The 142322-nt window shown below is 48.9% G+C and overlaps 4 protein-coding genes and 1 non-coding gene across 9 annotated transcripts; 1 reads left to right on the top strand and 4 right to left on the bottom strand.

The window, feature by feature from the left end:
* Positions 1-14516: 14516 nt before the first annotated feature.
* ALDH3A2 (aldehyde dehydrogenase 3 family member A2) lies at positions 14517-29210 on the top strand. Its single transcript, XM_052657225.1, has 11 exons — positions 14517-14582; positions 14710-14870; positions 16835-17066; positions 17782-17867; positions 18945-19153; positions 20081-20198; positions 21822-21963; positions 22476-22642; positions 23985-24084; positions 25029-25264; positions 27681-29210. Exons 2-11 carry the CDS (start codon positions 14718-14720, stop codon positions 27693-27695), a joined length of 1458 nt encoding a protein of 485 aa, XP_052513185.1. The 5' UTR covers positions 14517-14582; positions 14710-14717; the 3' UTR covers positions 27696-29210.
* A 1707-nt stretch (positions 29211-30917) lies between these two features.
* Positions 30918-52142, bottom strand: SLC47A2 (solute carrier family 47 member 2). Its single transcript, XM_052657223.1, has 19 exons — positions 52091-52142; positions 49895-50008; positions 48053-48144; positions 47208-47309; positions 46946-47014; positions 46133-46281; positions 45448-45490; positions 42241-42285; positions 41968-42065; positions 41571-41668; positions 40570-40683; positions 39884-39951; positions 38911-39019; positions 38173-38248; positions 37840-37909; positions 33214-33346; positions 33048-33142; positions 32090-32183; positions 30918-31320 (listed from the first exon to the last, which is right to left on the bottom strand). Exons 1-19 carry the CDS (start codon positions 52140-52142, stop codon positions 31100-31102), a joined length of 1842 nt encoding a protein of 613 aa, XP_052513183.1. The 3' UTR covers positions 30918-31099.
* Positions 52143-61619: 9477 nt separating this feature from the next.
* Positions 61620-67692, bottom strand: ALDH3A1 (aldehyde dehydrogenase 3 family member A1). Its single transcript, XM_052657226.1, has 10 exons — positions 67531-67692; positions 65715-65946; positions 65327-65412; positions 64888-65096; positions 64188-64305; positions 63569-63710; positions 62823-62989; positions 62316-62415; positions 61846-61976; positions 61620-61760 (listed from the first exon to the last, which is right to left on the bottom strand). The coding sequence occupies exons 1-10, from the start codon at positions 67690-67692 to the stop codon at positions 61746-61748; spliced, it is 1362 nt and encodes a 453-aa protein (XP_052513186.1). The 3' UTR covers positions 61620-61745.
* A 14005-nt stretch (positions 67693-81697) lies between these two features.
* Positions 81698-141436, bottom strand: ULK2 (unc-51 like autophagy activating kinase 2). Of its 5 annotated transcripts, none has more exons than XM_052657215.1 (28): positions 141304-141436; positions 140330-140422; positions 138995-139036; positions 134063-134095; positions 133610-133646; positions 128065-128238; positions 126904-126977; positions 125190-125291; positions 124178-124236; positions 121950-122032; positions 120026-120073; positions 119597-119685; positions 113885-114056; positions 107289-107349; positions 104960-105097; positions 103830-103975; positions 102123-102203; positions 99856-100142; positions 98812-98999; positions 98303-98406; positions 95732-95881; positions 94370-94578; positions 92413-92591; positions 91917-92035; positions 91433-91590; positions 89415-89550; positions 88759-88847; positions 81698-81799 (listed from the first exon to the last, which is right to left on the bottom strand). In XM_052657215.1, the coding sequence occupies exons 1-27, from the start codon at positions 141391-141393 to the stop codon at positions 88789-88791; spliced, it is 3111 nt and encodes a 1036-aa protein (XP_052513175.1). In that variant the 5' UTR covers positions 141394-141436; the 3' UTR covers positions 81698-81799; positions 88759-88788. The 5 variants fall into 5 exon arrangements, with proteins under 5 accessions (XP_052513175.1, XP_052513173.1, XP_052513176.1 ...); XM_052657214.1 differs by lacking the exon at positions 81698-81799 and adding an exon at positions 87735-87758; XM_052657213.1 differs by lacking the exon at positions 81698-81799 and having other exon boundaries at positions 86677-88847.
* Positions 139951-140022, bottom strand: TRNAR-CCU (transfer RNA arginine (anticodon CCU)). Its single transcript has one exon. It is a non-coding gene; the product is annotated as a tRNA-Arg (tRNA).
* Positions 141437-142322: the final 886 nt, after the last annotated feature.

Here is a 142322-nt window from a genome sequence, read left to right as displayed (position 1 = left end):
TTTTTTTTTTCACAGTTTGGGAATGGGTCCTCAGATAACATCAAAAGGCCAGCAGTAACAAAAATAGATAAGGTAGATTTCATCAAAAACGTTTTGTGCAGCAACTCAATATAGCACATACTTAAAGAGGAACAAATCTTTACAAACTTCTCCCAAAAATTGAGGAAGGAGGACTTCCTAATTCATTCTATGGAACCAGCATGAACCTGACACCAAAGCTAGACAAAGACACTGGGAGCAAACAAAACTACAGACTGATATCCCCTGTGAACACTGATGATAAAATCTCCACCAAAATGCTAGCAAATCAAATTCACCAGCACAGGACATCCCTGGTGGCCCAGTGCTTAGACATCCACGCAGGTACCACAGTTTTGATCCCCAGTCTGGGAAGGTTCCACATGCTGTGGGACAGCTGAGCTCATCCACCACCACTACTGAGCCCACGTGCTGCAACGACTGAAGAGCACGCACCCCAGTGCCTGTGCACTGTGACCAGGAGCAGGCCCTGCTCGCTGCAACCAGAAAAAGCCCAGGCACAGCAACAAGGATCCAGTGCGGCCAGAAGTTAAATAAAGAAATCTTAAAAAGAGTACCCTGCTGCTGCCGCTAAGTCGCCTCAGTCATGTCCAACTCTGTGCAACCCCATCGACGGCAGCCCACCCGGCTCCCCCGTCCCTGGGATTCTCCAGGCAAGAACACTGGAGTGGGTTGCCATTTCCGTCTCCAATGCATGAAAGTGAAAAGTGAAAGTGAAGTCGCTCAGTCGTGTCCGACTCTTAGCGACCGCACGGACTGCAGCCCACCAGGGTCCTCTGTCCATGGGATTTTCCAGGCAAGAGTACTGGAGTGGTGTGCCATTGCCTTCTCCACTCAGCACCATACAAAAAGTTTATACACTATGACCAAGTGGGATTTACTGAAGTGCAAGGATGGTTCAACACAGGAAAACAGGTCAATGTAATTGACATTGACAACATTACAAATAAAGGGGAAAAAAACCTCATGATCATCTCAACTGATGCAAAAAAAGCATCGGACAAAATGCAACACCCTTTCATGACAAAAATACTTAACAAAATAAAAACAGAAGGAAAGTACATCATGTGATAAGAGCCCATATATGAGAAACCTACAGCTAACATAATACTCAATGGTGAAGGACCGAAAGCTTTTCCTCTAAGTTCAGGAGCAAGGCAAGGATGCTCAGTTTAACCACTTCTATTTGACATAGTACTGGGAGTTCTAGCCAGAGCAGTTAGGGAAGAAAAAGAAAAATAAAAGGTATAAAATTGGACATGAAGAATTATCTCTGTTCAAAGACAATATATCTTATGTATAGTAGACCCTAACAATTCCACAAAGAAACTGTTAGAGCTAATAAAGGAATTCAGTACTGTAGCAGGATAGAACGTCTACACACCAAAAAGCTGTATTTCTATTCTATACAGTAACAATGAACAATCTGAAAAGGAAATTATGAAACAATCTCATTTACAGTAGCATCAAAAGGAATAAATATTTAGAAATTAACTTATATAGCCAAGGAGGTAAAAAACTAGTGCAGTGGAGACTTCAAAATACTGCAGAGAAAAATTAAAGACATAAATAAATGGAATTACATCTCATGTTCAAGGACTGGATGCCTTTTTACTGTTAAGATGGCAACACTACCTAAAACAACCCACAGACTCAATGCCAATCCTTATAAAAATCTCAATGACATTATTTGCAGAAATAGAAAAATCCATCTTACAATTCACATAGAATCTCAACGGGCCTGGTACAGGCAAAACAACCGTGGAAAAGAAAAACAAACCTAGAGAATCATACTTTATAATTTTAAAACCTACTGCAAAGCTAATCATAACAGATGTAAAGACAGAAATATAGACAAATGGAATATAACAGAAGGCCCCTGAATAAATAAACCCTTGCATATGTGGTCAAATGATTTTTGATAAGGATCCAAGATTATTCAGTGGGGAGAGGAGCATCTTTTAAACAAATGTTTCTGGAAAAAACTGGATATTTGCATGCCAAAGAATGAAGCTGGATCCTTACCTAACACCACATACAAAAATTAACTCCAAGTAGATCAAGCCTCAACATAAGACATAAAATTATAAACCTCTTAGAAGAAAACATTAGGCAAAATCTCCACAGCACTGGATTTGGGAATGACTTTTTGGATGTGACACCAAAGGCACAAGCAATAGAAGAAAAAAACAGATAAATTAGACTTCAAGAGAATTAAAAACTTTGTTTATTAAAAAATAATATCCAAGAGTAAAAAGGCAACTCACAGAATGAGAGAAAATATTTCTAAATCATTTTTCTGATAAGGGACTAATGCCCAGACTATATAAAGAACTCCAAAAACTTAACAACAATAACCACCTGACTAAAAAATGTACAAGGGGGACTTCCCTGGTGGTCCAGTGGCTAAGATGAAAGCTCCCAGGGCAGGGGGCCAGGGTTCAATCCCTGGTCAGGGAACTAGAGACCACACGCTGCAACTAAGACCCAGTGCAGACAAATAAATAAATACTAAAAACAGAACCAAAGACCAGGGTTTAAAAAAATGAAAATAGGACTTCAACAGACACACCTCCAAGGAATACACACAAACGGTCAAGCACATGAAAAGACACTAAACACAACTGACCGTTAAGAAAATGCAGATCAAAACTACATTGAGAAATTACCTCACACCCATTAATTAGGTAGGCTACAACTAAACAAAACAAAACCCAGACAATAACAAGTGCTGATGAGGATGTGGAAAAATTGGTCTCCTGTGCAAGGCTGGTTAGAATGTATGGGAAACAGTATAGTGGTTCCTCAAAAGATTAAGAACAGATTACCAGATGACTTACCAGTTCCAATTCTGGGCGTGCACTGAAAAGAATTAAAAGCATGGACTCTGTATCTGTAGAACTCATGTTCACAGCAGCATTATTCAAAACAGCTAAAATCTGAAAGCCACCCAAGTCTCCGCCAACAGATGAACAGAAAAGCAAGATGCAGCACATATTTACAGTGGAATATTATTCAGCCTTAAAACAGGAAGGACATCCTGACACATGCTACGTGGATAAACCTTGAGGATATTACACTAAGTAAAATAATCTGGTCACAAAAACACAGATATTGTATGATTGCACTTGTATGAGGTGCTTAGAGCAGTAAAAACCATAAGCAGGGAAAGCAGACTTCCAGGGGCTGGAAGGAAGGGGAATGAGAGAATGTTTGACGGGCTTCAGACGCACGTGTAGACAGTGTGGTGGGGTAGACAGTGGGGTGTGGCACATTATGAACATACTTAATCCACTGAACTGCACGTGAGAAACGGTGATGAGGGTTGTTTTCATGTTGCGCGTATTTTACCATCATAGAAATTGAGAAACAGAAAAGCTGGTGTGGCATTAGAGCTTGAAAAGGCCCTTCAAATACACTCAATGGTAAGATTAAATCCACTGACAGGAAATAGCCAATATAAACAAAACTAGATCGGCAATGAATATTTCATAGGAAAATGACCTACTGCCATAGAAGAAGAAATATTCAATATAAGAAGGTAAGAGCACCCATGAAAGGGATGATCAGATTTATACATTTACAACCCATGATGGAGTATCATCCTGGAGAAATTTTTACTTAAAACTGTAGCTCCTCTCTTGATCACCAATAGGATACTATAGACCTTTCAAATAACTTAGAAAACATTACTAATATTTATCCACCCGCAGTTGACAGAAAACCATGACAAGGTTAATTAACATGCTTCATAAAATGGTATAAGATTATCATTTCCAGTTTATAGCCTGGTCACGAGTCTTCTATTTTAGTTACAGTCTTTGAAAACTCTTATTAAAATTTATGTTAAAAGTACATCAACCACTTAAAGCGATTCCATAACGGAAAATTACCTGTCATATTTGCAAACTTAACATATTTTTTGCACTGTGCCCTTTACTGTTCCTAAGTCCAGATAAAAGGATTAAAGTCTGAAGATAAATGGTACAGTCACCTAAGGGGTAGTTATGGTCCGACTTAACATCCTGTCTCTATGGACCACACTGAAGGGAGGGAGCACGTGACCTGTCCCCACGAGCAGTCATGAGGGCCCTGGAGCCTCGAGGTGGTCAGGGAGTGGACAGAGGTGGTCTGCGCCCTTCGGCTACTCCTCATGTCCCCGGATGCATGACATCTCCCCTCGGCCGACCTCCCACCGTCTCACCCTGAGCCTGACACAGTTGGCAGGGCTCACCCTTCAACCCAGAGACACCCCGAGTGTCAGGATCCCGGTCCTCCACCCACAGGACAGGCTCTGCCCCCATGGACCTTCCTGACCACAGACACTTGGCATCTGCTTCTCAGGAAACCATGGACCAAAGATCCTTGAGACGCTAGAACTAGACAACAGATCAGGAAAAACGGGGAAGCACTACTGTTCTCCCAAGACGACCTCACACATGAGTTTCTAAGCTAACTCTCTGGCTGTGCCTGCTTAGCAGAGGAGAAATTAGCTCCGTATTGAGGACGCAGGTTTCCTTTGGCCCTCACTCTCATGTCCAATGCCTCTTCACGAGTCACGGTGCGTCCTGCTGCCCGTGGGCTTCTTATCATCCTCACCCTGGAAGAGTCCTCGCCTGCCCTGGAATCACAGCACGCACGCACACGCACACTCCCCTCCCCGCGCTGGTACCTGCTCTGCCGCACGGTTCCAGTCGATCCTCCAGATGTACACCAGGTAGAAGAGGGTTTGGAAGACCGTCAGCCCGGACCAGAGACCTGCGGGTGGGCAGTGAGCAGCCCATTTAGGTGTTCTGCACTTCTGCTCCTACCACCATCGACATCCTTCTGTAACCACTGTATCCACGATGGAAACTGCAGTTAATATAACTTTCCTAAAGTTTTAGATAATTATGGACCAGGATCTGACTCAAGCTTACCACCATCATTGGCAATTAATCCATCAATAAACACCCCCAAAACTGTTGGCTGCTTTACGTGTGGATTTAACAAGTATCTCCTGGCTTTGTTTATGTCAGGTGGCGTTTGAAGACCCATACCCACGTGGAGGGCAGACAAGCAGTAAACAAGGGAACAGGACAATATTATGAGTGAGAAGAGCCTGCAAGGACCTGGGCAGAGCACGTAACAGTGGCCTGCAGCCCAGAGTCGAGAAGATGGTTGGGGGGCTCTGAGGGGAGACCAGGGGGGTGGGGCCAGCTATACTGGCTCCAGGCAGAGGGGAGAGCAGGTCCAGGCCCAGAGGGACCCAGCCTGCACATCCCACGTGCAGAGAGGCCAGGGTGGCAAGGGTGGGGAGGAGACGAGAACGTCAGGGAAGCCAAGCGTTCCAGGCCCCAAAGGTCCAGGTTTGATTCCAAGTTGAGCAGGACCAGTGGAAGGCTTTAGACAGGTGTGTGCATGTACATGTGAGAGACCTGATGCTTCTAAAACCCAGGGTGAAAACTGTCTAACTTCTGTGTGTGCAAGAGGTTGCTGAGAAACGATACAAACAATGCCTATCTCCTTGTGAGGAGAAACTAAGCCACTTAAATACTGCTATATATCAAAGAGGATATATTAATAAAATTTGTATCAGTAACCGCACTACAAAGCCAGCTGCTGAGATCTGAGCTGGAACGTGGTATAAACTGGGGATTAGCCTGCTAGCTCATTCACTACATGTCCAGGCCCCACACTCTCCAGGGGTCCCCCGAGGCTGGGCATCCCTGGACCCCTGGCCGTTTCACTGGAATAACCTCTCGAGTTCAGAAGCAGATGGATAGACAGTTTATATCCTTTGATGGACTAAGTCTATTCCTAGGAGTACATCCTAAGAAGAGATTCAGAAATGTCATTAGTCATTCATATACCTTGGATGCTCATCACAACGCTATTTAAGAAAGGGGCAACTTACAACATCACTAATTATTAGAGAAAAGCAAATCGAAATGACACTGACGTACCACCTCACACCGATCAGGATGGCCATCATTAAAAAGTCTACAAATAACAAATGCTGGAGAGGGTGTGGAGAGAAGGGAACCCTCCAACACTGTTGGTGGGCATGTAAATTAGTGCAGTCACTGCAGAAGAATCTAAGGAGATTCTTCAAAAAACTAGAGTTGCCATATGATCCAGCAATCCCATTCCTGGGCAAAATTCTAATTCAAAAAGACATGTGCACCCCATGTCCGTAGCAGCACTATTCCAAACAGCCAAGCTACCGAAGCAACCTAAAGGCCCATCAGCAGAGGAACGGATAAAGAAGGTGTGCTACACATATACAATGGATTATGACTCAGCCTTTAAAAAGAACGAAACAATGCCATTTGCAGCAACGTGGAGGCAGCTAAAGACGAACACACTAAGTGAAGTAAGCCAGAAAGAGAAAGGCAAAGAGCAAATGATATCACTTGTGTGTGCAATCTAAAATATGACATGAACTTATCTTTGAATAAGAAGCACAGATGTAGCGAATACATCAGTGGTTGACAAGGCAGGTGAGGGAGGGACAGACTGGGAGCTTGGGATTAGCAGAGGTAAACTATTACGTATAGAACGGATAAACAACAAGGTCCTACTGCATAGCACGGGGACCTGTATTCAATATCCTGGGAGAAACCATCATGGAAAAGAACGCTAAAAAGAACGTATTGGGTTGGCTCAAAAGTTAGTTTGGGTTTTCCTGTAAGATGTTGCGGAAAAACCTGAATGAACTTTCTGGCCAACTCAATATATATGTGCATAACTGTACAGCAAAATTAACATAACACTAAATCAACTATAGTGTACTCTAAAAATTTCAAAAAAGAGCAATTTAAATGTCCATTATTAGGGAAGCATTAAATAAACGATCCATGGGGTGGCAAAGAGTCGGATACGACTGAGTGACTGAACTGAACTGAAATAAATGATACCAAGAAATAATAGAGAATTACTAAAAACCATGTGTTTAACATGTGGTCAGGGGAAATTACATAATCAGTACTTCAACTGAGTGACTGAACAACACCACATTTGTAAATAGTGAAAAAATACTGGGATAAAAATAATCTTTAAATGCTGGGATAAAATATATTGGAATGCCTCAGGCTTTACATTTAAGGAGTGATCTATAGATAATTTTAATTTTCATTGTTATATTTTTATGTATTTTCACAAAATATCCATATTGTTAATTATAGCTTTAATGGTTATAACATATTTAGCAAATCTGAGTAGCTGCTAAATAAGGACAATAGCAAGAAGCACTTTTATGATGCAAAGAGGAAAATCTGACATGCTCTTACTCTAAAGGAGCTCGGAGTCTAACAGAGGAGAGGTTTTATGTTTTTTGCTTTTTTAAAGTAAAGCTGAGTACAGGCAGAGGCTCTGGGAGTTGGTGGGATGGTATTTCCCAGGGTGTCGAAGACAGTGCTTGGTGGAGATGAGGCCAAAGTAAGTATCTGGCAGTTCTGTGTCCCAAAGAGAGAATGACAAAGTCCTGCTTCACGCTGATCAAACAGCCCACAGGCCCCAGCATCAACCACTCATCAAAACAGACACAACACTGAGGACAGATACTCATTAACCGTCAAATGACATTTCCAAAAAGTCAGGGTAAGAAGCTTAGCCCCTTTGTTTGTGTGGACACAGAAGGTTCTACAAGAGCTCCAGGATTAAACTTCCACAGAGCCTTGGGGACAGGTTCAACACTGTTTACATGGTAAAAACAGACTGGTTGACACAGAACCAGAGGGGCTGCCTGAACACATGCTATAGCATGTGGCCAGTGCGCAAATCAGACAATTTCTGCAGAAAATACAGCTCACTGTTACTGAGGAAATCCACAGAGACTGCAGGGATGGGTACATAGGCAGAACACACACAGAACAACTTACCCCAAAGCGTGTGACAGACTGTTTTGCACAATTCTATACATTTAGGATCTTGATATAATAAATTTCTGAAAATATAATTTGCCAAACTGACCCCAAAAAAGAAAGTCTAAACACACTGATTTCAGAAAGAAATTGTGAAAGCTCTAACAATAAACTCTTCCAAAGCACCAGGCATGACATTTCACAGAATTCCACCAAACCTTTATAATACAGATCACACCTACACCTTGTAAACTGTTTCAGGGCATTCAAAAAGGAAATACTTTCAATTCTCTTAATGTTATCAGTGTAACATTAACGCTATTAATGTCAATGCTTAGAAAGGTTATACACAAAATACAGCTACAGACCAATCTTCCTTCTAACTGTCACTGTCTGGCAGCTCCCAAGGAAAGTAGCACGTAACAGTCAAGACTGTTCTATATGAGGAAACCAAGTAATGCCATTTATCATCAGAGCAGATCTAACAAGAACAATCATAGGACCATCTCCATGGGCACAGAAGAGTCATCTGGGAAAATCCTCAACCATTCTCGTTGGAACATTCAATAAAGCAGGCTCCATGGATACTTTCTGAACATGATTTTTTAGAAGATGCTTCTTTATGAGTACACTGATGTATGTCTTGATGGCATGTTTAAGATCATTCGTAAGTCAAGAAGGAATACCCATGGTTCAGGCGTGGAGCTGATGGCCTCTGTGGATGTGGTTTCAGACACAATCCTGCATTACCGATAACGTGAATTTTCTGCACTGTATCAAGCTCAAGGACACCAACAGCTGTTCTCAAAACAATCTCTGCCAGCTGCAGCCTTAAGGTCTCAAGGTCCCCCCTTGTAACTAGGCAACCATTTGAACCCCAACCAACCCCTACTTAACCAGCACCCTTATTTTTCGCCAGCACCAAACCTAACTCGTGACAAATAGCTTAAGCAACTTTCTGCTTTTTGCCTTTATAAGCTGCCCCCACTTGTAGTCTGGCAGTGGCTAAGACTGAGCTCCCAAGGCAGGGGGCCCAGGTTCTATCCCTGGTCCAGGAACTAGACCCCACATGCCATAACAAAAGATTCCACGTGCCACAGTGAAGATGAAGATGCTGTGTGCTGCAACTGAGACCTGGCACAGCCAATTAAATTAAAAAATAAGTCACACCGAGAAACAGCCATCAGAATAGTTAACTTCCTTTAAGTGACACTGTCAAGTGCTGATGAGGCTGTGGAGCTAGCAGACCGTCACACACATGTGCGCGGACTATGAACAGGCAAGAGCACACTGGAAAGTTGACTACTACAGTTACACACGTATTTGCTTTCACCTGGAAATTCTGTACCAGTGACCAGATATGGACATAAAGGGGTGCTGGTAACATTCCAGGTGGCAGTTAAATAGGCGGGTTAAATTTGTCATAATTCACTGTATATGTTTATCATTCATGAACTCTTGTATTTATGTCATATCCAATAAAATGTAATCCTTAATACAAGAAAATACATAAGGCAATATGCAAGACCTCCTCAGGAGCTGGCAGAGAGGGCTCTCCTAAAGGGACAGGGGCAACAGACCCCTTAGTTAATTTAAAAAAAAAAATGCTCAAGAGTGGGCGAGGAGTCAAACCTCAGTGATGTTGCCTAATATCAGAATCACAACAGATTCTTCTTAAGATCCTAAGGTCAAACCCTCAGCAGGAGAAGCAGCCCTTGGCTACTCAGGGGTTAACCTACCTTAGCTGACACTGGTTCCTGTTCTATTTTCACGCTGGTATTCTGCTCATTGTTTATGTTTAAAAAACTGTGGTGAGACTCATAGGCCAGTGTAGTCCCTTATGTAACATTTATATTGGCTCAAAGTTTAAAATGTCAACACATGTCAGATCAAAAAGGGTGATCTGTGGTGAACTCTGAGCCAATGTAAACACTGCCACAGTTCTAGAATCAGGTTCTGCCCACACTTTGAAAGTTTGTCTGACATCGCTGTGCTGTCACTAAAGGCCTATGTTAGCACTTGTCTTTGCTGGCAACACCAAAGAACGATCAAACTACCGCACAATTCCACTCATCTCAAACGCTAGCAAAGTAATGCTCAAAATTTTCCAAGTGAGGCTTCAGCAATATGTGAACTGAGAACCTGCAGATGTTCAAGCTGGATTTAGAAAAGGCAGAAGGACCAGAGATCAAATTCCAACATCCGTTGGATAGTAGAAAAGGCAAGAGTTCCAGGAAAACATCTACTTCTGCCTTATTGACTATGCCAAAGCCTTTAACTGCGTGGATCACAACAAACTGTGGAAAATTCTTCAAGAGATGGGAATACTAGGCCACCTTACCTGTCTCCTAAGAAATCTGTATGCAGATCAAGAAGCAACAGTTAGAGCTGGACATGGAAACACAGACTGGTTCCCAACCGCAAAAGGAGTATGTCAAGGCTGCTGCTGCTGCTGCTAAGTCGCCTCAGTCGTGTCCGGCTCTGTGCGACCCCACAGACGGCAGCCCACCCGGCTCCCTCGTCCCTGGGATTCTCCAGGCAAGAACACTGGAGTGGGTTGCCATTTCCTTCTCCAATGCATGAAAGTGAAAAGTGAAAGTGAAGTCGCTCAGCCGTGTCCAACTCTTAGTGACCCCATGGACTGCAGCCCACCAGGCTCTTCCATCCATGGGATTTTCCAGGCAAGAGTACTGGAGTGGGGTGCCATTGCCTTCTCCTGTCAAGGCTGTATATTGTCAACTTTATTTAACTTGTATGCAGAGTGCATCATGTGAAATGCGAAGCTGGATGAAGGACAAGCTGGAATCAAGACTGCTGGGAGAAATATCAACAACCTTAGATATGCAGATGACACCACCACCCTTATGGCAAAAAGTGAAGAGGAACTAAAGAGCCTCCTGATGAAAGTGAAAGAGAAGAGTGAAAAACCTGGCTTAAAACTCAACATTCAAAAAATAACAAAGATCATGGCACCTGGTCCCATCACTTCGTGGCAAATAGATGGGAAAACAATGGAAACAGGGACAGACTTTATTTTCTTGGGCTCCAAAATCACTGCAGATGGTGACTGTAGCCATGAAATTAAAAGACGCTTGCTGCTTAGAAGAAAAGCTTTGACCAACCTAGACAGCATATTAAAAAGCAGAAACATTACTTTGCCAACAAAGGTCTGTCTAGTCAAAGCTGTGGTTTTTTTTCCAGTAGTCACGTATGGATGTGAGAGTTGGACTATAAAGAAAGCTGAGCGCCGAAGGATTGATGCTTGTGAACTGTGGTGTTGGAGAAGACTCTTGAGAGTCCCTTACATTGCAAGGAGATCCAACCAGTCCATCCTAAAGGAAATCAGTCCTGAATATTCATTGGAAGGACTGATGCTGAAGCTCCTATCCTTTGGCCACATGATGCAAAGAACTGATTCTTTGGAAAAGACCCTGATGCTAGGAAAGATTGAAGGCAGGAGGAGAAGGGGATGACAGAGGATGCTTGGGTGGCATCACTGACTCAAAGGACATGAATCTGAGTAAGCTCCAGGAAATGCTGAAGGACAGGGAAGCCTGGCGTGCTGTAGTCCATGGGGTCACAAAGACTAAGACACGACTGAGTGACTGAACTGAACTGACTGTCTTTGCTGACAGAAAAAAATCCAAAGAGGATTTTCACTGTGTATATACATGGCTGACTCACTTTGTTGTACAGCAGAAACTAACACAACATTCTAAAGCGATTATACTCCAAAAATAAAATTAAGAAAACAGATTTAGCATTTTAAATGCTTCTTGGCTTTCCTCCGTCTCCTTTGGGACAGTCTCCCAGGAATGCCGTGCCCTGGGACAGCAGGAGGATCCTTCACTGACCTGAGACTGTAAGCCTGCCAGGCACAGGCAACCCTCAGGGATGGATTTGGCTTAGACACTGGAGACTACAGCTTTTTTTTTTTTAAGAGAAGTTTTCTTTAAGGATGTTACGTTTAACCAAAGATGGAGTTAGGTAAGCTGAGCACTCCAGGCCGAGGATAGAGCCAGGAGCAAAGCCCCTGAGTGGGGATGTGCTTCCCGTTCTGTGAGCAACGAGGCAAGCACTCCACTCAGTGGGAGGATCACTTGGAACAAGGCTGGAGAGGAGGCTGCAGGCAGGACACACGGGGCTGCTGAACACAGTGTGGGTTTTAGATTTTACTCTAAATGTCACAGGAAGCCGATGGAAAGCTTTGAGCAGGGGACAGGATCAAGGGTGTTGATGACTGACAGCTGGGTGGAGAAACGCTGCAGCAAAGTCAGAATTCAGATACGAAAAGAGAAGGCACTCAACCTATGGCAGGCAGAGGGAATCTAAACAGTAAGACTACAGGACAGATGGGAAGCTGCTTAGAATACCCCTGGCTGGAAGGAACCCAGGGGGCTGCACCAGCACCTGTGCCACCTGGACAGGCTGTCACTGTCACCCTGCGTCTACTAAACATAGCCCCCTTGGCCAAGGGAGGAACCATCCTTGCTCCACTTTCACCTCAGGAATGGCCGGCAACCACCACACTGCAGAACCCAAAAGCAGAAAGTTGCCTTCCTCCTCACCCTGCTCACTCTTGCTCATGCCTCCAGAGGCATAACCCACTGGAAGCCAGCAGCCGTGGGAACCTGGCAAAGTACAGTTCCGACATGCTGGGAGTCTGTGGGGCAGGTTACATAAGGGCAACTGGAGGACAAAAAATGACAATTTCCCAAAGTCAGCAGCAGAAGCAGGGAACCCAGTGGGAGGTTCCATAAGGTGCACGTAAGAATTATCATGGCTTAAACTAGGGCAGAAGTGCTCGGATCAACAAGCTAGGCCAAAGAATCAGGATAATCTAAGGAGTTTGGCCTGAATAAAAAGGATAAAGGAAGGATGGTACCCTTTACTGAGACTGGGGACACTGGAGGAGCTCTGCAGTGTATTTGGTAGATTAAAATAAACGAGCAATTCTATCCATGGTCACCTTTAACCTGCCTATTATGAACGCCAGTATGAAAGGGATGCAGTTGAACATGCCTATTGGAGTTCAAAGAAAAGGGTGGGACCAGATGGAATTGAAAACCTTCTCCAGCACGGTCCAGGAGATTAGATGAGGTCGTGACTGAGGAAAGAGAAGAGGCCGGGGGACTGAGTCCTCAGGCACCAGAACTTCAGGAGGCCTGGAAGAAGAGATCTGTCAAAGAAAGACCCAAAGGACTCTGTGAGGGAAAGAAAGGAAAACCAGAAGAACACAAACAAGCAAAGCCAAACACAAGCAGAACACAAACAGGCAAACAAGCGAAGCCCGCCTCCAGGAGATGGGAGTGATCAGCTGCAGCTGAGTGTGGAGGCAAGTGATCAGTAAACAACCTCTCACAAGACTGCGTTGTTGTCGCTCAGTTGCTAAGCCATGTCTGACTCTTTGCGACCCCATGGACTGCAGCACATCAGGCTTCTCTGTCCTTCACTATCTCCAGGAGTTTGCTCAGACTCATGTCCATTGAGACGGTGATGCCATCCAACCATCTCATCGTCTGTTGTCCCCTTCTCCTTCTGCCCTCAATCTTTCCCAGCATCGAGGTCTTTTCCAAGGAGTTTGCTCATAAAACTAGAAGAGTTGTTTTTTTTTCCTGGCCAAACCGTAGGGCTGTAGCCCAGGTGGGCAATACCCACATGGAGGAAAGCGCTGTGCAGAAGCTCGGTTTGTTTTCCGAACAGTTTTGTATATTGTCAGAAGAGCACACATCAAACAGGAGACGCGACAGGGCCCTTGAAGGTTTCACGGGAGACCCCGCGGCCGGGAGGGAAGCGCACCTCTGGGGAAGCATCAGCGACGTATCCCAGGAAAGGGGCAGACTTCCCCATCCTGAGGCAGAGTCCTTCACCTCCGGATAACAGGTTCTCTCCCTGAGGAGTCAAAGCACAGGGAAATGATAAGAAATCACCTGACAGGCAGATTAAAGTCTCAGTGAAGTCAGGAAGGAGCCAGAAGGTTCCTCCAACCAGCACAGGTGAGGAGAGTGAGGTGAGCACCTACCGGCAGCGGGCTCTGTCACCGTGGGTGCAGGGGGAGCCGGAGCCCGGGCCCTCTAGGGGAAAGGGGTCAGGGGCTTGGGGAGGCGAAGGGGGACAGAGACTCAGGATGGGGGTGGGGGAGGGAGACAGGGACTCGGGGAGGGTAAGGGGGACAGGGACTCGGGGAGGGGGAGGGAAGGGGGACAAGGATTCGGGGTGGAGGAGGGAAAGGGGGACAGGGACCTGGGGTGGGGGAGGGGGACAGGGACCTGGGGTGGGGGAGGGAGGGGACAGCAAACGGAGGGTGGAAGCGGCGGAGAGCGGCAGGTAACGGAAGAGATGCCGCAGGGTACTGACATGCGTGACGAGTCCAAGAGACTCGGTGCCCGGAAGAAGCGGTGCGGGCGGCCAAGCACCGCCTCCCGAGCCGCTTGGCGCGGGGCCAGGTCTGCGAGGTCTGAACCGCGCGCCCCAGGCGCAGGCGCAGGCGCAGCCAAGGTCCCCTCCCGCCCCAGCTCCCAAGCGTCGTCCTCCCCCGCTAGCCCGCCGAAGGCTGGGGGCGGGGCCCGCACAGTGTCCGGCCTGCGGCGGTCACGTGGGCCGCGCCGGCCAATCGGCGCGTGACTTGGGGCTGAGCACTGCTGGCTGGGCGTCGGCCGGGCAGTTGGCGTCGGCTGAGTCGGCGCGTCTGGCGCTGAGGTGCGGCGTGGGCCGTGAGCCGTGGGCCCGGGACCGGGTGGAGAGCGGGGATGGGGCTGCCCCGCCCCGCGGCCCCGCGTTCTGCCCGCCCGCCGCCTACGGCGCCGGATCTCCCCTCTCCCCGCAGGACCGGCCATGGAGCGCGAGGTCCAGCGGGTTCGCGTGGCTTTCGGCTCCGGCCGCTCTCGCCCCTTGACGTTCCGGCGGCGGCAGCTCGAGGCCCTGCGCGCGATGGTGCAGGAGCGCGAGAAGGACATCCTGGCGGCCATCGGTGCGGACCTGAGCAAGGTGCGCCCGGACCTGACCCCACCCTTACCCCCTCTCCCGGGATTGGGTCATTCGAGCAATTTGCGGGCCGGATTACTGTCTTTCAACTTTGTGGCTGCTGGTTGCGCTCGGATTTTCCACCACGACTTTAGGTTTCAGATCTGTGCACCCGCGAGTTACCTGGGACCTGTTAAAGGCAGACGATGCTTCCGTGGGTCGGGTGAGGTTTGGGGGCACTCTGAGAGCCCGAGTTTGTAACAAGCTCCCGGATGATACAACGCTGCCTTTTTCTGGAACCCTGCTTTCAGTAGCAAGGTTTTGGGCGAGTGTTTAGGGTTTAAATACAGTCCCCTGTGTTCTATAATACTGTTGTTACTATTCTTTTTTCGCCCTCTTTATTCTAGGGGTAGCAAAGCCAGAGCAAGGCCTTGCTCTGGCTTTGCGAGGCTCCATCCCTCACTTCCCCCTAAAGATTATTTTGAGGAGTAGAAACATAAGAAGTGTGGGCTTTCCTGGTGGCTCAGTGGTAAGGAATCCACCTGCAGTGCAGAAGATCAAGATCTGATCCCTGAGTTGGGAAGGTCCCCTGGAGAAGGAAATGGCAACCCACTCCAGGATTCTTACCTGGGAAATCCCATGGACCGTGGGGTCACAAGAGTCGGAAATGACTTAGTGACTGAACACCACCACCACCACCAGTAGTAACAACAGAACTATAACATTTACTTACGGTGGAGAAGCACTGTGTCACAGAAGGTGGATTTAAGTTGTCTGAAGCAAGATGTCTGAATCGGTCCCTCTATCAGCATTTCTGAGTGTGTATCTTAAGGATTATGAAAGAAGTACAGGGCTTCCTTTGTGGCTCAGCTGGTAAAGAATCCACCTGCAGTGTGGGAGACCTGTGTTCGATTCCTGGGTTGGGAAGATCCCCTGGAGAAGGGAAACGCTAGCCACTCCAGTATTCTGGCCTAGAGAACTCCATGGACGATACAGTCCATGGGGTCGCAAAGAGTCAGACATGACTTTAAAAAAAAAAAAATGAAAGAAGTACAGTAAATTCCTTGCCCTTGAGGGTGTTAAATTTGGTCCAGAAACAAAACATGCCCAAAGTGAAACTACAGTTGTAAGTGAAGTGAAGTGAATTTGCTCAGTCATGTCTGACTCTTTGCGACCCCATGGACTGTAGACTACCAGGCTCCTCCATCCGAGGGATTCTCCAGGCAAGAGTACTGGAGTGGGTTGCCATTTCCTTCTCCAGGAGATCTTCTCAACCCAGGGATCGAACCTGGGTCTCCCGCATTGCAGGCAGATGCTTTACCATCTGAGCCACCAGGGAAGACTGGTATAAGGCAGTGTATTAAGGGTGAAATATTAAGATATGGGTGAAAGCATAATTACTGTGGCTTGTGAAGTGAGATTAGGGCACACCATTATTAATTAAGGACCATTTAAGCCTGGGTTTAAATGTCTTGGGTCGGAAAAGAAGGATTTAGAGAGACTGAATATATTAGGGAGTTAATGAGTGCATACTATGGGCTTTAGGGGGCACTAGTGGTAAAGAACCTGCCTGCCGGTGCAGTTGACATAAGAGAGGCAAGTTCTATCCCTGGGTCAGGAAGATTCCCCTGGAGCAGGGCATGGCAACCCACTCCAGTGTTCTTGCCTGGAGAATCCCATGGATAGAGGAACCTGGACGACTGCAGAGTCGGAGACAACTGAAGTGACTTAGCAGGCATGCACTGTGGGCTTGAAGGGCGCAGAGAAATCTACACAGCAAACCAGCCCGTCTGACAGGTGTGCCTAGCCCAGCACTTTGGTTTCTTTGTACATTGCTGTATGGTTTGTGGGATCTTAGTTCCTGGGCCAGGGATCGAACCCATGCCCTCTGCAGTGGAAGAGCAGAGTCCTAACCACTGGACCACCAGGGGATTCCCTTGCCTGAGTATGTCAGACCCATGAAAGTTAACTGTATCCTCTTGTGACAGAGCGAATTCAACACATACAGTCAAGAAGTCATTTCTGTGCTTGGAGAAATTGATCTCGTGCTGGAGAAGCTTCCGGAATGGGCTGCTGCTAAACCAGCTCAGAGGAACCTGCTCACCATGCTGGACGAGGCCTACATCCAGCCAGAGCCCCTGGGGGTCGTCCTGATTATTGGAGCTTGGAACTACCCCTTTGTCCTCACCATCCAGCCCCTGATAGGAGCCATCGCTGCAGGTCTGGGGTCAGCTTGTGTCCTCGTGCCATTGTTGCACGTTAAGGAGGGTGCCTAGTTAAATGCATTTGCTGTGTTGGCTTGCCTTAGTGTAAGCCAGCAGTATATCGAAAAGTCATAGCATTATTCTTGTTTAGTGGGCTTCAGAGGTTTGTGTGGCCACTGCTTTCTGGAGCCCTGGAGAGGGAACCCATGAGGGTGGAGAGGCACACGTGAGTCCACAGACTAGGTCAAGAGTCAGACATCCATGTTCCCAGGTGGTTTCAGTCACCACCTCTGGCTTTGGATGAATCAGTTGGATTCTGTCTGACTAGATTCTGCATTCAGATAAGGGCTGTGGGAGTCATGCTCCGTGGCCCACGGCAAGTGTGAAGGGATTAATTTCTCAGTTCTCCAGGATCCAGATCAACAGCTTCATGATGACAAGGCTCATATTTGTGTAGTAATCCCAGGGCAAACAGGAAAACCCAAGAGTGGGAGTGAGAGCAATGTGGGAATGCTGGAGGCCACGTAGGGAGGCTGATGGGACCTGGAGGGTGAGAATGGAGGCGTCAGCCTATAGGAAGGAGGCAGTGGGGTGACTCGGGCCCGCGGTGAACAAGGCCGAGCACAGACGTGGAGTGACGCTTAGCCTATGCTCCGCATGTTAGCGCCATCTGGGCGGCTGTTAGTCACTCAGGTACTCAACAGTGCTGTCCTGCTTTCTGTTCTGTTTAGGAAATGCTGTGATTATCAAGCCTTCCGAAGTAAGTGAGAATACAGCCAAGCTCTTGGCTAAGCTCCTCCCTCAGTACTTGGACCAGGTAAGAGTGCCCCTCCTTGGTATGCATGTCTGTCTGTTGGTCGTGGGGAACAGCTACCCGCTCTTCCCGCCGCCGTTGTTTGGTGGTCGGGCCTCCATGCCCCATTTCCCTAAGCCTCCTGCAACTGGCCTGACAAGAGAAGTGAAGTCCAAGACAAACTGGAATCGTTCAGCTGCTGTGGTTACAGTCTGTTCAGGCCCTTGGCCTTATCAGCACCTCTGCTGCTCAGAGAGCATCCCCTGCTGTGTGGTGTTCTGAGTTGACCCGTTGTTGGATCTGCCGCAATCTTAGGTGTATTCACGTAGTGGGTTGTTTGACGAGGGACTGGAGCTGAGCCAGGTGCTCCTAGCGAGGTTCAGTTGTGTGAGAGTGTGTCCAGGCTTAAATGGACAAGTTTGTGGCCTGAAAACCACAGAAAGAAACGGCCTACTGACCCGGAGCTGGCCCCTCACTCTGGGTTAAAGTCCTGGCAGTGAAGAGTGTCAGAAGCTGTGTAGAAAAAACGATCAGGGGTCTGGTGCAAGGCAGAGAATGTTGTGATGCCATTTAGCTCTGTAGGGAGGGGGTCCTCAGGGACTCTCAGGGAGGCAGATATGAGGCCCCCAGCCAGCAGGCATAGGAGCTGGTGGCAATGGGGTAGGGAGCAGCTGGCCTGACCTTGGGGGCCCTCACTGGGTTTCACACATGTTCAGACTCAGATGTCCCTTGGTCTCCCTGTGGTCTAAGCCCTGCACTGAGCTGAGTTCAGGAAGGATGTCCAGGTGGACGTGCCCAGGGCCTGTCCTGTGCTCACCCACAGCAGCTGCGTCCCTGCCACCCTCCCTTCGCCCTGCCCCCGGCTCTGCATGTCCTGGGTGGGATCCCTCTTTTCCTTTGTGGCCTTGTGAGGCTGAGGTGGAAATGCTGGTCTCTCTGGCCAGTTCTGCCACAGGTCGAGATTCTCAGGTGCCATTGGACTCCCCCACCCATCCTCACCAGGGCCGGTCTCCACCTTTTCCTGGTTTTACAGACAGTTAGGTGTTTACATTGGACGACAGGATGAAGTCGGTGATATTCGCGTCTGTCTCTTTCCTTCAGGATCTGTACGCCGTCGTCAATGGTGGTGTTGAGGAGACCACGGAGCTTCTGAAGCAGCGATTTGACCACATTCTCTACACGGGAAACACCGCTGTGGGAAAAATCGTTATGCAGGCTGCTGCCAAGCATCTGACCCCTGTGACCCTTGAACTGGGAGGAAAGAGCCCATGCTTCGTGGACCGAGACTGTGACTTGGATGTCGCCTGCCGGTGAGACTGGCTCTCTGGTTTCCTGGATTTTCCCAGCTCAGCCGAGAGCCTGCTGGCGTGTCCCCTGTGCCTCCTGGCTCCAAGAGACCTTGATGAGTCTTGGGGGTTGATGTCCTCCGGGGTGGGGGCCAGGCGGTAGCGTGGAACTTTCACACACTCCCTCTTAGTGCCATGGCCGGAAGTTGTGAATACAAAGCCTTGACATCACACGGCCATCCTTCGGAATGAAAAACAAGGTCTCTCTGTTCTCAAGATAATAAATCAGGCAGGAAATCTTTCTGTCCCACTGGTAGCTGATCCAGAAAGTACAGTAGATAATCCAAAGTCTTTAGACTCCCTATGCTGACCTCCTAAGTTCGTTTATTGATAACCGATACTGCTCATCTTCTAACTAAGAGCATCTTGCATCTGAGAACTAGAAAGTGAAAGGTTTGGAGGTGTCTGTGCTGAATCAGTTTGGCTCACAGCAAGTGCTCAGACCCACAGTTGACAGTGCTAGAGCGGCATGGCTCCCTCCCCTCGGAGAGGCGGTGGAGAGGGGGTGGGGGCATTGGGCGGGGTCGGGTGGGCTCTGTAGGTGTCTGTCTGCCTGAACAGGAGACCCCAGTGCGTGGATTTCTGTCAGAGCTCAGGCACAGCTTCCCAGAGCCAGGGGACCCCGTCCTCCCAGACGTCCTCCTAGCCGGAGTTGGAGGAGGGAGGGGGTGTCAGGAAACCGCACTCTGTCCTTTCCTGCTGCAGGCAGGGCCGTCTCTGCATTTAAAGCACTGTTGTTGATGAGTAGGCACAAAGCTTTCCCTGCTTCTTAGAGTCATTAAAACATCGTTCAGTCAAGATTCATGAGTACGTTTGTGAGCATTGTTAGTAAACAGCACAGTGTGGGTGGCAGGTGCGGGGACTGAATGCAGCTGCTGGTGCTTTTCCCAGACGCATCGCCTGGGGCAAGTTCATGAACTGCGGTCAGACCTGCATTGCCCCCGACTACGTGCTCTGTGAGCCGTCCCTCCAGGACCAGATCGTGCGGAAGGTGCAGGAGGCCGTGAAGGTGCGTGTTTACCACCTCTGGTTGCACTGGCTGCCTAAGGGTGCAGGGTGAGGTCGGCTGTTTGTGGGCAGCAGCTCCCCATCCCCTCCCCTCTTGAACATTTCAGTAGCAGCTGTGACTGAACTTCCTGGCTAATGAGAAAACATTTTTGGAGAACGTTTGCTGAGAGCAAGGTGAGGCTGGTGGTATGCACACCAGAAACCGTCCAGCTGATTTGTTGATGATAACTGCTTAGGTGCAGCACAGGCTTTAGAAAAAACAGTTTAGCTGTGATTCTGTGGTCTGGGGAGAAGACCGTCAGGCTTCTGCAGCGCAGTCGAGGACCCCTGACGTGTGGCCACTGCCCGTCAAGGTCATCTGATCTTCAGTGTGTAGGTGGTTTAGCAAAGCCAGCTATTTCGAGGAGTGAGTGAATTAACTACGCTTAATGCAGCCCTCAATCTTTGAGGGTGTTTCAAGTGTCAGTCTAGGGCTGGGATCAAGGAAGGCCCCAGGTAAGCCAGGAGAAACGAGGGACTTAGACTGGAGGAAGGAGTGATGGCACTGGGTCATGGGCCTCCTGGGTGAAGAAGTGGCTGGAACAACCATGGTTCACTCCCTGGGTGCTGACTGAGCCCTGAGAGGTGGCTCATGGACAATCAGGAGAGACAGTGTGAGCAGTGAGGGGCCGAGGGTCTTGATGTGGATGTAGTGGTGGGACTGTGGCGGGCCTGGACAAAGACAGCATGAGAGGGGCCTTGGCCAGACTCCAGGGAGACACTGCGGCTAGAGAAGTTGTGCTGGGGGTGCATGGTGACAAGCCAGGTTTCCTGGGAGTGACAGTCCCTGTCTTCCTGGAGGCGTTTCTCCTCTCACCGCCCTGCTTGTCACCTGAGAGTCGCTAGGCGTGATTTAGGAGAAGTTTCCTGTCCTCCCATCCACAGGAGGTCTGGGGTCTCCAGGTGACACTCAGGTGCAGCCGGCACCAACAGCCACTCCAGTGGCCCCAGTGCAGGGACCTGAGACCCTGTGTTTCCACAGGCTGCCCGGGATGTTCTTACCAGCCAGCTCAAGGTTGATGGGGGCGGTGGACAGTGGTCAGGGGAGATGGAGCGTGCCTATGGGGCCGACTGTGAGTCATTGAGATTGGTTTACCCAGACTGTGCTTTGATCTTCTGAGTGGTTTCCCAACTGTCTGTGGCTGGTGGAGGTTCTAGGCCAGGAGGAAGCAGCACAAAGCGCGGCAGACTCTTTGCTGTGAAGGGCTGTGCAGGCCGTGCTCCAGGCTCTGCAGGCCACCACTCAGCTCCTCGAGGGAGCGGAGCAGCCAGAGTCGACAGGGATGGACATGGGGCCCTGATACGGGGCACGACTTGCAGTACCCACTCTGCGTCCACCCCAGGAAGGACCCACGCTAACCCCAGAAACTGGGAAATGGGAGACATGTGTGTGTGTGAACTCCTGCCCTCAGCCTCTCAGGGAGCTTAACCTCACCACTGTCGAAGTCCTCGGGGGCTGGGGGGGGGGCGGGGCGTGGCATTCTGTGAGGGTGTAAAGCCAGATCTGGGGACATAAGTGAATTTTATAATTATTAAATTAAAATGTGGGTCTTTGGTGATGACTAGATACTGTTGTTTGACTCAGGAATTTTATGGAGAAAATGTAAAAGAATCTCCCGACTACGAGAGGATCGTCAATCTTCGTCATTTTAAGAGGATACAGAGTCTGCTGGAAGGACAGAAGATAGCTTTTGGTGGGGAGATGGATGAGGCCACACGCTACATAGGTAAGGGGACCCACCTGGTCTGTGTCCTCAGAGTCCACGTCGTTTCTTCCTGTGTCGTCCCATGTGCCCAGGGCAGGCAGAGCCTGAGCCAAGGCCCAGGGGATGCTACCACTTTATGACGTTCTCTAACCTCACTCAGTTGTAGTCAAGGTCAGAGAGATCAGGGCAGGAATGCACTTGAGTTAAGAAGTGGTGCTGGTCTGGTCCTTGGAGGGACCAGACCATCTGTGCTCCCAAGAAGGCCTGTCCAGGGAAGGACGCAGGTGTGCAGTGCTGAACACAGTTAGGTAAACACAGGATTTACTCCAGCCTGCCTACCCCCTTGCTGGCACAAGGATCCCTGATGCACATGCCTGGAGACATTGAGTATTTGCACGGTTCATGCATGCACTTCGGGCTTATTTCATGAGGTGACACTTGGCTGGGCGGGGGAGCCCTGAGCACAGCGTGCAGTGAGAGTTGGATGTTTTTGGCTCAGCTGCAGCCTTTTCATCTTTGATTTTCTGTTTCAGCCCCAACAGTACTCACTGATGTGGATCCTGACACCAGGGTGATGCAGGAAGAAATTTTTGGACCAATTCTTCCAATAGTGCCTGTGAAGAATGCAGATGAAGCCATGCAGTTCATAAATGAACGCGAAAAGCCCCTAGCTTTCTATGTGTTTTCTCACAACAGTAAGGTAATCTTCACAGCACATGCGTGCTGTCGTGAGCCGCGCTCTTGAACCTTCTCTGCTCTAAAGCAGACTGGGATTATTACGCCTGAGTCCCCAGGGAGGCTGTTCTCACAGCTGGCCGTCTCTTTCTTAGGTAATGAGGCCCTGGGGTTATCACTGTGACCTTCCCCTCACTCCCTGGGGTCAGAGCTCCATCTTCGGAGTGACTGTCACAAGTCTGTTGACTCACAAACACCTCCCGTCTAATTGGGAGACTTCCAGGAGCCAGTGTTAGCAGCTCTCCCGCTGTTAACCCTGGGTGCCCGAGGACCCTAAGGCCATGCAGGCAGGGCTGTGGAGCGGACTGGGGCAGGTCTCTGGCACTGCCAAGGGAGCCGCTTGGAAACCATGGACGGGTTTTTCCAGTGATGCAACCTTGTGGTTGGAGCGGTTTCACAGTCCTAGTCAGGCTGGCCACCCACACCTTGTCACCTCAGGCCTGGCAGCCCCGCCACCACTCTCAGGCCTGTCCATCCACACCTCCAAGGTGACTGGCTGCTGAGGGACAGTAGCCTCAAGGTGGGCCAGTAGGCCAGGAGCCTCTGAGGAAAAGTGAAAACTCGGAGGAGAATGTGCAGCAAGGCCAAGCCGAGAAGTCCCCAGAGCAGGTGTACCCTGTGGAGCCTCTGCCCGGCTGTGCAGGTGGTCATGGGGCCGCTTCCAGAGCTGGCCAAGCTGTCGAGGGGCTGATCTCTGTCCACCATCTAGGGAGACCGAGCGTGCAGGGCTCAGTGAGGATCAGGTTAGCAAAACACAACGGTCTACAGCTGAAATGATCACAGGCAGTGGAGGACAGAGCGGAAGCTGAGGTCTGTGGCCTGGGTGGAGGGTGGCAGGTCAGGCTCTGTCCCGTGGTCAGTGATGACCTTCGGTACGGAGGACCGGGCTGGTCGGCACCAGGGAGGCAACATTTACCAGTCAAGCGTCACTGCCCATTTGGGTCCTAGGTGAGCCAACCAGCGGTCTCCTTCAAAAGTAGGACATTTGAATGTTTTTTGCGTCTCATAGAAATGAAGTATCTGTAAATCACAGGCTGTAAAGTAGACCAGAAAGAAGAAACAGTAACAATTCTTAAGACCTGGAATAGATCCTGAATGGTCCCTGATAAGAGAGGCCCTGGCTGTGGGCTCGGGGGTCGAACACTGGTTTGACGGGTGTTCAACCACCTCTGCGTTGCTTCCCCGGAGGACTCGATGTGCAGCTGAGAGCTGACCTGTACCATGCTCGCTCATGGGGTCTGACCTCGAGGAGGACGTGTGTCCTGGGCCAGCCGCAGCTGACCCGGGGCCTCTGCTCTTCCCCTCAGCTCATCAAGCGGATGATCGACGGGACGTCCAGCGGCGGTGTCACAGGCAATGACGTCATCATGCACTTCATGCTCAGCTCTCTGCCCTTCGGAGGCGTGGGTGAGGCCCCTCCCAGTTGCTGCCCAGAGTCTCCTTCTGGCCCGTCCCCACCCTCCACCCTCAGGGGCGCTTCCCAGTCTGTAATGGTTTACAGTTTGCTGCTTCCCTGGTTTGCGGTTCTTCCTCAGATGCAGGGCATGTCTTGGGCCAAGAATCAGGTCTCAGATGAACTGAGGCTTGCCCTCTGTCCTTTATGAATGAGGTGGTGAGGGACAGGCCATGGGCAGGCGAGGGATGGGCCCGTGGACAGGCGGGGGATGGGGCCATGGGCAGGGCAGACAGCAGCCAAGGACCTGGATGTCCATTTGCATTTTTAGGGAAAAGGCACAGAAACAGAATACTATGGAAAGCTGTGAGGGAAAATGCAATGACCTCCCAGACATAAACACTTAATATTTTGTAATTTAGACTTTTTCTTTAAAAGGCACACCTTTTAATACATCTCACAGAATCCCCCTGCAGGTTCAGCTTCACCCAAATCATGCCCTGGGCCCTGGTTACCCTAGCCACACGCGTGTCTGCCTGGCTTACGTGACAGAGCAGACAAATGAGCACAGGCCCGGAGCACAGCTCTGAGAGGGCAGAAGTGTCCACCAGCTTGTTAGCACCACCACATGACCTCCCGAGAGCCTGGAGGAAGCATAGCTCAGCCCCGGGCTCCCAGAGTCAGACCCTCAGGGCCACACGAAGGCCCTACCTGCCCTGTCCCCTCTTGGAACTGGGGTTGTGGTAGAGTGAGCCTGTCCCAGGAGCACCCTGAGCATGTCCTGGGCCGGGGCCACTGTGCAGGGGCCAAGGCGCTCCCCCCGTGCCGATGGGCAGGGGGCCCAGGACCTCCTGGAGCAAGGCCCCCTTCCTGCCAGGCTGGTGGGCAGGGGGCCTGCCTGTGCGCAGGAGGAGCTCCGTTACCTACAGCGGCTTGTCTCATCTGCCCTTGACTTCAGGGTCCAGCGGGATGGGAGCGTATCACGGAAAACACAGTTTCGATACTTTTTCCCATCAACGTTCCTGTTTATTAAAAACTCTCAAGCGGGAAGGCGCGAACCAACTCCGATACCCTCCCAACAGCCAGTCGAAGGTGGACTGGGCGAAATTTTTCTTGTTGAAGCGGTTCAACAAAGGGAAACTCGGCCTCCTGCTGCTCACTCTCCTGGGCGTCCTGGCCGCCGTGCTCATCAAGGTGGGTCCCCAATGGCTGCCTGGGGTGGCTCTGTCTTGGGAGCGCCTCTGATCTTATTAAATCAGTGCTGTCTCATCCTGTTAACATTCAGCCTAAAACTAAGGGCTAGGGAACTATGGCTTGCAGGCAGCCCCTGATTCTCTGAGCATCTCTGGCTGCTTCTGGGCTCCAGCAGCAGAGACTGTCCAGTCCACAAGCCTGTCCTCACAGGAGCCGTGTGCTGCCTCTGGTCTGAGGTTAAAGCCCTGGAGAGCTCGCTTGCAGAAGCTGAGCTGCCTAACCCTTGATCCTCTCACTGTTGGTGCCTTGGGGCCAGCTGGTTCCTGGACGTGCATGGACCCGGCGCGTGGAGGTGGAGGACAGTCCTCTGGTGACAGGCTGCTGGTGGAGGCAGCTTGGCCGTGAGGCTGACCGCAGCATGTGTCTCTGGTGATTGGTCATCGCAGACGTGGACGTGCTAGGAGAGCCCGTGCCAGGCAGCTTCCCAGGGCAAAGCCAGATTTAACGGGAACAGCTGCGTTCGTGTCTGTGTTTGGTTTAAGCGTTGAGAGGGTGTTGGTAGAGCTGGAGACACCAGCCGCATCTGAATTCATTTGGGTTTCCTCAGAGGTACCAGGCTGTGCTGAGGACAAAGGCCCTGTTGCTTTTTCTGGCAGTTCACAGACGTGCCATCCCGTGAGCTGGTCTCAGAACCCACTCTGTGTTGAGAGGAGGTAGGGCCGTCTCTTCCTTTTTGTAACTCGGGCCAGCGTGGGGTGTGTGCTCTTCCGATCATGTGTTTTTCTACACTCAGAGGCTCATGTGTTACCAGAAAAAGAAAGTGCAATTTATTTGTCTCCAGGCACTTTGGGCTTTAGCCTGGAGCAGCAGAGTGTTAAACCTGACAGCCACGGTTCAGTCCAGGGCCGGGCTCTAGAGGGTCGGGACGAAGCCACCATCGCTCCCAGAAAGCCACAGCCGTGTGCGCTCAGCTGCCCCAAGGATGTGCCCGTGGAGCCGCTCAGACCTAGCTTCAGAGTCTGAGCAGCATCTCGTAAAAAGCTCAAAGTCACTTTTTGTTTCGTTTTTGAGTTGTTTTTCTTAAAGTGTAACTTCAGCACTTACGTGGCAGACCTGGTGAATGAGAGCTTGCTGTGGGCCGCCGTGCTGCTCTTCTGCCCCTTGCTGAGGCCGGTGGCCCTGTTTGGTCTCTGGTCCCTGTCTGCCTGTCCTCTCCCAAGTCGTGGGTCCCCAGCCTGACCAGTACCTCCTTGGTTGCGATGGAGTCGCTCAGCCTGGTGGAGAATCCGGAGGTGCAGGCAGACTGATCCCCACAGGCATGCCCCCTCTTAGGGGGCAGTGCCCCCTGCCAGATGGGCGGGCAGCGCCGCACAAAGTTCCCAAAAGGGTTTGGCAGGCAAGCCTTTGTCTGGTAGGCTCTAGAGATGCATCAGTGTTGTAAAAATGTCTATTTAGCTGGGCCTGGAGATTGATTTAATTATGGCTTTGGGTGAGGCCTCTTCTGAGCCCGCAGGGTACGGGCAGCCCCGCCTCTTGCTGTCCTCACTGGGAACCGAGGTGTTCCAGTTGTTTTGGATCCTGTGTGAGACTGGGTAAAGATTTGGGGGCTTTTCTCTCTTTGCTGCTTCTCTATGCTTATACCCTCCTTTTATAAAATCATCTTTTATTTTCAGCAAAGGATTCTGTGCCTAAATTGGCCATTTTCTTGAGGAATATTTGTTGGTGATCACTGCAAACATTTTTCTGAAATTGCTTTTTTGCACTTCGTAGCTCTGATTGATTCTAATAATTCAGTTTACTAGGATTAGAATGCACTTGGAGCATTTTAAAATGGGAAACTGAAAGCCACAGTTATTAGTCTAAGGGGAGCACATTAGAATCTCAGGGTGGGGGCATTTTCCACATCCTTTTTACATAGGGTTCCAATAAAGGTTAGCCTAAGCTACGGAAAGCATTGCTGGGGTTTTTAAAAGCTGAGGAAAATAAAAGGTTAAAATCAATCGATGTCATCAGGATCTTGAGGATTAAATGCATCGTTTGAACTCTGTGGCTATGCTTCTTTAAGCCTCAGTGGGTGTTGATGAAATTAATTACTCTCTGGAATTTGAGAAGCAGAATTACTCACCAGTTTTCAGAGTTCGCGTGGACAGTCCACTTCCTTCTTACAACTTATGTCTTTGCTCATTCTCATGTCTCCTCCATGTCGGACAGAATACTGCTTCCAATACCACCATCCTGTTGTCGTTTGGGAGGGAGAGCATGACCTCTCGTCCTTAGGCACCTGTGGGCCCTGCTGTCACTGGAGGAGAGACTTCCAGGATGGGAGGTGCTGGTCGGGATTCTGACCCTGGGCCCATGTTGCAGGGCTGAGGGGTCATAAACTGGCTGTAACTTGGATCCCTTCTCCCCACCACAGGGCGGATACTACTGATGGACCCTAGCCACCTCCTCATCGTCTCTGCTGAATTATTATTCTGCTTAGTGGCTAACCAACCAATCATTTTTAAATTGTACCAGAACTTTTTAAGAAGATATGCAAACGCACCATCCTTGCTGGCATTCACCATTAATAAAACTCACTGCTTCAGCCAAAGTCCCCCACTTACCTCCCCACCCCGGCCCCCTAGGACTGAGCATGCTCACTTGGAGAACTTGCGTCCCTAGAGCTCTGGGCAGGGACAGGGAGTGCACTGGGTGAGCCCACATTCCCAGACCTGCTCAGTGACTCTTTACCAGGGACATGGGGCTTGCCACCCCCACCCCCACCTTCAGGCAGCACTCCCTGAAGCCTTTCAGAGACTGCCCTGCACATGTTTCCAGGTCTCAGTCTAGAGAGGTGAGGCGAGATCTCCCAGAGTCCTCGGGGTTCGGGGCACTAGAACTGGGTGGGGGGGGCAGGCCCTGTCCCCGATCCTGGGACCAGAAGACAGCTCCAGGAGGCACCCCTCCTTTCTCACCACTCTCTGTCCTGTCCTGAGCTCGGCTTGTGACGGTCCGTTGTGATGTCCACACATGGTAAATCCTCGGGCTCCTGGAAGGCAGCTGCCAGTTTGGTGCAAGAATCATCTGTCATTCGTAGACTTTGTGCGTCTTGCAGAGCCACTGGCCTGTTTCACTGCTATCGTCATGGTACTCAGACGATACCCACCCTTGATCAGAGGCTTCACATGGCAAGTCAGTGGCTCTTGAGGGACAAATCTTCAAGTTTCCTGCTTCTGTACCACAAGGCGAGTAAGCATCCCCTTGGCCTCCCTTGTGGCTCAGCTGGTAAAGAATCCGCCTGCAATGTGGGAGACCTGGGTTGGGAAGATCCCCTGGAGAAGGGAATGGCTACCCACTCCAGTATTCTGGCCTGGAGAATTCCATGGTCTCTGTAGTCCATGGGGTCACAAAGAGTCGGACACAACTGATCGACTTTCACTTTTGGAAACCTGCGAGGGGCACTGCTGAACAGATTCTGTCCAGAACTTAACATGGGGAGCAGTTTCTGTCCTGGACAAGAGGTCTTGGGTGTTCACAACTTAAAGCCTGTGAGCCCCAGGGGCTGGTGAGGGGCATCTGGAAGAGGGCTCTCCATGACCAGGACAGCAGCCAGCCCACTGAAGGGGACCTCCCAAGCACAGTTGGGACCAGACCCAGCACTTCAGCCAAACAGAAAGTCTCAAGAAGAGCCCTGGGGGTCCTCCCTGCCCCCACACTCAATAAGAGAATGTACCTCACCTTACAGCACATGTGATCCACCATTGAATGAACCTGCTTTGGCTGACTGCAGAGCGTTACGCCTTCATTACAGAACACAGGGATGAACAGCCAACCACTAGGCTGGCTTAGGACATACCTGCTTACACTGGGGCTTTATCAGAATAATCAGCCATAAAATATCTCAGACAATGGAGTTTTCATTTGGTATATTGTGCATTTTACTTTCTAATTAAAATTATTTGCTTATCTACTGCTATATTCTGCTTCAAAGTAGACACATTATATTTGATGAAATTGGCATGAATTTTAATAATGTTTTCAGATAGGCCCTGATGAAGACAATTGTTTAAACATAAATTTTCTCCAACTAGAAATCCACTTTTTGCCTTTATCAAAGGTAGTGTTGATCCACTTAAATTCTTTCTCAATTTCTCAGCCTAGATTTCTCAGGTTTTACTTTGCCACTTGTGCGTTGTTTTTAAAAACCACCTATATATAGTAAATAGGTTTCTTTCTAACTATATCTTTACCCATCGCTGACCTAAAACAAGTATAACATTTCTGTAAGCACATTCAGGAGACCCCAGTCCCCTAAGCCTCTGCACAGAAACTGGCTCTGCGTCAGTTCCGCCTAGCAGGGGCTCGGGCAGATGCGCTGTTTCCCAGACTTGCGCTTGCAGTCCTCTCCCCTCAGTGCCTTGCAGTCTGATGGCTCAGGTGGTAAAGAAATCTGCCTGCAATGCAGGAGACTCCAGTTTGATCCCTGGGTTGGGAAGATCCCCTAGAGGAGGGTATGGCAACTTACTCCAGGATTCTTGCCTGGAAAATCCCATGGACAGAGGAGCCTGGCGGGCTCTGGTCCATGGGATTGCAGAGTCAGACACTTAGCACTTAACACCTTCCTTTCACTTACGCAACCCTAGGACACACAGCACGGCCTTTCTGTTCCATACCTGTTCATTCTGTCTGGGTGCAGAAGCTCACTGAGTCTTCAGGTCACAGATGACACTGGCTCCTACCTTTCTATGGAGTCAAACGTTTGCACTCTGCATCCTTTTTCCCTAGTGACCTTGATTAGTGCGTCCACTGTGTCTGTGGATGTAACTACCCACATTAAAGGGACTGATGTTGAAGGCCAGGCTGAGCCCCCAGACCCCCATGTGCAGCCTGGAGCCCGAACATGTCACCAGTCCCAGGCCTCAAAGCACCCTGGGACTGGGTTAGCCCCCAATTCTGTCCTGAGCCTCCCTGGCCCAGCGACCTAGGCCTCACTGTCCGTCGAAGTGTTAGCTGTGTCCGACTCTTTGTGACCCCAGGGACTGTAACCCGCCAGTCTCCTCTGTCCATGGAATGCTCCAGACAAGAACACTGGAGTGGGTTGCCATTTCCTTCTCCAGGGGATCTTTCCACCTCAGGGATCGAACCCAGGCCTCCTGCATTGTAAGCAGACTCTACTGACTGCCCTTGGTTATATCCTGACACTACTACGAGAAAGGCATTTCTCAAGTGAAAATGCTGATGCCCTGAGAGGACTGGGGGAAAGGTGACCAGCTTCCTGGACCTGCAGGAGGCTCCAGAGCAGGAAGCAGACGGGTCTCAGCAAGGTGGACGATGTGCTCAGGGCCCACTGAGCCCCCCTTCCAGAGCTTCACAAAGGCTTTGTGAACAGACCTAGGCGGCAGACTCTGCCTACTTTTCAATGTGACAGGGGCGTTTTCTATTTCGTTTTGATCTGAAATCTCCAACCTGAAGCCGTTTATTGAATAATGGGTCCAACCCCAGGAGTCTCATCTGGTCGGCTGAGCACTGATCAAGAGCAGTCCAGGTGAGAGGAGGCAATTTAACCGCTACTCAGACCCGCCATGTGACATGCAGCACCGGCTGAAAATCTGTTTATTTTCTGGCCACACTGCGCAGCACGTGGGATCCCAGCTCCCCAACCGGTGGGGGTTGGTGGGGGGTGGGGTTGGTGGGGAGGAGGGGAAACCTGCTTGGTGGACAGGCAGATTCTCAGCCACTGGATCACCAGGGAAGTCCCGTGAATGTTCTTGAGGAGCGGTCAGGGGCGTCCCCCTGCACTGAATTTGGGGCGGGCAGCCACTCTCAGCTTCCTTTTCGTCTTAAGCTGTCTCACTAGGGCCTGGCGGTGAGGACCCTCAGGACGAGCCCCACTATCAACGAGCCCACTGCCACCGCCAGAGCAGCCCCCCGGCGGAGAGCCAGCTGCTTGGCTGACAGCTGGCCGGCAGGGGTGGGTAGGGTGTGGACTGCTTCCGGAGTCCTGAGGAGGTCCAGGTGGCCCCCGGGCCTCGAGTAGGTCGTCAGGATCACGCCAGGGGAGCTGCCTGTGGCCACTGCAAGACAAACAGAAGCCAGCTCAGCCCTGGGTGGGGGGCTGTGGAGCCACAGGATTGACCCCCTGCCTCAGCTGGAAACACATGGGACAGCATCCTATAGACCTGATGAGCAGACAAGGCTGAGATCAGATGGGGTCAGATGACCTGGAGGTGTGTATCCTCCACCAGCGACCTCAGCATGTGACATGCTCTGTCACACTGCCTCCCCAGCTCTCTGGCAACACTGAAGCCCCCAAAGCCTGTGCCGGCTCCCCATGCCCACCCCAATAAAGGCACAGCCCAGGATGAGCGAGGTGAGGCTGCGGAGATAACCAGGCTATGGTCTGTGGACACAGCCCTGGGCTCAGGCCAGCGCCGGGGCAGCAGAGCTCCGGTCTGACAGGGTGCGGAAGGGTGGGTGAGAAGGGCCCCCCACACCAGTTATCAAGCCAGGCTGACCTGCCCAATCCTCGGCTGCAGGCCTCCTGCCCACATTGGAGCTGGGTGGTGACAATGAGCCCTGAGATCAGATGGCTGGTGCTCAGACCTCGTCCCCTAATTTAGCAGCTAGCTGCAGAACAGGGAGGAGATCCAAGCGTCCAACCCATGCCCTCGTCTGATGACAGGACCAATGGTCATAGCCTCCCAGACCAGGACAGACGGCCTGCTTCCTGGGACATCAGTGTCCCCTCTTGGTGTCAGAACAGATGTCACTGTCACATTGAGGAAGAGAGGCAGCCTGGGTGCTTGCGGTTCCTGGCCACCCAAGCACACAGGGCAGTGTTACCTGAAGACACGACCACTTTCTCAGGCCCGGGCCTGGTTCCGAAGGCCATGCTCTCAGTGCTCCCCAGTGGCGGCAGTCCTGCGTGTTTTTGCGCCTGAAGGCGAGAGAGTCACCAGGTCAGCCTGCCAGCTGCCCATCCACCCAGCCTCAGCTGAGCCCCGCAGGCTGAGCAGGATACACATGGTCACACACAGGCACACCTCGGGGGCTCCAGACCACTGCTATAAGGCGAATAATGCAGGCAGAGGGCTTTTCTGGGTTCCTGGTGCACATAAAAGTAATGTTTGCACAACACTGAAGTCTGCTAAGTGTGCAAGACACCTTGTCCATACCGCAGTTAAACGATACTTCCTGGCTGGAAAATACCATCACCTGAGCCTTAAGCAGGTCATATTTTTGCAATGGTGACGTCAGAGTTCAGTGATCACCCCTCACCATAAATGAGATGATAATAATGAGAAGATTTGAAATATGATGAGAATTATGAGCAAAGTGTGACTCAGAGACACAAAGCAAACAAATGCTGTTGCGAAGATGGTGCCTGCCGATTGCCTTGCTCAATGTAGGGTGGCACCAGACCCTCAACCTGCAAAAACCACAATGCCTGAAGTACGGTAAGGCCAGGCCTGCCATGTCCACGGTCTGGGGAGCTTTAAGTGGCGCTCTTTTAGTTATGGGTTGATCCATTGTCTCAGATGCCAGGAGGACTGGATCCGCACACAAAGGCGAACCACACCCTCTGGGTTTCAGGGTCTGAGCCATAGAACCAAACGCCAGGCTGCCTGTTTCAGAAGTGCTCCCAAGAGGACGGCTGACGGTGCTGTCGGTACCTTTACCAAGGTCACAGCTCGCCCTCGGGATCATCGGGAGCCCTCTGCTTGAGTTTGAGCGGGGTAGGGGTGGGGGTGCTGAGGATGGTGTCTGGCATGGTTTCCTTGGTAACGGGAAGAGCACTCACCTCCTCTGCAGCCCGCTTCCAGTCCATCCGGGCCGTGTAAGTGACGAAGGCAGCGGTGGCCAGCATGACACAGACCAGCATGCCCAGCCAGAGGCCTGCAGGACACAGGGGCGAGTGAGGGCATTGACGATCACTAGGCCTGCCCCCCTCCCCCCACACCACGTACCCATGATCCCCATCCCGACCAGGAAGGTCAGCACGACACCCAGCGGGAGGCCGATGGCATAGTACATGACAGCATTCACCACGGCCCCGAAGGCCTGCCTGCCGGTCCCACGCAGGACCCCAGCGTAGAGACACTGCAGAAGGAGGAAGGGCTGGGGGTTGGTGATGCTGAGGCAATGGTGGGTCTCAGCACTGGGGCTTCCTCAGGAATCTACAGGCCACAGCCTTGTTTAAGTCCGCAACACGGGCTAGGAGGAGCCCTCATCTCCCTTCCTTCCTGGAGGGTCCTGCCCAGGGTCACACAGGCTGCTGCATTTCAGATACAGGGGGAGGGGTGGACTGGGGGTCTGGGGTGAGCAGATGCAAACTATTACATATAGGATGGATAAACAAGGTCTGAGTATAGAGCACAGGGAACTGCGTTCAATATGCTATGATAAACCACTATGGAAAAGAATATTTTAAAAAATGTACACCAACTCAACGGACACGAACTTGGGCAAACTCCAGGAGATAGTGAGGGGCAGGGAGGCATGGCTGCCGTCCATGTGGTAGAAAAGAGTCAGACATGAATTAGCAACTGAACAACAATACATATATGTATAACTGAATCACTTTGCTATACAGTAGAAATTAACACATTATAAATCAACTATTCTACAATGAAAAAAAGAACATTAGTACTTTGGCCACCTCATATGAAGAGTTGACTCATTGGAAAAGACTGATGCTGGGAGGGATTGGGGGCAGGAGGAGAAGGGGACGACAGAGGATGAGATGGCTGGATGGCATCACCGACTCGATGGACATGAGTTTGGGTGAATTCCGGGAGTTGGTGATGGACAGGGAGGCCTGGCATGCTGCAGTTCATGGGGTCGCAAAGATTCGGACACGACTGAGCGACTGAACTGAATAAAAAGATAATTACTATGGGTTGGCTTGTGCCCCGCCCCGAAGATGCTGAGGTTCCCTACCCCAGGATCTCCAAATATGACCTTAATTGGAAATGGCATCTCTGCAGAAGACAAAGTTGAGATGAGGCCATCAGGGTGGACCCTACCCCGAGAAGACGGGTGTCCTTGTGAAAAGGAGAAACTGGAACACAGACACACAGAGGGGGAAGACAATGTAAACAGACATGGGGAAACAATGCCTTCTACATGCTCAGGGGCTCCTGAGGGTTCCAGAAGCTCAGCAGAGCCTGGAGTAGATCCTCCCCTGGTGCCTTGGATCTAGGACCTCTGGTCTCCAGAACCTCGAGACAATCTATTTCTAGTATGTTTGGTCGCTCGGCTTTGCGTGCTTTGTCAGGGCAGCCCTGGCAGGCTCAGACAACAAGAACCCGATGTCTGCAGTGGACAAAGACACGAGCAGACACTTCACCCGAGGAGACACGCAGATGGAAGGGGCTCGGCGTTAGTCATTCAGGAAACACATCAAGGACTCCCAGGTGGTCCAGTGGTTAGGGCTCTGTGCCCGCACTGCAGGGAGCCTCGGTTTGATCCCTGGTTGGGGAACCAAGATCCCACATGCCGTGTGGCATGGCTAAAAAAAAAAAAGAAATGTACATTAAAACTACATTGAGATACCTGTACAGACCCATGAGGATGGCTCTAATAAAAATGAGAAATAATATAAAAAAGTTAGTTTCTGCTGTAAAGTGATGTTATACACACATATATTTTCATATTCTTTTCTATTATGGTTTATTACAGGAAACTGAATATAGTTCCCTGTGCTGTACAGTAGGACCTTGTTGTTCACCTGTTTCATATATAGTAGTCTGTATCCTGTATGATTCCAGTGTTGGGTACATGTCCTTAAACATTTGTCAAAACCCATAGAATGCACACCAACCATGAACTGTGGACTTAATGTATCAATATTCTTCATCAAGTAAACAAATGTCCTGTACTAATATATGATGTAAATAAAAGGGGGAACCAGGGGAGGGGCTTATGGGAACTCTGTATTTGCTCATTTTTTGGTAAACCTAAAACTGCTCTTAATCTACTTTTTCCAATTTCAAGACAAACAATAATGCCAAGAATTAGCAACACAGGGGAGGAACTGGAATCCTGGCACATTGCTGGTGGGAATGTAAAATGATACAGTTGTTTTGGAAGATAGCTTAATGGTTTCTTACAAAGTTAAACTTACGCTTCAACCTAACAATTCAACTCCTTAAGACTCTACTAAGAGGCAGGAAAACATACGTCCATACAATGATTCATACTTGAATGTTCCCAGCAGCCTTAGTCACAGCAGGCCACACTCAAAACAACCCAAATGTCCATCACCTGATGAATGGGTAGACAAACATGTTACAGCCACAGAGTGGACTATTATTCAGCCACAAAAAGGAATGAGGTCCCGAAAAATGCTACGCCATGGATGAACCTCAGAAACATTTCAAGAAGTGAATGAAACCAGGCACGAAAGACCACATACTCTGTAATTGCATGTCTATCAAGTAATCAGAAAAGGCAAGTACACACAGACAGAAAGTGGGTCAGTGCACTGCCTGGGGCTGCCCGTGGGAGCAGGCAGTGACTTCAAAGCAGGCCCCAGGAATTCTGTGGGGGTGATGAAAACAGTCCAATACCGGATTGCAGCTCTGGTTCCACAAGCAGACGCTTACTTAAAGGTTTGACTTATGTAGGTAAAATGCATGAATTTATGGTATGTAAATTATAACTCAAGAAAGGCATAAAAAATATTAAAAAAAAAAAAAAAAAAAACTAGGTCCATGAAAACTTAAGAATGATATAGGGCTTCCCTGGTGGCTCAGTGGTAAAGAATCCACATGTCAATGGAATCACAGGTTTGATCCTGTCTGGGATGGTCCCACATGCTTCAGAGCAACTAAACCCGTCCACCACCCTCGTGCCCTAGAGCCACCACGACTGAGCCCTATGCACCCAAGAGCCCGTGCTCCACAACAAGGGAAGCCTGAGCACCGCCACTAGAGAGGAGCCCCCATTCCCACAACTAGAGAAAAACCTGAGCAAGCAACGAAGACCCAGCACAGCCAAAAGTAAGTAAATAAAATTATAAAAAAAAAAGAATAACACAGATCTAAGGGGTTCTCTCGGAGAAGGCAATGGCAACCCACTCCAGTACTCTTGCCTGGAAAATCCCATGGGCGGAGGAGCCTGGTGGGCTGCAGTCCATGAGGTCGCTAAGAGTCGGACATGACTGAGCGACTTCACTTTCACTTTTCACTTTCATGCACTGGAGAAGGAAATGGCAACCCACTCCAGTGTTCCTGCCTGGAGAATCCCAGGATGGGGGAGCCTGGTGGGCTGCCGTCTCTGGGGTTGCACAGAGTCAGACACGACTGAAGTGACTCAGCAGCAGCAGCAGCAAGGAATTCTCTGGCAATCCGGTGGTTTGCCAGTGCAGTTCTCTGGCAATGCAGTGGCGCTTCTACTGCAGGCAGCACCAATTCAATCTCCGGTCAGAGAACAAAGATCTCGCAGCCCGCATGGTGCAGCCAAAAGATAAAAATTTTTAATGAAAAAATATATAGACAAATAGATGGATAGATATAACCGGGAGTAAAGACAGTAGATGCAGTGATGCGCACTGCAAGACCCCTGGCAGTTGTGAGCTGTGAATCTGCTGCGGGTTCCCTGGTGGGCAGTGCTACCTCAGGAGCATTTAGGAATGCAGAGCCCTCTGTGGCCTGACTCTGCAGGAGGAGTTTCTCAGCTGTGGCCTCACCTTGCAGCTAGAGGAAAAGTAACTATTGTGTCCTTGCAGAAGCCATAACAGAGCCCAGAAGAGGGTTTCTTTTAATGTTTTGCAATTAAAGCTGTGAATTTGATGACAAAACCCAGCCCAAAGCAAGCGGTCCTAATGAGGTCAGAAATGTGCTACAAGCCTGTGCCCAGCTAGATTCGAAGGCCAGCCCTGGAATGTATGGGGAACCAGCCAGAGTGACAGGGCTCTGGGGAAAACTCTCCACGAATATACTTTCTCCCAACAGTTCTATCTTTCCTTCCTATAAGAGCTGATGATTACTCTGTGCGGGTTCTTGCCTCCTGCCCCTTGCTGCTCTCTTAAGCCCATGCTCCAAGCAGAGACTTGGAGCTTCCTGCAAGATTGCCCAAGACGTGAAGACGACAACCCAGGGCTTCAAATTCTGCTCAATAAATGAGACTTTGGTGCTCGCTGTCTCTATGCCAGGCTGTTAAAACATTCACAGAATTCAGACTTGCACTCAGTGGGACCTGCTCTTCAGTGATCCAAGCGGAAAGTTGGACCCCTCCGTACTCTGGGTGCCTCTATTCTGGAAACCAGTGTGGCCGCTCCTGGCCGGGTGGGGCCTGGGTCAGAGCTGTGCCCTGCTCCCCACCCCCAACCCGATCCTGGGGAACAAGGAAGAAGAGGGTTTATGATTCTGCACTGGAAGAGTGGTCAGTATTTTGCCAATCTGTATGCATCTCAGTAAATAGGAACTGCAGGAGAGAAAGAAGGGATGCGTTATTTTGAATAATAATAGATCCAACAAGAGCTGCCGCTTACTCTGTAGTCAGCCCTAATCAGGTAGCTCAAGCTCACAGCCCTGAGCTGCTGGGGTGGGGGCAGGGGTTGGGAACACGGGGGTCGGAGCGGGACTCACACAGAGGGCATCAAACAGCTGGAAGAAGATGTACAGCGGCAGGACCTTGTTGACCAGGGCGACGACTTCCCTGCAGGGACAGGGGACCATGAGGCACAACCTTGGCCTTGGAGTCCCACTCCTGTCCCATCTATTCTGCCCTGCCCCCACTTTCTGTGAGCCTAGGTAGTGGCCCCTGGCCAGGCCAGGCCGCTCCTGTCCCTGAGTCTCCCTGTGTGGGGGGGACACATCCGAACCCCCCAAGGAGCCCCGGCAGCTCTGCCCTGCCCTTCAGTCGGCTCCTGGTCTGTGCACAGGCAGCAGCTGAGGCCCCTGACTCAAGGTGAGACCTACTCATCATTGGTGAAGATGTGGCCCAGCTTGTTTCTCAGGAGGCTCAACAGGATGCCCACAGCCAGGGAGGTTCCGACTGCAAGAGATGAAGGCGGTGAGGCTGACCCAGCCAAGGGTTGAGCCTGGCTCCCCTCAGCCTGAGCCAGCCCAGCCGCATGTCCCCTTGGATGAATACCCTCATCTGTGGTCCCGTGATGACAACATGTAAAATGCCGTTCCTCCTGCGGTTCTCAAAATGGGGTCCCTGGACCACTGGCTGCCTAGGGAAGCAGACTCTCAGACCCCCATCTCCGACTGGGTCAGAAACTGCCAGGGGCGGGGGGATGTTCAGGTTTTGACACCCTGCTCCCCCAACCCCACCCCCAACCTAGGTCTAAAGCCTGAGAACCACTGCTCTCCATGAAGAGCTCATCTGAGCCTGGCAGCTGCAGAAAGCAGAGACAGGATGGATGCAGAGGGGTCCTTTCTGAGGGTCGCCATGAGCAAGCCCCAAGCTCCTGGGGACTCCAGGAGGCCGAGCTCACAGGAAGACCCAGAGGGCTAGGAGCCTGGTGAGGAAGGGCCTTCCCAGCGTTGTATTATGTGATGGAAACTGCCGGCCCAGAACCCCAGCAGTGGGGAAGCGGCCGGAAGGGGCACAGCAGGCTTGCTTCTCTGCGCCACGTAACAGGTACGACAGGCTTGGAAGGTAGCTGTGGCTCTCAGGGCCTCCCCTGGCCTAGGCCTGACCCCACCCACCTGTGCAGAGGGTGCCTGAGATGGCTGATCGTTTGGCTTGCACAGTGTCTGCGGCTCCCAGGGCTGTCCCCACTCGGACACAGACCGCGATGCTGAGCCCCATGGGGATCTGGACTCAGAGACAAGAAGGTACGGTCAGCCCCCCTCCTACCCCAGGCCAAGAGGGAGGAAAGCAGGGTGTTCCTGGCTGCTGGTAACCAGCCGTGAGATTGGCGGCTGGCAGGTCGGGTGAGGGTACCCCAAGCAAGCCAGCCAAAGCCCCACCCTGGCTGAGCCATCAGACACCACAGGCGGCCAAAATAAAACACACAGCCAAAACCTCATGAGTAAACACGACATAGAGAGGCGAGTGTAGTCATAAGTCTGTCAGAAAAGGTCCCTGTGAGAAAAAGATTGACACCACTTGCAACGTAAGAATCACCTTACAGATCAGTTCTGTACAGGTAGGTTTCTGCGACTCCCTTGATTAAAGCTGTGGTCACAGAGTGTGCACCCCAGGCGGCTGGCAGAGGCTGCGCAAGTGACACGGGATACCCCATGTGTCCTTGAAGAGGAAGGAACTGTGGAGAGTTCCTGCCCCGGCGGAGGCAAGGAAGTGCCCCCAGAGGGCTCTGTTCCCCAGGGCCCACCACTAGGGGTGTGCAAGAACGTGGGCCCACTGCCAAAGGGAATGTCCCGTTTTTCAAAATAATGCAAAAATCCAGATTGTGATGTGAAATCTCCCAATTTTAAATGATGCCAATCAATTCAAAACAATTCCAACATGGAGAGTTCTGTACCACCCTCGGCAGAGTGGCTGTGGGCCACGTGTGCCTATTAGGGCCTGGGTCTGGTGGACACAGGAGGTCTGGAGGGTCCCTCAGGAGACAGAAATGGCCCCTGGGGGGACAGCTGCCCCTCCCCCTCTGACACCCCCAGGCCGTCAGGGGGTTGGGCTGGGGGCAGAACAAAAGGTGCCCCCCATGAGCCTCACCATGTAGATGACGGTGGCCACCTCATAGATGACTGCTTGGGCAGAGAGGTCGAGCACACTGAGCAGGCCTGCAGAGGTGGGGCGGGAACAGAGTCAGTGTCCAGCCAGCTGACCAACAGCCCCGGGCTGACAAAGTGCCCCTTGCTCTTGGGGCCAAGGGGCCAGTGGCTTCCAAGGTCAGACACAGCAAAAACAACCTTTCCACTTGGCATTCAGCCTTCCAGGAGACCCCTGCCTGGGTGTGCCAGGGTCAGGGTCCCTCTCTCGTGTACACGCTATGATGAGGGAGGGAAGAAAGCTGGACCAAGGTCAAGAAGCCTGAGTTCAGCTCTTGGCCCTGTTGGGGTGACTCTGGACAGTCTCTTTTACTCTTAGGACTCAATTTTATCATCTATAAATGGGGTCCGGGATAGACTGGAAGGTCTCTTGGGGCCATTCCAGCCCTGGCGGTTTGGACTCTGTTCTGAGTCAGTTGATGAGCACAAGATGTGCCGGTTGCACAGTTCCATCTCACTCCATCTCTGACTGAAAATCATGCCTGGGTGTCCACTCCATGCCAGGCCTAGACTGGGCAGTGCTAGGCAGGCCTGCCTGCTGGAAGCTCACAGTCTGGCAGGGAGCCAGGCCGGGCAGGTGAACCACCTGTCCGGGGGAGGGGGCTCCCCACATCCCGCCGCCCCACGTACCCACGAGGAAGCTCCCGATCTCGTAGGCCCACCACTCGATGCACAGCATCAGCATGCTGGGGATGGCCAGGCGGAAGAAGGGGCCCCAGTCCTGCAGGCACTCCCAGGACCAGCCTAGGAGCAGAAGCCAGCTGCCTGAGCCCCCGTCCGCCTTGCGGCCCAGCCAGCCCGCCCACCACCAGGGCCCACAGCTTTTGGCTCCACACAGCAAGCCCAGGCACTTGCCAGCAGGCAGGGTGGGGGTGGGAGGAGGGCACCAGCTAACATCTCAGTCAGCACCCCTGGGTGGGAGCCTGGGCTGGCAGACAGCCCAGCCCTTCCTGGGCCCCATCTCCTTGGATGAAGTTTTAGCTTTTATCTCTGCCCCATCTCCCCGAAGGGCTGCTGGGAGGGTGGCACGACACCAAGGTGCTGGGAGGTTTCACAAGGCAGACAAGGTTGTACAGCCATGGGGCCAGAGAGGGACCCACGGTCTACACAGCCAGCTTTCAGGGGCTAAAAGCTCAGCACCTAGGCCTAGGAGCAGGTTTGAGCCCACTTCTGTGATTTGCAGTGAATGACAAATTCTCTCGGCACCAGCTTCCTCCATGTAAATAAAAATGGAATTAACAAGGAGTCATGAAACTTATCTGAGCAATGTGGGTGCAGCCTGCTGCTGGCACCCAGAATTCTATCCGAGTTGTCATTCAATCTCCAATAGGAGCCAGGAAGCTCCTAGCACATCCCCAGCAAGGCTGTGCCCCATGACACACTGGACTGGGAAACCGGGCCTCTAGGGGTTGGGTGCAGAGGCCAAGAGGCGGGTACAGAGGTGGAGAGAGGGTGCAGATACAGGAGGTGGGGAAGGGGTGGGCCCTGAGGGATGTGGGGGCAGGCCTGGGGCAGGGCTCCTCCAAAGGCTCCAGCTAGGACCCTGCCCACAAAGTGAAGGCCCTGGGCTGGTGCTAGCGGCCTACCCGCCCCTCAGCAACCCCCTCCCTGGGTGCAGACCCCCTCCACACCTGCCCATGTCTCCAGATGCAGCTTCTTCAGCACGATGTAGAACAGGAGGAAGACAGCCTGCGAGAACTGGGAGACGGTGTTGGCAAATGCGGAGCCCCTGACAGAGGAGGGAAGGCCAGGCTGGAGCAAAGGCCGACTCCAGCCCTGGGGGCAAGGCGGGGACAGGCCTGGCTCATCCCCAGTTCCCCAGGACCCCCCTGTGGCTGAACAGTGTGGACAGCCTCCACAGTCTTTGCTGTGATGGGACTGGCTGCCCCCTTGGGGGTAGGCAGGGCTCTGGACCAGGCTGCCACATCCCCTGCCCACTTGATCCCCCAACCAGCCCCTGAACACCTTACTCACCTGAACCCCCCAACACTTGACCTCCCCAACCAGGCTCTGAAGCCCCCTGCTCACCTGACCCCCTGGCCCAGCACAGAAACCAGGACATAGTTGGCCAGGGCGTTGACGCAGTTGCCCACGATGCCGCTGAAGACTTGGGGCCAAACGATGCCCTGAAATAGGTGAAAACTGGCCTTATTGAGTGGCGTGACACCGCGGGGGAAACAGGCTGGGGACATGTGGCTCCCCACAGACCCGTGTGGAGGTCAGAATAGGGATCCCAGGCACTCCTCCCCTGCTGGACAGTGCAGTGTGGGGTAGGGGGCAGCTCCAGCTAGGGCCCTGTACCTGATTCTGCAAGTACTTGGCCTGCAGGCTGTAGAGAAAATTTGCCTGTGTAAATAAGCACACAGACACAAGTAAACAACACCTCCACATGGACAAGAACAGACACTGCCGAGATGAGCGTGGGGCAGTTGCTTCACCAGTGTGTGTCCCGACCCGCAGATATGCACCTTGCTGGCCTGTGCCCCTGCCCTGCCTGAGGGGTGGTGCCAGGATGGGGCACCAGGTGGACCCGAGAGGGGCTCCAGTGCTCTGGCAAGAACGAGAGGGACTGGGCCCCTGGCCGCCAACCGGGCCTGTTCATAGAAGGGCCACCAGAGCCCACAGGTCGGGGCCACCCTAGGACTTGTCTCTGGCTGCCAGAGACAACACTCTGGGTGGAGAGGCCTTGGGCAGAGGGAGTCGGGGTAGGGAGGGTGGAGGCCACCAGCAGCCTCTGCAGAGCAGGGTGGAGACCTCAGAGTCGTCCATGGAAGACAGAGGGGGCCTGCTTGTGTGTGTGTGTCTTGAGGGCATTTCCCTGAGCTTCCTGCCCTGTCAAAGCCGGGCCCAGGCCTGTGGCCCCTGCCCACCCTCCCTGCAGCCCTCCACCTCTCTTCAGGACTGCACAGTCAGCAAGAGTGTGCCACTGGATTCAGGTACTGGCTCTGTGCCTCCTGTGAGCGGTGTGGCCTTAGGCCACTTACTTAACCTCTCTTGCCTCAGTTTCCTCACCTAGAAAGGGGATAATACTGTGCGTGTGAATCCTTGCTATTTATACATACATTTATACGCAACACTAATATTGCAAAAGTGCTTACAAAACAGCATTTGGCACATTTAAGAGTTCCAAGAGTTAGGTTAGCATCATGACTAAGACACGTGATGCTTCTCATCCCACAGGCAGCATGTTTGTCTGGGAGGGAGGGGTTTTGTTGATTTGATAAAGTGGCTACCATAGTGATAACTTGGAAGTTTCCCCTGACCCAGCCCCAGGGGCCCTGTTGGACAAGATACCTTCACTTGGTCTAAACAGCCAAAGGTTTGGAGGAGAAAGACCAGAATTTCAGGTGGTTTCCATGATACAGGAGAAATCTGGAGCCCCAGAGGAGTCATGGCACTAGGCTTCCAGATGGGAGGGTATGGCTGGGGCTCCCTGACAGGCATGGTGTCGCCTACGGGCACCCTGAACTCACCCCAACCCCCCCTTCCCAGGCCCATCAAGAGCTCTGTCACCGGTGCTGGGAGGATAGAGCGGGGCAGAGCAAGGGAGGATGGCGGGTGGGCAGAGTGAGGGAAGGCAGAGGGGGGCAGAGAGGAAAGACAGAGGGGGCAGAGCGAGGGAGGATAGAGTGGGGCAGAGACAGAAAGGTGGGCTCCCCTGAGACAGCCTGCCACGTGGTGACACGTCCACTGAACCACAGCAAATCACGCCGTGCAGCCATGAGTCCCGAGTGGACACGTGGACCACTGCTGCTGCTGCTAAGTCGCTTCAGTCGTGTCCGACTCTGTGACTCCATAGATGGCAGCCCACCAGGCTCCCCCGTCCCTGGGATTCTCCAGGCAAGAACACTGGAGTGGGTTGCCATTTCCTTCTCCAATGCATGAAAGTGAAAAGTGAAAGTGAAGTCGCTCAGTCGTGTCTGACTCTTAGCGACCTCATGGATTGCAGCCTACCAGGCTCCTCTGTCCATGGGATTTTCCAGGCAAGAGTACTGGAGTGGGGTGCCATCGCTTTCTCCACATGGACCACTGGGTGGGGCTCAAATCTCAGAAACTTACCTGTGTGGATGGACTGCTTACTTAATATTCAATAAGTTAACAGAGAAAGAACATTCAATAACGACTCTTAGAAAACATGTTAGAAAGATTACAGTCCTAAACACAAAAGTAGAAACCATTAAAAAGTTCAAATAAAATAAAGGCAAATGCTTCTATAATCCTGCGATGGGGTGACTGTTCTTAAGCTCATCAAAGACAGACATCATAAAGGATGGGATTTATAGATGTTATGTACACATTAAAAATTCTTTAAGAAAAAAGTATCAAAGAATTAGAAGGCAACTGAAAAACGTTTGTGACACATATGCCAAAGGAGTGAGATATTATTTAATAAGAGTTAAGACAATTAGGAAGAGATTAATCCACTGAAATAAGCAAAGGATGTGGGCAGTTCACAGAAGGAAAACAAATGATCAAAGATATGAAAAAACACTCAAATTCATTTGCAATAAAGTGCATGTTAAAATAACCTACTTCTAATTGGAGAAAACATTTTCATAATACTCTGTGCTGATGAGAATATTGTTCTTGAGGGTAGAAATGATACAAACCAGTATCAAAAGCCACTGACAGAGCAACTCCAATTCCAATAAGGCATCATTACAGACATTCACAAAGATTTTTCTACAAGAATGTTGATCACAACCTAATTTATAAGAGTGACCACTGCAAACGACCTAAATGCCCAACACATCGGAACTGGTTAATAAGTTATGGCAAAGGGGGGGATACTGTGGGGCCTTTGAAATGGATATTGTGGACAGTGATTTGAGCATATCTCAAGGCGGCAATGGCACCCCACTCCAGTACTCTTGCCTGGAAACTCCCATGGACAGAGAAGCCTGGTAGGTTGCAATCCATGGGGTCGCTAAGAGTCAGACACGACTGAGCCACTTCACTTTCACTTTTCACTTTCATGCGTTGGAGAAAGAAATGGCAACCCACTCCAGTGTTCTTGCCTGGAGAATCCCAGGGACGGGGGAGCCTGGTGGGCTGCCGTCTCTGGGGTCGCACAGAGTCGGACATGACTGAAGTGCCTTAGCAGCAGCAGCAGCAGAGACTGACTAATGATATAGTTGAAAGGGAAAAGGTGGCTTACAAAACAACATGCACACACTGGCCGCATCTCACACTACAGGTGTGGCTCTGTGTTTGATAACACACACACTCATGAAGAGAAATAGCCCTGGAGAGAGATTAACCTGTCTTTTCTCTGGGTAGTAGGATCATGGAAGATTTGAAATTTTTCTTCCCTAGGCTTTCCAGAATCTCTCCTGTAAATGGTTTTCTAACCAGAAAAAGGTGTTGTGCTACTTTTTAAAAGTTCAATGTGCACCAACCACCGACCGCACTGTGAAGTTTTCTCCAGCCCCTCTGGCCACCAGCATGAGGGCTGAGGGGCGCCTGGCTGGTGGGGGGTCAGGATCCAAGCTCCATAAGACAACTCACCGGCAGGCCTGGGATGTAGACCTGCACATACTCCTGGGCCAGCCTGCAGGAGAAAGAACCAGGCTCTGAGCCGAGCAGCCTATGCCCTGGGTGTGGGGAAAGGTTTGGCAGACTTTACCTCGAAAACAAGACCCCCAGAGGCATCTGGAACCTCGGTGGGGGTGCGGTGCCAGGAGGCGGGGCCCAAAAACCAAAGGACCCAAACACAGGGTCTCAGGGCTGGGGAACTTCAGTTTGGGGTGATGTGTGGTTTGTAAGGGGGAAAACAAGATTCTATCACATTAAGAATTAACTACACGAAGTGCACATAACAGGAAACGAGGGAGCTATTCCGAGGAAGAAACACATCCTACGTTAACAACACAGTGTGTAATTCCTCAGAAATGGGGTTCGGTCCTGTTCCCACTGTTTGTGGTGTGGGGTGTGCACATGTCACTACTTCCGAAGCCTCTGTGGGGCTCGGGCCCATACTGGGGCCAGATGCAAACAAATCCCATACAAATGCCTTTTCTCAATTAAAATGGGCTGTGGTCTGCCCCCTGCTGGCCACAGCTGGAGCAGCATGCTGTGGGGGAGAGTCCCCAGACCAAGCCCCCATGAGACGGCTGGAGACCCAGAGAGAGCAGCACCGGCTGGGCTGGGCCGGGCCTCCCGGGGTGACATGGCCCTGCCCGGCCCAGCGCACCTGGACACGGCCGGGTCCTGCCTGCAGAGCAGCAAGATGAGCTGGGTGTTGAGGAAGAGCGCCCAGCAGGGCAGACAGCAGAGCAGCAGCACCAGCACGCCCCGCTGCAGGATGACGCCCACGTGCTTCTTGTGGCGGCTGCCGAAGCTCTGGAACACAGGAGGAATGCCCGCCCCACGCCTGCCCTCCGCTGGCCGGCTGGGGGTGGGGGGCGGGTGCGCTGGGCAGCCCTCCACCACTCCCCAGTCCCTACCCGGGGCTTCATCTGAGGGGCTCAGCAGCTCAGAGTGACCGCAGCAGCCATTTGCAGAACTCCAGCCCCTGTCCACCCGCAGTGCCCAGTACTCCCACGACTCCTGATGGGGGAGGCACTGCCCATCCCCCACCATCCCTGAAGCACCAGCGCATGCGCGTCTCCCTGGGGAGTGAGCAGCAGCCAGGCCCACCGTTGAGTCCCAGGCCCCCGGAGCTGAGCCCCTCCGGGTGGTGGGCCCCCCGAGGACAGCAGGCCCCCTCTGTGTGCCCTCAGTACACAGGGCCAGAGGATTCAAGGTCAAAGTCAGAGGACTCAAGGTCGGAGGACTGTCTTTCATTCCAGAGCTCTCTCGCCTGGCCACCCTGGCAAGGGGAGGGGCTAGTCCCTAGAGCACGCGGTCCCTGGGGGTGGGTGTACAAGGACAGCTGCCCCCCAGAGGCCTGCCTGACAGGTTCCCAGATGCGGGGGCCACTGGGGGGCCTTGGGTGGGTGCCCAGCCCTACCCTTTCTGCAGCAGCTGTGGGACTGGCTCCGGCCCTGCCCGGGGGCCCACCTACCTGGGACATCAAGGTGTCACAGGCCGAGGACAAGCCAAACCCGATGGAAACTCCACAGACGTTGACAAACTGGAGCCACACACAGGAGAGAACGGAGGCTTTCAGGAGGAGACCGACGGGGGACCCTGCAGCCAGGGGACTGCCCAGCAGCGGGAGACCCCCTGGCTGGGCCTGTGCGTGGGGTGTGCTCGGAGGTCCAGCTGTGCTCTCAGGCCACGTCTTCTCCCAGAAGCCCAGGGGAGAAGGTCCTGGCTGTACTCACGGCCACCGAGAGGGTCACTGCTGCCAGCTCCACCGTGCCCAGGTGTCCGCAGAACACCGTGCTCACGACGTAGACCATGAAGTTCAGCATCTGGAAGAGGAACTGAAGGCCGGGGCCAAGGTCGAGGGCCCTACTCACAGCCCAGCTCCTGGCAAGAGACTCTCCAGGCCCTGACCCTCAAGAAGCCCCTCTGGGCCACAGGGCGAGTCGCCCACAGCGGAGGAGCGAGAGTGTGGCTGAGGCTGGGTGGCAGAAGGCCCAGGTCCTGCCCCCATCCCACGGGGCAACAGCATCAACCCCTGAGCTCTGGTTCCCCAGCAGGGGCGCTGGAGTGAGCACAGCTGGTAATGTTGCTGTAACCATCTTGTCAGGCCGCATGCAAACACAGAGGAGCGGAGTTAAAGACATCAAAACCCTAGGAAGCCTCTGTCCACGTGGTGGGATTGGAAAGGAGTGTCTTCTTTTACTGTTATCCAAACTCTTACAAGGAGCACATATTTAGTAGTCTTTATGGTCAGAAAAAAAATGTACCTGGAGCCATTTTCCCTTTGAAAATAAATGGGCAAAGGCCCCTCTTCCAGTGCAACGCCCGTGCAGGCACCCCTGGGCTCCCCTTGGCCTCGGGCCTTTCGGCCAGCCTCCCTGTGGGTTCCTGAAGGACACACCGGGTCCCTCTGATGGTGGGGGGAAGGGGCTGCCAGCCGCTGAGGGAGGTCAGACCCCGCCAGGCTCTGAGTGGTGGCCCCTGGTGCCACCTGGACACCGTCACTGTGGGTGATTTCTGGGGAAGGCCTCGAGCAGCCCCTGCCCCCCGCCTTGTCAGCGCCTCACCCCCGCCTCCTTACCAGGGGTCCAGAAAGGACAAAGAGCATCCGTGCCTCAGCTCCAAAGCCAACGGGGACCAGCCTGCGGAGGGCAGGGCAGCGACTCCTTCGGCCTGGGGGAACCGTGTCCTGGGGGCTGTCCATTCCAAGCCCAGGCCACCCAGCCACCCTGCACGCCTGAGCACCTTCTCAGCCAGCCTCATCCAGCCAGCCAGGGTAACCGTACAGCCTGGCTAATGAGTAAGGGGTGGAGGAGGGGCCACTGCCACCCATGGAACCAGCCCTGCCCCCTGTGCACGCCAGGCCTGTGGCCCGACCCACTAGCCATGGACAGGACAGAGGTCTGGGCACCCAGAGTCACCGTGCTGACCCCATTCCAGGGGGTTGGCAGCAAAGGCCCAGGAAGTGCAGGTGTGAGACAGGGCTGAGGGGGCCAAGGACTCTCTGTCCAGGTGAAAAGAGAGACACACTCAAAAGGGTCCCAAGGGGGGTTGGGGGATAGAGGTCTGGGGTCAGTTCTGACAAGGGGTTCCCTGCCCCACAGATGGAGGGCATTCAGTGGTCTAGCCCACAGGGTTCTGGGTTTCCCTGGTGCTCCCCAGGGTACTAAGCAGGTCAGGGTCAGCCCACTGTCCAGGGAGCAGGTCCTTGGCTGAGGATCTGCAAATATCCCCCAGAATTTGTATGATGAAAACTCACAACTGACTCCATGTCCCCCTCCATGCTCTCTGCCCCCTGCTGCTCACAGGAGCAAGGAAGTGAGGTGAGGTGGGCGGGGTGGGGCATAGGAACCCCTGTCTTTCCACCCGTGTGGGGACTGCTCCCCCAGGGTGGGGGCCGCCCGGGTGCTGACTTTCAGAACTCCACTTTCAGCCTCTTTCTACGAAGACCCCACTACTGTTGGGGTGATGCAAATGCAGCCAGCACCACGCTCAGGGCCTGCGGGCTTGGGCCCAGGTTTGGTTTTCCAGGATTTCAGCCTGTGTGAACTGGCACAGAGTCTCGGAGCAGAGTGGTCACCCAGTCCCACGTGGGGTCCCCTGGCCAGGTGAGGACGCCCCTCTCCACGGCCCCCACTATCAGGGGTGGCTGCGCAGCCTCTGCCCTGTGTCCTTGGTCTCAGACCCCCCAAAGCAGAGAGGAGCAGCAATTCAATTCTCAGGGACGGGGCCACAGACCCCAGGACTTTGGGACTCTCTCCCTTCTCAGGTGAGAACCTGCCCCACAATTGCCTGGCTCTGGGAGCATGCCTCGCCACTTCCTCCCTCCTGGCAATATTTGTCAATCATGGTTATTGGGTGGAAACAGGAGAAACTAATAAACAGGAAGGGGAGAGAGAATGTGGAGGGGGTCAGCATTGGCAGGTGATCTGGAAAGAAGCTGAGTGACTAGAATGAGAAAATCTGGGTTTTAAAGGGCAAGTCCATGAGATGATTAAGCTCTGAACACCTTCACCCTCAGAGCCAGATCTCTGGAAGACTGGGGCAGAGTCAACCTGGGATGGCAACAGGAGGGGGAGGGTGGGATAGGGGGTGCTGGGGACCACCTGGAGGGGCAGGTTGGTTCTTCAGAAGGATGAGATGCTGAACAGATAACAATGGTGTCACCTGTGTACCCCAAACTCAAGTGTCTTTAATCAGCCACCATTTATATCACATGGGCTGCTGGGAGCATCGGGCTGGTGTTTTTATCGCACCTGTGTCTCTGTGTCCCCTGGAGAAGGAAGGGGCAACCCACTCCAGTATTCTTGCCTGGAGAACCCCAAGGACAGAGGTACTGGGGGGTGCTACAGTCCATGGGGTCTCAAAGAGTCAGACATGACCAAGCAACTGAATAACTATCTGTATTCACCCCGAGGATCACCCAAGTGGGATTGTCTGCCATGGGTGTCTGCGGTCAGCAGGTGCTTCCCTGGGGCTCCATCTTCTGTCACGGGGCCTCTCTGGGCAGCCTGGCATCTCATGGCTCGGAGCTGGCCTGACAAGGGAACATTCCAGGATGGCAGCGGGAAGGTCCAAGGTCACCTGGCCCAAGCTCGGGAAAGGAAGCAGCATCCACCTCCTAGTGGGAGGAGCTGGAAACCCTGCACCCTGGGGACCCGGCTCCTCCACGGTCCCATCTCCATCCTCTCCCCTCCGGCCCAACACCCACGCCGCACCCTGAGCAAGGGCAGAGCAGGGAGGAGCTCAGACCTGCCCAGGACCCTCACAGAGAAAAAGGACCCAAAGCTCTCAGGTCTCAGGACTGGTAGGGGTGGTGAAGGGAAAGGGTGGAGAGTCACTGCCAGCCCCCAACACACCCTGGGGTTGGGAAGGCATCCAACTAAGGAGAGGATGCCTCCGCTGGAGCCAGTTCCGGTGCCCTGCAGCCTCATTGTGCCATGAGGTGCTGGAGTGTGCCCAGAAGGGCTCAGTGAGGAAGCACATATGGAAGCAAGCCAGAAGCCAGTGACCTGGATGAACTGGCCTAGCCATCTCAGCGGCGGGGAGGGGCGGGCTCAAGAGTCCCTCTCACCACAGACCAGCTGTAGCCAGCACCAGCACAGAACCATCACAAGGGGACCCTGACTCTGGTTGCAACTCCTGCAGCAGCAGGAAGACAGTCCCCCTGGGGGTGTGTCTGGCCTATGAGCCCCACCCTCTGGGAACTGATGACCCAGTGACCTGCCAGGCACAGCCAGGGCCAGCCCCTGCAAGCCTCTCCTCGCTTGGTTACACCTCACCAGGCCTGAAGCTATTTTATTTGCCCTGGGGCTGCCCTGCGCCCTGCAACCCCAAGTCAGGGGCCAGAGTCCCTCTCTCTGATTCCCTCCTCCCTGCCATGTGACCGCCAAACCCCCAGCTCTCCTCTGGGGAGTGAGAGACTCTGGCCTGGTCCCTCAGCTTCACACACATCTTCAGGGCAAAGGACGGATGGCTGAGCAAGACTGACATCTGAATGCCTGAGGCCACTCCGACCGCCCCCTAACCCTACCTCCTAGATTCGGGTGGTGGCCTCTTCCCTCTCTGCCCCTCCTGACATTTCTTCCCTCCACACCCCTGCCCTTCCCTGCTCTAGCCAGACTTCACTGGAATGTCTGGGCTCGGGTCTTGATGAACACCAAGGTTGGCAAGGGTGGGGGGGACACAGCCAGCTGGTCAAGCCTTAACAGTGACCGGAGACCCTCCTAGGGGACCTTCTGAGTTAAATTTCTGCCTGGGGAGAAGTTTACCAGAATGTACTGGAGACACCAAATTCAGAGTTAAACCAGCAGTTCTAACCCGTGACTGCATTTTAGAATCACCCGGGAAGCTTTTTCCAAAAACACCACTACCCAGGTCTCACCACAGATGTTCGGACCTAATTAAGGCCCAGGCAGCAACTTCTTTTCCCTTTTTCTTTAACTTCTTACTGAAGTATAACATTTATACAGAGGAGCACACATAAGCCTAAGGGTCTATGAATCTTCTTAAATTAAAGGCACCTGAGCAACCAGCAGTCCACTGAGGAAACAGTTTACTCTCCTCCTCTGAGCCTGGGACAGTGTTCAGCCACTGTGCCCCACGGAGGAGAACCATCCTCTTGGTTTTAGCACCAGGGGATTCTTCGGCCAGGTGTCCTTTGACACCCGCCCAGGTGATTTCTCCAGAGCAGCTGGGGTCCAGAATATGGGCCTGGACACCTCCACCACCTCACCCAGCACACTACGGCCCTAGCCGACCCCCAACTACTTCCCTCGACAAAGATGAAGAGCTTCAGAGGCACCAAGCTCAACAGTTACTTCTTATATTCACAGATACAAGTCCCCACGGCAACCCCTCTCCCAGGCCTGTCCCCTGTGGCAGGGGCCTCCTGAGCTGGGCCTATTGCTGATTCTCACCACTAACCCCGGCTGTCTCTGAGATGGTCCTTCCAGAAACTGCCACAGCTGTCAGGGCTCAGGAGCCTGCTACTGCCTCCCCACCCTGGATGCCATTTCCCCTCCTGAACTGGAGGCTTCAGGGTGCACCTGCTGGGCCGGGACAGCCCGGCTCAGGAGGCCTTATCCTGGGGCCGAATGGTCAGGAGGCAGCTCCTTACCCGTAGAGGGCCGCGGGAACTCCTCCGCCTCAACAGTCGGGGTCTGTACCATCCAAGGGGCTGGGCTGAGGGACTGGGCGCCCAGCTGCAGGCAGCCCTCTGAGTGCGAACCTCGAGCTCAGGCCACTGTGGTCGGCAGGTTTGGAGCGGCTGGCCCCAAACAACGGGCTTTACCGAGGTCAAGGCAGCCAAGAACGTCACCGTCTCCAGGGCCCGCCAGGGACCCAAGTGGGAGAGCAAGCAGGAAGCTGAGCCCAGGCTGCAGGTGGCCCCGTGGGGAATAAGGGCCTCGACTGAGAAGGAGACTCAAGTCAGAACAGTGTGGTGCGCAGCAGGCGGGGATTACCAAGGCCTGGGTGCCCCCGGATCCTTCCGAGTGAGCACGGGCAGCACGTGGGGGCAACACACGGTAAAACACACACCCGACCCTGGGACCCCGCCCACCGTGCCTGTCCTTGTGCCACGTGACTGCCTCTCCACCGAGGTTTATTGGCCGCCTTGGCCGGGCTGGGCCAATCAGATTCTCTCCCGGGACTTCGGGGGTGTGGGCGTGGAGCCGGTCCGAGAGAAGGCGGGGCTGGAGGCTCAGGTCTGTGCGGACTCGGCCAGGCCTGGGCAAGACTGGAGGGAGTCCAGCTAAACCCAGGGCTGGGGGCCTGGCAGTAGAGGCAGCTGCGCGGGAGGGGAGTAGATGGGCAGTGGTGAGCAGAGGCGCGCAGATGGGAGACCCTGTGTGCCGTGAGGGAGAGGGCCAGAGTATCATTCACTTTTCACTGGTTTGGCTTTTTCAGTCTTTTCCACGTCTGGTCATTTTATGGCCTGGCCGTTCCTTCCTGCTACCAGATGATGCCCCTGCCTCCTCATGTTCTACTTGAGATGATGAATGTAGGTCAGTCCCTTGCAACCCCATGACCCCTGAACCTGCAGTTCTCTCCCCAACCCCAGCATCATCTTTGTAGTGACCCCCACTGAGCAAACCCCGGCCTTCCTGTCCTTCACGTGGGTCTTGTTAGAGAGGCAGACGTGCTAGTGTGAAGGGCCAAGGATGCTCCCAGACCCATCAGATCATAGCCAGGGAGCAAAGAGGACACCCCCTCTTGACACTTTCTGTCACACCTGCACATGAAGTGGTTTGCTGAACCGAACTGTTTGCTCAAGGGGAGCGTCAAATTAATTAAACAAAGAGGTCTACAAGCAAACCGACACCTAAGTCTGTAAATGCTTCTAGGTGAGGTGGTCAAAACCTAAGCACAGGGAATGCCCTGGTGGTCCAATGGCATAAGAATCCGCCTGCCAGTGCAAGGGGCAGTGGTTTGGTCCCTGGTCTGAGAAGATCCCACATGCTGTGGAGCAACTAAACTCGTGAGCCACAACTACTGAACCCTGTGTGCCCTAGAGCTTGTGTTCTGCAACAAGAGATACCACTGCAATGAGAAGCCTGAGCCCCCAGCTAGAGAAAATCCTCCCACAGGAATGAAGAACCAGTGTGGTCAAAAGCTAAACAAGAAATAACTTACAAAAACAAAAACCTAAGGACAACCAGTCAAAAACAAGTAACCAAAAGGTGGAGGCAGCCCAAGTGTCCATTGAGGAAACAGAAAAACAGACTGTTATCTATTCAGTCAATGGACTATAATTATTCATCCTTAAAAAGTAAGGAAGTCCTGACGGATGCCACACATCAACAATACCAACACAGAGGGCATCATTTTAGGTGAAATAAGCCAGTCACCAAAAGACAAACACTGATGCAATACCCTAGGAGATGCTTATACGAGGTCCCTGGAATCATCAAGTTCATAGACAGCAAAATGTTGGTTGCCAAGGGCTCAGGGAAGGGAGAGGGGGAGCTGTTTGGTGAGTGTAGAGCTTTAGTCTTGCAAGATGGAAAGACTTCTGGGGACTGGTTGCAGGACAATGTGAATGTGCTTAACAGCACTGAGCTGATACACTTTACAGTGTTTTTTCATATAGAGGTTTTTCTTGGCCATGCTGTGCATCTCGCAGGACCTTAGTTCTGTAATCAGGGATTGAACCTGTGCCCCTGCAGTGGAAGCATGGAGTCCTAACCAGTGGCTGCTACTGCTAGCTGCTAGGTCACTTCAGTCGTGTCCGACTCTGTGTGACCCCACAGACGGCAGCCCACCAGGCTCTGCCGTCCCTGGGATTCTGTAGGCAAGAACACTGGAGTGGGTTGCCATTTCCTTCTCCAATGCATGAAAGTGAAAAGTGAAAGTGAAGTTGCTCAGTGTCTGACTCTTAGCGACCCCATGGACTGCAACCTACCAGGCTCCTCTGTCCATGGGATTTTCCAGGCAAGAGTACTGGAGTGGGGTGCCATCGCCTTCTCCACCTAACCAGTGGACCACCCGGGAATTCCTATATATGCACTTTTAAATGTTTAAGATGTTTAATTTTAGGTTATGTATATTTTACCACAATTAAAAGTGAAAAAAAACTTTTTTAAACCTCACAGAAAGTACTGATGCAAGTAAATGAGCTAACATATATGGAAGCGCCTGGAACAACATAGGCATTTAACAGGTGTTAGAGTCTGTTTTCTTTTTCTTCCTTAACTCTGGTCCTTGATTCCTGATGGTCTAAGAGAATGGACCAGATGAGACTAACTTATAAGAGGCTAATGAACACTGCAAAAGTCCTTGGGTTTCTTTCCTTAAGTAGGTTAGATAGTCTGCATAACAGTTTTGTTGCATAACAGATCTGTTTGAAGATGCACAAGAACGAAAAGGAGGAGAAAAAGATTCAAGAGAAAATGAGGTTGCCTCGCGGCATTTTCCTTCGTGCAGATTTCCTGCGGATGTGTGTTGAGCATAGGAGCGTGTGTAGAGGTGTTGACTGGACCGGCAGCTTTAGCCATGACATCATATTTCATCTAGTCCCAACCTTTTCAGGTGTATGCTTATCTCCCTTTACAAATGAGAGAACCGAAGCTCAGGGAAATAGACTGCCCAAATGAAGTGGTGGGGCCAGAATGTGGGGCTGATCTGTATCAATCTGGGTGGCAATGCGCTCTTCTCCAGCCCTCCAGCTCTATGTGGATGTCATCTTGCAGAGTGCCCAGCAGACCTGTGCTGGCGTCAACCCTGGCTGTCTGCCATGGTGTGGGTAGAGGAGACACTGCACCTGTGCTCCGCAGCTGCCTCTCCCGCCTGTGTCACAGTGAGCACAGTTTGGAGGGAAAAAGAGGAAGAAAACGTTTATCTGTCTGCCTAGCAACTGCTGGCCTGCTCTCTGAAAAAGACCTCGGGGTGGAGACGCTCCTCCTGCCGGGGTGTCTGGCTGGGCTTAGGCCCCTCTGCTCCTGCCCTCTGTCTTCCCAGGAGAGAGGACAGGTCACTCAAATTTCTACCAGCCGCCGACCTTGTAAATTCCTACCAGGCAGACGGGCTTCAGGGAACAGAGCACTGTCATCTTTCTCCAGCAAAACAGCTGCCAGTCTGAACACTGATTTCCCGGAAGGTCACACAAGGACTCGTGAGCTCATGTCTGGCCCTGGTTCAAAGGAAAGATGTTCTGTGAGTCTGGTGCTCTGGAACCAGGCCTAGGCAGCGTTCCCGGGGTGCCATGGCAGTCATTACGGAAGCATGGTGCCCCCAGGGCCTCGTGGTCGTGTAAGGGAACAAAGGGTGTGTGGTTTCTCCACATATGTCTGTCTGTCTGTCTCTCTCTCTCCCCCACAAACTCAAGTTTTTGACTCAAAAACTTGGGTCAAACCAGAGAACTGAGAACATCTTCCCACCAACCCCCATTCTCTTTGCTAAAAGCCTGCCGTGGAGTTGAAAGCAGCCTGGAGTGAGGATCTGGCTGGTGGAGGCTGTCCTCTTGGTAGAGAACTTGAGTGCCAGGCAGGGACCCCGAGGCCACAGGCTTGGCCCTGCTGTGAGAGTGGTCAGACCTGCACCCGAAAGCATGTGGCTTCCCCTGGTGCCTCCTCCTGGATCTTCCCGGAAGGAGCAGCTCTGCCAGCTCTCTGTCCGCCGGGCCTGGCTCTGAGCCTGGGCACTGGCTTTGGATGCGGCTGCCTCACTTGCAGGAACCATCTCTGTTGCCTTTAGGAATTAAGCAGCTTAGCCCACACCCAGTTGGTATTTTCAGAATTTCTGATAAACAAAATAAATATGCAGCTTATATAATACTCCTGGCTGGAAAGTCAACAATGGCTGGCATGGCTGAGCAGCCGACCAGAGCTCCAAGGGCAGCGTGTCCCGGGTGGCTGGTGATAAAGGAGCCCGTTGTTGGGCCACCCTATCAAAACCCTTTGTTCTAAACTTTCTAAAGTGAACTCTCCACAGAGGAGTGAACTCAAAGCCCATTTCAGAATGAGGTTTGCTACAGGTGGAGGTCTCAGCAGTGGTAACAAGCACCAACCAGGCCCTGGTGCAGCTCCAAACCGAGAGCTTCCCCCGAGTTCTCCCATTTCATCCTCACACTAACGCCAGATGTAAACACTGAAATTAGTACCCGTTGTAGATCAAGACTATGGCACCCCACTCCAGTACTTTTGCCTGGAGAATCCCATGGATGGAGGAGCCTGGTAGGCTGCAGTCCATGGGGTCGCAAAGAGTCGGACACGACTGAGCGACTTCACTTTCACTTTTCACTCTCATGCATTGGAGAAGAAAATGGCAACCCACTCCAGTGTTCTTGCCTGGAGAATCCCAGGGACGGGGGAGCCTGGTGGGCTGCCATCTATGGGGTCGCACAGAGTCGGACACGACTGAAGCGACTTAGCAGCAGCAGCAGCAGTAGATCAAGAAGGGCTTCCTAGGTGGCGCTACTGGTAAACAATCTGCCTGCCAATGCAGGAGATGTAAGAGACGCAGGTTCAATCGCTCGGTCGGGAAGATCCCCTGGAGGAGGGCATGGCAACCCACTCCACTATTCTTGTTTGGAGAATTCCATGGACAGAGGAGCCTGGCAGGGTACAGTTCATGGGGTTGCAGAGTCGGACACAACGGAAGTGACTTAGCATGTATTCAGGGAGATCAAGAAGCAGGTCTGGGGATTTGCAATAGCTCAACTGGCCCTCAGCATTGACTACCCTTCCTGCTGGCAGCTTTTAGTGTTGCTAAAACCCAGCTTTCCCAGACTTCCTTGCATCCTGGGCTCTGGGTGAGGACTGAGTTCTGTCCTTACACACAGATTGGCTCCTGGGTTTGATGAGCAAGGCCATGTTGCCCACAGCAGTGAATTTAGAGGTGGCTCTGATTCCCCAGGCGGAGGGTAACTCTCCCGGTGAGCCCTTCTCATGTGTCCTGGGAGCTGTTCTTGGAGGCCTTGCCCAGTGTCTGCTCCTCCAGACTTTCCTGTGTTTTTGTAGAGACCTAATTCCCTTTAGGTAAGTATGTATTTATATATTTTTATTTACTTTTTGGCTGTGTCTCAAGGCTTGTGAGATCAAACCAGTCAAAATTAAAGGAAATCATCCCTGAATATTCATTGGAAGGACTGAAGCTGAAGCCCTAATACTTTGGCCACCTGATTCAAAGAACTGATTCATTGGAAAATACTCTTATGCTGGTTAAGATTTAAGACAAAAGGAGAAGGGGATGACAGAGGATGAGATGGTTCTATGGCATCATCGACTGAAATGAACATGAGTTTGAGCAAACTCTGGCAGATAGTGAAGGACAGAGGAGCCTGGTGTGCTGCAGTCCACAGGGTTGCAAAGAGTCAGACACGACTTACCAACTGAACAACTACTGAAAATACCTACAGAGGATTCCGTTTTCTGTTCTGACATGCCTGATATGGTCCTGGAGTAGACACCAAGCAGTCCTCCTCCAGATGCCCCCTTGGCCTCTCCCGTTGGTTCAGAACTCAGGGCATGTGGGCAGCAGTGGCTGGAAGGAAGAACTGGTGTGCATGGGAGTTTAGCACCTAGAGGCCAGCCAGCAGCTGCTTCAGGATTAGGGAGGGAGCCAGGGAGGAAGGACTTGCCAGAGAGAACAAGCAGTCCTGCTGGGAAGATGCTGGGATACCGAGAGACCAAGGGGAAGAGGAGGAGAGAAGGACACCAGCCAGAGGATGGGTAGGGATGGGATGGGGGGTGGGGTGGGGCAGGGCGAGTCTGTCCATCTGATAAGATGATTTCAAATATAAATAGCTGAGAAAACACAGTTCAAAAAATTTTTTTGAGATATTTTATCATCATGGATAACAAAGACTCCAAAGACAGAACAGGGCCAGCAGTTCAGTAACATCTTCCACAAGCCAAGTTGCTTCCATCTTCCAAATGCCCCATTCTTAGCAGGTCTACTGAGCTCAGGGAGCTGTCCTCATGGTCACGAGATGGCTGCACTGTTCCAGGTGTCCCATCCAGACACATCACCTTCTCAGACCCTCATCCCTTCTAGTGCTTCTGTTTTCATCAGGGAGGAACCTGTCCCAGAATCTAACTCCCGTTGACTTCCCTTCACATCCCACTGCCCACACTGGGTGGCACGCCCATCCTCACCCAGTCACTGGCTGGAAAAATACACTTCAGTACTGGCTTCTGCCAGGGGGGCTCAACCCTGGCAGAATATTAGACTCTTCTAGAGAACTTTAAAATAATATACTTTAAAATTTTGTGTGTATATATATAAATATAACTTTGTAAGTTCTTTCTATATACATATATATATGAATACATACATACATGTAATGTATTAACGCTCAGTTTCCACTCCAGAACACAGAGTCAAAGGCTCTGGATCCTTGATAACGATGTGTGCAGAGAGAGGGGTGGCTAGGGGGTGGGCAAGGAGGCACTGGGGGCAGGGGAGCTCTCGGGGCCCTGACGAGGGGTGGTGGCCTACCTTCCCTCAGCTCCTGAATGGTTCTCCCTGCCTGCGGGCAGATTCTCCATCATCTGTGAGGCACCAGCCGCCTTCCGGGTGCTTTTCCAGGTGTCTGTTTATCCCTGTGCTTATTGTCTGGTCCGTACAAGTGGCAGACACTTGCTGCCCAGTATTGATGCTCCTGGGCTTCCTCTACGGCTCAGTGGTAAGGAATCTGCCTGCCAATGCAGGAGACTTTGGTTCAGTCCCTGGGTGGAGAAGATCCCCTGGAGATAGTAATGGCAACTGACTCCAGTATTCTGGCTGGGGAAACCCCATGGACAGAGGAGCCTGGTGAGCTACAGTCCTTGGGGTCACAAAGGGTCAGACGTGACTGAACAACAACAGGGATGCTCCTCCTTCCGCTGGGACAGGGGTGCTGCGAGACGGGATGTGAGTGGAGGTGACCTGTGTGTGGGCCTCTGCATCTGCCCCCCGCCTCCGTGAGCCCCCAAGGCCTGCTCTGAACAGGAGACTGCCGTTAGCAGGGGCGGGGGGAAGTTCCAGGAACAGAGCCCTGCCAGCCTCCCGTGGCACTCACCACAGCCACTCTGAGGTCAGACTGTTCCTGCAGCATCACCTAAGTCACCCCTATCAACCCCTTCCTAAGTCACCCCAATCAAACACACCTCCTGAGAAGCACAGACCCTGTGTTTTTTTCACAATGTCCCCAGCACCCAGGACTGTCCACGCAAAAAACTGCTGTGTTTTTTTTTTCTCTCTCTTGTGGTTAAGACTCTGCACTTCCAATGCAGGGGCCATGGGTTTGATCCCCGGTCCAAGAATTAAGATCCCACAGGCAGTGAGGCATGGCCAAAAAAGTAAGAAATAATTTAAAAAATTTTGCTGAAGCAACAAACGAGTGGAGGAAATCTCCCCTCTGTTTCATAGCAACAGCAAAAGAAGAGACTGTGACCACAGCAGACTGCTTGCTTGTTTTCTGTCTGAGACTCTAAATACTAGAAGCACCAAACAGTGAACCCAAAGGGTGCTTTGCCAAGGTTTCAGCTGCCCAGCTAAGAACTGGGACGTCAAGTTGCCCTCCGTGCCCTCTGTCCAGCGTGATAGGGGTTGTGAGGAGCCACCCAGAACGTCACCCCCTCTCACTGGTGACCTGTGAGTTGGGATGGGTCTTGGTCATTTACGTTTTGCACGATGGCAATTGTTTGGAAAGGCTGAATCAATCGTGCAAATATTTTTTCAGCGCATTCCTTAATCCAGGGAAAAAACAGTAGAGGGGATCACGATAGTGAGATTACGGTTTTTTTCATTGTTTTCTATTGAGTTTAAATCTAGTTAGGAAATAGGGTTAGTCCAGGTTAGTCCTGTTGGTCAGGTTTAGAACATCACAGTACAACAGCTTAGACTGTTAGTCTTGTAACAGAAGTGGTGAGTGGGAAGAGGAGGAGGAGGGAGGAGGGAGGCAACAGTGACTTTTCCCAGAGCACAGAGAACGACGCAGATCAGTTGTTTGGAGACCCTGAACCATCTCCTCTCCAAGCTGCCTGTTTCCAGCTCTCTCAACACCGTCTCAGGCAAGGGTTTTGAGGACACATCCCTGCAAGTGACACTTCCATGGTGTCAGGGAGGAGACATGGAGACGCAGACCCTGTGAATGGCGTCGGGAGACCAGGCTACACCGCTTCCAAGCCTGGGCTTCCTCCTCTGTGGAGGGTGCACAGAGCTGCTGGTGGTGGTGGGGAGGGGTGGGTCCAGCCGAGCCTTCCTCCTTCCTCCTCCTCTAGCCTGGGGGTGGCTCTTCTGGGAGGTCAAGGGACCTCTTTTGAGCAGGATGCTGTTTGTTAATTCGGCTTAAATCTTACTGGATGCGGGAGTCTGGAGCTTAGGGCCAGGGGCCCGGAGACTTTAATTTGGGAGGAGAAGCTGGGGAGGTAGGGGCACTGAGTGTGGTGTCCTCGGAACCCAGAGTGAGGGGGAGAGTGAGGGGGCTGCCATGGGGACGAAGTGTTTTTGGGCAGAGAGCAGGCGATGGCTCAGCCGGGTGGGGGCGGAGGGGAGGAGGGTGGGGACAGGGCAGTGACTCAGGGAAATGGTCTGGGGAAGACTTTGCTTTCATTTTCAGTCAATTATTTGGATATTTGCAAAATAAGTAACAGGCACACACAGAAGATCCAGTGACCTCGTCCTCTCCCCTGCCCTCCTGGAGCGGACGAGGTGACAGCCAGTGGCCAGGGTCGGCCAGTCTCCCCTTACCCACCGGACTGATCGACGCCCTGCTTCCCACGGTCTTCACTGGACACTGACCCGGGTCCTCAGGCCCCTCAGGCCAGACCCCAGCCCAGAAGCTGCTGCACGGGGTCCCAGTGCTGCCCCAGCTCCCCATCCTCCCACCCCAGAGGCAGCACACTGGAGTCACCCAGGGGGTCGTGTGGGCCATCCACCACAGGTCTCACCCAGGGACCCCCTGCCCCCGCCTCCTTGGTCCGCCCTCTCCCTGAAATGGAGCGGACATCCCCAAGTTCCAGGGCCCTGGGACTAAAGGGAAGCTCTGAGGAGAACTTTGCTGCTCCTCAGCTGACAGTGGGGTGGGGCTGGAGAGGGTGGGGGCCGGGGAGGTGGGATGGGACTGGAGGGGGCAGGGGTGGGGTGCAGACACGCAGTCCGGGGCTGGTCTGAAGCTTTATTGCTCTATGCTTAGTGTAGCGCGGGGGCAGGGCTGGGTGGGAAGGATGCACTCGAGCAGGGGGGCGCCAGGGGAGCACTCCGAGCACTGGGAGCCAGGCGGGGGGCGAGGAGTGGGGGCGCCAGGGGAGCACTCCGAGGGCGCAGCACAGTGAGGCCAGGGCACCGCTTCAGTGACGGGGCATCTGTGGGGGACACGAAGGGCAGTGAGGCCCTCATCTGGCCGGTGGCTCCCCCACCCCACCCCCATCCCCACCTCCCACCTCTCACCTTGGCCGGGCTCGGCGGGTATCTGGCTCTGAGGGTCTCTTCGTTCAGCAGAGGCCTCACCAGGCAGGAGCGGCGGTGCGAGAAGGTCTCGAAGCTCTTCCTGCCGTGGTAGGACCCCATGCCACTGTCCCCTGCGGGGGCGCCGGTTCAGTGTGGCCCAAGACTCTGGTGCCCCTCCTGTGCCCCTTCTCCCATCCGCCCGCCCGGGCCAATCCCCTATCCCACCTGGGCCAATCCCTGATCTGGGGTGTCCGCTGCGGTGCCCGCAGCCCTGGGCCTGAAGAGTCTCACCCTGACCAGCCACTAAGTGACTCTGTGGCCTCTCTCAGGGCCCAGGTGAGAGTCTCAAGGTTCAATGTGGCTTTTGGGTGCACAGGCAAAGGAGGAGCTGGGGGAATCTGAGACTCAGCCCAGGGATGGGGGACACCCGGGGTGGGGCAGCAGGTGGCAAGCTCAGCCCCCAGACTCACCCACACCCCCGTAGGGCAGCGAGTGCACGGTGATATGGACAACGACGTCATTGGCTGTCACCCCGCCGCTGGAGGTCTCCGCAATCATCTTCTTAATCACCTGCAATAGCCCCCTGGCCTCAGTCTCCACCCAGGACCCCCCAGCCCTCCGAACCTGTGCGAGTCCAGGAGCTGCAAGGATGCGAGCTAGAGGCTGAGCCCAGCCTGGGGCCGCTCCCCCCGCCTCTAGAGTCCCAGGCTGGGTCCCCCACTCTCCCCATGGGGATTTGTGCCAAGATGGGAAGAGCAGTAGTTCCCACAACACCGAGAATAGCACCAAGTGGGTCAACATCTCAGTCAGTGCTCTGTCCGGACTTCAGAGATGAGGGGAAAGGGACTCAGGAAGGTTAGCGGACTTGCCCAACATTGCACAGCAGGGAGTATGGGGCTGGAATCTGTTCCTTGAGTCTGCATTTGCAGGGGTGCTGAGCTGGGTTCCCAGGACCCTGGGGAGGGCGCCTGGCCCACCTTGTCATTCGGTGAGAAGACATAGAGTGCCAGGGGCTTCTCGCGCTGGGTGATGAGCTGGATGGCCTCCTCCAGGCTGCGCACGCACACGATGGGCAGGACGGGCCCGAAGACCTCCTCCTGCATCACCGGGGACTGGGGGTCCACGTCCGTAAGGATGGTGGGGGCTAGGCAGGGAGAGGCCAGCATCAGCTGGCGCCCAGACCCGCCCAGGCACATGGCCTTCTCTCCCAGCCCTTTACAGACGAGGTCACCGGGCTCCGCGAGGGGCAGGAGGAGGCCCTCCAGCTGGGCTCCACCCTGGAGGGTCATGGGGAGGACAATGGCATATCCAGTATGGGGGTCCCTGGGGGCCCCACTTCAGGCCACATGAGCCCTGCTGGAGCTCCTCTGCCTCCTGGCAAACTGGGGGCCAAGTGGGCCCCCATCTGCTGACCTCCCGGGCCCAAGCAGGAGGCCCCTCCCGCTTGGCACACCTGGGGCTCCCATGGCCTCTGCCACTAGCACCCTCTGCTGAAGCTACTGGCATGGAGCGGAGGTGGGGCTCCTTTAGGCTTTGGGGGTGGGGGGCTATGGTCTGAGGAGGGGCTTCCCAGGTGGCACCCAGCTCCTGCCCATGGAGAGGCCTGGAGTCAACCTGGGCCATGGGTGAAAGGGGCTATATTATATGCACCACAGGGCTTCGCCTGCCCCTCGAGGGTCTGTGCCCATTTCCACCAGCCCTTCTGGAGGGCTGGCACACGCACCGATGTAGCGGGTGGCTGCATCCCCGGTGCCTCCATAGGCGACCTTCTGGCCCTCCAGCAGGCCCATCACCCTCTGGAAGTGCTGGGAGTTGATGATTCTCCCGTAGTCCCTGGACTTCTTGGCGTCCTCCCCGTAGAATTCCTGTGAGGAGGTGGCAGGCTCCAGGTGAGGACTGGACCCTCATCGTGGCCACAGGCTGCAAGGCCACAGGCTGCAAGGCCACAGCAACTCCAAACTGGGAGTATGTGGGCACTGCCTGGCGGAATGGTGCCACTAAAAACTACAGGGCTGCCACACCCCTGCTGCCCACCGCCATCCCCAGGGCATGAAGTGCTGTTGTTTGAAAGAAGTACATGCACGGCGTCTGGACATCGCACTGGCTTGAACATGCGTCCACAGCACAGAGGATGGAGGGGACACGCCACATAAGCAGCGGCTGCCTCTAGAGGGCGGGATTCCAGGTAGAGCTCTTTTCCTTCTCTGTGCTTTTTAATCTTTTCCAAATTACAGTGAGTGTGGATTACTTTCACGATCAGAAAAAAAATTCAGTCTTTTCTTTAGTCCACGCCCATCTCACTGCCTGGCAGCCCGTCACCCACCCCCGGCGCCAGCACTCACTTTCAGGGACTTTTTGAGCTTCTCCACGATTTGGCTCTGGATAGAGGGGTCACACAGGATGTAGTCGGGGGCCACGCAGGTCTGGCCACTGTTCATAAACTTTCCCCAGGCGATGCGTCTGTGAGAACCCCAGGTTATAGGGCATTCTGCTAGTCATGGGGAGGTGGGAGGGGGCTCCCTGGGAACAAGCCTCTGGCCTGGTTAGCCCAGGGTCAGGCTGTAAGGGGCTGAGCTGTGAACTGTCCATGGGGATTGCGGGGGGTGGGGGGGGCGGGGGGGCATGCCTCGGTGCCCTGCTGGCTTCCAGATTCCTGCCAGAGCACACTCATGACCCTGCACGTGATCCCTGGGCCTGCAGTGACCTCATCACTGACTGGCAGGAGGATGTCTGGGGCAGGGGGTCTGGGGTAGGTGGCCTTTGTACCCCTCTTTCAACAGCCTTGAGCCCTGCATGGCCAGATATCACCTGCACGGCCAGGTGTCCCCCATGCCCCAGAAGGCCTGGCAAGCAGTGTGTGAAGGCGGGTAGGGCTCTGGCTCGATGCCCCCACCCCTGCAGGAAGTCTTTCCTGAACTCTCTCTATGAACATGGTGCCCCTACCCCAGCTCCCTGACAGGACCACAGGTGCCCAAGGACAGGGCCACGTCGGTGTCACTTGGGGTGCCCTGCTGTCCGCCTAGGTTGGGGGCAGCCTCTCACCTGCAGGCAATGTCCAGGTCACAGTCCTTGTCCACATAGCAGGGGTTCTTGCCCCCCAGCTCCAGTGTGACGGGGGTCAGGTGCTTGGCCGCAGCCATCATGACGACCCTGCCCACCCCGGTGCTCCCGGTGTATAGGATGTGGTCGAATCTCTCCTTGAGCACCTCCGTGGTCTCAGCAACACCCCCGTTGATCACAGGGTATAGATCCTGCCGAGCGAGGACGGAGGCGAGGCTCAGACATGGCCACAGCCCCCTCCCCACCCACCCGGGCAGCCACCACTGAGTAGACGCCCTCTCCTGGCTCGGGGGTCCATTCTCCTCACTGAGCTGTCCTTGCCCCACCCGTGGCTCGGCCCATGGCTGCAAGAATTCACTATTTCCCCACCCCAAAGACCTGGCCGGGCCTCAGTTCTCAGTGTGCTGGGGGAGCCCGTTACCTGGTCCAGGTATTGGGGGAGGATGGCGGCCAGCAGGCTCGCCGTGTTCTCGCTCAGCTCTGACGGTTTCAGCACCACTGCATTCCCTGCAGAGCACAGAGAGTCAGGACTGCACCAGGGCCACCAACACTCTGTCCTCCAAGGGACCCAGGACACATGGCAGGAGGCAGGGCTGCATGGACATCTGAACCTGGCTGGGCCTTGGGCACTCAGAGGCCTGGCTGAATACTCTGGTCCTTGCGGCCTCCAGAGAGAACTAGCTCCATCAAACCTCTCCTTGACCGCAGGCCCCATCTTTGCCCAGTCCTCAGCACCCCAGACCCCTTTCTCTGCAGGGGAGGACAGGGACCCCTCCTGGCTCCCCGACCTGGAGCGGGGCCCACAGTACCTGCAGCGATGGCGCCCACCATGGGCTGGATGGTCAGGTTGAAGGGGTAATTCCAGGTGCCGATGATGAGGACCACACCCAGGGGCTCTGAGTGGATGTAGGCCTCATCCTGCTGGGTGTGGGGGGTCTTCTCCACAGGCTCGTCAGCAGCCCACTCAGGGAGTTTCCTGATCACGTAGTCGATCTCCTCCAGGACATACACAATCTCCTCATAGTAGGCAGTCCATTCGTTCTAGAGAGAGGGCTCAGTGAGGCTCACCCCAGGGTGAGGGCCGTGCAGTGGGGGCTCTGAGCAGAGGCCCCAGGGCCCCTCGTGGTCCTACTTCCCAGCTCTGTGACCCCGAGTGAGCTTCCTACCCTCAGTCTCCAGATCTGCAAAATGGGAGCAAGACAGGACCTTATGCTCCAGGTGGGCCCATTTAGAACTTGACTTGTTCAGCTGCAAGGGAGCCATTCACTGCAGAATCCCCAGCCCAGAGCACCCACCAAGAAGGCACAGGGGGTGGGACTGAGGATTAACCTTTGGGTGGTGAGCTGCGAGGACCCCTTTCTTCAAGTGCTGGGGGCTCAGGCAGGTTGGACATGTTGAGTTCAAGGTGCCCAAGGGGACCTCAGACCTGATTTGAGGGTCCCTAGTGAGTCAGGGACTGCTTCCCTGGTGGCTCAATGGTAAAGATTCCGCCTGCCAATGCAGGAGACATGGGCTCGATCCCTGGGTCGGGAAGATCCCCTGGAGAAGGAAATGGCAATCCACTCTGCTATGCTTGCCTGGGAAATCTCATGGAAGGGGAGTCTAGAGGACTACAGCGCATGTGCGTCCCAAAGAGTCTAACATGACTTAGCGACTAAACAACAAGTGAGTCCAGGGGAACAGAGCTGAAGGGTGTCCAGGAAGGCTTAAAGATGAAAACAAGACTTGAACCCAGGACAGAGCCCTAAGAAGACCACCTTGAGAAAGTGGCTACAAGAAAGATGCGACCAAAGAGAGTCAGGAGGAAATCCAGGAGACCCTCAAGCCAGGGGAGGAGGGACTGGGCAGCCCATGGTAGGGCGTGGGGTGGGGAGGAAGCCAGTGTGCAAGGTGGGGAGAGAGGGAGTGCAGCAGGTGTAATAAACAGCTCTCTCTAGAACTGTGACTTTGCAGAGCAAGATGGAAGTTGTGAGGTCAACCACTTGGATTTTGTTGCCTTTGGTTTTTGTCTTAAGGTTAGAAATCTTGAGAGATTAAAAAATAATACAGTAGCAAAGGGCCAGGAAGCAGAGGCTTGTAGACTCCAGCCTCTCTGCTCCCCTCCGAGGCAAGATGGGAGGGTGGAAGGAGGTCCAGGTGACTTGGGGGCAGTGAGGGGAAGGGGCTGAAAATCTGGAGGGGTCTGATTTTGCTCAGAAAGAGGAAAGGATGGGGAGGGAGGGCAGACCCCAGCAGAGCGGCCAGACTGGGCTGTTTCTTGGTGTGGAGAACCTGGGGCTCCGCGTGGGCTGAGAGATGGAGGAAAGAGAGGCCAGAAGGGGTGTCGTGTTAGCAGGAGATGGTTAAAGTGGTGGCCTCGTGCGCTGGGCTGGGTGGAGAAGGGAGTGAAGCCAGGAGCGGGGTGACAGGCGGTGGAAAAGAGCCTCTGGCCCTGTGCAGGGCGCATGGACCTGGAGCATCTCGCCCAGGCAAAGGAGGGCGCGCCCCATCCCAGAGGCGCGCAGAGTGTTTGGGGGACTAAGTGGCTTCTCTGTTAAGGGGTGGAGCACTCCGCCCCCCGCCCCCGCGCGCAGCGGACGTCCTGGGCGCACGCAGTCCGCGACTCCGGTGGTCCGGCCGGCGCACCTTGTGGAGGTCCGCAGCCAGCGCGCCCACGAGGTCCTTCTCTCGCTCGCGGATCAGGCGCCGCAGCCCCTCCAGCTGCTGGACGCGAAACTGGAGCGGGCGCGTCCGACCCGAGTTGAAGGCGGCTCTGGCCCGCTGCACCACCTCGCTGATTGCGCTCATGGTACCTGGGAATGGAGAGCTCTTTGCAGCATGGAGGAGAGCGCCCTCCCGCCGGGCGCATGGACCTGGGGCGCCCCGCGCGCAGGGAAAGAAGACCTAGGATCCCCAGGGCAACACCCATCCTTGATGCTGATTTTATAGGATGAAGATCTCCCTGGGGTCACTGGGAAGTGCATCCTTTTGCCTTTTCAGCTCCCTAACCCCGCAGTCTGGACTGTCCTGGTTGGCAGGCTACCCCTGCGCACCAGCAGATGACGGACCCTCACAATGGGGACCCGGCAGCGGTGACCTGGAGTCCTAAGATTGTCTACACTAGCTCACCGTGGGGTCTTGGCAGTGTGCTGGGGGTAGGCCCTTCTTCGCATCTCTCAAGCCCCACGCCCACCTCTATATATGTGCAGAGCTTTTGACACTCCCAGGCAAACCCTCCAAGTGCTCTCCAGGCACACCCGACCAGCCCAGTCTCCAGATCAGATTAAAGCACGCAGGTGGTGACTCCACACCCACACTGAGTAAAGGAAACCCAGCATCAGGACACACGCCCCACCTTTCGGACTGAGCCTCATTCTCAAAAGCACTGGTGGCTTCTCCCCAGACAGACCCAGGCTGGCTGGGTCTTGAAACTGTCGACCTTGTCCCGGGCACGAGGAGTAAGAAACGGAACAGGCTACAGACATCAGATACGCCAGGCATGTGTGCACTTGCAAGAGCCGGTGGGGCAGGCCCTGGCATGGCGATCTTCTGGTGGTGGGGTGGGAGGTAGGGGGTGGTGGATTAGAGGTGATCTTTGCTTGCATTTTTCTGAAGGGCTTCATTTTCTGCAGCGAATTTGCATTTTCAAAAAACGTTTGCTAATTTGGGGGGAATTCCCTGGCTGTCCAATGGTTAGGGCGCCGAGCTTCCACTGCGGGACTGTAGGGGGTGCAGTTTTGATCTCTGGTTGAGGACCTAAGATCCTGCACGTTTGTTCACTTTTTGAATAGGTAATACATGCTCATGGTAGGAAATGTAAAAGACACAGAAAAGACACAGAGAAAAGTTAAGTGTCCCTCCTTCCTCTCCCCCAGTAGTTCCTGTAATCCTCCCAGAGGTATCCACCCACTTTCAGACACAATGTGATCTCTGACAGCAGAAAAAACACAGTAAGGCTATTTCCACTTAAAAAAAAAATGACATTATATGGGGCTTCCCAGGTGGCCCTCGTGGTAAAGAACCCGCCTGCCAATGCAGGAGATATAAGAGATGCAGGTTCGATCCCTAAGTAGGAAAGATCCCTGGAGAAGGACATGGCAACCCACTCCAGTATTCTTGCCTGGAGAATCCCAGGGACAGAGGAGCTTGGTGGGCTACAGTCCATAGAGTCACAAAGAGTCGGACATGACTAAAGCGACTTAGCACTGCACCACATATACACAATACGTATGGTATATGTGCATGTATTATTATACATGGTATATATATACCATGGCTTCACCTGCGCCACCGTGTCCGCAGGGGTCAGCATCCCCTTTGAGCCTCACAGATATCCTCACTCTGAAGGAGTGCCCACGAAGAAGGAGCTGCTATAGTCCACATTACTGATGAGGAAAGTGAAGCTGAGAGACATTAAATGCTCTCTCTAAGGGACTCTTCTGCCTCCGGGTAACTGAATCAAGCCTCCTCACCCAGTGTCCCCAGGTCCCCCTGCTCTGAGGGCCCCAGGGGACCCCACCTCCCTGGAGCTGCCAGACGTGAGCTTCGGACCTTCAGCACACAGATTAGATACTCAGAAGATGCTCCTGGGGGTGGGAGGACCAGCTGCAGGGGTGGACCACTCCCCGCTAGGCTGCAGCTAGAGGTCTCCAGAAGGAGAAGAGAAGGGGAAGAGGGTTACCTTCGACACAGGCTCTCCCAGGGATGGAGCTCCAGGAATGGGTGTCAGCTTAGAGGTGATGCATTTAAGGACCCTTCTCCTGGTCCTGGGAGTCCCTCCCCAGGAAGTTTGCGTAACAAGAACAAAACAGCTTTCAAACATGGGGCATTGTAATCTGCTCCCAGTTTGGGGGATTAGGACTGGGCTGTCTGATTTTGTCCGGTTCAGAAATGCAAGAATGTGTCCGCAAGGCTTGGGTGGGGCCTGGTCCAGCCTTCCAAAGGAGCCTCTGTGTTTGCCCAGGGGCTGCGGATTGATTTAGACTGACCTGACAGCTTCCAGATTTCCCAAGTGCAGGTGCCAGCTGCCATTCTCCCCACCGCCCTGGTTACATAAGGGCAGGGGGCGGGGGGCAGGGTACAGTCATGGTGATTGTGCACGCAGCTCCCTGAAGATGCCCCATGGAGGCGAGATTGCCAAGCCTGGGGAGCCACAGGCCGGGACTGTCTATAGTGGGCCCCACTGTATGTGAGTCTGCCCTCCTGTTGAACAGCAGAGAAGAGGATCACAAACCGGTACCAACAGCCAGGAATCTCCCAAATGTGGTCACCTGGGGGCCAGAGACACTTGGGCAGGGAGAGCTCGGGAAGCCCCTTTCCCTAATTACAGGTGTTTGCTGGGTGTCTGCTCAGGGGTTGGGGGGGGGGGTGGAGGCAGGTGTGGAAAATGCATCTGAACACTGCCCACACCTCCCCTGCACACACCTCGGGCTCTGGGCCTCCCACAGGCACTGCCTGCCACCTTCACCCACCAGCCTCGCCACGTCTGGGGGTCCCTACCTCCCTCCTGGATTGATCATCCTGCCCCCTCCCTGCACCTGGAATGCCCCTCCCTGTATCGCCGCCCACCAACCCTCATCACCGCGCTTTCTCCTCTTCCTCCACGCTGTTCTTTTCCAGAAGGTATGTCAGCCTCTGACAGGCCATTTGTCTACTTATTCTGTTTGCCATCTGTTGGCCACCACCTAGAATTTGCTTTGTTCACTGCTGAGTCCATAGCACCTAGAACACTGTCTGGCACAGAGTAAATGCTCAATAAGTGAGTGATGTGATGAAGTGAACAGAGAGCGTTTCAAAGTAATATGAAACCTGTAGTGGCTGCAAGTGGAGAAGGAAATGGCACCCCACTCCAGTATTCTTGCCTGGAGAATCCCATGGACGGAGGAGCCTGGTAGGCTACAGTCCATGGGGTCGCTAAGAGTCAGATATGACTGAGCAACTTCACTTTCACTTTTCATTTTCATGCATTGGAGAAGGAAATGGCAACTCACTCCAGTATTCTTGCCTGGAGGATCCCAGGGACAGAGGAGCCTGGTGGGCTGCTGCCTATGGGGACGCACAGGGTTGGACACGACTGAAGCAACTTAGCAGCAGCAGCAATGGCTGCAAGATGCATAAGATGCCGCAGGGCTTCTGATGAAGGTCCCACAATGGGTGAGTGGGGAAACAGAGTCTGAACTGAATGGGGGGTATTTAGGGAAGGAACAGCAGGGAGGCTTGGAACAGCAAAAGCAGGCACACAGAGGCGGGAACAAAGTCATGTGTCATCGCAGTTATTAATAAGGTGCTATTAACAAAGGGATTGAAACTGTCGAGGGTGCAGATTCTCAGGCCCCCCTGCTCAACAAGATCAGAAGCTCCGGCTGAGGCCCAGCCACTGGTGATGCTACAAGGCCTCCCAAAGTTCCAACATCTGTTGGATCATAGAAAAAGCAAGAGAATTCCAGAAAAACATCTACTTCTGCTTTATTGAAGGTAACAACAGAGGATGGGATGGTTGGATAGCATCACTGACTCAATGGACATGAGCCTGAGCAAGCTCCAGGAGTTGGTACTAGACAGGGAAGCCTGGTATGCTGCAGTCCATGGGGTCACAAAGAGTTGGACATGACTGAGCAACTGAACTGACTGACTGACTTGGCTCTATTGACTACACCAAAGCCTTTGACTGTGAGGATCACCACAAACTGTGGAAAATTCTTCAAAAGATGGGAATACCAGACCACCACCTGCCTCCCGAGAAATCTGTATACAGGTCAAGAAGCAACAGTTAGAACCAGACATGGAACAACTCAGACTGGTTCCAAACTGGGAAAGGAGTACATTAAGGCTGTATATTGTCACCCTGCTTATTTAACTTATATGCAGAGTACATCATGAGAAATGCTGGACTGGATGAAGCAAAAGTGGAATCAAGATTGCTGGGAGAAATATCAATAACCTCAGATAGGCAGATGACACCAACCTTATGGCAGAAAGCAAAGAGGAACTGAAGAGCCTCTTGATGAAAATAAAAGAGAAGAGTGAAAAAGCTGGCTTAAAACTCAACATTCAAAAAATGAAGATCATGGCATCTGGTCCCATCACTTCATGGCAAATAGATGGGGAAACAATGGAAACAGTGACAGACATTATTTTCTTAGGCTCCAAAATCACTGCAGATGGTAACTGCAGCCATGAAATTAAAAGACACTTGCTGCTTGGAAGGAAAGGTATGACCAACCTAGACAGCCTATTAAAAAGCAGAGACATTACTTTGCCAACAATTGTCTGTACATATAGTCAAAGCTATGGTTTTTCCAGTAGTCATATATGCATGTGAGAATTGGGCCATAAAGAAAGCTGAGCACTGAAGAAATGATGCTTTTGAACTGTGGCGTTGGAGAAGACTTTGGAGAGTCCCTGGGACTACAAGGAGATCCAACCAGTTAATCCTAAAGGAAATCAGTTCTGAATATTCATTGGAAGGACCAATGCTGAAGCTGAAACTCCAATCCTTTGGCCACCTGATGTGAAGAACTGACTCACTGGAAAAGACCCTGATACTGGGAAAGACTGAAGGCAGGAGGAGAAGGGACAGAGGATGAGATGGTTGGATGGCATCACCGACGCAATGGACATGAGTTTGGGCAAGCTCCGGGAATTGGTGATGGACAGGAAAGCCTGGTGGGTTGCAGTTCATGGGGTTGCAAAGAGTCGGACATGACTGAGTGACTGAACTGAAAAAGGCCTCCCAGTGATTCTGAGACCTCTAAGGGATTCTGAGGCATCCAGGTAAAGGTGGAGAACCACTGACTCACCAGTGACTGGGAAGAGTTCCCTTTGATCTCTGTGTTTATTCTTTTAAGAAATTGCTATAAGGAAATCATATTATTTATTGTTTAATACCAGCTATATGTTACAGACATATATATATATATGTCTGTATGCATATATATATATGCATTTACAAAACTATATTCTGTAAACTATGTATGTATGTATGTAACTATATTTTGGAACTCCTGGGAAGATTGATGGTAATGATGTGAATAAGAAAGAGATTTTACATTGGTCCGAGGCACAGAATTCAGTTCACATGTTTCAAGTGGTCAAGAAGCTAGGCTGAGGGCATAAAACCTGAGAAACTGTTCTAAGGGATGAGTACAAGGTCTTTAGAGGCAAACGTGAAGTTGTTAGGTAACGGCAGGCATGATGTGAGGCATTATTCCAGGGACACATCACAAACTCGAGCTGCCTGTGATCATCACGGCCACCACTCAGGCAGCAGTCACTTGGTGCTGTGACTGGACACATGGAGCCTCTGATGACAATTCTACAGGAAGGTATCACCACTTCCCCGCCATTTTCTAAAGAGGGAAAGGAGGCTCGAAGAACGTTGGTCCAAGTTCCCATCACTCACAGGTGGCGGAACCAGCCTTTGGACCCACCAAAGCCCAGGCTGACTCACCCAGTCCAAGCCGTCTCCCTGGAAGAGATATGCAGCCAAAGCAACCCCAATGGGAAGGGACATATCAGAGCCTGCTCCTCGTGGTGGAGCCCTCCTGCCCTCCTTCTGAACACTCTGGTTCTCAGTACACAGCTGGTTCCAACCAACCTGGGGATCTGGTTCCAAGTAACTAGGTAGAAAGAGGAAGGGTGCCAGGGAGGAACAGCTGGGAAGATGCCAACCAGCAGGATCAGTTCCCTGTACAGCAGCATTGAAGAGGGGAAGTAAATGTAAATTCAACAAAAGAAGTGTAAGAGTTATACACTGAAAACTGCCACACTTTGTTAAAAAAAATTAAAGATCTAAATAAATGAAATCACAGGTCATGGATCAGAAGATGTAACATTAACATGACAATACTCTCCAAATTGATTTACAGAATCAATACAATTCCTGCTAAAATCCCAGATTTTTTTTTTTCAGGAATAAAAAAACTGACTTTAAAGTTTCTATGTAAATGCAAGGGATCCAGAATAGACAGAACAATCTTGAAAAAGAAGAACAAAGGTAGAGAATCAATTTCAATACTATGACAAAGCTGCAAGATGGTGATGCTGCTGGGACTTCCCTGGGGGGTCCAGTGGTTAAGACTCTGAGCTTCCATTGCAGGGAGCACAGGTTTGATCCCTGATCAAGGAACTAGATCCAACATGCTGCATGGTGCAGCCAAAGAAAGAAGATTGTGGTGCTGACATAAAACAAACATTCAGATCAGTGGAGGGGCTTCCCAGGTGGCACTAGTGAGTGGTAAAGAATCCACCTGCTAATGCAGGAGACATAAGACACATGGGTTCCGTCCCTGGGTCAGGAATATCCCCTGGAGAAGGAAATGGCACCCACTCCAGTATTCTTGTCTGGAGAATCCCATGGACAGAGGAGCTTGGTGGGCTACAGTCCATGGGACCACAAAGATTCAGAAACAACTGAAGCAACTTAGCATGCACGCATAGATCAATGGAACAGAGCTGAGTCCAGAGATAAACTGTTACACATATAGCCAACTGACTTTTGACAAGGCTGCCAAGACAATTGAGCAAGGAGAGAATGGTCTTTCCAACAAATAGCATTGCACAATGGAATATCTACATGCAAAAGGATGAACTTGGACCCTTACCCCACACCATATGCAAAAATTAACTCAAAACGTATCATCCACCTAAATGTAAGAGCTAAAGCTACAAGAAAGTGTTAGTTGTTCAGTCATGTCCAACTCTTTGGGACCCCATGGGCTGTAGCATACCAGACTCCTCTGTCCATGGCATTCCCCAGGCAAGAATACTGGAGTAGATTGCCATTCCCGTCTCCAGGGGATCTTCCTGACCCAGAGAGCCAACCTGGATCTCCCACATTGCAGGCAGATTCTTTACCATCTAAGCTATATTTGCCTTTCATACTACAGGAAAACACAGGAGTAAATCTTCATGTCCTTATATTAGGCAATGGTTTCTTAGATAGACGACCAAAAGCACAAGCAACCAAAAAAAAAAAAAGGTAAGTGGACCACATCAAAAGCTGAAGCGTGGGACTTCCCTGGCAGTCCAGTGGTTAAGACCCTGGGCTTCCACTGCATCAGAGTCCACTGAGATCCAGCTGTGCACCTGCCATATAAACTTCCAGATGCAGTGCAGTGTGGGGCTCACTGACCTAGAGGGCTGACTGCCAGGGCCTGAAGGGAGTGAGGGTGCCAGGGTGCGTGGGGCAGGCTGGACTTGGCTTTGCCCAACAGCACTTCATTTCTGACCTGAGGGTTCCCTGTCCTGGGTTCCTTCAGTCAGCAGCTGGACACTGAGCCACTAGAGGACACTGGGATTTCAAGGACTGTTTACGGAGCCTCTCCTGGCAGCAGCAAGGTGAGCGAGGCTGGCTGCATGTCCAGGAAAATGCAGGAAGGAACTCCTATCCACCCCGAGGGCTGAGACTTGGGTCGGAGAAGGTACAGGTTTGCACCCCTGGGAGGTAGTGGGAGCAGGCGGGCAGCTCCCCAAAGGGTGAGCTCCCCCAGACTCTGAGGCAGCATCCAGGAAGCCAGGGCAGAGCCTGAACCAAGGGCAGCCCAGGGCTAGCGCCAGCCTGCAGCAACAAAATGCAAGTCACAGTGAACTGGGCGCCTGGCCCGAACCCTGCCCGGAGCCCCTGCACGTCCGCTGGAGGGCAGGCTGCGGCCCGCCTGGCACTCCTGCTCCTCTGAGTGTGGGAAGCCGCACCCTGACTACGGATGAACACAGAGAGTGCACCCCATTGCACACCAAGTTTAATAATTCCTCTAAAAGGGGCAAGCATCTGTTTATTTCTGCATGATGATCCCACAGATATAGTTTTGTGAACCTGCACAAATGTGGTGACTGGTTTTTAGAGACACCGGTTCCTTTCTCACTGAACCTGGCTCGCCTCTCCCCCCATCAGCGCCCTGCAAATTCCAGCATGTTGTGGAATTTGTCCTAATCCTTGCATAACATCTGATAAAGTTAAATGTGCAAGACACACTGGCGGCTGTCCCGTTTTTAAGACAGGGTCTCACGGAACACGGGTTCTGATCCCTGGTGTTGTTGTGTTGCCTCTGAGTGGTGGGCACAATTCCCCACCGTTCAGCAGGGGACAACGGGGTCCACTCTGTCCCCTCTCGTAGCCGTTCAGCACTAATATCCACAAAGTCTGATGTGATGGGACCAGAATGCTCCCTGCTGGGGGAAGCCACCAGCTTTGGCCAATGCTCCAGAAGCCTCCTTGAACTTACTGGTGTTTTTGTTTCTTTGTAACAGACTCCCAGGAATGTTGGCATTTTTTATCTCCTGCCTGTTCACTGATGGCGGTCCCCAGAGGCCACCGGGCTGTCTGGGCCATGGTCCAATCGGGCTGCCGGCGCCCCGTGTTCTCATTTCTCGGCTGTTCCCCGACCCCGTGCTGGGGGCATCCTCACACATGTGCCCCAAGCTGCCTCCCAGGCTACTTCTGTTCTGTGTTTTCCTTGTTCATGTTTAGGAGCTCCTGCTGTGACAGCCGGTGGGTCACTAGTACTATTGTCCTCGATCTGTCTTTTGTCCGGGGACTGGATTTATGGCATCTCTGGTTATGATGAGTGTCTGCACAGCCAAAAAATATGATTTAGTTTGAATGAGGCAGGCTCTCTCCCACCCTGCATGGTTCATCTAGAGTTGCAGTATTTTATCATTTACTCTGAGCCCTTCGAGAGGCTTAGTGCACACATTCCCTATATAAGCCCATTTAATCCTAACTGCCCAAGGGGTAGGAACAGTTATCTTGTCCACTTTATAGATGAGGAATGGAGAAGGCAATGGCACCCCACTCTAGTACTCCTGCCTGGAAAATCCCATGGACGGCAAAGCCTGGTAGGCTCAGTCGTGTCTGACTCTTAGCGACGCCCCCTTTCACTTTTCACTTTCACGCATTGGAGAAGGAAATGGCAACCCACTCCAGTGTTCTTGCCTGGAGAATCCCAGGGACGGGGGAGCCTGGTGGGCTTCCGTCTATGGGGTCGCACAGAGTCGGACACGACTGAAGCGACTTAGCAGCAGCATAGATGAGGAAACAGAAGCACTGAGAGGCTAAGTAATTGGCCTAAGGTCACACGGCGCATGAGTGATGGAGCCAGGGCTCACCCGGCACTGATTCCTCAGCCTCCTTTGGAGGTTCACACCCTTCGGCATCACCCATTCCCTCAACGTGCTTTCCTCTCCTGACTCTGCCATCATGCCTCCTTTCTGAACCTTAGCCTTGTGTGGCTCTGTGACTCATTCTTCATTCACAAGGAAAGGAAGTCTGGGCTAGCCATGGCTCTTCTGCTCCTCGGTGTTCACAAAGGCTAGTCCCCACTTATCTTCTAAGAGAAGTGTGCAGGTAGGTTTCTGATTCATTTCTGTTCTTCATCAATTCCATCTTCCTACTTTCCTCTTGTGGGCTTCCCAGGCGGCTCAGACAGTAAAAGATTCACCTGCCAGTGCAGCAGACCCAGGTACAATCCCTGGGTCCGGAAAATCCCCTGGAGAAGGGAATGGCAACACACTCCACAGAGGAACCTGGTGGGCTACAGTCCAAGGGGTTGCAAAGAGTCAGACGCAACTAAGCATGCAAGCAGTTTTCTTTTGTACTTAAACTGAAAAAGTAGGTCCTTGGTCTTTTGTTTTTCTATTTTAATACAGATGGCTTTTAAGTCATTTTATTTTCCACTGAATGTGGTTTTGCCATGTCCTGGAGAATGTAACATTCCTATTTTCACTGCTTTCTAATAGTTTTTAATTTCCTCCTTGATGGCCTGTTTTTTAGAAGCGTGTTTCCTATTAATCAGGGACCCACTCCAGCATTCTTGCCTGGAGAATCCCATGCACAGAGGAGCCTGGCAGGCTACAGGTCACAAAGAGTTGGACACGACTGAGCGACTAACACACTTTCCTATTATCAAAGCAGTTAACATTATATTCGTCACATCTTTATTAGTTACTGACAACTTTCTCAGATTATGATAAACTTTATCAGATTATGATTAAAAAAATATGGCCTTCTTCTCTGCTTTCCTGTATTGGTTCAGGCTTTGTTTGTGGTCACATAATCTTTGTAGCCATGCCAGGGACATACGAATGAGAGGTATGTTTTCTGTTCATAGCTGTAAGAATCTTTACCTATCAAATGTACTGATTATTTCTGGACACTATTCCTTTTTATTTACTTGGTCTAACTCTAGGCAATGTGTATAAAAACCTCTCATGGTTAACTGTATTTTTATCCAACTGTCCTTACAATACTTCTGCTGTGTATATTTAACCACAGTTTGCTTTGCTCATACAACTTTACAACTGGCCCTCCTTATGATTTTTGCCTTTTCTCTTCATGCTTCAGCCATAAATGCCACCTTATCTGATGTGAATACAGCTGTTCCTGCATTATTTTTGCTTGCACCTGTCTGCATACCTCATTACCTCCAGCAATTTATCCTGCTGTTTTATGCATTTCTTGTAAATGACGGACGGTAGGTTAGTCTTAGATGCCCGCCTGACAGTCTTCCTGGAACTTTCCATTATATTCTTCCCATTTCCTTAGCGCCCACTCTTCGTGTTGTTCTCTCCTCTCTGATGGTCCCTGTTCCCTACTTTCCCTGTTGATCTGTTAGCGCTTCTCCCCTGCATGGCCTTGATGGTCCCCTTCCTCCCAGCTCTGTAATCAGATGCACACTTTCCTACAAGTGAGGAGAGCAAAATCCCAAGTTTCTGTCCCTACGCTGGCCTGTGCCTCTGCTGCCCCAGGAGGCCCTCGAGGAATCCCCCTTCTGTCCTGACATTCAGGTGAATCACTTTCCACACTCCCCCAGCATGTGTCCTTTGCTCTTTCCTCACCCCTTGGAGAGTCTCGTGCTTTTAGTTCTACACAAAAATTTGGACCAAGTGAAGTATGAATATAAAATGACTTTTCAATTTGTTTTCAGTTCAGCTCCAGCTGGGCCTCCTCAAATCTTTATTTTCCACCCCTTCAAACATTCCAAGAGGCTCCCATCACTTTCTGGTCAATTTCCAGTGCCCAAAGCTCCGTCCAGGCTAACTAAGCACTTTGATCTCAGTGCACGGCCTGTGCCAGCTCAGCTCTGGCCCATGTCCCCAGGAAGAGGACAGATCTAGCTCGCTCCCCTCCGACATCCCCTGAGGCTCTGTCCACTGCGGGGGTGGCGGTGAGGGGGACGGAGTTTTGCTGGCAGGAGAGTGAACCAGGGCAGTCTTTGCTACTTACCGTTACCTAGTGCTCCTGGCAGCCTCTGTGGGTGTCCAGGGGCCCCACAGCTCCTGCCTCCACCCAGTTACCAGGAAAGGGGTTTCCAGTCCTCTCTGCCCCTGCCCCACCCTCCACAGCATCATCTGTGGGTCCCCTCAGCTGGCTGAGGCTCCCCGGGTATCAGCAAGATGGTCTGAGGCCACGCTTCCTCACAGCGCAGTCAGCTGGAGGAAACTCACATCCTCATGACCTAAACAGGCCCTCTGACTAGCCGTCTCTCCAGTTCCATCAGCTCAGGTGAGGGTAGTTCAACAAGGCCCCTGTGTGAGGAGATGTCCCTTTTGCAGGCACCCCCATCTCTCTTGGGGTTCCCCCTCAGTGGGCTTGGAGGGGTGGGGACGCCATCCTTTGGGGGTGTTTGGGAGGAGGGAAAGGCCACAGTCCCCCGTTAGGCTCACGACTTCCTCAACTCTTACAAGTGCTATACTTTCTAGTTTTCTGTTTCTATGGCAGTGAGATGCTGGAGAAGACGAGGGAGTCAGTCCTCTCCCTCAACTCTGGGTGAAGTCTCCATGCGTGAAAAGCCAGAATGCACAAAGGAAGAACAGCTGGAGCCCAAGAGGAGGGGGCATTTCAGACTCTGGGACGCCCTGCGGGGGCTGGAGAGTTGGTAATTCCTGGACTGCCACACACACGCAGACTTCCCTGAGTCCATGCTGGGGTTGCTGGGGAGGGGTCGACAGCTGCCCTCGGAACCACAGAGCCGCTACAGAGAGCATAGCCTGGTCCAAAGCACTGCACCACTACTATACTAACTCAGCTTTAAACAGGGAGGCGATCCTGACCCCTGCTCCAATGTGGATGAGCCTGGAAAGCACTGTGCTGAATGACACCAGTCACAGGACGACAAACTACGTGATTCCAGAGACGGAAAGGAGGACAGGGGAGGGGTGTGGAGTGAGGGTGTAATGGGGACAGAGATTCAGTTTGGGAAGAGAAGGTTCTGGAGATGGTGGTGGTGGTGACTGTACAACAGTGTGCACATGCTTACTGCCTCTGAGCTGTGCACTTGAAAACGGTGAAGATGCTAAACTTCATGTCGTGCAGGTTTTAACACAACAAATTAAAAAAAAAAAAGCCCATCCACATGGACCCAGGAATGCAGCAAACACATGAGCACCATCTACTGATCCCCCTTCCCAGTTGCTGGTGCTGGGGTGGACAAAGGGCAGAGCCAGCCCCCGCCATGCCCGCGGGCAGGGTGGAGGCTCCAGGTGCAGCGGATCAGAGGAAGCAGGTCCAGATGTGAACCAGCTCTGGCTTCAAGTGAGCGAGGCTGGACTTGCTGAGACACGGGTGAATGATGACAAGCCGAATCTGGACAGCGGTGACCCTTGGCGGCACAGAGAGGAATAGACCAGGAGAGGGGTGGTAATGTACCGAGGGCTTTCTGTGTACATAATTTCTAAAGCTGGGTGGAAGGAACAGTGTTAAGTACTTTTATATATTTCTGAATACCCCAAACACTTCATTGTTTACAATTAAGGCTACTTTTAGAGCAGTTTTGGGCACAGCAAATGTGGGGGGAAGGTAAGGGACTTCCTGTGCATTCCCTGCCACCACACAGACACCAGCAACATCCCCATCGGTGGGTATATCTGTCACAATTGATGAAGCTCCGTGGACACGTCATCACTGCTCAGAGCCCAGAATTGACCTCCTGTGGGTGTGGACACATGGATCGTGATATCACATTGATATCACATCACACAGAGAGAATTTCCTCTTACCTAAAGAAGAAACATGGGGCGTCCATGCTAAGTGTCTGCTGGCCGTGGGAGTGTTTCCTGTGGGGTGCAGCTGACGAGGGGCACCCTGAGAGCCACAGAAGGGATAACAGGGTGGAATACCCCAGAAACCATGGGCTGGAACAGTGGGGGCAAGAGGCAATGGGTTCGGGTGCAGCTTCAGCAGAGGAATTTATCGAGGAAACTTGAAGGAGTGAACCGCCAGGTGCCAGCAGCCTCACTGTAGCATTGCTGATGAATAGCACAGATCAGAACAGCCCTCAGACCCTTCAGGTTTGGACCAGTGAGATAAATGAAGGTGCAGCCACTCGAGAAAAGGCTTCAGATCCTGAAAAAGGGCAGCTGTGCATAATACCTTCATACACAAGTTTTTAAACAGTATAATTTCTATAACTGCATTTTTATAAAAGATGTCGTTTACACAGGGAGGTCATCTGAGTGGATGAACCAAAATGTTAATATAATCTCTGAGATGATGGAAAGTTTGTTCTTTGTAAGGATTTCTGCAACGGACACAAAGTACTTATAAAAAGAATCATCATCATCCACAGGGAAACGGGACCAGTCAGTTCTCAGACACTGAGAGAGGAGGCCCTCACGGTGAGGAGCCGAGCTCCCATGCAGGATTTGGCTGGGAAGTGTCCAGGGAGCATGAGACAGAAAAGGGGAGCCCACAGGAGGTGGGGTGCTGACCTGGTGACCACTCCACCCTGCATGCTTGCTGCTGTGGGCCTCTTGAGAGCCAGCCTGGAGGTCAGCGGCGGGGCTGCTGCACGCCGGGCACTTGGGCCACTGGTTGTGGCTTCTGGCGCCAATGCCAGCACCGGGGTCTGGAAATAAGGCTGGTCCACCTCTGGATGAGTCATCTGCGACCTGGTTTGCCTGGCGCTCCCCCTGGTGGCCACTGACATGAAACACAACGCTGTGTGCCTGCTCCCTAGGTCATCGGCATGGGCCACCCCCAGACCCCCTCACATCGGATTTCCAGGTCTCCCTTCTTCTAGGCCCTGACCCCTCAGGACACCACCCACATTTCTGTGTAGATCCTTACCCTTGGCCTCTCCAATCCATGCAAAGGCGATGACTGGGCCCGAGCTCTACCTGCCTTGCAAACAGGGTCTTTGGTGTGACCCAGGAGGTGCAAAGTAGCCCTGGGTCTTCTCTGCACACGAGGTGGAGTCGCCACAGGATCAAGCCCCCAGAGCAGCAGTGGACGAGGGGCACAGCGGTGCAATGACATCCATTCTGCATGTCCTCAGCTCTGATCCTGTTCCCAGGCCTCCCCAAGATTTTTCTTACAAATATTTGTGTTTTACCAATTCCATCCTGCTTAAACCAGCTGGGGTCCTTTCCATGCATGGCAGCTGCAAGGACTCTGCCCCCACCACCCCCAGGTGCACAGGGCTGTGCTCCCCCTGAGGTGGACTCTACTTCCCACGTTGACCCTGGACTCGGCCAATGGGACACTGACAGATCCTAGTCAGGGCTGAGGAGTGAGTGTCCGGGGCTCGTCCTCTGACACCAGGCACTCCTGAATGGGGTTGGGCCAGCAGTCGACAGCAGAACGTCAAGCAAACCCACAAACACAGGTGAGGGCCCCCAGGCCACTGAGCACCAGCCATGCAGCGCCAACCAGAGCCATTCAGCTGGACCACAGAACTGTGAGAATCAGGTGTGCTCACTGTGTGAAGCTACTGTTCTTGGAGTGGTTTTGTTACACGGCAAAAACAATCTCATACACAATTCCTAGCAACAGAGAACCATCCTGGATACACCCTCATCCTGTTCATCTCCAAGTCACATGGGTTTTATCTCCTCCCTGTCTCTAGAAACCAGGCACTTTCTCCTTTGAAGACATTTCAGGGGGTGTCCCTGTGTCCACTTATGCCACTTCCCATCTTTTCTCCAAGCTGCCAGTGCAATCAGGCCACCCGCCTGTGTCAAACCTTCCCACAGCTCTGAGGGGGCCTCTCCAGCCTTCCTAGCTGCACACTTTGACCCGATGCACTGACTTCTGGTCAGGCAGGGCCGGTGACGAGAGCCTGTGTCCATCACAGGATGGATGCACTCACGTGTGCAAAGAGGTGCATAAAAGAGTCCCTGTGCCCAAGCAGAGTCATTGCTGTATCTGCATCTTGTGGGGGCGTGTCAGGAAGTGGGCTCCAGGGAGCTTGCCTGAGGCAGATTCTGATGTGGGCACTGACCACCGTGAGAGTCAGCAAGCACCTTCAGTCCCCTCCCAGGCCCTGCGAGATCTATACATGCTCACGTAGAAGCTGCTGGATGTGTGACGACATCCAGATAGACAAACGGTGTCTATCTGCCTGGAATGTGGATATCGCCACTGTCACTACCATAACCACCAACAGCAACATCACCACCACCATCCCCACATACCCACCAGCATCATCCTCCTCACCACCACCACCACCACCAAAATCATAAATGCCACCATCATTTTCCACAAATATGTTTTGAGCACCTAATCTTTGCCAAGAAATGTTCTAGGAACTCGGTGCATTATTAATAAGACAGATTCCTGGCTTGAGAGAGATGACACTTTAGTGAGGTGAGCAGAATAGCAAGTAAAAGCATAAACAGGGTAATTTCAGAAACTGGTTACTGTGCTACAAAAAGCACATGGTGCTGGGTCAGAGGACTGCTGTCTTGTCACTGCTTCCATTAAGGCAGGTTTCCCTGCCACAGGGCCTTTGCACAGGCTAGTCCCGCTCTCAGAACACTCCCGCCTCCTTCCTTAACCTGGGCAATGGCTACTCATCTTTTCCTGACTTTGGCTCCATCACCCCCACCGTGAGCCCGCCCACAGCAATGACACTGTCCCTCTTTCCTTCATGGCATTCACGGTACTCGCCATGTGGTTATCGGTCCTGTCTGAAAGGTACACCCTGAGAGAGCAGTCAAGCCTCGCATTGCTGCAGTCCCAGCATGGCAGGTGTGTAAGTAGGAAGAGACCAACTTTGAAGTCAAACATTGCAGTTTCTTGAAATTTATCCATCAGCCTCTGGCCTAGGACACACCTCACAGAACAGGTGATGCCTCCCCTAGACCCTGCCTCACAAAGACCCCTCCTCTTCCACTCCAGGGAGTCACCCCTAAATCCAAGTGTACAGCAACTCAAGAGTTGTTCCTTCTTCACCCTGTTGGCTGGAGGCCTGGCCATTCTCACCCACGGAAGCTCCTTCAGGGCTGTCCTCAACACAGGAGCATGAAGGCCCCTGGAGGCACAAGTCAGGGGGAGACCCTTTTGTCTCTCCTTTGGGACGCCATGCCCCACTACTCTCAAGAGAAAGGCTGATCGCACAAGCCCCTGGAGGGGCCCAGGGGTCTTCGGGGTGGTTTCTCTGGAGGAAGGGGGCCCAGGACTTGCCTTCCTGCTCCTCTCAGAAGTGAGCTGGGCTTCTGGGGAGCAGGGCTGAATAGGTACCTGCGTAGGCCTGTAAGCCCCTGCTCCTAGGTTTTCCTCAGGCCCTTCAGTGCCCTTCTGTTTGTGGGGCATTTTCCCCACCAGGACCGTATGAGTAGGTGCCCCTGTGATCATCTTCACTGGATGGAAAAGCAAAGCTGCAAGAAGGCGAGGGATCTGCCCAAGGCCACACAGCATGAGTGAAAGGGGCCTCACTTGTCAAAGGACCAGAAAGGTAAGTGTCTCCAGATGCTCCAAAACTAATAATCATGCAAACTCTGCATCCTGCATATTTACTAACCGTCCAGTGAAATGTTTAAGGTCGGAATCGTCACCAGGGCTGTGCTGCTGGCCCGGACGTGGACCGTCCACATCCGGGTTAACTGATACATGGGTGGGGGGGGCACACGTCCCCAGGGGCCTGTCCCTGCCACCATGCGCACCTCAACGCCGGGCTCTTCTGTGCTTCACCCGAGCACCGGGAACACACACAACAGCCTGCAGATTAAGACTGGTTCTTATACGTTTAAAGTGGATATTAAAAAAAAGAGAGATTTTGTGACATGTAAGTTATGTGATATTCAAATTTCAGGTGTCGTCTGGTTGCTTTGCAGCTCAGCAGCAGGGCTGAGTAGCTGCCGAAGGTGCTGGCCATTCAGTCCTGAATGGAACAAGTGGGCACCACGGGGCATCCTGTCCAGCCTCCTGGACAGGATGCTGCAAAGCAGATGATGTGTTCGTGACCATGTGGAAGGAAGCTGGGACCCATGTGGGAGTAAACAAGCCCCTTACGTAACAAGCATCTGTTCCCAAGAATCCCCCAGTTTTCATATCCTCTGGACTGACATGCTCTGGTCACAAGCTGGCTCCTCTGTGAGCGACCTCTTAAATGTTGACATGTGCTCAAGGTCAGCTGGTCTGAGAAATGAGATTTTATCCCATATCTTCAGTGTCCGGAGTCCACGGAGGGCTCACATCTCTGAACACCAGACACGATGAGGAGATAGCCTGTGACTGGAGAAGGGTCCCCAGCCTCAGCCTCCCGCAGAGCCCCCCTGCCTGGCTCAGATCCATCCCCCATCTGAGCCCAGAGACTAGGACCCTCAGCCAGTCCACACCAGGGACTTTTTACCCCGCCACTCACAGAAGCCTCCAGACTGGAGATTGTTGGGAGGGAGAGGCGAGGAAGGAATGTGTCACGGGGCCACCGCTGCAAGAGGAAGTCCGAGACCAAGAGAGCTGCACCCAAGGAGGCAGAGAACAGCCAAGATGCAACAGCCTGGGAGTGGGAGGAGGAGAGGAAGCCCAGGGCTCGGTGACCTCACTCAGATCCACTCCAAAGGCTCTTCAAAAAGGACACACTGAACGGCCACAACAAAGATTTACATGGCAGATTACTAACCGGCCAAGCAAGGCCCTGGGGAAGGGGACCTAAAGCCTTGGCCCCTTCCTCCAGAACAGTCTGGGTACTGGCCTACCATGACCCTTCACCTGTTTGACCCTGCCTTGTCCACAAAGGCTGAAACTTTAGGGGCTACCGGTTACTTCCCATGGTGGGTGCTTTTCCAGGTGGGCCACTGTGATGAGCCTCCTCTGTTTGTGTGAGGACCTGGCCATCCTGACCCCTTGCCCACAGTGTTCCTGCCAGGGCTAGGACAAACAAGGAGACTCAGGCAGCACTCAGGAGCCTCCACGGCTGCAGAGTTGGGGCTCAGAGCACAGCCAGAGTCATCTCCTCGCGTGCAGAGCAGACACGATACTTCCAGGTGGTGTCTGTCAGGGAGGGAAGACGCCAAGCTCCCCAGGAGCAGATAGCCTCCTGGAGCAATACAAGTTCACTCAGTCCCAGTGAGAACAGGTGACTGCTTGCGGAGGCTGTGGCGGAAGCAGCAAGACTTCCTCCAAGGCCCATACACAAGTCCCCCCATCACCTCATGGGCCTTCTAGAGCCAAGTAACAACTTCACATCCATGGTGTCCAGCTCGACTCCCCTCCTGTTACCTGTGGGGACTGAGCCCATCCAGCCCAAACAGTAACCTTTTCTCCAGCCTCCTCTTCTCGACCCCAGGGAGGGCAGAATGACAGAAAGGCACTCTGGCTCTTCCTCTTGAGGAGAAGTGGGTGTGGGCATCAACCCTCAGGCCTAGCGTAGGCCCAGCTCAGGCAAATCCTTACAACAGGAACAGCCAGCTAGCACATTCGCGGATTACTCCTCTACCTGCATTTGTACTGTCCATAACTTTCCAGATGTCAATCCATGAATGTATGGACTGGTCCATTTCCATTTCATGAAACAAATGATAGAAAAATCAAAAGATACACATGGAAACATAAAGCATTTGTTTATTATTGCTATAATCAAGGCAAAATCTCTTAAAACAATTGGCCTTGATAATGGAAATATAATCAGAATCATTATTCCTGCATTTACAGTTTGTTTTCTGCTGTTCAGACCGCAGGGTTTCACACATACACCACCTACCACCTGACTTTTCTCGCACAAGAAGAATGCACTTGGAGACCACTCCCTAGGTACTGATGGCAGACCAAGCATTCCCTCACTGTGAACTCATTCCGTCCTGTGTTTAAAACAAACGGGAAAGGGGAGGAGGGGCCAGAGTGCACCCACCCCCTTTGGAGGATCAACTGAGATAACCTAGGTGGTTACTGAGAGAACATACAAGAAACTGCCCTTTATACTCAAAACAGTGGTACAAACTAGAGCATCACTGGTAATGGTGCTTGTCACCCTGCTGGGGGAGGGGGGCCCCCAGCATAGCCCTGCTCCCATAGCCTGCAGAACTGTCACCACAACCTGAAGTCCTGGGGCAATGTGTGTTAACCACCCAGCCTCCAAACTCACTGAGGAAGGAGTTGGTCTGACAAGCCACGTCACAGGGACCCAGCCTTGTCCTAGAAACACCTGGTCAGTTTTATTTATCTTAGTATACATCTGTACAGGCAATAATAAAAAGGCTACTACACAATTCAGTGAGTTTTACCTAGTTTCAAGAGTAATGCATGCAGTTACAAATGAGAGGTAGAAACACCGTATTAAAGACCTAAAAATACAAACATCATATAAATAAATGTTCAAATTAACTGCTGGAATTTTATACAGATAAATAAGGTAAAAATTACATTACTTTGTCAAAGGAAAACCTTGTTTTTGTTTTTATCAGTACACTAAATTAGATTAATGCCAAAGAGCTTCTGTGCAATTTGTCCAAGTTTAGATGATATCATCTAAGAGGGTTAAAACTGGAGAATGGTTTGTTCAAGTATCCAAGCATGTAAGTCAAAGAAACCAAATCATCGACCGCGTGGGCACCGTTTCTGCAGGGACGTTAAGGGCCCACATTCTCCACGACTAGCTCCCTGGTGGACTGCCGTGATTAACAGGAAAATGCACACAGGCTGGAGAGAGCCGCCCCTTATCCTAAGAGAAAACAAACCTCATTTTTCACTGACTTCATGTAAAACTCCACAGCACTAAAAAGCCTAGAGATCACCAACTCTGTGTTTTGGCCCTACTGCAATTCTTGAGTGTATCTCTGGCCTGCCACTTGTTCCAGTGCTGCCCGAATAAACCTAGCGGTCACAGGCATGAATGCACATTACGCATGCACAGTAAAAAAAATGCAAACTAAAGCAGACAACCAGCAACTTAAAAACATCAGTGAGAGAAAACCTGTAGGCGTAGATGAACAGGTTAAGAAAATGCAGAGGCTCATAAAACACAAGTCTTTACCACTGAAAAGTCCACGAGAGATTACATGTGAATTCTGGAAAGGGTACGCATATATAATCAAGTAAAATACTCTAAACAAGTCCATTGTGCCTCAGTTAGTTTTAAATTGCAAAATCCAATACAGTTGTTTTAATAAATTAGTGCGATATGAAAGATTTTGGAAGATTATTAATATATGTCCATGTTAGCTCAAATTGAAGATTTCACAATATCTTCCAAGAGTCATCTTTCACTCCTTCTTAAGCTATTTCTTCCTGAGCTGTTTATGGGTGCTTGCTCAGACTCAGACAAACTCACCCCGAGAACTGAACTGCCCGGAGGAGATGGGGCTTTTACTTCACACCTCAGTGAATACAAGGAGTCCCACACTGTGCTCTGGTGGCTAGTACAAAGAGCCACTCATCACTTCATGCTAACTCTCCTTAACAGTAACCATATTGGTGACTCTAGTTCTAAGGTATGTTTATTTACCGAAATCAAACCGAAAGCCCAGTGGAACACTTTTGCATCTGCTTCTATAAAGAGAAAGGGAAGGGGTGACTTCTCTGGTTAGGCAGACCTCCTACAATATGTAGTTCTGGGATTGGTTTTCCTTTGTGAAACCACTGCGTGCTCTTTGGTAGTCACCACGTAAGAGTGGGGCGACAGGACCCAAGCTGTGCTCCCAATGGCATCACCTGACACCCACCGCTGGTCCTGGGGGCAGGCCTGCTGCTGCTCACAAGGCTGAGGTGCTATAGCAGAGTGCTGACAATCTTCTTTCAATACTAGATTTATCTAGAAATAAAATCCATGATAAATACCATTAATATTTCAAAACTGAGGAAAGAATCACCACTGAGAAAAATCTCTCCGCCTCCACCCTCACTTCTGTCCTATCTTTGCCCCAAAGTTAACAGTTCTAGTGCTTTCTTCTTTCTGCCTGGTAATTGTCTAGTTTAGTGCTGCACGGTGTAAACCCTAGATTAGCAAGTCAAAGAAAGAACATGTAGATTTTAACAGCTAGTTTGCTCAAAACTGCTAATAAGTATAGAACTGCCAGTCCCTGGTTGCTCTTCAGAATGTGGATGACCACACCTCCTCCAAGAGGCCCACCACCTCCTCATCTGCTCTTCACAAACCTTGTATCTACTCCTCACAACAGCTCTGCAAGGCAGGCCTTGTCCCTCATCTCACAGAAGAAGAAACTGGGGCCACGGAAGGGGGATGTGACTAGCCCAAGGTTGGGAAACCAAGATGCAATCCCCTTGGGCAGGGCACTGCACACCCCAGGGTCTTCCTGCTGCGCCAGGAGAAGACAAGGAGATGCAATCAGCAAACACACTACTTTCCAAGTCAACTCACATCTATGGATGTTTTCAATGTCTGCTGGGTCCTGAAGAATCTTAGTTAAGCCCTCCAGAAGAAGGGCTGCTTTATGATAGCGATAAACAATATCTTCAGTCTGCTGAAACATTTCATCCAAGGCTGCGGCTTGAACCTGGAACCAGTGGAAAAAGATAAGGTTCTCAGTTTTTCCAAGAAAATATGAATCCATGTGCACAATGCAGCTTTAAATGGAATCTCTCTAAAATTAATACATTTTGACAAAATAATACAACTTACTGCGTGAGTGATATAAAGGAAAAGCTTCTTGACAAAAGAGTTACTAACTCTGCATTCAAACATAACCTTCTTGAACTCAGAGACTCAAAACTCCTAAGGTTTAACACTTCTAAACTGGCTCATATCTGACTTCAATAAAAAGTTTACTTTAAATATACACTTCCATACTAGTAACCTGGCATTTCATTAAAGCAGATTTTGTTACAATGAAATAAATAAATGATGTTAAAAGCCATTTATCAGCTGATTCTTTCAGTTAAAGGACTTCCTGGTGTGTGGGATTTATTCACTCAGAGACGTTTACTGGGCACCTCTTGAATTTATGGGGCAGTGGGCATACAATGAAGGCAAGCTCACAGTCCAGGTAAGGTGTGGGCTGTCCTCCAAGGGCCACACGGTATCACAGGAGGAAGCCCTGGATGGTACCCAGTGGACTACACTCAAAGGGCACCTAACTAGACTATCAAGGAGGGGAAGGTGAGGAGAGCCTCCAGGAAGTGACACTGAGGCTGAGTCACGAGAAGCAGGAGTGAGCTGGGCAGTGGGGGAGGGGGGCAAGGCCTCCCCAGTGTCATTCACAGGGTTATAAGCGTTTTGTTTTCCCAACAGCATCCTAATTTTCTCTTTAATCATTCGTCCCTGAGTCTGTGAGGGATCCACTGTGCTAATTTACCTGTCAGTATGCTGTCACTTTCAAAAAGCAAAGCCACTTACAATAAGATAAATAAAATGGATACGGAAAATCAAAGTCCTGACACGGAAGGAGAAAGAAAGAACTACATGTAAGGTGAGTGACCCCAAGCTGCTCGGCAGCCAGGGCCCAGGAGAGATTTGTTGGAGGCACGTAGCCCTGTCATCAGCAGAGACAGCAGCACTGTCACTCCTCACGACAGGACATCAGTCCTGGCACAAATTTTAAGAGAAAACTTGTCCTAAGAACTCTTTATTTGGCATAAAATGATATAGTGCATATTATTATTCATGTCAACAATTTATAGCAATATAATATATATTATTCTCATTAATAGCTTATATTCCAAAATTATTGTCATATGACTTTTTATTATGATGACTTTCAAAAAACTGCCAAGGGGATAATAATGTAACAGTACAATTCAGAGTTCAGGTAAATCTGGGCCCAAGAAAGAAGGTCAATTGTGTTAGTATGGTAAAAATCATAAAGTCGGTAAATAATTAAGTTCTTCCCCACTGAATTACTTAACAGCCCCTAATTTCATGCTTACCTCAGGCAATTTTCCTTTTGAGATACAGAATACAAATTATTTCTACGAATATAACCAAATATTTGGCAAAGTAGGTTAAACTTCTTGTCTATACTGAGGTCAGTTGTGGAATCTGAGCACATGAATTTTTGTAGATAGGGTAAAAGGGCAGAATTTTTTTTCTAACATTTTAAGCCAAATTTCTTAAACAATGGAAAATGAAGAAAAAGATCCAGCAAAAGCTTTTAGATACAAACTATCAAAAGATTAGATCATGCCTAATGTTAGCAATTTTTAAGTGGTATGGTAAACTCTTATTAATACCAAAAGTGGTAACCAACACAGCTTATGTTTGCTGCATGTTAATTCAGTCCAAATACTCCTTCCGGAAGAGGTACCGTAACACCTGGGACTTGGGAGTGGTGCTGCATAAACTCTGCTTCAAAGGATGATGTCAAGCAGGTGTGCAATTCAAAAGATGCTCTTAAACACCAAAACTATTACTGTACAATATTACACCTTAAAAAGGGTTACCATTTCTACAGCACAGTTATAGATGAGTTTCTCTGCAGTTACACTGTTGATTTCATCAATAAATCTCTGTTTGTCAGAGAAGAAGCGATTCAGCTTTTCTGTCAGTTTCTTGCACATGCTAATGCAGAATTTATATCGTTCATTCAGATTTTTGACAACTGGAAAAAAGTTGAAATAAGAATTCAGTTTTCTTTCAGAAACAGAGTCATGGTGACATGCAACTTTCCTGCTAACTTAAGGAAAGTGACACAAAATGATCACTGAGAAAAGCGCCTGGAAATCATTCCTTCCTATGTCCTCTCTCTCAGTCAAGAGAGGACTGACAACACAGCACCTGACTGCTCTGTGTTAAAAACAGAGAAGCCAGCATCTTTTCCCATTGAAGAAGACTTAATAAGACAGTGACCCCTCATCAAAAACCCCTTTCTCAGTGCAAGGGGAGAGGACTGCTGGGCCCCCAGGAGCTCATCATACCCCAGCCTACCTTGCTTCACACCCGAGGATGGGCTCAGCTTCCCGGACTTGATCTGCTCTTTGGCGAGATGCAGAGAGGCTGCCAGGAGTTGTGCAGCTTTCATGTGCAACACCAGCTGCTCTACCCGCCTGGCCCAGAGACAGCAAGCACAGTGTTAGCCTGCAAACCAACAGGCCAGGCCCCATCTCAACCCACCTTGACACTCCTAGTACACAAAGGACTCCTAAAAGGAGAAGGGTCGGCGTGGAAAACAGTGTACTTTTAACATTAGGGGCACACTCAGATAAGAGTACCATCTCTTTATAATCAAGTGTCTTTAAAATCAAGGCTGCAGAACCTCCGGTCTTGGCTCACCAGTGAAATTGAGCACTGAAGTAACTCAGAGACTCCTTGACACTTTTGCTAACCAGATGTGACCTGCAGTGGGTGGCGAGGCCTCCAGCTTGGACACCAGTGTATGGAGGGCAGGAAGGAAGGAAGAAGATGGACAGCAGGGGCCACCTACCCCCAGTCCTTGCTCAGCTGGCTGATCTGGTCCACCACCGCACTCTCCTGGATCTGGTACACGGAGACGGCGGATGCACAGAGCTCTGGACTTCCCCCGCGCACAGCCGTCAGGTCCAGCACACACTCCGTGAACAGCAGCATTGAGTTCAGGTGGCGTAAGGTGTCTGCATGTTCTTGCTAAGGCAAAGCCAACTTGTCTTAGAAACTTGCAGGTTAAGGAGAGGTGCATACTCATTTCTGTATACCAATCATGGCCACTGCTAATATTTTTCTATACGTATCAATATCAGAATGATCAAAGGAGGCTTAAATTTCTAAATTCCAGAAAACTAGTCGGAAGATAAACACAAATGAAATCAAAGATATGTCATGTGTTTTTGTGGCATGTATGAGAGCAGCCACAACATTCAGCCTCAAAGATATGAGGCCATTGTGCTTTCACCAGGAAAAAATGGAACACAGAACTAAATCAATGTACATGGGACAGAAACATGACCAAACAGATACTAAGATAGAAGCACTTCAGCATATTCTGGACATGAGACCACACTTCTCGATAGTCTCATGAATTCTACTGGCTTAAAATTTCAGAGATACTTTATTTAAATTTCTGGTGGTTCCTCAGTTAGCAGTGGTTCCTAATAATAAACCTTTTAAATTTCATGATCTTTTCAGTTAGTTAGAATGAGGTAGAGACATGGACATAATAGCAATGCATTAAAAATGGGTATTCTAAAATTAATGCTGTTTTGAGATTTGTTTTTAGCTAGCAATGCATTTTGAAATCTCAAATAAAACGAAGTTTCTCACTCTCCTTCCATGGTTAAAAGGGATGAAAACCAGTGTCCTTGAGACAGGAGAATAAACGAACCAACTTTTGAGAGTCTCCCTGCTCTGCAACAGCAGATTGGACTGTATGTTCCAACACTTACTGGAACATAATTTACATTATACATATTTTCAAAATTACAGCTTAAACTTACCACGGAATCACTACTAAGATTTTGCGTGCAATATTTTATAAATTTTATGTGAGATACTTAATGCTCCTCCACACACAACAGAAATCCCAGGGGTCCAGCATGGACACTTAGTGCCTTCGATGGTCTGGAGAACGGGTCATTTTCATTTGAAGTGCAGGGTGATCTGCACTGACTGAAGTCAGATGCAGTCCACAGGAAGATGGCCTAGAGTCGACGCTGAGGAGTTAGCTGGCACAGGCTTTGGAATCGTAACATTAACCTCTGTTCTGGATGTGTGCTCAGCACGCTGCACGTTATGACCCGTTTTTCCCTGGAGAACCAGCTCCATGGAAGGACGTGACTGTCCAATCTGCTGGGACGCTGTATTTCTCAGAGTTACTGACTCAGCTGGCATTATAATTTACTTTTTCAAAACCTAAGTTTAAGTGTATCATTTTTATCTTGTAAGGTAAGGTAAGCTTTGAGAATAAAAAGTTATGGTTTTAGGGAAAAGATTATGTTTTAAAAGTCCTATAAGTAGTAAAAGGGCTTCCCTTGTAGCTCAATCAATAAAGAAAGGAGACCTAGGTTCGATCCCTGGGTTGGGAAGATCTCCTGGAGAAGGAAATGGCAACCCACTCCAGTATTCTGGCCTGGAGAGTCCCATGGACAGAGGCGCCTAGCAGGCTACAGTCCATGGGTTCTCAAGAGTCAGACACAACTTAGCGACTAAATCACCACCACCACAAGTAGTAAATAAACTTCAGATAAAAGAATTAAGAATACAAAATCTGTATGTGTCACTTCCTATGAACCAAAGCTTGTTGTGAATGAGTGTCACTGTCAACATAATTCTAAAAACACACCACCAAGGTTTCAGATAGAAAAGGTCATGGGAAGAACCACTGGGACTTGCTCTCGGATTCTGCCCTCTCATCATCAATTCTCTCCTCACTGTAGCCTTAAAGGACACATCACAGGGTCTCTTCCCACCTCCATCAGCGTTTCCTCTGGCAGTTCGGGGGCTTCAAAGGTGACGAGCCCCTCCAGGCTGGGGGGTGAAGCACCACAAGGCACATGTCTCAGGCTGGGGGCTGCCTCTGCTCCCAGAGGGGGAGACCCCGAGCACAGCCCAGGCGGGGAGCCCCCACACACGCGGCCACCGATGGAGCACAGAGAGCCCCCGGAGCTGCTAGAGCCCCCTGTGGAGAGAAGACATGGACGGCGCTCAGTGATTAGCACCCAGTGATCACCAGGCAGTATGGCAACCGGTAAGAGAAACCCCGCTCCCATCCCAGCCCAAGAACAGGCTCTGTCTTCCCATGCTCACCTTCATTCCTCAGCTATAGGCATCCTTCACAGACTCATCACAGCTGCTTTTAAACTGTTTTAGACAAACTCTAGCATACGCCTCAGAGAAGGCGATGGCACCCCACTCCAGTACTCTTGCCTGGAAAATCCCATGGACGGAGGAGCCTGGTAGGTTGCAGTCCACGGGGTCACTAAGAGTCGGACACAACTGAGTGACTTCACTTTCACTTTTCACTTTTATGCATTGGAGAAGGAAATGGCAACCCACTCCAGTGTACTTGCCTGGAGAATCCCAGGGACGGGGGAGCCTGGTGGGCTGCCGTCTATGGGATTGCACAGAGTCGGACACGACTGAAGTGACTTAGCAGCAGCATACGCTTTTCTCCCCTGCTGCACCACAGTCCTCAGGTGAGAAAACTCAGCCATAGGTGGTACATCACTAAAACTCTACCTGAGTGCTGGTCTGGAGGCACTTACACCAGTCCTGATTTCTAATACCACAAACAACATTGTGATGAGATCTCGCCTTCTTGTGAGTTATTTATGTGTGATAAATACTTTATAAGACCATTTTGCTGTGAGTGGTCTTATAAACAGAATGCAGTTATCACAAGTCAAATATTACTATATACGCTTCTACAGCTCTAAGAATCATCATGCTGTTTTCTAAAGCAGCCAAAAGTGAGCACACAGTTCCCAGTAAGCCTCCACAGCACTGGGTTATACTATTTAAATGTTGGCTTAGTTAATAGGTATAATAGGTATAGTTAATAGGTATTTTCTTTCTCTCTTTTCTTCGGCCGCTCTGCGTGGTATGAGGGACCTTAGGTCCCTGACCAGGGATGGAACTGGTGCTCTCTAGAGTGGACGGTGGAGTCTGAACCACTGGGCCACCAGGGAAGTCCCCTCATTTACTTTTTATAACCCTTTAAGGTAAAGAAGATTGTTATCTCCACGTCACTGGAAATTATATCACACCATGAAGGCATTTTCAGAACTTGCACCCCAAACAAGAGCCCAAGGCAGAACTAAGTCAATCCTCACCTGAGGTGGTTCTTATCCGAAGGCCCATGTGGGCACACGTGGTGGCTGCGGCCCTGTGTGGGGGAGACCCCACTGTGAACATCACAACCCTAGAACTTGCTGCTGCTCCTATAGGGGGGGCCAGGGCAACACCACAGGCTCCTGCAGGGGCTGAAAGAAGAAGTTCACCACGTGTGCTATTTTCCAGAGGGCAGGGTTACAGGGAGACTTCACTGTTACATTAGATTTTTGTTTTTTTACAATAAGCATTTATTACTCTTAAAAACAGAGAATTCAATTTAGAGCTCCATGAAAAATATTTTACAGCAATCTCTTCACAGCTGTGAATCTTCCTGTCACCAAAGCCTAGAAGTCAGTTTTCTGTGCACTTCTAAAATATGTGAACTGCAGTCACAGCTGAGAATAATTTCAAAATGTGGAAACTAAGAACTGAAAATAAAAATGTAAGGAAAAAAACCTGATTAAAAAATGGGCAGAGGACCTGAGAAGTTACTTTTCAAAAAAATATGGTCAATAGGTACATGAAAAGATGTTCAACATCACTAATCATCAGGGAAATGCAAGGAAAAATCACAGTGAGACACCACCTCATACCTGTCAGGACGGTCATCCTCAAAAAACCACAAATAACAAATGGTGGTGAGGATGTGGAGAAACTTAAGAGCTAAGCTGTCTTATAGCTTATAATTTCTTAGAAGAAAATGCAGAGTTAGGCATGAGATAGGAGTATCTAGGGAGACTCCAAGAAAAGGGAGACAAAAGCAAAGACTCCAGAGAAAAGTTTACCCTGCTACCTAGAGCTACAGCAAACCCTACACACAGCCTCACTCGTGGCAAAAAAAAAAAAAGACCTCATACTATTTGACTTGATTCTTTATATCTAGTATATCATGTCTGGCTTTCAACAAAAAATTAAAAGGCAAGCTCATCAACAGACAGGACGTGGCAGGGAAGAGAAATGAGTAATGTTATCTGATGAGCTCATCAACAGACAAGACATGGTGGAGAAAAGAATTAGCTAGCCTGAAGGTATGTCAGTAGGAACTTCCAAAACTGGAAAGCAAAGAGAAAGAAGAACCAAAAACAAAACCCCCAGAATGTCCAAGAACTGTGGGACAACCACAAAGGAATAATATATATGCAATGGGAATATCAGAAGGAGAAAGAAAGAAACGAAAGAAATACTTGAAGTATCAATAGTAAAGACCAAGTAATTTCCCAAACAAATGCAGAATCAAACCACAGATCCAGGAAGCCTCAAGAACACCAAGTGGTTAGAATTAAAAAAAAAAAAATCTATACCTAGGCACTTCATATTCAAACAGCAGAGAATCAAACAAAAATTCCTGAAAAAAGTCAAACTGTGTGAGGGGGTGCAGGGGGGTGGGGTGGGGAGAGAACATCTCATCTATTACATCAGATGAACAAGGGTAAGACTTACATCAGACTCCTCTTTAGAAACCATGCCAGATGAGAGTGGAGTGAAAAGTGAAGTCCTATTGTACAGAAACTGCAAACCACACTCAAGATATTTACTGGTCTAGACATTCCCTGCTTTGGAGAGTCATGGGAGAGTCAATAAAAGAATTATAGAGAAAATAAGAACAAAGGTTACAACAGTGATTCTCAAATTTAAGTGTGCATAATAATCACATGGGGAGTTTGCTAGAGACACAGATTCCTAAAATCCATTTCCAGAAAACTCAATTGAACAAGTCTGGTTTAGGGCATGGACCAGCCCTTTGATTTCATTTTTTTGACAAGCAGCCCAAAGTAATCTTGGTGTGGGTCCATGGACATAAATGTCTCTGGAACAACTGAAAGAGCCAGGGATCTCAGTGACCCATGGCTCTCTATAGGATCGGCCAGCTACATAAGAAATGCTGAAGAACACGTATGTGTTTAAGGTAACTTTGGCCAGTGTTATCCTACTGATAAAAAACAATCTTGGTCAGAACTCCTTCTAACTCACGGGTTGCTTATCATCCAGACACTGCACAAGTCGCTGTCTTGGCAGGCTCCTAAGAAATCAGATGAGATGACATGACAGAGGCTGGATGAAGAGACATGGGTCAGCAGGTTCATGAACAATCAATAGGAGTAGACAGGCAGAATGTTACCCCCACAGCCAAGCCAGAGACGCTCACATTCTGCCCCTGGGAACCTGCAAATACCTACATTACATGGCAAAGAGGAATTACAGTTGCAGATGGAACTAGGGTTGCTAATCAGCTGGCCTTAAAGAGATTATCCAGTGGGTCCAATGCAATCACAAGGGGCCTTCAAATGGCTAACAAGCAAGCAGAAGGTCTGAGTCTAGACTGGCCACGGCTGGCTTTCCAGATGGAAGGGGAGCAGGTGAGCCAAGGGGAGCAGGTGAGCCCTAGAAGCTGGAAAGGCAAGGAATACAGTCTCCCCAGAGCTTCCCGAGTGAACACAGCCCTGCCCACACCCTAACTTCAGCCCAGTGAGACCTTGAGAACCGTAAACTAATATACTTGTGGTAATCTGTCACAGCAGCAAGAGGAAACTAAGAAATCATGTGCCTAAAGGAAACCAGATTTTTCTCACCTGTATCCATTGGTCGTTCTGTATTTAAACTGTCTGTGCTGCCCTGATGTCCACCAAAAGGTGTTCTTACTTGTTGATCTGATAATTTCCCAGTACTGACGGACCTAAAAAGAAAAATAATAATGTAAATGTATACTTTTAAAAAATCCAGACATATCAATAACAAGGGTGACTTAAGCCAAGCCATAAAAGGGTTAATGGGAAGTCAAAGAACAAGGAGACAAAAATAGAGACCAAACAATTCAAGGCAGAGATTAACTTCATAACCAGAAAAACAGAAGGTAGAAACAGATCCCTCAGGAAACTTAGGATGAGCTATGATTCACACAGGTGCAGGAAGCATCCTGGTTTTCTGAGATGCTACATTTACACAGAGTGACTAACTGTACACAGTATCACTAACCACTGGCATAGAGAAGCTGCTAGTTTGGTCCGGTTGTTTTATGGTAGAAACAGAGGCACTGCTACAGTCTTCAAGTTTGAGGCTGGAAGGAAACGGCCTTGTTTACCTGCCAAATGCTGCCTTGACCTGATGCTCGGACTTCTGCCTCTCCCCTCCTTGTACCAGGACACAGTGAGTGCATTTCCTTGGGTTGTTCCCGTCTTTCGGCTGCCCCTCGGAAGGCCCGTGACGAGTGGCTAAGGCGAGCAGGTTGGAAGATGCTTGCGTTTTGGGAATTTTGAAAGGAGCCGTGGTCTAAAGAAAAACACATACGTGAATTACTCCAACATATGGAGTAATTCCATTCAGAGTCGCCAGGCTCGTGGTGCAGAGGCTGGAGCAGAGACCCCAGACTGTGGAGGGCCTGGATTCAAATCTGGCTCCTCTACATCCAGTCTCTGCGACCCTGACCAGTTCATTTACGCTAAGCCTGCTTCCTTTCTTCAGGGTAAACAGGATAATGAATGTAAAGCATGCAGCAAGTAAAGGACTTACACTCTGCCTGGCACACAGCAGGTGCTGGTTAACTGTAGTTGTTCTCCCCCTGAATGCTTTCCACAAGTATCTGTTAGACTAGCTCATGACCTAGCTTTCTACTCCTGAGAGCTCAGTTAAGCTACTGCTAAGCCGACTGCAGGGACCTTCCATTGACACTAGCTCCCTGTACAAGCGCACGCCCTAGACAGCAGCCCACAGAGTCAAGAGTGAGTAAGTTCCGGATCAGACTTCCCTGACAGGCCTGGTGATCTTCCCGTCTCCTGGGGCCCTCCCACTATGCACCCCTTAAGACAAGACCTTCATAGAACTTACCAGACCCTGCTCTTTGGTTTGGAATGACCCATCCAGCCTTAGGCCAGAACCCCACAGCATGCTACCCGCAGACGTAATAGCGGCGTATGCTCAGGCCCTGTCTTTGTCTGAGCTCTGACTCAACCTCCCTGTGTGGCCCCTGGGTGCTTCTCCTGGGACCTGGGAGTAATCAACTTCCCTATTTTAATTTCTCTTGTGGTCTGCTACTGGATCCAACTGACCATCCAGAACACAGTGCCCCAGTTAAGAAATGTTCATTTAGCAAAGTCATAACATCTACATAAGGGCTGAATAAACACACCTTAGTAGGAGAGCCAATGATGGTTGGTAACGGAGTTCTGAAGAACCAGTCTGAGCTCCGCGGGGAGGACCCGGTGTGCTTGGGCGGGGAGGTCCCAAGACTGCCAGGCCGGCTGGGCTGAGGGGAGCAGCTGTAGCCAGCCCCGGCCTGGGATGGGCACACGGGGTCAGAGTGCTGTTTTCTGAGCTTCTGCTTGTTCTGGTAGATGTCGGTGAGGGTGGGGGCGCTCTGCAGTCTAGCGCCCAACAGGACAGGCTGTGGTGACTGGGCCTGCGGTACGGGAGAACCTGCCAAGGACACAGAGGCAACGTTAACCCAAACAGAACAAGCACAGAGCAGAAACGGGGAGTCAAGAAGACACCTCTCAAATGAGAATTCTAACGAATGTCTTGTTTTCCATGAGATATTCTAAAATTTGTTTACCTGGCAAGACACAATTTTTTGGCTCCTTTACAAAACAGTGACAAGGGCATTGCTGTTGGTGTCCCAGGAGACAGAAGTTAATGACTAACAGCTGTTTTTATCAATAGCAAGCACATAACTCAATTAATGTAATGTCTAATCACCAACGAAGAAAATTAAAGAGTAAATGGCTAAAGCTAATGCAGACAACACAAATCTACACTGAACAAGATGGTTTCTACTCTTTATGTGAAGACACACATGTGTCTTATCAATGAAACTATTCTCTCTTCTCATGTAGCAACTAAAAGAAACTCAAGCTAACCTATAAAAAAACTCCTTATTCAAGAAAAGAATGTTGGCAAGAAAATTAGAAAGATAATATACTTTTCCTGGATTGTTTTTTTGTCTAAAAATAACAAGCATATGGATATTTGTCAGTTTCATGAAATTCATTTGAAACCTAAAATATCCATCTTCTCTACAAAGAGAATACTCATAGACAGACTTCCTGCCTCTGAGGGGAACACTGGGAGACAGGTCTCGAAGAATGGTTGGCTATGACCTGGGAACTCCCCTCCCAACCTTGCTGCTACTGACCTAACATCCATAAGCCGGGAGCTCCAGTTACAAATTCCTTGGAGCTTCTTGCAAGCCAAACCACCACCAACAACACTGAAGACATACAAACCTTCTTGGTGGCAGATAACCATTATCTTCCCCAAAACAGACACCAGTAAATATGAGATACTGCTGCTGACCACTCTTAGCTTAATCTCATCCTAAATCTAGTATTTTAGTTTTCAGACCTGCATTCTGCCATACATGTGTGTAGACATATACATATGTACCAATAAACAGTGACAAAATGTTATGATCTGGAGAAAGTTATTTGAGCTCTATTTTTTTTTTACTTTACAATACTGTATTGGTTTTGCCATACATCAACATGAATATGCCACGGGTGTACATGTATTCCCAATCCTGAACCCCCCCCTCCCACCTCCCTCCCCATACCATCCCTCTGGGTCATCCCAGTGCACCAGCCCCAAGCATCCTATATCCTGCATCGAACCTAGACTGGCGATTCGTTTCTTATATGATATTATACATGTTTCAATGCCATTCTCCCAAATCATCCCACCCTCTCCCTCTCCCACAGAGTCCAAAGACTGTTCTATACATCTGTGTCTCTTCTGCTGTCTCGCATACAGGGTTACTGTTACCATCTTTCTAAATTCCATATATATGTGTTAGTATACTGTATTGGTGTTTTTCTTTCTGGCTTACTTCACTGTATAATTGGCTCCAGTTTCCTCCACCTCACTAGAACTGATTCAAATGTATTCTTTTTAAGGGAACATAAAATCTGCAACACTAAACCAAGAAAAGAGTTCTTTTCTAAGTAATGGAGCATTCCTTTAACTGCCCAGTGCCTCAAATGCACGTGTAAGATTTGATTTATCAGAGTGTGATTTACACATATCTTTTCAGACATATATATTTTATATAATAAAGCAAATAAACACCCACATTTCTTTTTTATATGATGCTAACTGGTAGCTCTTATTAAAACCAATATTAATCAAAGTAATGAAATTTCATTTTCTAGATTGATTTTCATTGTCTGTATGACAACCAGAATTTAGCCAAGTCATTAATTCCTAAGACTTGACTTCATGAAAGAATCATATACCCAGGAGACAACCAATCAGCAATGATGCACTAGAGGACATTAGACCAAGAGAGGACAGCACAGAAAATACCTCATATAAATTCTATTGGTTTGCTAAGACTGGAAAAATCTAACTTGAATTCACTCACGACGGGACTTAAACTATGAACACTGTGTGGACATCGCCTACCTGACGAGTTCCTACTCCTGGATTCGTGGCCCTGAAGATGCCCGCAGCAGCACTGACGGAACTGCTCAGGAATGGTGCCCACTGAGAGAAGGAAAGGGGAAAGGATGGAGAAATGGCTCAGAACGAGTAAAGGATGGAACAGGCAACAGGTGCACATGCTGTATATTACAGCTGACAGAATTTAATTAGCAAAGATGTAGTTCAGCTTGGGCATGCTAAGTGGCCCACATGCTGGGTACTGGGCTCACTGAGAATCGAGCCCTACAGAGCCTGCCTGGAGAGCAGAGTCTGGGGAGAGAGCCAGGCACACCCTCGATGCCACAGGGCATGCCTTCATGACAGAGAATGTGAAAAGCTGGTCCCAAGCGTCCAGCCCATGGAGCTGCTGGGGCCCAGTGGCTGGCCCTCTACCCACCATGTTCCTGCCAAGGTCACTCTCATGCTGTCCCAACTGTGACTGCATGGGTCACAGATCTGGATGGCATGGTGCCTGGGGAGGCTCCTTCAGCCCGGGTGACATCTTCTCAGGACTCACTACCATCAGAACTCCTGCCCACTCCTCCTCCCTCCCTCACCCTTGGGGATCAGGCCGATAGGTGGTCTGAAGGGCACCTGCCGCCCCTGCTTCCTCCCTGATCTCCAGCAGGGTCTTCCCAGGCGCTCTCTAGAACGTTCTCTGCATCTACCTCTGGGGAGCCAAACTAACCAGAGGGAGAGCTGGGGAAGGCTTCAGGGAGCTTCAGTAGACGAGAGACACGTGTCCACCAAAAAGAAGAGGCACTGACTTAAGTGCGGCTGGGCCTTGCCCCTAGAACCAGGAGAGCCTAAGGGTTACAGAGGGGATGAGGAAGGTCCACGGTTTTGTTTGAAGAATATTTTTCAGCTAAAAATACTTTCAAAACCACTGCAACAGGGCAAGTGGTGAGGTAATCTATTGACAAAGTGTCACTGGGGTTGTGTTCTGTGACTGGGGCCCCTGGGCGCTGCCGTAGTCTCTCGCTCTCCCTCTGCTGAGGCGTCTCCCCCTGCCCTCTCAGTTTCCTCCGGCAGCTGTGATGGGGAGTGCCGGCCCTCCTCTTGGAAGTGTCTGTGTATGCTGGCCCTCCCTGTCCTGCTCCCCCCACATTTCTGCTAAGTGGCTGTCTCTCTCAGACTGCAATCTCAGTTGCTCTGGCCTCTCCGATGTGTGTTCTCAAGTTGGAATATTTTCTCTGTCTCTCAGTTTTCCTGAAAATGTGGTTTGGGGTCTTTCTGTTGGGTTGAGATTTGCTGTTCTGTGGCCTCCCAGGGTGCCATGGGGGTGGTTTCCGAGCTCCCCCTGCTGCTGTACATGGTGACCAGGAGAGGTAGGAGGAGCAAAAGGGGGCCTCTGGTGGACACAGCCTGGCACAGTTATGTACACCACTGCCTTGTAACCCTCTTAAATCCTAGCGCCAAAGCAGGGCAGGCATTATAGGGTATCTGATTTTGTATTTAGAGATGCTTTTTATCCATAAGACCCATGGATACTATCATATTTCCAACAGTGCTCTGAATGGATTTACAGACCCTCAAGAAGGACTCGGAGCAGTGGAAGGTTGGAGGGAGGGACATGGCTCCTTATCAGCTGGGACTCAAGGCCACCAAGAGCTGGGCTCCTAAGGGAGGGTCGTGTCACAGGTGTCATCATCAAAAAGGAGGGAAACAACTGCCACGTATTCTCCTTACCCAGAGGGGAAGGTGAGTAAGGCCTGGAAGAGCCAGTGGAGAGTCTTCGTCCTATGGCCGGAACCGCATCTGCCGGCGCTGGGGAGCAAGATCCCGGACGGAGGAAGCCCAGAGGGCTGGTGTTAGACCTTCGTACCACTGCAGATCTGGGGAGAAATACAATTACTCCCTGGCTGGCAGCTTCCAGGACTTTATTTCCGTCTTTTTTTCCTAAAGCTTCCAAACAGTATGCCATGCAGTAGATTTTTTAAAGTATGGAGCAAGTTGTATGGAACAGACATCAAGTGTGTGAAACTACAGAGTAAGGTCTCCCTCGCACCTTGGATTCCTCTACTTAATTTCCAACACTTCCTCAGTCCTACTCAAAAGGTTACTGCTATGTTCATTTCTAATGTATCCTTCCAGAGTTCCTTAATTCAAATATGAATGTATCATGCATGTATGCATGCATGCTAAGTCATTTCAGTAGCTTTTGTGACCCCAAGTACTGTAGCCAGCCAGGGTCCTCTGTCCATGTGATTTTCCAGGCAAGAATACTACAGTGGGTTGCTATGCCCTTCTCCAGGGGATCTTCCTGACCAGGGATCAAACCCACATCTTTTGAGTCTCCTGCATTGGCTGCTGCTGCTGCTAAGTCACTTCAGTCGTGTCTGACTCTGTGCAACCCCATAGACAGCAGCCCACCAGGCTCCTCTGTCCCTGGGATTCTCCAGGCAAGAATACTGGAGTGGGTTGCCATTTCCTTCTCCAATGCATGTATGCATGCTAAGTCACTTCAGTTGTGTCTGACTCTGTGTGACCCCATGGACAGCAGCCCAGCAGGCTCCTCTGTCCACAGAATTCTCTAGGCAAGAGTACTGGAGTGGGTTGCCATTTCCTTTTCCCCCTGCATTGGCAGGTGGGTTCTTTACCACTAGCACTGTATCACACTATATGAATTAGCCGGCCAAGCTTAAACATCATTTAAATGGATCCACTACAAAATCATTCATGATTATTCAATTTTGTACACCTCCAGCACACATCCATGTAAGAGAGTAGTCAGCTATGGAAAGCAACAAAACTTCAATAACAACAAGGACTTTAAAAGACAGGTAGAGAAACTGGGAAAGGGGCGAGTGCCCACCTACCGTGGAGAGCCATGTAGATTTGTGCTGGAGCCAGCAGTGGAGGTGAGGTTCTGCTCTATGCGCTGGTAGTTCCTCACCTGTGTGGGGACGGGAATGGGGGCAGCTGCGCTGTGCGGGGACACGGAGGGCTGGCACTGCCTGCAGACACGAGTCATGGAAAAGGAAAGAAATCCAGTGAAACCACTCTCCTTTCACTTGACCCACTGGTGATACTGAGAGAAAGTTCTAGAAGAAGCCAAGTGATCACATCTGAATGTGAATAAGAAATGATCTTAAATACACATATATAGCCAAAAACATCACATCTGTCATTTCAAGAAGTCTCCTGGTTTGCACGCACACACTGAGGAGGAAGACTTGCAACAAGAAGGGGCTACACACCCCTCTACAGCAACAGGAAGGGCCCACGGCCGGCACAATGCAGCTTCATCTGCTTACATCCTGTGACTTATTCCTTATGTGATCAAGAGGAAAAATACTTCTAGGAAACTATGCTGGGTAAAAGAACAGGAAATTCAAGAGCAAAGATGCCTGGAATGTTTACAAAAGTTATGAGTGTAGTAAGCGTTCTCAGGAACTGGGACTTTGATGAAGACTAAAACATACTGTGTGACTCCAGCACACAACTCATGTGAGATCCACACTGTGCAGCACAGCTGGTTTCTTTCCTTGCTTTTCACAAACTCAGATATGGCATGTCCTTAACATGACTTTCAATTCAATCTACAACATATCTTAAAACATCGGGGGTGACACTAGGCCTTAAGAAAGAATGAGTAATTTCATTCTTTTGCCTTTCCTTAATTCTGAAAAAGCCCAAAAATCTCCCACTTTTGCCCAGTTACAATATTAGAGATAAAGAGATGATATATTTAGTTATTTAAATAAAAAATCAATGAAACTGATAAACCCTTGGTGATATTAACTAAGGATAAATGAGAAAAGACTCAAAATCGTAAATATAAGAAAGGTCATAAATAATGCCACTTTGAATATACAGATAAATCCTATAAATACACAACCTACCAAGACTGGATCACGAAGAAAGATAACCTGGAGACCTATTACTAGTAACGAGACTGAACCACTAACTGAAAACCTCCCAAAAGAGAAAAATCTAGGACCATATGGCTTCACTGGTGGATTCTATCAGTTAAACACTTACCACACAACACTCAAACTCTTCCAAAAATTGAAGAGGCGAGAACACTTCCAAACTCATCCCATGAGTTCAGCATTATCCTAGTACAAAAGCCAGACACAGACATTATAGGAAAAGAAAACTACAGAATATCCCTGATGAAATTTGAAGTGAAAATCCTCAACAAAATACTAGCAAACCAAATTCAAGATCACATCAAAAGGATCAAACACAATGACCAAACAGGATTTACAGTACACCATAATTAACAGAACAAAGGACAAAAACCACCCAATCATCACAACTGATGAAGCATTTGTCAACATCCAACACCCTTTCATGACAAAAACTACTAAATAAAATAGGAATAGAAGGAAATTACCTCAACAATAATAAAGGTATATATGAAAAGCCCACAGCTAACAACATATTAAATGGTGAAAGACAGAAAGCCTTTCCTCTGTGATCAGGGATGAGTTAAGAATGGCCTCTCTCAACAATTCTATTCATTGTAGAATTCCAAGCCAGAGCAATTAGGCAAGAAAATAAAAGACATTCAAACTGGAAAGGAAGAAATAAAATTATCTCTTCACAGACAGCATGATCCTAAATGTAGAAAACTAAAGATTTTACATGCAAAGGGAAAAAAGAGACATCAGAACTAGTAAACTCAGCAGAGTTGCAGGATATAAAATCAACACACAGAAAAATCAGTTGTATTTTCCATATATTAACAATATTTTTATTTAAATAACATATATTTCAATTTTTTAATTTAATTAATTAATTTAGTTTATTTCAGATTTTTTTATTTAAATAACATATATTTCAATTAACAAAATTGAAACTGGACCCTTCTCTTATGCCACATACAAAAACCACCTAAAAACAGATTAAAGATCTAAATACAACAACATAATGTATAACCATCGTCCGTGTGGAGACCATATATGGAGACCTATTGTAAAACACTGTGAATATACTTAATGCTGTTTTTGAACTCAAACTGAAAAATGGTTAAGACAGCAAATTCTCATATTTTTTTAAACACAATTTTAAAAAATGTTTAAGGAAAGAAACCGTTGTGAAACAAAATAAATTTTAGAATCAAGAATATAGAGTTCTGTAACTTTACTCACACACAAAAAAAATATGAAAAAATGTTTAGTGAAACACATGCAAACATACCCTCCAAATACCAAGAACTCATTAGAAGCACGTCTGCCAGCAGTTCCCACTGGCATATCATCTGAAGGAAAAAAAGAAAAACACAGTCAGTTTTGCTAAACCACCTGCTTAAAAGTATTTATTGTTCCAACTTGACTATTAGGAGACAATTGATCACAATACAAATTTACCATTTGCTTATGTTGTGATTTTGCAACAATAAGCTAGTAGGGAACTGCACCCAGCTGAACGCACAGGCTGCCAACATCACGTTTTTTCAAGGTAAACTGTCATGCTTATTGCCACAAGTATGTATTTCTCTACCATTTAATATGTGCAAAATCTGTGCTACTGTTTTTACCATGTTCCATTTCACATGTCACTGACAAAGGTTTTGGGTGCTGTTCTCCTAACCCCAATTTGCCATAAACACCGTGGGCTTTACTGAACTACTTTGCAGAGTGTGGTGACTTAAGAACATGTGTGTCACCTTCTAGTACAGCTGCCTGCACCCCGAGTCCAGAGCATGGAGCATCCCCACTCCTGCATGACACTCTCCTGGGTCTTGCATGGGTGGCTGAACAAGATGTCATGAAGCTGGACCTCTTGGACACAGATGCCACAGGCAGTCTTCATGCTCAGACATCACCCATCTATGGGAACAGAGTGCAGCTCAGAACACAGGGTCTTTCAGCCCTTACCACCTCTACACCCATCAGATCACACTGCCCTGTGTGACCTTTACATGGCTGCAAAGGTGTAATTCATATGTGCTGATGTGAAATAGCAGTGTTGACTAATAATATAAATTTTAAAAACTAAAATAAACTATGGTAACCTCAAAATACTCAAAAAGGAAAAAAAATAATCACAGACCTCCCTTTGAACGGCCCTACATGAAACTGAGGAATATCAATACATTTATTTTTGCCCCTGCTCTCATGAAGCTTACACTCTAATAGTGAAAAAGGGTTAACAGTAGCAGGGAGTGATAAGATGTATAACAGGAAAATAAGTCAGGGTAAGGGGATAAAGGGAGGGCCACAAAGAAGTCAGTTTTAAAGACAACAGTTGCCCAAGGGTAATGGAGAAAACAGGGCAGAGGGGACAGGTTAGAAGCTGGAGTTCACCTCTTCATTTTGTAGCTTTGAGTTTGGAATCATATATCACTGTGAAACAAAACTAAGAAGAAAAGAACAATCCCTAGAAATCAAAAATAAAATGAAGTGATGGAACCTAACCATGTATCAGCTCAGTAACATAACCACCAGAGGGGAATCCTTTCAAGTGACTTTAAACTTGGAAATTTAATTGAACATCCCTAACGGCTGAGTCTTTGAGGGATTTGAGCAGCCCCTCAAAAAGGAAGCTGTCTGAGACAATGACTCAGGCTGATGACCCAGTGTAGACTCACTGTCCATAAGATCCGCCACACAAGAAGCTTTCAAATAACATCTTAATTGCTAATTCTAAATTATGAGCACATGACCATCACCAAACATTCAAAGAAAGAATCTAAATGAAAACTAGACTCTAAAACAGACTGGAGGGAAAGAGGAACTAAACATTTTACAGGGAAAAGTTTTAAAATGTATATAATTAAGTGCATTCAGAGATAAAACAGTGCATCTTGAAATAAGAATAACAACACTGAGAGGGAGATAAAAAGAACTTCTAAAAACTGAAAAGATGAGAGCATAATAAGTGAAAAATCCAATAGAAGATTAATGAAATAAAATTCATATTTTATGGCAAGGCAAGAGAAAATTAAACAAAAGTTCTCTCTGCTCATTTGGGTCTCCTCCCTTCCTTTTAGTTGGTATTTTGCACCTGCATTAACCAGACCTCCTTAGGAAATAACCTTCCCTCTTAATCTTGTAAGGGGTCATCACAACCACCCACCACTGGCTTTTTACATGTAGACCTGGACTGTGTAGCTAGCAACATGTCATTTGATGTACCGCCCCAATATAATTGTGCTTTGACCTGTAACAAGTAGAACAGTCCTTATTAACTTTTCATCGATAAGAGAACATTAAAGAAAGTTTCCTAAAAGTAGAGCAATACAACAAAAAGATGCAAAATCAGACAAAGAAGGTTAAGAAAATCAGGAGTATGCTCAGGTATGTGTTACATTAGTACTGTTTAAGTTGTACAGATGTTTTAAATGTTTCCTTCAGAGACCTTCAGCTCCTGATTTCACATGTAAGGAGCTTGGAAGTCACCCTTCCATCCTGACAAGTGAAGACTCTTTTTGGCTCTAGAGGAGACGGGAGGACCCTGGGCGAAGAGATGTCCCCAAGACTGCAGAAATAGGCAAATACAGAGAGGACTGGCTTCACTGAGAAGGGACTCATCAACCGAAAAGACTGTGGAAACCAGAGCCAGGGCAGGAACACCTGAGTGAGAACTGACAACTTGCTGGCAGACAGCTCTGAAAGCTGAAAACTCCAGGGAGCCAAGGTCATAGGAGGAGCACAGGGCTGTCAGACTGACCTCTGGGAGCCCAGGCCGACTGCCACAGTAAATGTGGAGAAAGATACTTTCCTGCCTGGAGTGGGGGAGGGGCTTCTGTGGAACAAGGCCAGTCCTCAAGGGACACGTACTAACCCGAGTTCACCAACTGGGGCTGAACTCAGAGCCTCAGTGACCTGGAGATGGGGAACCCCCAACTCCAGCCCCCTCCAGCCACCCTGTCCCACTTCAGACAAGAGAAGAAATGTGAAATAGCTCTGAAGTTCACAGACCAAAGGCTCAGGCTCCATTAAAGTGTGTGAAAGTCACTCAGTCATGTCCGATGCTGTGCTCCATGAAAGGCAGAGCCTTAACAACAGGGTTGCCTCCTCCTCACCACATCATTAACGACCATAGCTCCAATGGCCTGTGGACAGCGCTTACCTACCCCACCTCAGCCCTCGATAGTCAGATGCAGCTATCTAGACACAAGTACAAGGCACATCAAAGGCAAAAAAAAAACACTCTGAAGAGGCAGAGCATCAGAACCAGACACAGTGGGGATGCTGGGACTCCCCTGGAATTTAAAACAATGATGATTATCACATGTGTGTGTTCTCAGTCGTGTCTGACTCTTTGTGACCATAGGCACTGTGGCCCACCAGATTCCTCTGTCCATGGCATTTCCCTGGCAAGAATACTGGAGTGGGCTGCCACTTCCTTCTCCAAATGATTAATATACTAAGGGCTCTGATGGAAAAAGCAGACAGCACACAAGAACACATGGGGAATATAAGCAGAGATGGAAATCCTAAGAAAGAACCAAGAAGAAATGCTAGAAATAAAAAACACTGTAACAGGAATGAAGAACATCTCTGTGAGGCTTATTAGTAGACTGGGCATGTTTGAGGAAAGGATCTCTGAGCCAGAGGATTATTTCAACAAAATCCTTGAAAACCAAAAAATAAAGACTTGGAGAAAAAAAAAAAGAACAGAAAATCTAAGGTCTGTGGGACAACTACAAAAGGTGTAACATGCAGAATGGTGATTCCAGAAGGAGAAGAGAGAGAGGAACAGAAGGAACTATCTGAAACAATGAGAATTTCCCCAGATTAATGTCAGTCATCAAGCCCCAGATCCAGGAAGCTCAGAGAACACTCAGCAGGGTAAATGCCCCAAACAACTACACACTGGCACTGTCATTTGCAAATTCTAGAAAATCAAAAATAAAGAAAAAATTCTGAAAGAAGCCAGAGGAGAGAAACACCTACAGAGAAATAAAGATACAACTACACAGACTTCTCCGAAACCTCACAAACTGAAAGAGTGGAATCTAATACTTAAGGTGTTGAGAGAAATAAACTACCAACTTAGGATTTCATACCCTGCAAAATTATTCTCCAAAATGAAGGAGAAGTAAAGACTCTCAGACAAGCAAAAATTGAGGGGACTTGCTGCCAGTAGATCTGCCTTGCACGAAGTTCTTTAGAAGAAAAATAATATAGATCAGAAAACAGAACCTACACATAGTAAGGAAGAGCACCAAAGAAGGAATAAGTGAAAGTAAAACGAAAACTTTCATTTTGATTATTCTTAACTGATCTAATAGGTAACAGTTTGTTCAACAGCAACGATGTACTCAGTTATGTGTGCTTCCCTCCATGCCCTATATGTGTGTGTGTGTATATATATATATGCTTGTGTATGCTTATATATAAGTGTAATTAATGACAACAAAGATACAGGGAGGAAGGAATTAGGGTTATTTTGTTATTATAAGATACCCACAATATTCATGAATGGTATGGTATATTTCAAAATGGACTTGGATTAGTTACACATGTATACTGCAAATCTAAGACAAACCAACCACTCAAAAAAATAAAAAAGAAGTATAACTGATATGCCAAGAAAGGAAAGAAAATAGAACCTTAGTAAATGGTCAATTAAAACCACAAAAGGTAGAAAAAGAGTAGAAGATAAACAGGAAGGCAGATCAAGGACAACAGTAGAAAACAGTAAAGAATGTGGTAGGCACTAATCCAGGTATATCATCAATAATCACTTTTAACATCAATGGTTGCACACATAAAAGACAGAGGTTTCAAAGAAGACATACAGGTGGCCAACAGGTACATGAAAAGGTGCTCAACGTGGCTAATTATCAGCGAAATGCAAATCAAAACGACAATGAGGTAATCACCTCACGCCAGTCTGAAATGCTCCTATCACAAAGACTACACATCATAAATGCTGGAGAGGGTGTGGGAGAAAGGAACCTACACTCTACACTGTAAAGATCCTGTCACTGAACACAATACAATTCAACACAAAATACAACACAACACAATTCCAATCAAATTCCCCAAATGGCTTTTCTGTAGCATTTTCAAGTCAAAATTAAACTACATGGGGAGAAAGGGGCTGAGAATAGCCTGGGTGATTCCACAGAATTCTTGGGTGCCCCCTTACCTTCACCTCTGACCCATATCACACACACACAATGAAACAAATCCTTTATATAAGCCTGATAGGGCAAGTCTGGGATTGCATATCAGTGAGGAAAGGACAGAACATTTGATAAATAATACTGGGGTAACTGATAGAATCCTTATCATCTACACAAATTAGTTCCAGGTAAAGTTAAGTATGGAAAAAATAATGAAAATCTCTAGAAGGCATCATGGTACTACTGGGGCAGCATGACAGGACACTGCTGCTAGTGGCTATAGGCTACAACTTGCTTGTACCAACATCTTACAGAGCTGAAGCTGTACATATCTCCAGCTGCCTGGAGGGAAGTCTGGCACACGGACATCTGTGACCACACATTCTAACAGTAAAAAGATGGAAATGATCCAAGTCATAATCAGTAGGGAGATGGATAAACTATGGTTCAGTTGTACTATCAATATAAAATTCGTAAGTTAAAATGAACTAGATACACACCTAGCTATATATGTAGATACACATCAAAAATAGGAATAAAAAAGCAAACCACAGAAACAAATATTCTATGTAACATTTACTTAAAACTGTAATATCACCAAAATACTATTTTTTTTAGATACAAGCATATTAGAATTATAATATAAATCAAGAAGAAGAATATATCTCTGGCAAGATTAGAATGAGGCCAGGTGCTCTGGCTGTACCTACAGCATTGTATACCTTTAAAAAGACATCTAAAACATCCATGGCAAAATGGTGACATAAATAAAATTAGCATGGTGGACAATTTGAGTATCTGCTATATTATGTGGTTTGAAATATTTCACAATTTAAAACTTTCATTACTTTTTCAGTAGGATAAAACTACCACACAGGATGATTTTTAAAGGCAACTCCCAGTTCTCGGTGCTCTGGTCAGAACCTGCCACCTGCTATTACATGCTGTGCATGATTCCCCTGCCCCAGCCAAGCAGCCCTAAAGTGTGTCTGGTCTCAGGTCACAGCCTTCATGACAGCTAGCAAAGGGCTAATGTAAGCAGCTATTAAATATGAATTTGACAAACATCCTGAGACCTCTTGACACAGACTTCTCCAGCTTCCTACATATGCACACAGTCAACCTGATACTATTCAATCATTAAAGTCTTCAAGTTTCCAGCTCTTCTGACCCTACTCCTCTGCAACCAAGCCCTGGTTCCTCCTGTTTTATCTAACTTCTCTTCTCGTAGGTCTCCCAGTGCCCTGCACTACTCCACAGAATCCTGGCTTGGATTCAGGCAGCCTGGATTCTGCTTCCTTTATAAAACATCCTTCCTGTGTGTTTATGAAGCTCATTCCTGAACTCTGGCCAGCATCTCCTGAAGCAAAGCCAGACTGTTTGGAAGACCCTTTGACTTTCAGATTTTTTCCAAAAGAGGTCTTCCTTTAGACCCTTTCCTTAAATTTAATTTATCTCATTCTGCTGGCTTCTCTACTCCTTTCCGTTTGGATACAAACAGAATTTGAGGTCATTTCCTGCAAAGTTTTCATCTACCTTCGGAATCCAAGGTTACTGTCACAGGAACGTAGGCATATAGTTCTGGGAATCCATCAACTAAATAAAATGTCCATTTGGAAAGGTGTCCTACACACAAGAGCGTGACATAAAGGTTAAAAAATGCTAGTCTAGTAAATTCAGAAATACAATGTGTACAAGCAGAAAAGATTCTCACATGAGTGGTCTGACGAGATGTTGTGTGGAACCAAAACAAAGTCATCCGTGTCACAAGAAGAGTTCTTGCTACTAGTACTGGCAGAATCTTTGGACACCTGGAGATAGTTGGGAGGACCCAATGGTGGGGAGGATAAGTTTTCTTCCTGAATATGCTGCATATCTGGAAGGGACTAAAATTAACAACATAAAATTAAAACTGGCCTCAATAAAATGCAAGTCAGAACAGCCATTAGACTAAGGAATATTTTTTTCATGAAAGTGGCACAGAGTTCAATTCCACTGAAGATTTTAAAAATCTCTTTGGAAAACCTTTCCCTTAGAGAAGCACAGTTTAAGGTGTGTTTCCATAACACCGTCTAAAATGTTTCCCAAAAGTGATACTTAAAACACATCACACCTCTTATCACGTGCACAGGTCCGCCTCCCCTGAAAGGTCTGCTGTGAATCTGTATCATGTCCCATCCCCGCTTCAGCTCATGGCCTAGCAAAGCAGATACTCAATACCTGCTTACCTAATGACCAAAACAAAATGTCCAGGGACTTGAATGACATTCTGCACACAGTTTTCAATCTCCAATGAAGAAATATCATAAAAGGGAAAGCAAGCGACTATGTTATACAGAAAAGTAACTAAATCAGTAAGGATAACTGTGTATAAGCACAGGGAATTACTGACACTTCCAGAAAGAAAGATTTAGAAAGCCTTACAGGTGTGGGTGTGTTCCTTTTTTCTTTTTTGTCAGGGGAAGGAGTTGATTTGTGGAAGATAGAACCATAAGGGATTTGTGGAAGATAGGACCGTAAGGGAAGAAAAGCATATGCATGTATTGAATAGATCCTTGGGCATAAGTAGCTATATACCTCTTGGCACTTGCCTAGTTCAAGGACAGTAGTCACAACCTTAATTGAATATCTTCATCATACAAGAGTCTCCTAAAACGATGAACTTCATAACTTACTGTGTTAGGTCCCCATTACCCTGTTTAACCTTTGTTTCTATTTAAGAAAAATACTACAAAATGCTCTGTAAAGCCCAGTTTTAAACCGCTACTATTCCTTTGACTGTCACTGAACAGTGAAACCAGTCTCAAATCTCCTTATCACTTCCCTGGGTGTGTGTGTGACATACACATGATATAAATTCTCCTTATCGCTTTTTGAAGAGCACTTATGCTTCAAGGTTATAAACAGAGTGGAAGCTGGAGGGAGTAACATTGCAGAGCACTCACCACGGGCTCGGCACTGAGCTTGGCACTGGGCCCTGTTGAGAGCTTTCCGTGTATTCTCTAACTCCAGCCCTATTCTGAAATCCATTTCATACATAAACAAACAAAACTCAGAAGAGAGAACAGGTGAGGTGGGCCGGGTTCCAAACGCCTAATTCCACCAATTCTTCCCCGCACTCTTGCTCCCCAGGCAGGGACTCTCTCAATGTCTCCCTTTGCTATTTACAAAATTACCTTCATCCACAGCCACCTGGGCGGACGAGACGCTTCTCAGGTTCAAAGGTCATCTTCCACTAATTCTCTTCCCTCTTCAAGGACCCTGTTCAACTCCCCTCTGCTTTCCCCTCTGCACACAAACATGTTTAATTTCTTCACATCTCAAATCAATATAACTCTCTCAATTACCATCTTATCTCCCTTCTTCACTTAACAATGTTTCTTGAAATTTTAGTTTTCACTGACTTAAATTCCTCACCTCCAAAGTATCACTTGCTGCTGCTGCTAAGTCACTTCAGTTGTGTCCGACTCTGTGTGACCCCAAAGATGGCAGCCCACCAGGCTCCTCCGTCCCTGGGATTCTCCAGACAAGAACACTGGAGCGGGTTGCCATTTCTTTCTCCAGTGCATGAAAGTGAAAAGTGAAAGGGAAGTCGCTCAGTCGTGTTGGACTCTTTGCGACCCCATGGACTGTAGCCTACCAGGCTCCTCTGTCCATGGGATTTTCCAGGCAAAAGTACTGGAGTGGGTTGCCATTTCCTTCCCCAAAAGTATCGCTTAACTCACCATAAGCCTCTTTCTGCCTTCAACCCTCCGATGAAACTGCCTTTACTAAGCTTCCCAGTGATTCCACTGCCAGGTCTGTGGACCCTCCGCTACTACTTCAGGTACTGGACTCTGCTTCCCAGACACTGGGCCCCCAGCCCTCCATTCAGGGACCCTGCTCTCTGCTTCCCCTTCTACTTCTCAGTCTCTTGTGCCCCTCTAAGGAGACCGGTGGAGTATGAGTTTCCCCAGTGCCACCCTGGCCTCCAACCCTCACAGTTTATACCCACCTGGGGCCCACTGTCACCTTCCTACATCAACTACCCCTGCAGAGTGCTGACTCCCAAGCTCAGACCTGCCCCTGGGCCTGCACATCACAGTGCATCATCCTTGTGCTCCCCCACTAAGCGGCTCCATCAACTCACACCACTCAGGGCCCATCGAGACCCTCTTCCTTAGGTCCCAAATTCAAGCAATCGCTAAGCACTGCAGACTCCTCATCCTGCTCTTTCTGGCCCCTTGTCCTCCTCTTTCCTACTGCCGACTTAGTTCAGTCCCTCATTCTCAAAGACAAACAAAGCAAACCCCAAAACAAACCAAAAACAGTGCAATGGTCACAGGCTGTTCTCTTTGCTCTAGGAGAGAGGCCTCTCCTCTGATCTTCCATCCAATCCCCTACCTGCTTACAGAGGAATTTATTTGCTAAAACACACAGTGGATCAGGTCACTCTCCACTGAAAGCCACTCAAATGGCTCAGCACACACAGCCTGCTCTGCTCGTAGCCCAGATTCTGCCAGGATGAAGACTGCCCCACCCCAGCTCCACTCGCCACCCCCAGCACATCACCTTGTTCTTCTCTGTACCCTCAGACTGGGCCATGAGAGGAGTCTGTCCCATGCGCTTCCTGCAACGCCAGAGGGTTCAGCTCTGTACAGGGTGGTGGCCATCAGTTATAGCTGGCTATAAACATGTGACATGTGGCCAGGAAGACTATCGAGTTGAATCTGCAATTCATTTAATTCTAACAAACGTATGTGGCCATGGTGGGCTACAGACTGCTGCAACAGCTCATGGTTCCACGGGGATTCCTCTGCTTACGTTACCGCTCTTACAAATTCAAAACTCAGCTCAATGTCTCTGCCGAGGGTCTCTGCAAGCTCTCAGTCTGATTTCATGGCCTCATCCCCAGTCCCACAGGCAACAAGAGGCGTGAGGTATCTGCCTCCCACAGGCTGCTCCACTGGCCTCTCCTCTACACAACCAAACCCAGAGCTGCTCAACAAAGCAACCTGCCGTGTCCAAAACTTCACACAAAGTGGACATTAAATACATATAATTAGAAGAGTAGATATTCAAGAGGTATTATCTACATAGCATTTAGCCTATAGCCAGTATCAGATCTAACAGAATTATTTGAATTTTTTTGTTACACAGTTTTTGTTTTTCACCTTTCAAAGACTTCTCTGGAGTAAAGCAGCAGCTGGGTTATTTTGGGAGAATGTAAAGAACAGATCATCACATGGGCATGCCTGCCTGCATCCCCCTCAGTACAGGAGTATAGCCCAGCTCCAGGAGGGAAGGAGTGCATGCGGGATGTCACCTCACTGTTGCAGATTATGTTGACACAAGGCCTATCAGATCACTCCACTTTCTAATCTCTAATTGGAAATTATACAGAAACATTCCTGCTCTTTTATTTCCGGATATGTTATTTTCACTTCAAGCATGAGCTCTTCATTAAGGCCTTCTAAAAAAGATTTTTCTACCAAAGTTCTGGGGCTTCCCAGGTGGCACTAGTGGCAATGAACCCACCTGCTAATGCAGGAGACATAAGAAACTCAATCCATGGGTTCAATGTAGGAGACATAAGAGACTCAACCCCTGGGTTGGGAAGATCCCCGGAGGAAGGCATGGCAACCCACTCCAGCATCCTTGCCTGGAGAATCCCACGGACAGAAGAGCCTGGCAGGCTACAGTCCATAGGGCTACAAAAAGTCAGACATGACTGAAGCGACTTGGCCCGCACTCACTAAGTTCTGAGCATCTATAATAACTACGCCTCCCCTCCCCGCCATGTCCTCTCCCTGGTCCTATGAGCGCTGGTATGCTCTTCCAGCAGCCCAAGCACTCCTCTTTTGCTCTCCATTTCAACAGTCTCATCCAACAAAAACCCAACACGCATTGTCCTGTCAAAGCACCTTCCCCCTGCGTTCCCCTGGTGACCCCTTCTCTGTCTCCTCCCATGGTTGTCCAACCACCCCGCAGGCCTCCCCACACCCAGGTCCTCCCCTGCCCTCCCCTCTCCACCACACACTGTGCTCTCCACACCCCGTGTCACCTTGCATCACGTACATGCTCCATCATGGCAACTACAGTCATCATGTACCCACCACGTACCGCCAACCACACTGCAACCAGAGGGTAACCAGGCCTATGTTACGGGTGAGGAGCTGACCTGGCCAGCAGGTTACAGGGGCAAGCGGCAGGGCCAGACAGTCTGCAGTCTCTCCCTAACAGTGCACTTCCTCAAACTCTTCCCACTCACTTCAGATTCAGTGTTTTTCTTTATTCCAGACTGAAACAGGAAATATACGACACTTTTTTTTCCCTCTTAGTCTTTAAATCCACGGGAATATAACTAAATCTTCTTAGCCCTTTGCCTTTCTATTTGGTCTGAGTCGGCAGGCTGTGCAGGACTCTGCCAGTATTAGGACTCAGTCATGTGCCACAGGCTGCTCCAGCCTCTGCCTTCACCAGGGGCCACAGGGTCTCCCTGGAAAACAGGAATAACAGCACCTGCCACTGCGTGAGTATTACCATGTGCTGAGCAGTGCGGTCAGTGCTTTTCCTCTTTATCCTTAAAAATGCCATGAAGCATCTAACTTATGCTCACTTTACTTAGGCTCAGAGAGACTGAGTCACCTGTCACAGGCAACATGGGGAGTCATGAATGTGGACATGTCCAAGCCCAGACTCTTGAGCAGCAGGCTCCTAACCCCCAGCCCGCTTCCTGTGCAGCTCCCCAGCCCCACTGCCAGCAGAAGTCAAGAAATGCATGTCTGCAGGCCAATCTGAAAAATGGCTGCAGAGGCTGACACAATGGCCTCTGGACTTTGACTTGTGAGAAGTTTCAAGGTCACAACTCTCTCAGGCAGCAAGAGAGATGTGGGGGAAAGTCCAGGAAAACACAGAAGAGGGAAAGGCAAGACCTGGAGGAGCAAAGCCGGAGGAAGGCAATCTCAGGACCAGGAAGAAGCACTGAGTCTGGAGGGAAGGGCTGCAGGGGAGCAGCTCACAGGGCCTGTTGCCATGACGACGGGGTCTCAGGCCCAAAGGGCACTTCTCTACCACTGGAGTTCTGTGTGCACTAACTCTCCAGACTGATGTTTATGATGTTCATAAAATAAATACAAAGCTACCTATCTACCTGTCACAGTGAAACCCTTCCCAAACTTACTGAGCATGAGAAGGTGAGAGCACTGTGTTCCTGGTTCAGAGGAAGGCAGCCCTGAGAGGTACCATGTTCTGCTGAAGTGTGCACATCTAGGTAGGGGCAGATTCCAAACCGAGATCCTCAGCAACAGGGCTCCCTGCTCAGGCCTCAGCCGCGCTAGGAAACTCCATACATAAAGAGAACACCCATAACATATCTGCAGCTCTGTCTGTGAGCAGATGCACCAGCATAGACTCTACAGTCACTTTTAAGAACCCGAGGACTTACCGGTGGAGAGGCGAAACGACAGGATGGAGAGCTGCCATAGGAGCCTCCAGAGGCAGAGCCGGCATACATGGGCACCGGGACTGGGCAGGCTGGGGAGAAACACGAGGGAAGAGAGGCCACTAAGTGTAATTACGTGAGTCGTCCACTAGGAAACCCACCACAACTGCCACAGCTTTGTGTTGACCAGAAATTCACATCCACATACTCCCATGGATGAAACTAACAACACAGCAATTACTGATCTATTTCAACTTGGATGTAGAAGGAAAAATAGAACTGTAACTAAATAAACACAACTATAGGTATTTAAGAAAAGCCCAATGAAATCTTGAGAAGCACATAAAAGATTAATTTTGTGATACCAAATACTAATTTTTCCTTATGGTTGCATTTACTTGTTTAGTAAAAATGTAAAAAGTGGGTACTCACATTTTTTTACTGGAACTTGCTCAAGGAAAGGATGGTTGAAAAATGCTTCTGTAATGAAAATGAGAATGCAACCTTTAAACTGACGTTGATTTTGGCAGACGGGTTGATCTTGTTGATGTAGTCAACATAGTACCCTTGAAATCATATATAATTATTACTGTTATTGTTGTTTAGTTGCTAAGTCATGTCCGACTCTCTTTTGCAACCCCATAGACCCCGCCAGGCTCCTCTGACCATGAGATTTCTCAGGCAAGAACACTGGGGTGGATTGCCATTTCCTTCTCCAGGGGATCTTCCTAACCCAGGGATCGAACCCAGGTCTCCCATATTAGCAGGCAGATTCTTTACCACTGAGCCACCAAGAAAGCTCATAATTATTATTACATTCTTTATACAGACACAATTTCCTTTCAATGTAACAGCATGTTATTTTTATAAATCATCTATAAAAATCATCAAATTGTAAGTAATTCTCAATCAATGAAAATTTAAAAATAATGGCTGTGAATTCTCCAAATGCCTATTACTAACATAGTACCACCAAGACAACTAAAGTGATCTGTCCTCTTGCGTGGCTGTCTTCAAGCAGACAACAACACAGAGAACCGCAGCCAGGCCCTCGCTAAGCACATATGTGAACTACAGCTGTCAACTGTGCTGACAAGAAGTCTTAGGCAGCTGATTTGTACAGTAAATTCCACCCTTCTATCCCATAAGTATTCCTACAGCTAGTTTCACATTTAATTTAGTTCCTTCAGCTATTCACCAAGGATAAAACCTACACAGTAAGCCTGCTAATTAGACAAAGATAAATAGGTAGGTGAGTACATGGAAGTTTATTATTTTACTCTCTTTTCCTCTATGTATAATTTTTTATTGTTTCTTTAAAAGCCCACAAAGACCATCTCATTTATCATTAGGTCTCCAAATTATGTGCTACTAAATAGCACAGAGTGGGCAAGGAGAACAGCACAGCATAGAAGTTTGCCAGATAATACAAGATCAGGAGTGAGATTAACTCAGATTTAGTCTAAATAACCTCACTCTCTGAAGCACTCAGTTCATGGCCTCAGTAAATGTTCTCAATAGAAAGTAGTTCTAACAATTTCTGTATAGGGGGCAAGATGAAATAATCTGGATATATCTTTTCTGAAACTTCTGTAAAAACTGAAATTAAACTTTAGTTCATGCAATTGGTAAATATTTCTATCTTTCAGAGAAAGAAATTAAATGAACACTGTCCAGTAACCATGAGAAAAATGGGCCAATATGACCCTGTGGACTGTAGCCCACCAGGCTCCTCCACCCATGGGATTCTCCAGGCAAGAGTACTGGAGTGGGTTGCCATTTCCTTCTCCAGGGGATGTTCCTGACCCAGGGATCGAACCCAGGTCTCCCGCATTGCAGGCAGACAGTTTAATCTCTGAGCCACCAGGGAAGCCCTCGACATACAGGATAATAGTTTCTAAATTATTGATTATATTAAACATTTATATTCTTTCCAAACATTTACAAAATATGTAAAAAGGAAAAACACAGAGATAGAAAGAAAAGTAAAAATGAATTTCATTTTCCTCTGAAACCTCTATAGTATCTTAAAAAAAATAGTTTTTCATGTGGTTGCCAAGAGAGGAAAGGAGGGTAAGGAGGGACTGGGAGTTGGGGATTAGCAGATGTGAACTATTATATATAGAACGGATAAACAATAAGGTCCTACTGTATAACAGGAAACTATATTCAACAACCTGTGATAAACCATAATGAAAAAGAATATGTGTGTGTATAACAGAATCACTTGGCTGTACATCAGATACTAACACAACACTGTATATCAACAATACTTCAATAAAACATAAATTAAAAAGAAACTTTTCAAAATACACAAAATTAGAAACCAGATACAAAATTTGACAATATTACTTACCAAAGTCCATTCTATCTTTTTGGTTTCTCTGAAGCAAACCCAATAGAAGATTAGCCAAATAAGGTGATGTTTCTCTGGGAATGCTGTGGGTGAGGGGAAAAAAACCCACTACAGTGGTGAGTTTATATATATTCACTACACAACTTTTGCTTTCATTATGGTAAATGAAAATGTATATGCAGTTTCACAAATACCACATTTTGTACCAAGACAACCATGATAAAGCCTCATTCCTTAAAAGAAAAACAACCCATTAAGCAGCTGCCTCTGAGAAGCAGCATCAGTCTGGGAAGACTCTTGTCTTGAGATTCTCACTGCCTTTGTCAGAATATCTGCAGGACAAAGCCCCTCACAAGCACAGCCTACCTTGAGTTTTAACACAACTTCAACCTGGCACTGAGAGTTGCTACAGAGTTCTCTGTTAAACAAAGAGCAACCTCCAATTCTGCCTGGAAAAGGGCAGAGCTTAAATACAAGTGTCTCCAAACAAATGCTATACATAAGTTTAAAAAAGCCACAGAACAATTTGCAAAGTAACTTGTATTGTATTATATGTGGCAGAAGCACCAGTAAGAACCAGACATGGAACAAAAGACTGGTTCAAAATTGGGAAAGGAATACGACAAGGCTGTATATCGTCACCTTGCTTATTTAACTAATACACAGAGAACATCACACGAAATGCTGGGCTGGATGAATCACGAGCTGGAATTAAGACTGTTGGGAAAGCTATCAATATGCAGATGACATCACTCTAATGACAGAAAGTGAAGAGGAACTACATAGCCTCTTGATGAAGGTGAAAGAGGAGAGTGAAAAAGCTGACTTGAAACTCAACATTCAAAAAATTAAGTTCACGGCATCACTTAATGGCAAATAGAAGGGGAAAAAGTGGAAACAGTAACAGACTTTATTTTCTTGGGCTCCAAAATCACCATGGACAGTGCATTAAACTAAATTTCACTGCAGCCATGAAATTAAAAGACACTTGCTCCTTGGGAAAAAAAGCTATGACAAACCTGGACAGCCTATTAAAAAGTAAAGGCATCATTTTGCCAACAAAATTCTGTATGATCAAAGCTATGGTTTTCCCAGTAGTTATGGTACCAATGTGAGAGTTGTACCATAAAAAAGTCTGAGCACTGAAGAATTGATGCTTTCGAATTGTGGTGCTGGAGAAGACTCTTGAGACTCCCTTGAACAGCAGCAAGATCAAACCAGTCAATCTTAAAGGAAATCAACCTTGATTATTCATTGGAAGGACTGATGTTAAGCTAAAGCTCCAATACTTTGGCCACCTGATGTGAAGACCCAACTTATTGGAAAAGACCCTGACGCTGGGAAAGACTGAAGGCAAAAGCAGAAGAAAGTAGCAGAGGATGAGATGGTTAAATAGCATCACCAAGTCAACGGACATGAATTTGAGCAAACTCCGGGTGATAGGGGAGGACAGGGAAGCCTGGTGTACTGCAGTCCATGGAGTCACAGTCAGACACAACTTAGCAACTGAACAACAGAATAAATACTGATACATAAATAAGCAGTCAAACATGTAAACAGAACTCACACCAGAAATATTTCTAAAGAAAAAGAATTTCAAAAGGTACACAGCAAACTCTTGTTCTCCCTAAGAGCAGGGGAAGCCCAGCCACTTTCTGCTTTACACCCATCTATTCTGTTTGCATTTCCCTCCCTTCCCTCAAAACACACACATAACTTCTACAGGTTTTTCTTCTGAATAAACTTAACATTTTTAAAAAGAAAGAAAATGGCACAGCACATGGGCATGTATGATGCTCTGCTACTGCTGCTGCTAAGTCGCTTCAGTCATGTCCGACTCTGTGCAACCCCATAGACGGCAGCCCACCAGGCTCTGCCATCCCTGGGATTCTCCAGGCAAGAACACTGGAGTGGGTTGCCATTTCCTTCTCCAATGCGTGAAAGTGAAGTCGCTCAGTCATGTCCGACTCTTCGCAACCCCATGGACTGCAGCCCACCAGACTCTTCCGTCCATGGGGTTTTCCAGGCAAGAGTACTGGAGCGGGGTGCCATTGCTTTCTCTGGTATGATGCTCTAGTAGCTTTCTAATTTCCTGTTAAAATGAATGCTCTCCTTACTGCTAACTGAAAAAAAGATGCAATAATGGAAAAACATACATAAAACACATAGAATTCATATAAATAACACAGTATTGACATAGTAAAACCCAGTGTAATCAAGACACATACCTAGGCATTAAGTTCCTGTTTTTCTCATAAAACATCCTTAGGTCTTGAGGACTATTAGCCTGTTGGAAAAAAAAAAGAAGAAAATGGTTTAATTTCCTAAAAAACCAAGTGCAAAAACTCCAAATCACATGATGGATGCTCATATTCTTGCAATAGAATAGAAACTGAACTGGAAAGCCATGGACTGCTGAGGGAGCCATTGATGGGCACAAGGAACTTCTAACACCTCTGACACTGTATGCAGATTCTGCACATCCGGGCATAATTTATCTTTCTGAGGTCAGATTCTCAGAGAGGCCTGAGGCTCAGAAGAGTCACTACTCTGGAGGTTACACGGCCCATCCAACAGGTGTGCTGTGTGGAGTCAGGTGCAACGTACCTTCAAGGGAGTCAAGCCAGAGAACGAAGAAAGTGCTCCTTTCCAACCTCTCCAGAACACAACACAGCAGCCTCGCAGTAAGAGCTGCTGAATTACTGAAGCTGCCTCTACCTTCAAACCAGGCTAGGAAATCAAGTGTTCAACCTGCTGTGTCACTGACTTTTAATACCATCTTGGGCAAATTATTTCTCTCTGTTTTAGTTTTCAGATTTAAAAAACTGTCTCTGTAACTGGCCAATATGAACTCAAGAAGAATCACTGTGATCATATGCTAGAAGAGCTCCTTCTGACAAAATGTTAAGGGAGAGGCAGACGTACCTAAGTTAGATTGTGTGAAACCAATGACCTCTCCTTCAGGAGAGGCGGGAGGAGAGCTGTTACCCACCTTCCTACACCTGCCCCCGCCCTCACATGGATTCCCAGACCCCAAATCCAGGCTAAGCAGGAAGCACTAATGTCACCATTCACACCTATTTCCCATGGGGTTGTAAGCCTGAGCTGGCAAACCTAGTATTACCTAGTATTAACCCCTACACTGTTCAAGGGTCAACTGCATTCCCATTTTATAAGTCAAAGGCAACTGCAAAATGAAAAGAGCCCCAAACTAAGTATACCTGAAAACAGTCACGGTACCTGAAAAGGTGGCTTTCCAACGAGGCACTGATATATCACTGTCCCAATGCTCCACAAGTCGGCCTTGGCATCATAATGTTGAGACATGATAACCTCAGGAGCCTGGGGAGAAAGCAAGTCAAGAGACGTGCATAATGTCAGTTACATAATTGATCTGCATGTGTTAACTGGAGAAGGTCACACTAACAAAACTACAACAACAAAAACAACAACACACTGTGATATTGCCATAATCAAATGATACTGCAACCAATATAGACCGACATTCTTACACTGAGGTTTACTGGCAAGTCCCAAAAACAACAGTGGAGGAAAAGCAGCAGGTTCCAGAAAGAAAATATTTCTATATAATAGGATGGACACACAAAATACAGAAAGAGCATAAAAATAATAACAGAGAGTACACCCCAGTCCCAAGATCAGGGTTACTTCTGGGGTGGGAGAGTAGGAGAGTGAGAAGGGCAGGTTACAGAAGGTACACAAACCGCTTCCGAAATATTTCATTTTTTCTAAAAGAAGACCAAGGTGAACATGGTAAAATGTTAACTGTCGAATGCGGATGGTAGGCACACAAGTGTTTGCTACGTTAGTCCTATTTCCACCATTTAAAAACTCCAAAATAGCGGAAAATCTATCACGGAAAACATAATAAAAACAGTCTTAAAAGCAAACAAAAAGTCTCTGATACTTTGTTACAGCTGTTTTCTCCTCTCTCATTAGATATTGCTTTCTAAAACTACCATCAATCAAGGCAAGCATTGACTGGAAATGCTAAATACACTGAATGACAGTGACATTTTATTTTCTAGGCATAACATTTTTATTTATTGTTCCTAGTAAACTTCTTACTGGGTCAACTTCCTTTAATAATCAGCCCAAGTACTCTCTCTATCCTCAAGGCTGTAAGTTCAAGACCGAACTGATTTCACACTCAAGAAGTGCAAAGTAGTATTTAATTATATTAAATTATAAGATTTATCATATAAGCAGTACAGTTATGATCAAGAAAAAGTAAATCTAACACAAAATTTTTTTGAACTTTGAGTACTAGTTCTCTTGATCTCAAAGTTGATTTTACATTAGAAGAAATCCTATCTGAACATAAACCCATTTTAAATTCAAACTGAAGTAGGTTCATTTACTTCACAGGATTCTGAAGCTCCAGAATCAAGGTGTTTCCAGGGTTACCACCTCCCATTAGTTCAGAAGTGTCACAGCCTCACCCTATTAGACCTGAGAGTAACCACAGGAAAGGATAAAGAAGAAAAGTAAGATTTTTCAGCTGTTACGTCTGACGCGAATGGGAAACATTTCTATAGTATGGGGATCCTGTCAAGAGACAACATGCAAAGGATGACTACACCCTATAGGTGAAGATATGCCCCAGGAGATTTTTTTAAGTATTCCTAAAATTATACATCATGTATAGCATGACCATACTTCATCAATTTTTATTTCTAATTTAATCTAATAGAAGATTTCTACCATAATAACTAATCATGTTAAAAAATAAATGCCAATGGGCAAAGATGACTTTTATAGTCCACTAGGCTAAAGCGAAAGACGTCTGTATTACAGCATTTCAGTACTATAATTAACATTTGTAAATAATAAAAACTCAGACTATGATAAAAATGACATCTTAGTTGGAAACAAGCTTTATACTTAAATTCCAATGCTTTCCGCTGTAAACACAAAGGATGCAAACACTCACCATGTACATTGGGGACCCGCACAGTGTGGCAGCCATCATGTTACTATGCAAGTAACGAGCAAAACCAAAATCAGCTGTTTCACAAAATAAAAGGAAGAAAGTCAAAGGATACCTTTCCCACACTTAACACAGATCATATGATTCTTTTAGATACAAGCAGACACAAAAGAGCCATGAGAAACTAGAGCTTACTGACTTAGACTGTCCACCAAAGAAAGAAGTGGCCACCTCACTTTCAACAAGTTAGACAATGGTAGTAGCCACCAATGGCACAAGCCGCTGCTCTGCCACTTCTGTAACCAAGCAGGGAGTTCCATGCTTTGCAAGAGAAAATACCAATAACAGTAAATGATTCATTAATAAAGCTCTCATTAAATATCAACACTAGGTATAGAGTTTGAGCTGTTCTCATCCTCCTCCAGATACCAAATGCAACCTATATAATAACAGAGATTTCTTAAAATACTGGTAAAAAATTGTTTTTCCAACAACCATGAGAACAGCTTTAAAAAAAAAAATCTAGCATTACAAAGTGCTTCAAATAATCCTGAGAGGGCTAAAGTATTAGTCGCTCAGTCATGTCCAACTCGTAGTGACCCCATAGACTGTATAGCCCACCAGGCTCCTCTATCCATGGGATTCTCCAGGCAAGGATACTGGAGTGGGTAGCCATTTCCCTCACCAAGGGATTTTCCCCACCCAGGGATCGAACCCAGGTCTCCCATACTGCAGGTAGATTCTTTACCATCTGAGCCATGTCTGCCTTGAGCGAGCTAAAAAAAAACCAAAACATCTTCCAAGTAAGAAGCCTGAACTAAATGGTCTCTCAGATCCCTTAGGTTAAAATCCCATGAGCTGTGAAGAATCAGGGTATTAATTTGCTGCCAGCAATGCAATGTGTTAGCTTCCCTCTGACGAAGAGAAGCATCTCCTGCTGAGATTCCTACTCGAATCCCTGGTGCAGGCCCGTCAGCCCTGTCTGAAATTTAGCACCTGCTGCCAACAACGTAAAGGATTCCCACATCCAAATGGACTTCAGTGAACAGAACAAAAATCTCAAAAGCGTCTCGACAAAATTCATCATTCTCACTGAACTAAAATTACCTAAAAGAATATTGAGTCTCAAAACTGTTCTTTGAGCGAAACAACATAGCCACATACCTATTTTGATGCGAACAGCACTGACACTGGACTTCCTGCGATTGGCATAGGACAGCAGGATGTTCTGGGGCTTGAGGTCCCTGTGGATGATGCCCTTGCTGTGCAGGATGCGCATGGCAGCTGCGATCTGATGCAGAAACACTCTGATGGTGTCCTCGCTGAGCGTGCCCTTAGCTGGGAGAAAAGGCGTTCCATAAACACTTAAGCCTACAAAATCAAGTCTCATCTGTGGGCGTAAGGAATGGGAATTCACTTTTTTTCATTGTTTTTACTCTAACAATTTAAGTCTATGAAGAGATATCAAATATCTCAAAAATTTTAATCAACCTGTTGTAAAAAGAACTGATTTATATCTTCCATTCTCATCAGTGTTCATGGTTTTCTTTTCCCACTTTTACTGGGAAGAATGAACATGACAACAGATGCTCAGCAAATGCGAGTCTCCTCCACAAGCCAAAAAAAGCCAAAAATAAGTCCCCTTCACATCAAGTACTTGGGATAAATGTCCATATTTAACCCCAACCACTACCTGAGTACAAATTAAAAACAAGTGATATGCTTGGCTGGCGAGACTAAGGCATTACCCCCAACTGGACCTGTCAGGGGGCTGAGGCCCACACCTGTCTCCTTTTCATCTTCCAGAGGCACCTCTCCTAACTAAGGACACCTGTAAGAAGCCGTCTTCACTGCTACTGAGAGGTGGTGGGGACAAGACTGGAGAGTCATCGCTCTTCAGCAAACAGCCACGCCTGCACATGCACACCAGAGCGTGGCTTGGTGGGGAGTCTGGCTGCCTTTGTTCAAATCCCAGTTCCTCCACTTACTAACGCTCACTGCACAGCTCTGGAAGTTGACCCCTCTGTGCTAACTCCTCCTCTACAGAAAACTGAAAACAGACTAACCACGTGGGGCCGTTGCAACATTCAAACAAGGTAGCACGTTTAAGCATAAAGACTTAAGGAAAACGCCTGGCATGTAATAAGTACTCAAAGGTAAACTGAAAGTGCAAAGTGTTAGTCACTCAGTCGGTCCAACTCTTCTGTGATCCCCTGGATCGTAGCCCACCAGGCTCCTCTGTCCACGGAATTCTCCAGGCAAGAATACTGGAGTGGGTTGCCATTTCCTTCTCCAGAGGATCTTCCCGACCCAGGGATCAAACCTGGGTCTCCTGCACTGCAGGCAGATTCTTTACCATCTGAGCCACCAGGGAAACAAGGTAGTCAGTACACAAATATGTATTTTATAACAATGGATCTAAAAGTCAAAAGTCCAATTCTTTCCATCTACATTAGGTATTTAATATCCGTGACCCCATTTTGACTTCTTTGGCTCAAATGGTAAAGAATCTGCCTGCAATGCAGGAGACCTGGGTTCAATTCCTAGGTCGACCCCATTTTAGAGTCTCTGTGAACATATTTCTGCCCGTACAACTCTAGAACATGTTCTTTATAACCTTCTCTTATGCACTTAAGACTAAGAAAGACAGAAATAACACTAATACACTGAACAAGTGAAATATTACTTTTAAAATCATTTTAATGAGTGACATTTTATGTCCTTAATATCTTCAACAGTGGAAACAGTAACAGACTTAATTTTGGGGGGCTCCAAAATCACTGCAGATGGTGACTGCAGCCATAGAATTAAAAGATGCTTGCTCCTTGGAAGAAAAGTTATAACCAACCTAGACAGCATATTAAAAAGCAGAGAAATTACTTTGCCAACAAAGGTCCATCTAGTCAAAGCTATGGTTTTTCCAGTAGTCATGTATGGATTTGAGAGTTGGACTATAAACAAAGCTGAGCACCAAAGAATTGATGCTTCTGAACTGTGGTGTTAGAGAAGACTCTTGAGAGTCCCTTGGACTGCAAGGAGATCCAACTAGTTCACCCTAAAGGAAATCAGTCCTGAATATTCCTTGGAAGGACTGATGCTGAAGTTGAAACTCCAATACTTTGGCCACCTGATGTGAAGAACTGACTCATCTGAAAAGACCCTGATGCTGGGAAAGATTGAAGGCGGGAGGAGAAGGGGATGACAGAGGATGAGATGGTTGGATGGCATCACCGACTCAATGGACATGAGTTTGAGTAAACTCCGGGAGTTGGTGATGGACAGGGAGGCCTGGTGTGCTGCAGTCCATGGGGTCGCAAAGAGTCGGACACAACTGAGCGACTGAACTAAACTGAGTATCTTCAAATAAACTAAATCCCCATGGTATAAAAATTATCAAATACTTTTTTCTGTGAGGGCTATTTTCATCTGCTTTTAAAAATTCTTTGGGGTTCTTTTCCTGATGCTCACTATTAAAAAGAAAAATCCAAATGCATTAAAACATACAAAAAGTGAAAGTTTCTCTGCTCCCCTCCCTGGAGATGAATGAACACTGTTAAACTCTGGAGTACATTTTCCTGGTTCTCCCAGAGAACTGACACTTCCCTTGCAGATGGATGCGACGATGACCGCACATTAGTGGGAGGGTCAAATCAACAACTGGCAGAGAAGGCGATGGCACCCCACTTCAGTACTCTTGCCTGGAAAATCCCATGGATGGAGGATCCTGGTGGGTTGCAGTCCATGGGGTCATGAAGAGTCAGACACGACTGAGCAACTTCACTTTCACTTTTTACTTTCATGCCTTGGAGAACGAAATGGCAACCCATTCCAGTCTTCTTGCCTGGAGGATCCCAGGGACTGGGGAGCCTGGTGGGCTGCTGTCTATGGGGTCGCACAGAGTCAGACACGACTGAAGCGACTTAGCAGCAGCAAATCAACAACTGGAGCTTTACTGCTGTAACGTTTTAGATTACACTGAAGCAATGAAAATGGATGGTACCGTTTTTTCCATCTCATTCATTTACATTTTCATTTTAGGGCTTAGAAAACTTTTGCTACTGTAAATGACTGCAGCTGCTTAGAACTTGTATCTTTGCCCCATGATACATGAAAGTTTATCTGATTCAGAGACCAAATTCTAACACCATTTCTGTGCATAAAAATTAATGATCTCATTTAGGCTATTTCTGGGCACCAACTACAGTAGAAATTCACGTATTTCTATGAACACGGAATGCCTACTCTCAACACAATCCCATAAACTGAAATTCTCTTGGTAAATAGCTTAACATTTTAAAGGCACAGCCAACATGAAAACTCTCAGAAGGATGAACTCCTGAGCAGTTGGCCCTGACAGGGCAGGCTCAGCTGTGGCTGCCAAACTGAACATATCTGCTAGAAATAATGTTAAAGTCCAACTTACCAATTACCTTACAATTTCCCTTATTTTAACTTGCAATCAACAGAATTTGTTTTTTATCTTTTGAAGATGTGAAAGGCACTTTATTTATCAAAGCAAATACAAGGACTAAATGGGCGTCTTGTGATTTAATGGCATTATGCCCTCCAGACCTCTGACTGACAGATCTTCTTGATCAATGCTCCCCAATAGAAATATAATGTGAGCCTTATACATACCTTAACATCTCCTAGTAGCCACATTTTCAAACATGAAAAGAAACTGGTGAAATAATATCTATTTAACCTAGTACCTCCAAAATATCATTTCAACCTATAACCAACATTAAAAATCTTGATATAATCACTTTTTCTTTCAAAATGCAATGTGTGTTGCACATCACAGCACACCTTTCAATAGCTCAACAGCCCCATGTGGTCAGTGGCTACTATAGTGGACAGTACAGCTCCAGACAGTGCCTTGAGGACCTAAGTTATTTGACACGGTCTCTTCAAGTGGCAGACAGGGGAGAGGTTAAGTATCCAGAACCACACAGCAATTAAGTGACATAACAAAGGAACTACTGCAAACCAGCCTGCCTGGCCGACTCCAACATTCAGGTAAGCTCTTCATTCCCTGCTCTCCTGATCTAACACTACTGCTCCGGAACATCCAAAGCAGAGTTCAACATCACGTATGGACTGCTGAGGAAGCTAACAAACCTGCTACAGCAGCATCAGCACCTGTGTCAGCCCATAGGCTTTCTGCTAGAAAGGGACACTGATATTCCGACAAGGAATTGAAATAGCTAAGCGTCCCTCAGTCTGACCCCGGGGAAAGGGGCTTTTACCTGGATCGATAAGAAGTCAAGGATCTCAAGATTCAGAGGTTAACAGAAGGTAAAAGCAAGGTGTCTTCTAGCTCCAACTCCTCTCCTCCAATAGAGAAAAAAGTGCCCATCTCTGAATTTTATCTACTGGCAAATGACTTTTTGAAAAATCTTTTTACCAAACTGACATAATTTGAGAGAATCTCAGGAAAAATACTGGAGAAGGCAATGGCAACCCACTCCAGTACTCTTGCCTGGAAAATCCCATGGGTGGAGCCTGGTAGGCTGCAGTCCATGGGGTTGCTAAGGGTCGGACACGACTCGGCAACTTCACTTTCACTTTCACGCATTGGAGAAGGAAAAGCAACCCACTCCAGTGTTCTTGCCTGGAGAATTCCAGGGACGGGGGAGCCTGGTGGGCTGCTGTCTATGGGGTCGTACAGTTGGACATGACTGAAGCGACTTAGCAGCAGCAGCAGCAAAAAAAATACAAAAAACACACATGGACTAACCTCCCGAGTTCAGAATAATGGTGGTCTCTCAGTGGGAGGGACCGGAGTAGGACTACAGAAGGGCCCACAGGAGCTTCAGCTGTATTTAGAATTTAACTATGGGGAGGAGGAGAAATACTTGTGTTTTATATATTATTTCTACATGGCTTTTGAAATCTCAGCAATATTTTAAAGATTTTTAAATCTCATTTTTAATTGTTCCTTGTTTACCTGAACATTTAAAATATATTGCTTCTCTTCTGTAAACTGCCCACACCCTTTGTGAGTGTATCTACTGATGTCTTAGTGTTTTACCATCAATTGCCATGACCTAGTTCTAGGCTGAGAGATGAACCTTTTACTACTTTTTTGTTCGTTTGTTTTGCCTATTTCCCATATACCTTCAAGGGTGAACAAGTAGGTGCTGACTTCATCTAATGTCCTTTAAAAAGTACTTTGGAGGGACACAATTTGATCTGAACATGAACACACTTTATATATGGAATTTCAAGCAACATCTAGTACTAAAACCTTACCTCTATGCCACAAAATAATCTCAAGGTTACCCTGAATCCCTTACGATATCTTTTAAAATATACAAGCAACATTCACATTAATAAACACATCTTAGAACACATTCTCCCACTATTTTTTTTGTTTAAGGAAATGAAAGAGACTAAAGGTTCACTGCCAGCCCCCAACTAGAATCTTTTGAAGAGAAATTTTGTTGGTTTTTCTCTGATGGCGAGAGGGCTCACCTCTCAAACTGTCAGAGAAAGGCACACATAAAGAAGTACTTATATACAAGCAAAGGAGTAAAACCACCATACACAACAGTCAGGCAGCAAAGCAACCACAATTAAACATATACAAATATTTATTGAACGTTTCTATACACGTACAGAAAACAAGGGTAGCATATTTCAGAAGTAAATGAAGATTAAACACACTATAGTACTATACTGACCACTGACAAAGTCAAAAAATTACCTTGCAAATAATCTGCCAGGTCTCCACCATTGCAATACTGATATACAAAACAAAAAGTAATTAAAATAAGACACTGATTCAAGATTAATTCAATTCATTATCAGCTAACCTTTTTTTTTAAAATTTGGCTACGTAGCATATAGTTTATCAGTTCCCTGACCAGGGATCGAACCCCATATCCCCTGCATTGGAAGCTTGGAGTCTTAAACACTGGATCACCATGGAAGTCCTATCAGTTAATTTTAATTAAAAATACATTTGTAATAATATAAATCCAGTCACAAACAAATTATAAGAATCATAGAATCAACATTTAAAAATTTTATATTCCTTATAAAATAGAATCTAAATCACTGAAACTTTATTAATTCAAATTTCAAATAACCTACTGTCAATTTTAAGGTATGCATTAATCAAAAGAAAAAAATTAAAAGAAACCTGGATACTACCTACCTCCATCACCAGAAAGACAGAGTTGGGTAATTCCTGAAAAGTAAACATATTATACATGGTCTAGATTAGAGAAAAAATTAAGCAAAAATTTTAAAATAATGAGTGTTAATAAAATAGTATATGTATTCATTTTAAAGAAGTAAAAATGAAATCACAAAATCCATTAGTAAGTGAAATGTAAAATCCCCTAAACACTGACATAAGCATCTCAGCTTCAGTGACACTAATGGCTAACGAGGTCATCAAGAAGTTCAAGTCTATTCATGCAAAGAACTAAAGGAAGAACAACACTAAACGTGCAGTCTCAATTCTGGAACACATGGTCTGGGATGCTTTGTCCTACCAGCGCACATACACCTGAAGGAAGCATGTACTTGCTGGGATTCTTAACTGTAATATAATACATTTCCACCTTTTTGCTTGATTATCTTCACCTCTCCAGCTGGCCAATATTTATGTCTGGTATGTAACCCCATACCCTTCTCCTATTCATACAATCAGAAGCTAAACACACACACACAAACACACTTTACTTTGAAAAAACGGAATATCATATATAAATGTCTGAACCTTGCTTTCCTCACTCAATAATATACCAAAGAAATCCATCCAAGTCAAATGCATATGCACAAGTCTTTTTCCTAACTGTCATGTGTCATTGTGTGACTATATCACCATTTAAGCTGTTCCTTACCAAGGAACATCACTTGTTTCCAGTCTGGGCCATTATAAGCAAAGCTGTATTGTTTCTTGGACATACATCCTAGTTCTCAGTCTTTTATGGCCCTCGGATAGATGTCCAGGATTCTGGGTTGTTTAGTCAAGAATGTGCAGCTCTAACAGTGGCAGATACTTCTCACTGACAGACTTTTTAATTCTCTTCTATAAACAAGACACTGGTCCAGGCCCCGAGGGTACAGCAGTAAGACAGCAGAGTTGAATATCCTATTCTCCCCAATCTTAAATTCTAAGAAGGGAGGGTCAGGAGCAAGTCAACAAACAAAAGCAGTAAGTACACAGAGCCTGGAGATGATGACAGGTGCTTTGGGGAAGGAGGAGAAACAGGGTTGGGGAGGGGACTGCAATTCCATTTAGGGTAGCTAAAGAAAGCTTCCTGGAAATATACCGTTTGAGTGAAGACATAAGGAAGGTTGAGGTGTACCTGTGCAGACCACAGACATAGCGATCCATCTGCACATACAATCTCCCTGCAGGAAGGAGGCCCTCAGCACGAGGAAAAGGGGGAAGTGGCCAGGAACCACAGGAGGCCCAAGCAGACATAACAGAAGCAGCAACACACAGAGAAGGGAGACCGGGGATAGCAGGGTTTGTCTTTCACTCACGGAAACAGAAGTCCCTGCAGGACCCATGCAGAGAAGGAACACACCCTGACCTGCATTACCGGGAGTACTTAGACTGTAATGCCGAGACTCTTCCTCAGGGTATGGAGGCAAACTGTCGTCACACAGCACTCCAAAAATCATATCCAAAGACTGACATTTGTACCAGTGACACATCTCCCCAGTCACACCAGTAAGAATTACTGCACTTCCTACTTTTGCCAATAGGAAGGGTGAGACGTGACATCTGTCACCTTAATTTACCTTTCTCTACTTGTTTATGAAAATTTCATCCATTTATGGCTGTATCATCTGACATTAAATAAGTCTTTCAAAACTTTTATGTCCCTACTTTTATGGCTTCTGAGTTTATCTTGACTTAAAATACCTTTCTGGGGACTTTCCTGGTAGTCCAGTGGTTGGCAGTCCTCCTGCCAATGCAGGGGACACAGGTTTGATCTCTGGTCTGGGAGGATCCCACGTGCTGCGGAGCAACTGAACCCTTGCACCACAACTACTGAGCCTGTGCTCAGCAACAAGAGAAGCCACCGCAATGAGAAGCCCGCATACTGCAATGAAGACCCAGCACAGCCAAAAATAAAAATAAATAAAATACCTTTCCAGCTCTTAGATTACATATAGTCATGTAAATATTATTCTAAGATCATTACTGTTTATTTTATATATTTAAGCCTTTGAGTCACTGAAAATTATTTTGGAAAAATGATGAGGACAGATGTCTCAGTTTGCCAGCACCATGTATTGAACGAATCTCTTTTTCACTATACTAAAAATTAACAAGAGGTAGATGTTTCCAGACCGTTGACATTCACGCAGGGAAGTATTCCCAGCTGACAATACTTACTTCAAGCCCAAAATCCTCAAAGATATGTATCTTTCAAAAGCAGTCGTGATATCACCCTCCGAACGGCTTTGCACTGTCCCTGGACTAGCGATCCATCCCGTATGGGCCCTCCACTCTCCCCTGCATCACCCAGCACTCCCTCCACTCCCAGCACTCCTGCCACATCCCTTTTTCCAGGTCCTCACTCTTGTCTTTCCTGTCAGCTCCTCACAGAGGCTGCATCTGCGTGGGAAGCTGACCTGCCTATGCCCAGCCCAGCCTCCTCCCACTGTATTATATGACTATAGATTCATATATGTATTTAGAATACTCTAAAACAAATATAACAAACAGTGGTTATCCCTGGGAAGTGCCGTATCTTTTCTAATTTATTCATTTTGATAATGCTGGAATATTTAAACTGTGAGTGAGTGAAAGTTGCTCAGTCGTGTCCGACTGTCTGCAGCCCCATAGACTACACAGTCCATGGAATTCTCCAGGCTAGAATACTGGATCTTCCCAACCCAGGGCTAGAACTCAGGTATCCCGAATTGCAGGCGGATTCTTTATCAGCTGAGCCACCAGGGAAGCCCCATTCAAACTGTTCGCATATATTACTTTTGTAATTAGGGAAAATGTGTTTCAAGTGTCATCTAAAGTGAAACCTGAGCACGACAATGTCAAAAGTTCTCAGTTCATCAAAGTGCACATAAGTCTGAGGCAGACCTCCACAAGTGGCGGCCAGTGTGAACGGTGCTCGTCTCCAGTGGATAACATGACTGCACCCGCCTCTGCACCCCACAGCCTGTACCTCTCCCTGATCAGAACCCAGCGAGCAAATCTAAACTGTCTACTTGACAGCCAAGCAGTCAAGACTATTTCATCTGACCAAGAGTTCTGAAGTCTATTTTTATAAATTAATTCCAGGAGTACACAATGCACAAAACAGTAAACATTTCTCCAGTCACCTTGATATTTCCAGTTGCTCCACAGTTCTGGTTTCTGGAACATGTTCTCCCTAATGATATCTCATTCTGCAGCCAAAGCCAGTACTTTAAAATATTCTTCAGTTCGACAGACAAAAATCTAACTACACTCTCCACCCTGAAAGCAAAATCAACTCTGAAATTGATAGCGTTTTCTGTACCTCTCAAGAGACAGGCAAAGAAGAGTTAATATTACTTAACAATTTTTACATGAGGCACTGACTTGTACTTCGTGGTGCCCTCTATCTACAGAAACTCAGACAACTACACAAACAGCTCTGAGGAGAACCAGCATTTCAATAGGGACTGTGACATCAGATTAGTTTTGACTTTAACTAACCGTTTTTTCCCTTTTTTTCCTAGGCTGCTTTGAATTTCTCAAATGAAGGAATGAATTGTATCTATTTAAATAGGTAATAAAATATACCCACAGAGTATACATGTTCTGTATATGGAATCTGTTGTATTTTTGGAGATCACACACTGACATCAAAAACTTTAAACCTGTTTGTGCTACTTGTCCCAGTAATCCCAATTCTAGAAACTGAACTCACAAGACATAATCAGGTATCTTCAGAAGGTATATATTATCCTTGGAGCATTTTTTTGTAATGAGAAAAACCTAAACATCTTATAACTTGGGTCGAGTTAAATAAATACTTTGCTGTATGGTATGAATACATGAAAAATGACTATATTTTTAAAAAGACATATAGAACAGCCCACTAAAATTAATCACACTGAAAGCAAGGACTGTTTTACTCACAGCTTTGTTCCTAGCACTCAGAAATGCCTGGCACACAGCACCTCATCACATCAAACCTCACAAAATGAATGAATTTGAGTAATTCAAGTGTATAGGGAAATGGTTTTAGGTAGAAATAAAAAAGCAGAATCACATAACACGCTCATTTACTTCCTGGAATTCCACTGTCCAGACTAAGAAAACAAAAGAACAGAGTAATGTGCATCAAGCACCCTGGTCGGCTGTGAAAGGAGTGGAGGGAAAAGCTGAATGCACCGCCCCTCAGGATCAGACCCCTGGCATTCCCACCAGGTGAATACCACTAGCAAGTGTGATTCTAGGATCCAAGGATTTTAAAACACAATATGGCCCCTAAATGCAAGCCAACTACTTGCTCTGGTGCTCCACCCAATGAACAGGAATTTTCTCTAAACCTGGGCTTTTGAAAAGGATTTCCAAGGGTGATTTTGACTATACAGAAATGTTGCCTTAGAATGTAACTTCATAATCCAGCCTTCCCACCTCCAAAAATAATGTGACTCTACTGTATGCCATGGCAATCAACATAAACAAATCCAGGTGATGAATCTGCAGAGTTTCCTTGTTATCATGCCATGTTATCACCTAATATCACCACTATTAGCAAACATTGCTTCTGCAATAAGAAAAAAAGCTCTCGTTAGTTTTTCAATAGCCCAAAATAGTCCTTTCTACATTCATCACAGAAATGCCAGATCTCGTGTCAATATTTCTCTACTTGACCTAAAACAACACTACTATAGCATATTATCATTTGTCAGTAAGATTACTTATGCAGCACATTATTTTATCCTTTTGCCTTATGCTATTTTATACAAATTCTTAATAAACACACAACTCCAGCTATACATCTTTTCAACAAGAAAAAAGCAATTTTTCTATGATGACATTTAAATTTATATGAAATAGAAAAAGTTTCTATTAAGTTCTTTATTAACAAACATACATATATTTCTTTGAAAATCCAAAATAAGGTACCTGAACATCATAGAGTGCTACAATGTTTTCATGCTGAAGTTCCTGTTAAGAAAATTGAGAATTCAAAATATTTGTATTTATTATAAGAATTGTAGTATTTCAATATGCAAATAAAATTAAGTATATACACACATTTATATCCATTTATACTACTTCTAATATACTACACTTTTGTTACCAGTTATAACAATTCAATCTAATGAAAAATAACAAGAAATGTGCCTGATCAAACTACTTGGGGCCTAAATATTTTTTCACTTTCTTAATTTATTCTCATTTACAAAATAAAAGGTCAGTATGACCACATATTTTACTGCTAGTCTTAGATTTAATACATAATTTCTAACAAGGAAGGCCTAAAATTCCAAACTGCTTTTAGAAAGCACAATTTGCCTAAAAGAAAACAAAGTATAATTCAACAAGCTATAATTCTTACCCAAGAGCTATCCACAGAATAGCAGTTCTGATGAATGTTCCACGTTTATATTACTTTGGGATTGAACACACCTAAACCTATTTCTTCACTGCATACTTTTTTCAAATTTGTTTATAATGAATCAAGAGCTTTGTGACTCTCCAAGAAGTATTAAGTAAACATGACTTTCCACATTTATTTGACCATGGACTTCTTTCTCCCCCTCAAAGCATCCCACTTGGATAATTCTGCTTATGAGTGATCTAAAAAGACAACTTCCTAGGAAAATAACTTTGCTCAATTTATAAGGAAAATAGATTACAACTGCCCCCAGTTCTCCAAAAAATATTTAACTGTAACAAGAAAGGAATCAACAGAAGAAAGAAATAATGTGTAAGAGAGGCCTGTGTGTGGTGGTAGTCACTCAGTCGTATCCGACTCCTTGCAACCCCATGGACTGTAGCCAGCCAGGCTTCTCTGTCCAAGGGATTCTTCAGGCAAGAATACAGGAGTGGATTGCCAGAACCTCCTCCAGGGGATCTTCCCCACCCAGGGATTGAACCTGGGTCTCCTGCATAGGAGGCAGACTCTTTACCATCTGAGCCACAAGGGAAGCCTCCAAGAGATGCCTGCCTCTTCATAAAGGACAACGCAATAACTAAGGGAAAGGAATGATGAGAAGCGAAAATCAGTTTTCATCTAATCCCTCTAAGCACTGGCCAAGAGCCACAAACATCTATTCTTTAAAACAGCTTGCAAGTAATCAATGTTTAAAAAAACTGAGCATGCAAAAATGAGAGCAACAGGTGAACATTCTCAAACTTGGGGTCAACTACCCAAACTGGAAAGGATGTCATCTTGTGCTCATTTAAGTTTTAATCTAGTATATCTAGTATGAAATACCCCATAAAGAAACATACCTTTAAGATTTTAATTTCCTTCCCAAGCAGTATTTGTGATTTTGACAGGTTCTTTTTATTAATACTTTTAATAGCTACCTCCCAATCAGTTTTCTGGAAAGGAAAAACAATTACTCCTGAAAATTATTCCACAGAAACAATTGAAGAGAAACAAAGAAAAAAGAATCTATAAGCATGTTTTTAGCAAATTCATGTAACAGCACCAGGAAAAAATAGAACCCAAATTTCTAACAGGAAAATGATTTTACAAAGGTGTAGCAAGCTAACGTCCCACAAGACAGCCAGTAAAAATAAATATGAAGCCTCCGTAGTAACTAGCAACAAATGGAAAAAAAGAAAAAAAGACACACTTTGTTTACAACTACTTAAAAGTTATGGAGGATAAACTGGGAGATGGTTAACAGTTAACCGAAAACAGGATTTGACAGCTAGGCAGGATTAAATGATTCGTGGTTTTTGGGTTTCTTTTTCCCCCTTGAGTTTTAAGTTATTCTCACGATAAAGGAAAACTCGGTAATACTGAATTTACTACTTTACAGGCTGAGCAAACAGGCCAGCCCCCTTCAGACCTGCCCCTTGGCTCAAACTCTCTTAGAATTATTTCCACTCCTGAGGTGCCTTTCCGAATTCTTTAGATTCTAAAACCTGCTGGGAGCCTGTTTTCGGAACAGCATAAGCTTAAAAAGAAAAAAAAAAATTGCTGAGCCCGCTCTCGGGTCGATTTTGGTCTCCCCGCCTCACCCCCGGCCGGCCGGCCGCCCACCCCAGGAACGGAGGTGGGTGGGCGGTCGGGGCTTCGCGCGGGGAAACGCGACAGAGTTGGGGAAGGCCGGGGCTCGCGGGCCACCTGCCCATTTTCCGCTAGGTCTGCAATTCTCCGCCACCGGGGAGGGTCCGAGCGCGACCGGCCCGGTCCCGCGCCACCCCGGCCGCAGCCTCACAGCCGCCGCAGCCCCGCCTGAGGCGGGGCTCACCTGGCGGTGCCGCCCCCGGAAGACCACGGCGAAGGCCCCGTGTCCCACGAGGTCCCGCTTGCTGTACTCGAAGTCGCCCACCACCTCCATGGCCGCGCCCCGGGGTCGGCGCGGGCGGGCGGCGATCAGCACCGCGGGCCCGCCGGCCCCGAGCGCGCCCGCCGGCCGCCGAGCTGGGGCAGCCGCGGCCCCGGGCCTGGGCGGGCGCTCATGTCGAGAGGCCGGACAGAAACAGGGAAGCGCTGCGCAGGGCCGGGGTCAGCGAGGCCTGGCCCGGCCCCGGCCGCTCCTCATGCCAGCCGCCGCCGGCCGCTGACTCCCTGACGAAGCGGGCTCCCTGAGGAAGCGGACTCGGCACTGCCGAGCAGGGGCGGCGCCGTCGTCGTCACTGAGCGCTCCCGGGGCCGCGCGAGCGCCGGGGAGAGGTGCGGGCCCCGGCGCCCCCCATCCCCGCCCGTCTGCGCGTTGGCCTCTCCGAGGGTGCGGCTCCGCCCGGCCGCCGCCCTTCGCGGGCCAGGCCGTGCGCCTTCCCCTGCCTAACCCGCGGAGGACCCTCACGCGCGCGCCGGCCGCTCCGCGCCGACTGCCGGCCCTCCGCGACGTCGGCGCATCTTGTAGGCCGCAGCGCGCGGCGCGGCGGACGCGCTACCTCCGCCGCGAAAATGAGTGCCAGCTGCCGTTGGAGGCGGGAAGGAGCATGCGAGCCGGCGGCGCCCAGGGCTGGAGGCGGGCTTCCGGAAAGGGGCGACAGGAGGGACAGGGGTATCCCTGTGCAGTGTGGACCCCACGGATGCGATGAGGGCAAAGGAGCATCTCTTGTATCCAGGCCTTTCCGCGCCCTGCGAAGCCAGAGGCCTCGCCGCGAAGCCCTCACCCTTTTGCATTTACTGTTCAGGGCCCCTCATGGATGTGTAGGTCAGGGATCCTGCACCTAGGCATCCTGCGGCCGTTTGGCTTCTGTGAGGAACTGATGACAGTCCTAGAGAAATAAATGCTGATGCTCGCAGACTCCGTTTTGC

Source organism: Budorcas taxicolor, chromosome 19, assembly GCF_023091745.1.
Source record: "Budorcas taxicolor isolate Tak-1 chromosome 19, Takin1.1, whole genome shotgun sequence".
Lineage (NCBI taxonomy): Eukaryota > Metazoa > Chordata > Mammalia > Artiodactyla > Bovidae > Budorcas > Budorcas taxicolor.
This window is presented reverse-complemented; position numbering and strand designations above follow the sequence as displayed.

What these genes read in the sequence shown, in the direction of transcription:
- ALDH3A2 (XM_052657225.1), top strand. Translation starts at nt 14,718, where the DNA reads ATGGAGCGCGAGGTCCAGCGGGTTCGCGTGGCTTTCGGCTCCGGCCGC. An exon ending in AGGTGCAGGAGGCCGTGAAG is followed by an intron (nt 20,199 to 21,821) that starts GTGCGTGTTTAC and finishes TGTTTGACTCAG; the next exon opens with GAATTTTATGGAGAAAATGT. An exon ending in TGTTTTCTCACAACAGTAAG is followed by an intron (nt 22,643 to 23,984) that starts GTAATCTTCACA and finishes TCTTCCCCTCAG; the next exon opens with CTCATCAAGCGGATGATCGA.
- ULK2 (XM_052657215.1), bottom strand. Translation starts at nt 141,393, where the DNA reads ATGGAGGTGGTGGGCGACTTCGAGTACAGCAAGCGGGACCTCGTGGGA. An exon ending in AACAGGAACTTAATGCCTAG is followed by an intron (nt 122,033 to 124,177) that starts GTATGTGTCTTG and finishes CCTCACCCACAG; the next exon opens with CATTCCCAGAGAAACATCAC. An exon ending in GTCAAGGCAGCATTTGGCAG is followed by an intron (nt 98,407 to 98,811) that starts GTAAACAAGGCC and finishes TTTTCTTTTTAG; the next exon opens with GTCCGTCAGTACTGGGAAAT.
- SLC47A2 (XM_052657223.1), bottom strand. Translation starts at nt 52,142, where the DNA reads ATGGTACAGACCCCGACTGTTGAGGCGGAGGAGTTCCCGCGGCCCTCT. An exon ending in TCTACATCCCAGGCCTGCCG is followed by an intron (nt 42,286 to 45,447) that starts GTGAGTTGTCTT and finishes TTATTTACACAG; the next exon opens with GCAAATTTTCTCTACAGCCT. An exon ending in GAAAGTGGTCGTGTCTTCAG is followed by an intron (nt 31,321 to 32,089) that starts GTAACACTGCCC and finishes TTTGTCTTGCAG; the next exon opens with TGGCCACAGGCAGCTCCCCT.
- ALDH3A1 (XM_052657226.1), bottom strand. Translation starts at nt 67,692, where the DNA reads ATGAGCGCAATCAGCGAGGTGGTGCAGCGGGCCAGAGCCGCCTTCAAC. An exon ending in TGGCTGCGGACCTCCACAAG is followed by an intron (nt 65,947 to 67,530) that starts GTGCGCCGGCCG and finishes CCCTCTCTCTAG; the next exon opens with AACGAATGGACTGCCTACTA. An exon ending in TGCAGCCACCCGCTACATCG is followed by an intron (nt 62,990 to 63,568) that starts GTGCGTGTGCCA and finishes CTCCCTGCCTAG; the next exon opens with CCCCCACCATCCTTACGGAC.